General features: G+C 32.8%; 7 protein-coding genes across 12 annotated transcripts in view; 3 read left to right on the top strand and 4 right to left on the bottom strand.

Moving 5' to 3' along the window:
- LOC121129159 (uncharacterized) overlaps positions 1–2,386 on the top strand; it is a 4,955-nt gene extending 2,569 nt beyond the window's left edge. For both annotated transcript variants that reach the window (XM_040724840.2, XM_071893611.1), the window contains 3 exons: positions 1–173; positions 240–890; positions 964–2,386. The exon at positions 1–173 is cut by the window's left edge. In XM_040724840.2, the coding sequence (XP_040580774.1) occupies positions 1–173; positions 240–890; positions 964–1,369 (1,230 nt within the window). In that variant the 3' untranslated portion in view covers positions 1,370–2,386. The remainder of the gene's footprint in view (positions 174–239; positions 891–963) is intronic.
- A 1,160-nt stretch (positions 2,387–3,546) lies between these two features.
- On the top strand, positions 3,547–4,711 carry Trmt61 (tRNA methyltransferase 61). The gene is made up of 2 exons (XM_040724663.2): positions 3,547–3,810; positions 3,861–4,711. Exons 1-2 carry the CDS (start codon positions 3,633–3,635, stop codon positions 4,655–4,657), a joined length of 975 nt encoding a protein of 324 aa, XP_040580597.1. The 5' UTR covers positions 3,547–3,632; the 3' UTR covers positions 4,658–4,711.
- LOC121129016 (SET domain-containing protein SmydA-8) lies at positions 4,653–6,337 on the bottom strand. The gene is made up of 5 exons (XM_040724661.2): positions 6,199–6,337; positions 5,918–6,055; positions 5,467–5,864; positions 5,108–5,406; positions 4,653–5,049 (listed from the first exon to the last, which is right to left on the bottom strand). Exons 2-5 carry the CDS (start codon positions 5,927–5,929, stop codon positions 4,724–4,726), a joined length of 1,035 nt encoding a protein of 344 aa, XP_040580595.1. The 5' UTR covers positions 5,930–6,055; positions 6,199–6,337; the 3' UTR covers positions 4,653–4,723.
- A 326-nt stretch (positions 6,338–6,663) lies between these two features.
- LOC121129018 (cleavage and polyadenylation specificity factor subunit 5) lies at positions 6,664–7,469 on the bottom strand. The gene has a single exon (XM_040724664.2). It carries the CDS (start codon positions 7,437–7,439, stop codon positions 6,771–6,773), a length of 669 nt encoding a protein of 222 aa, XP_040580598.1. The 5' UTR covers positions 7,440–7,469; the 3' UTR covers positions 6,664–6,770.
- A 15,832-nt stretch (positions 7,470–23,301) lies between these two features.
- Positions 23,302–26,749, bottom strand: ash1 (histone-lysine N-methyltransferase ash1). Its single transcript, XM_040724518.2, has 4 exons — positions 25,962–26,749; positions 24,825–25,894; positions 23,568–24,745; positions 23,302–23,505 (listed from the first exon to the last, which is right to left on the bottom strand). The coding sequence occupies exons 1-4, from the start codon at positions 26,747–26,749 to the stop codon at positions 23,302–23,304; spliced, it is 3,240 nt and encodes a 1,079-aa protein (XP_040580452.1).
- On the bottom strand, positions 24,825–110,358 carry LOC121128915 (uncharacterized). Of its 2 annotated transcripts, XM_040724516.2 has the most exons (6): positions 110,071–110,358; positions 109,511–109,990; positions 35,412–35,455; positions 31,442–31,802; positions 25,962–31,242; positions 24,825–25,894 (listed from the first exon to the last, which is right to left on the bottom strand). In XM_040724516.2, the coding sequence occupies exons 1-5, from the start codon at positions 110,230–110,232 to the stop codon at positions 26,887–26,889; spliced, it is 5,403 nt and encodes a 1,800-aa protein (XP_040580450.1). In that variant the 5' UTR covers positions 110,233–110,358; the 3' UTR covers positions 24,825–25,894; positions 25,962–26,886. The 2 variants fall into 2 exon arrangements, with proteins under 2 accessions (XP_040580450.1, XP_040580451.1); XM_040724517.2 differs by lacking the exons at positions 109,511–109,990; positions 110,071–110,358 and adding an exon at positions 60,599–63,851.
- Positions 109,424–116,506, top strand: Cp190 (centrosome-associated zinc finger protein CP190). Of its 4 annotated transcripts, none has more exons than XM_071893366.1 (5): positions 109,424–111,397; positions 111,477–112,178; positions 112,267–113,581; positions 113,740–114,772; positions 114,957–116,506. In XM_071893366.1, the coding sequence occupies exons 2-4, from the start codon at positions 111,817–111,819 to the stop codon at positions 114,511–114,513; spliced, it is 2,451 nt and encodes an 816-aa protein (XP_071749467.1). In that variant the 5' UTR covers positions 109,424–111,397; positions 111,477–111,816; the 3' UTR covers positions 114,514–114,772; positions 114,957–116,506. The 4 variants fall into 4 exon arrangements, with proteins under 4 accessions (XP_071749467.1, XP_071749466.1, XP_071749465.1 ...); XM_071893365.1 differs by having other exon boundaries at positions 109,425–111,397; positions 111,456–112,178; XM_071893364.1 differs by having other exon boundaries at positions 111,199–111,397; positions 111,447–112,178.
- Positions 116,507–136,881: the final 20,375 nt, after the last annotated feature.

Below are 136,881 nucleotides of genomic sequence, written 5' to 3' on the forward strand. Positions count from 1 at the left end.
GGATCCCTTTTGCATGATTGTTTGACTCCATTGGAGAAAAATGATGGAGAAGGAGAAATGAATCACGAGCTTGAAGTAAGCAATGAATACTGTGTTCTTCAACCTGATCTTGCAAGGCTCTTAGGGTTTCCGGAAACTAAAAAAATGAAGCTACGACAAGAGATTCCTTTCAAGTATAATAAGCTATACCTATAATTATTAGTCATTTCAATATTTAATACATCATTATAATTAAATAGATATTCTAATTTTTTCAAAACCATGCAACTATTGGAGAAAGTGTCATTGAATAATTATGCCTTTGATGAGGAGTCTGATATTTTCAATCAGGCTGATGATGATTTATCGTCTACAATTAAAGTAGAATTGGAAGAATATAAAAACGAAAGATTGAATATTGATTTTGATGACTTTGATTATCCAGATGAAGAGGACGAGGAAGAATTCCACGAAGAGAATAAGACTTTGATTGGTGGGAAAAAACAAAGGAGTGCTTCCATAAAAGCAGTCCTAGAACAACATGATGCATCACAAAAAGAAAAGACATCCCCTGAGCTTTCATTGGAATGTAGCAAGTGCCATAAATTATATAGCTCCAAGAACAACGTTCGTCGTCACATGAAAAAATGCTTGAGTAATAAAGAAGAAAAAGTAAAGGTCAAGTTTCGAGACTTTGTTTGTGTGTTTTGTGAGACTTCATACAGTACGTTTCTTGGATATAAGAATCATGTTAACGTGACATGCTCAAAGAAGCCCGAAGTTCCTCTTGGATTTTTATGTGACAAATGTAAGATCTATGTGTTTAAACCACCTGGATCTGAGCACTCTTGTGAACCTTATTTTAATTGTGACAAATGCAACTTTAAGTGTTATAATGAAAACCATTTTCGGTAAGATTTTCCTCTACAACAAAAGAAATAATAATATAGTAGAACCATCAAAACTTTCTTTCCATTTGCTTAGACAACATTATCGACTTGTACACTTGAATGTTGGAACAATATATTGCTGTGAAGTTTGTGGTAAAACCTTTGATTCCAAGACACGTCTTGGAAATCATCTTGTAGTACATACGAAGGAACGTTCATTTCTTTGTACGGAATGTGGAAAGGGATTCGGCCGCAAATCTGTTTTGGATGTTCATATGTCGGTTCACTTTAGTAAAAATGTGCCCTGCAATATTTGTGGTAAGATATTTGCTCACTCGAATTTAGTTCGTAAACATATTGCTGCTCAACATCCCAAGGATGGAATTCTTACGAGAGAGGCTTGTCCACATTGTAGCTCATCCTTTCGCAGTAAGTTTTACCTCATCAAACACATCAAACACAAGCACAATGCTATTGATGGTAGATTAACTATTAATTAATTCAACATTAAGAAAATAAATGATGTTCGGGCAATTCATCATTTCGTAAACTCAATTTTTAAGAAATTATAATAAAATATTTTTTTCTATGTATGTATCTGACCTCCGAACAAAATTCCTTCAGCCATGGCTCATTTGCAATATTTTAAAACTCTCCTCTCTTATTTGATATTCATTATGGTCTTTGGTAGTTAATAATTATGATTTATAAAGGAATTCTATTTATAAGAACGATTTTATATCAAGAAGAATTTGTTATATATTTAATTTGCTCTATTCTATTCGTCTAGGACCTTTTTTTTTTTTACCCCTCCTCTTTTATTAATTACCATAAACTATTTCTTCCTTATCCTTCTTGATTTTTATTAGAAAAACTGTTAACTTAACATTGCTTTTGAGATTTATTCAACACAAACACATATATGTAATAAAAAATAAGTAATTGTGTTGTCATTTATGATCTCATTCATCCCTTAGACTGAAACAAAGAAGGAAATGAAGATATACTTAATCACCTCATTATAAAGACTTGATAATTAATTTATATACACATGTATATTTAATTAGAATTTGTTAACCTTATATTTTTTATAGTTACTCCTAATATTTTTATTCTAATAATTACTCATTTTTAGAGTTTAGATATTCATTGTCCTATCTAAAAAGATGACTGATTTAAGAAAATAATAATTTTTTAAGGCTGATGTTGATTGCAGGAATGGCAATTATTTTTATTATATCTCTACTATGAAATTTTAATATCACAACTTTATAATTATATATATATATATATTTTTTTTACATCTATTCTTGTTGCAATTATCAAACTTATATGTGTAAAGCCATGCTGAATTTTAAAAATTCTATATCGCATTGATATCAATATTTATAATTATACTAGAGTATATTATTGATAAAATTTATATATTTATAATTTTTATTATTTAATTATTATCTTCCATAGTTTAACGAAATATTAATTATATTTATCCGTGAAATATAACACTTTATTTATAATTTTGTTTTTTGTTTTTTATTGCTTATAATACTATAGCCTTGAATAAGTGACTCCAAATATTGGTGCTGTTATTTAGAAGTCAAATTCTTAAATGACCCGAGATTAATTATATTAAATAAGTTTTCACAGAAGCGACGAAAGTATAGCATAAACTATAACAAAACCCGAATTTATAAATGTAAATAAATACTCAAACACTTAGGGTTGAAAAAAGTAGCAGAATCCATCCCTCTGTTCTGGAGTATATAGATAATAGAATAGAATATATATTTGTGTTGTTCAAAAGGTTGGCCTTATCGACGTCCTGGCGTAATGGTATAAGAACATCATTTTTGAGTAAAATATGCGTTGAACATCTCTAAATTATGTAAGCACGTTTTTGACATTTTTTCGACCCCTTCCGCATGTTTGCATTTTGTACACATTAAGTATGTACTTTATTATAGCTTGTATTTGCAATTTAAAAACCTTCTTACCTGCGTACGGTACTTTGTACGTAGGCCTTTGTTACTAAAGTATCAAAAGTTTTTTTAAAGTACTATACGACGCACTGTCGTTTGAAGTAGCAAAAATAAAGTCTATGGTTTAATGCAATGTCTCAAGATTGTCACATGCTAAGAGATAGTTCAATTCATTTAGATGTAATGGTGTATATACCTCAGACAGACATAAATAACTTTACAAATATATAAGACCATCTTATCCGAGACTAAGACATTGGAGAGGCCGAGACGAAGATCTTTAAAAATGGGTCTCGATAACTATATCCCTAATGTATAATAAATATACTTATAGTCTTAATTTTTTCAGTAAATTCCCAAAATCAATTTAATTCTTTTGCTGATGACTATAATATATTCCGGCATATATTTTTGAAAATAACCAAAAAATCCTATAGTACAAAAAAATGGAATTTCTTAATTGAGAAAATGTTTGTGAGACAAATATTTATAGTTAAATATAAATTTTTCTTTTTATTGGGGTAGGTAGAACGGATATACGTGGGGGAGTATCCTGGATTTTAAGTTTAAATGGAGCAATGTATGTCGTAAAGAATGTTTAGTTTTATGATTTACGAAAATTAGGACTTATTCGTAGCAAAAGTATTCACTCTCAAGAAAAGTTGTGAATGAGTATTTGAGTTACCCAACCTCGTCCCTTGTTTATAAACATTTACGAATTGAAATAAAATATCAAATTGAGGCTAGAGTTTTCACGTGTGTGTAAACCTATGCGGATTTCAATATGAGTTTTGTTGGATTTAAGGATGTAATTGAGGAAAACGATGTGGTTATCATATATATTGGATTCAACAATGTTGTTGGAGTGAATGTGACACCTATGAAGGTAAATCGGAAAGGAAATCTCGAGGAACACGTCCTTCAAACTCCTTTCGGTGCCATCAAAGTTCAAGAACTTATAGGTAAATCAATGTCTCATTTGCATCTCACTTGCTCATTATTATGAACTTAGGAGTCAAGTATGGTACTCGAATCATCGTCTCCAAATCCAATTCCTACGTGTATGCCCTTCGACCCACTCCCGAACTCTGGACGAAATGCCTTCCCCATAGAACACAAATTCTTTACACAATGGATGCATCCATGATAGTCGCCGGACTAGAGTTAAAAACGGGATCCACTGTCATCGAATCAGGCACTGGCTCTGGTTCTCTGTCTCATGCCCTGGCCAGAGTTACTGGTTCAGATGGGAAACTTTTTACTTTTGATTTTCACGAAGAACGCGCTAAAATTGCTCAAAAAGAGTTCAAATCACATGGACTTGATTCTGTTATAGTAGAGCATAGAGATGTTTGTTCTAAAGGTTTTGGACTGGATGTTTTAGCAGATGGGGTGTTTTTGGATTTACCTCATCCTTGGGAAGCAATGCCTCATGCCAAAAAATCATTAAAGCCTCTTGGAAGAATTTGTTCCTTTTCTCCGTGTATTGAACAAGTTCAAAAGGCAGCTCTCAGCATGAAGGAACAAGGATTTAAAGACATTAGAACTATCGAGGTCCTCCTTAGGGAGTTTCAAGTGCGTAAAATTATTCAACAAACATATGCTCATGATATGGACTTTGATTTAGAGGAGGATGTATCATCTTCCAATGGTGAATGCGCTGGAGAAGAAAATGGAGAACCCCCTTCTAAAAGATTTAAGAAAGTTCCGAAGGAAATTCCCTCAAAGTCATTCATCACGGGTTTACCCCTTACAACCATGCCTGGACATACCGGATATTTAACGTTTGCAACAAATCCACTCGTTTAATAATTTGTTCTGTTTTAAATACATTGATTTAAACAGTCAGAACTATATTCTTTATTTTGAGATAGTTTATTTTATTTCTAAGTAATTGGAGATATCTATTGCTCGCCTCAGACATGTTCCATCAGTCGTAGACATTACATCCTCATACTTAAGGATTTCTAAGGCTTCAACTATTTTCAACTTTGCTGATTGCTTAAATGATAAATCATGAGTCAACAAAAATTTCCGATAAAGGGTGTCAGTCAGTTCTAGGTAAACAACACCGGAGATAAAACTTAATGGGTTTTCTATATATTTGAAGGCCTCAAGCAAGTCTTGGCACAAGCTTATTTTCCTTGAAAGTGCATTCACATCCATTTTATCGTAGTTGTAGCCTTCAAGACGCCCCATTCCTATAATAGAGAATATTGGCTTGGATATTATACTATGTTCATATGGTACAAATCTTACCTTCAATTAGAAATTGTTTTATTTGTAGTATAAAGACATGTCGGGGATGAAGGAGAGGTTCATATGTCTTCAAAAATTTATCCAAGTTTTGAATACTATTCTTATTTACTTTATTCAGCTCATTCACCAATGATTCATCCATTAAAATTGCCTTTTCACTCTCAATCATTGAGCTGCACTCTGTGCAAGTCCATTCTGAATCCCTTTTCAAAGGGTTTTGTGCTAAGAAATATCCTTTCGAACAATACACACATTTTATTCCTGAACTGTAAGATCCAAGTTCTAGAGGATCTGAGCACCTAAATAGTAATGAAAGTCGCTTTATTGCATATTCAAGCATACTTATTCCTTTACAATACCGTTCACACAAACAGTCAAAACATTTTCCTCTTTTTAAAATCTTTTGTCTTTGCATCGTTGTATGGAAAGGTCCTAAATAGGATATAGTTATTTCCTCATCCTTTTGTATATCCTTCGAACTAAGGACCGTCAGTCGATAATTAGGCCATTTAGAGAAAACAGTTCTTGTATTTCTATTGCAAGAGTGATTGATTAATGATGACTTGAGATAGACTGCCATCAGGGACTCGAAAGTAAGAGGTGAGAGAACCTCATAAGCATTACTCTCTAATTGACTCAGCCCGGTTATTACTTTATCTATTGTGACTCCCGAGAGAGAAGAAGAAGTAGAGACAAAACGTTCCATGACTATAGACGCTGTCTCTTCCAGGCATGCTCTCTTTGAAGGGTCTTTCATCTACCAATTATATAATTTGGAGACTATGTTTTGTGAATTATATTAATGTTTACCTTAAGCTCCATATTTGCAACAAGATTCAATGGTTTACCTTTTTCGTTCAAAAGTAATAAACGAATTAATGTGATATACCCACCCAGGTACTCGAAGAAAAAAAAATGGATTATTGTCCCATTTCATTGAGAGAGGAGCTAAAAAATTGAAGGGGAAATTATTAATATTTGGTAGATTTAAATAGATCATGAAATGAAGTTCATAGTTGACGTCTCTCTGTAAATATTAACACTATGTATAATATCAAATGCAGTATTTTTAGACTTAAACCCATTCTTTCCTAGATAAGAACATTCAATTTGATGCCACTTTGATAACGAACATGACTCCTCGCATATTGGAACCCTACATTTGCTGCATGTTAATCGAACAAATGCTATTGGACTATGACAACCAGGACATAATTGACTCTTTGACTGTAAAACGGGTCCTACGACATATGGACTCTCTTCCATAATTTTCTCCCCCCTTAGAAATGAGTTTTTTTGAAACGAGATATCTATATCAAATTGAATTTTAATTTAGGATTGAGAAAAGACATCATAACACTCTCACCGCCCTTGATCAACATTGGATTCGACTCTGAACATCTTAAATATAGTTTAGTAAACTTAAATGTTAATAGTTAATTGCAATGATTTTTACTGGATGTGTGCCAAATTAGAAGTCACTTTGTATTGGAAAATAAGAAAAAACAAACAATAATTTGAAAATGAAACACTAAGGAAAAGCAAAGGAGAAGAGATACGAAATGTTGGTATATTTCACAGATCAAAGGTATGATAGATAATAGATTAAGACGTAGATGAGACGTACAATATATTATATTATAGAGATAATGAATAGAGCTTGTCACATATATACAAAATTGAACCTTCCCATGGCTTGAGGAAGGGATGAGATGATGGGCCCATAGCCCTGTGAGTTATCGTATAGTTCAAAAAGTGGAGCTGCAACGAGCTTATAATTCCTGGGAACAGCAAAGTATGACTTTTCCGGGAGCTGTACAAAGAAGAGCTTTCTGTGTTCTTTGGGCTTGGTGATGTGCGGTGGAATGTAAGGGTATTGAGCCGGCTCGAAGTTGGGTCTCCACCAGTTTCCAATGGTATCCTCGATGATCCATTGCGTGGGTCCCGAGTCCGGCCTCCCCAATGTATCCGTCATGAGGCGTTTGAGCCCTTGAACTTCATCTTCCCCCGGCTGAAGCTCTCCTCCGGGAAGCTTGAAAAATGTGGTTCCCAGTTGGAGGAGTAGAACATGAGGCAGTCCGTGCTCATGTACAAGCAGAACTCCGTCCACGGATCGACGCATCCCGATCTTCTCAAACTCATCTCTCATACGCTGAAACCGGGCGGGCACAGAAGGGTCCTTCTCGAAAAGGGGATCCTTCGTCCCGAACGTATAGTTGGTCAAAGGGTACAAGCTCGCCGAACGATTCAGGGTCAAGCTCAAACTACTCCCATTGCTACTATTCTCTAAAGAACCTCGGGGCCAACCCGCCGCCGATCTGACTGTTGTCATTGCTAACAAAGGAGCCAACCAATGACGTCACTAAGCATAAACAATCATTCATCAGCTAACTTAATAAAGCATCATTTTACGTAATTATCTAGCTAGCTTCTTATCGTGATCGGCCGGATTAGCTGAAATTGTTTAGCTATCCAAGGAATACTACTATAATATAATAATTAAAGGACTCAACTTGAGCCCTTTAACTAAAACTAAAGCATTCAAGGTTAAAACTACTGGCAACGAAAAAAAAATATCGCCGCTCACACACAGATGCCAACTCTTTCTTTTCCTGTAATTGCATAAATGAGAAATGACGAATATGAACATTGATTCTAAACTTATCCGACTCGTAAAAATGTCTCAATATCTTAAATTTATCCATTTCTTAGCTTATCCTATATTATATTTATCCCTTAACTTAATAATTTCATTTTATGATCAGACAAATTACAAGATTATTTGTATTACTTTCGATATTCAATTAGCAGACATTTTTTTACCTTAAGATCAAATAGTTTGTATTTAGGATGTAATAATCAAAATATAAAAGTGAATTACAAATATATATGTTAGAGCGAATGCATTTTGGCTATTGTTGTCTTTCATTCTTTAACAGCAACCTTTTTGTGCTAGTTGATACCGGTGTTGGCCTAGGAGTTGGTGATGAGAGCTAGCTTGCCAGATTCGGACATATTCATGAGATGGCATCATCTTTCAATCGCCTGTGGATTTATATTATTTATAAGTAACATTGATTACTAAAATTAGAGGGGAAGAAATTGCAATACTAAGGAGCATAATTTTGAACTGAAAGTGAACAATGCTATTATTTTGTTGACCAAATAAGCAATTTCAATGCTTACGAAAATAGTACAAAGGAAATTCAGGGAAAAAGGAGCCGTCTCAGAGATTCACAAACAATATTGTATTGGTGAGCATTGCCTAACTAGTTGGAGTGATTTTCCTTTATTACAGGATTTATCTAATATCTACTGATTCAGAGATAAAATCAGTCCTTTTAAAATGTAGCCTTAAATTCACTGTTGGTGTCTAGTAAATCGTATCTCTTGGCATGGGCCTAAGAATTTTGGCCAGATTTTAGGAGTCTTTAATGGGACATCTGTTAAAGCTCACATCGGGATCCTTTGAAATGGAAACATAGACTTGCTTGCATCCAGGAGTAGAATACTTGTACATCATGATGAATAATTAATGAAGTAATAACTCAGCAAATCAACTAAATATTGCAAAACTCTCTGAAAAGTAAATAAGATGGGACAAATGGGAGTGGGATGTATGATGGGCCATTTTATAGATTGTAATTTAGGCTGTTTTTTTAGGTTTCAAATACTTATTTAGATATCTTATTATGACAAAAAAATGGGATTGGCCTCATAACTAAGATGAGCTAGCCGATTTATTCTAACTGCGTCCATTTTTTACTCAGAATACAGTATCATCCAAGGTTAATAGAAAAACAAGGTTATACCATAACGCGTGTATCACGGATGTTTGACTTCCACCACGCTTTTAATATTGACGTCAGAGTAGATGAGTGGTTGCATGTTTCGTCAAAATCTGTTTTTCTTCCCCAGCAGTCGCTGCGATATATTTAATTGAAAATTATAGCAATAGTGACGTCATAGACTATGAGGGGTTGTGTGTTTTGGCAAAATCTGTCTGTGTTGCCGAGCAGTCGGTACAATAAATCAGATTGAAATTTCTAGCAAGCCCGATTACATGATGGTCTAACCTTGTATTTCTATTAACCTTGGTATCATCTATATTTCAGCTTCTATAGTAGGTAGGTACAGTATCTATATATAAAGTCGTTCAGGTAAATCTGGAATACCTTTAACTACATCCTGATCAATAAGGGAAACAATTCGAGATTTGATATTTTATTTTTAATTTTTAATAATACAAAAGAAAAAAAGTCATTCAATTTGTCCGCCATCTTCACCAATCATTCGCTCGATACAAGGCCTAAAGGATTTACAGGACTTGACCACGTCCACGCCTTCAAGAAGTCGATGTTGATGTATGAATTGTCAGAAAACTTCCTCTCTAACTCACCCTAAAATAAGTAATCCATGGGATTCATATAGAGGGAGTTAGAGAGTCAGGTGTGGGGTGTCAAAATAACACCTTACCTTCTTTAGACAAGTTTTGGGCCAAGTGGGTCTTGTGAGAGGGACCGAGTCTTGTTGAAACAGGAGCTCGATACTATTGGGCTCAGCCTTCATCGGAGCTCATAGTACCTGTTGGCACCCACCCCTTCCTTTGGCTATATAAAGAGGAACATGACACTGCTGTTTCTCCCAATGACCTCAAGGGTCATGATACTGGCCGGAAACTTCGTTTTAAAGACTTCGGGACATTCGCTCTCTTTTTGAACCTCCATCTGTTGTCCTGGAAGATGTGGGATCTGTCCATTGTTTCTCATCCGAATGAAAGAAGATTCGGTTACTACGGGACTTCAAATCGTTCAGCAATTTTCTTATTGCGCAGCTCGGCGGCCTTCATTTTGTCTGTAAGGATATGTCTTTTTTTTAGAGGCGTATAACTTTATCCTCAGGTCAGTGTTTATGTCCCTGGAGACTGTTGCAGAGCTTACTGCCCTTTTTGGCGAGAACGTTGATCAGAGTCCCAGGATATGACTTTAAAGGAACGTTTCAGGCCTACGAAGAATATGGGAGTGCATTTTTTTTAACACTTTGGGACTTGCGGTTGTATACGTCGTAGACTGTGCTCTTTGGATATCTGAGCATTGTTTTGATATACGCTGGACTGTATCTTGAGCAAGCAAATTTGATGATGGTGTTCCTTCGGGTCTCTTACATAGTAAACACTTGTTTTGAATTAAAAGTTGTGCAACTAACTTAAAGCTAAGGCTCAACCTCTCATTTTAAAATTGAAATAACCGAGTTAAATGCTTTCCTTATTGTTCAGGATGTAGTTAAAGATGGTCCGGATTTAACTGAACGACCCTCTATAAAAAATTTCTGGCTGTATTTTTAGAATTTCGACGTTGAATGCTTTAAGACACATTTTGGAATGCTTAAATCCAATTTTAGTACATAAGTTTGGACAAAAATTACCGTTTTTGAGACACTTTTCGATGTTGAAGTAATTATAATATGAATTTCACGATAAGATTCAAAATTATAATTATAGATTAAATAATAAAAAACAGATTAGATATTTACATGAAAAAACATAAATATTGAAGGATGTTAAAAATATCAACTAAATAATTTTTATTAGAAAAATCTATACAAACTTTATTTATGTATAATCCCAATCTCCTAGAATCTTGATAACTGGTAATATTTGTTCATCATCAATATCGTGTACATAATTAATAATAGGCATAACCCACTTCCTTCATGCCCATTTTTAACCTTTACCAAATAATCTATGAAGTGTGTCCATCTACATATGTTTACCTCCAAGTAAAGCCCTGAATACCAACAGAGTTGTCCACAAATTTCCCACGTTATTGCCACAATGCAATTTTGATAAAACTTTATAGAGTTATGTTGTTTTTCATTGGCTTATGGGGTTTTTTGCAGCTGTGAAACCAGAATTTTCCAGCTTACCCATTATCTCATCCTCAGTCGGAAATATGATGGGGTTTGTTGCTTAATATATTACATCCAACGTGCTACAAAAGACGCTTATGTCCTTGGGGTTTGGTGTGTTGAGGAGGTCAGAGCCCTATAAGGCTCTGGAGGAAGTATTCCTTTTCTTCCTGTTTACTATGGATTAAGATGAACAGAGATTGAGCGTAAAGAAAGTGAGCAAGAGCATGTCTGTTGGAGTAGACATCCCTCCTCTGCTCATTATGTAAATGAACTTGCCCAGGTCAACTCGTTCCTCTTCAGAGTTTACCACGAGCCAAGTGGAGAGTCACCAACAGCCAGAAATGATCTGCATGATGTACATTTGAGTTTCTTCTTGATGGAAAAGGCAATCCGTCCCACAACAGAGTACAGTGCATTGTTTTCACCTGTGGTAGTCATTGTTTCCAAATCTGAAGGCTGCCAATCTGTGTGGATGATTTCTGATTTTTCAACGTCAACATCAGCAAAGACCTCCTTGATCTCTGAGATGGTCATGCCATTGAATTTCACAAGAGACTGTATCCTTATATGTATTTCTGCCTCCAAAATTGGTATAACACTGATATAGTAGTTTTCTCCGCTGATTTGTCTATCCAGCCGAATCTTGCCTCGATGTTATCACTGTAAAGTTTATAATATTGTAGAGAAAAACGCGTGCAAGGAGAAGGGGAAAAAATACATATGGTATCATTGTTTAAAATACTGATGTGATTATCATCTGCCTGCTTTATTATGATTTTTGAGGGTATAACGAAAGTATTTATTAGCAAAAATTTTAATGAAGATATACTACGTATAATTGACTTAGACATTTTTTATCCGTTACAGTAGATTTGAAAACGTCACACTCCATAAAATTGTAATTCATTATGAACCTTATTCTCAGAATAATAGCTAATGAAACGACAAAGTAGAGTATTTCGAAATATATTTATTATTTATATATATCCATGCTATTGATATGAGATGAGGATAATGAGTGGCGTGTAATTCTAGACAGGGGACTAAAGGCACATTTATATCGACAAATCCGACAAACCATCTGTTTCTCATCCGGTAAGTATTTTCCAAATTCCTGGGCCTCCATTTTCAGAAATCCAGACAGAAAGCGACGTTATTGTAGGCATTTTATGCAGTTCTCTATCGATTATCACCATCTAATATCATATTAATACTGAATAATAAAGGCGGGAATGATAACGTTCTTGATTGATAGAAGAAGATGTCTATTATTTAATCAATGATGCCATAAGTATTTCTTCTCTTCTCCTCGCACGCTTTTTTATTCTTACCAAAATTATCACCCTTAGTTATCAGGCTAGAACATACCAAGCACGATGTAGCTTAAGTAAAAAAATTATTTTGCTAACATTGACCCCTAAGATCAATATATACCACTTTCAGAACCAGTGGTTTAAAGCATTATCTACTCAACATATAAAGTAATAATATACATTAACAAAGTCTACTATATTAATGTTATATTTTATTAAAAGCGTAGCTATACATTTTTAATGCAACGGTCTTTAGCCATTATAGGAAAAATATATAATATTAAAGTAATGTCCCATTTTTTTATATGGACAATCAGCAGGGGCGTCCCCAGGGCATAAATACATTTGATGTCATCAAACTCTATCAAATAGGTAAAAAGAAAGTCCATTTAAAAATAAAAAAAAGCACTTGTTGTAACTAAGTACGTTCCTCCACACACATATTGCTGCTATACGAATGATTCTTGTGACCTAATCAGGTTTTCAATATGTACCAACTACTTATTTTTTACCTACTTTTTACTGTTCAAAGCATTGAGGAGTAATTTCAAGGATAAGGCACCAACGAAAAAAACCCCGATTTTTTTCGAAGCTATTTCGGTTTAAGGGTATTATTATCTTATTATGTCCAGTTGATATCGTGGTAGGGAGAGGGGTTATTGGATATTTCGGAGTTCACTACAGTTTCACCGATTAACATAACCTTAAAGCCTTTTCAGTATGAATATTGGTCTTCAAGATAACCAATATATTTTAATTACTTACATCAATATAAAAGACTTTTCTATGTAAGAACCCTTGGTACATGAAATCTATGAAAATGTAAGGATGAAGGATTTACATGCTATTTTTGACATTGTAAGCAATCGTACTCTTACTCCTCCAAACCTTATTCCATTTCGAAAAAGTATCTAAATGAATAAGGAAGTATAATATTTAAAAAAAATGATCCAAGTGTATAATCAAGCTTATCCCCGTTTAAAGAAGCAAGAATATTACAAAAAAGCTCAGGAGGACTGGAACCGAGTAAAAGAGTATCTCGAGGAGTACCAGAACATTATTGAATCATTGGAGGCCAAGGCTCCAAGAGGAAAATCCATTCAATTAAATTGTTGGGTTATTTATTATAATTTAAGTAAGATAATATCAAACATTAACAGGCTGGGTGGATAAAAATTGTCCTTTTTCCGGATTTCAAAAATACATGATCCCTTAGACGAGACAGTAATGAACAGAGCCCCCTATATATATATTTATGTTGCAGTTAAAGTAAGAAATCCATTAATATGCAAAATAACTGAAAAAGATAGTTAATTTGGAAAATCATTGAAATCATAAACTTCACATTATCTTCCGAGACCCTTTCCAGAGACTCAAATTGATGTTCGGCTCATGGGGTATGTAGCATGTCCACAGGACTTGACTAAGAGTAAGCACACGTCGTGAATTCATGTATTACAATCAGGTACGCCATCCACTGTAAACCCGGTTGATATCTCGGCCTTCTTCAGTTATTTTGCATATTACCTAGTTTTTATGTACATTAACGGTCTAGTTTAGATATTATGCACATTAACTAGTTATTTTGTATATTAACGGATTTCATACTTTAATATATATATAATCCTGCGGAAAGAGTTGTTTTTATTTATTTTTTAATATTAGATATCCAAAAAAATATTTTCGGGTGACTCCACTGACACGTTCAAGGTGCACCCAAGTGTCCCACGGTACCTAATTTGAGAAAAACTGATGTAGACTTGTCAATCTTTTTTAACTCGCCTATTTTGACTACCAATTTCTTCACATTTGATGTAATGTCAAATATTTATCTATATGAGAATGAAATTTGGTGAATAATTAATAAAAACAAGCCATAACAAGACCAAAAGTAAGAACCGACGTTGCCGAACAAAAATAATAAATATATTTGATCATAACCCTAGTCAGAGACAACTTCGAGGTAGAGAAGTATCGATCAGGACTTGAACCGATACATAGGGCTCCAACACATACAATCTAAATGATGGATTCATTGCATTATCCCTTGAATCTCAATTATTGCTTTGGTTTATTCAGACTTGTGAATAGAACACACGTCCAATGAACGGAACACTGAACCGACCACAAGTTTTTTTAACGCTAAACGTTGAACGCAAAAAAATTGGATTTTAGTTTTGCGATCCACTATCAAGTGGTCCATTAAAATCTGAACACTTTGATTTTTTAACTTCAACAAGATATAACTTAGAATTTCTTAATTATTAATGTTGTAGCCCTTAGCGGCAATGATAGCTTACAGGCGGCGGCGGAAGGCCTGGAACCCACTACGATCTAGTCCACTGTCATGGTGTACCAGCTCCGGATGACAGTGGGTTTAAGGCCCTCCGTGTTTGGATGACGGATACTGAATCCCTTCACCTCGACATGCACCTAAAAGGTGAAGTCAAGATGGCTGGCATCAGGGCTCTATGGGGTGATCAAAAGAACTCAAAAGAGTGATAGCGGAGGAGATGGGCTTCTTTCATTGCTGGTATCAAAAGTGGCCTCTCCACCCTCAAGGCACTTTCCATCCACTTTTTTGAGAGAGCTATCTGGTGTGAAACACGAGATCTCTTGCATGGGCCCTCATGGACTTGAGGGGATTGGCCTGGGATGTTTTCTTTAACTCCTCCGGGTCCAGTTTGGGCTTTTTGATAGAGCCCTTCTTCCTCTCCAATGTTTCGGCCTTGCTGACGGCGTAGACAGTGGTCTTGGAGACGCCCAACTGCTTGGGGTGCGCGAATAGAAATTCGTAGATCACGTTCAAGTGTAATTTTCTCGACTTGTACGTAAGCTAGTGAACTCAGGTTTGATTTGTTTTCTAACTAATTGTTTATACTTTAATATGTCGAAATATGAATTAATTTCAACAACTCAACCTTCGTTTATTATTGAATTAGTAAGGGTTCATATTTCAATGGACCATCCGTTAATTCTCATGCTATTGACTCTTACCCCACCAAGTATAACAAATAGGCCTGTCAAAAATACCAACCTCTGCATCACAAATATATATTTTTCAACAAATTACTCCCTAAATACCTGCTTATCTGATATATATTTTCAGTTAAAAGATATGGAATAGGTATATAATTATTTGTAATGTTGAGTTGTAAATATATAATTATTAAGTTATTTGAATCGAGTTATTAAAATTTTAGAAATCAGATTTTAATTCCTTAATCGACTTATATCTGGTCATTTTATATTGTTATTTCAACAAAGTAGTTGAATGCTAAACTGCAACAAATTTTAAAAAAACTCGCCCCATTCTTCCTAACTACATATAGTATTGGGACAATAAATTTTCACACTTTTCTAAATAGGCGGCAAATAAAAATTAAGTCATGATAAGTAATACTATCCTGCAGAAGTTGCCAGGGTGATACAGTTGTATCTGAATTCCAAATATTTAAAGGCTTCTTATGGACCTGGAAAAGGGGTTTTAGGCACCAAACGTTGCAAACGAAAAAGGGAAGGTAGATTATGGATCCAATCCCACCACTACGCTTGTTGGTTAAGGCATATTTGTTAAGGCAGGGTTTCCCAAGCTTTACTATACTAAGCCCCCCTTACACTTATACAGTTTTAGCTGAGACCCCCTTGATACGAAACATGTGTACTATGTATGTGTAGACTGAAAGAAACCCTCAATTCTCCATCTTCCTGCACCCCTCTAGCCTCCCCTCACAGTCCCAACTTTGAAAACCAATATTTTAAACAGCCTTAGTTTTCAGGGCCACTGCTGGAACTTGATAAAATGCGCACTCTACGTATAATGTAGCTGGGGCCCTAATTGTATCTAAGATCATTTTCTGTGACCAAATTTTCAAGCGACGCCCTAGTTTTTAAAAAAAACTGTTAAAAAATTGAGCCTGTATCAAGAAGAACCGAGACCGATAAAGCTGAACTGGTACCAAAACCGTTGAAATGAAGAAACTGAAACCGGGACCGATAGAACCGCTGAACCTGAACCGGGTACAACCTTGCTTATAAGTAGAAGGAACATTTATAAAATCCCAAAACGTTATCTGGACCCTGGAAGTGCTCAACTAAAGCTTTGTAAAAATAGAGTTCGCCTTGCGAAGGCCCCTGAAGTCGTTAAATCCGTAAGAATGAGAATCTATCCTAACTGTGTTAAATCAATGAATAGAATGGCTCATTCAATGGGAATGAATCTTAAAACAATAAGGAGAATGGTCAAGGAAGATTTAAAGATGAATTACTACAGACCCAGTCACCGACATAGACTGTCTGAGGATTCCAGAAGAAAAAAAAAGAAAAAGTTCCAAACCTCCTTAAAAAAATCACGCAAGGTAGGTTTTCCATTTTCTGGAATTGAGACGTATGGTTTGGACAGCAATTTTTTTTTTTTTTTCTCGCAACGAGTAAAAATAACTCCACTGAAAATTTATTTTTGACCAGTATTTTCAGAATTCCCAAACTCTTGGGAAGAAATTTCTTCATAGTATGGAGAATGTGGTCATGATTTACTGTATCAAATGCCTTACGAAAATCAACGGCGGTCAGGGAGCCATATTTTTTCCTACTTTTTACTGAATTTACTTTGGATATTTCGAGGGATATCTGACACCGTTCTTCCTTTTAGGAAACCTTTCTGATGTGTACCAACCTTCTTATTCAATATTAGCTGAATCTGATTGGTAATTACTCCAAATAAAATTCCACATGTCTCATTTGTCAGTGTTATCGGCCTCCCGTGACCAATGTCAGTCCCATCTCCCTTTTTTTGAATTTATACAATTCTTCCCTCTGTGATTGATCTAGAAGGCTTTCCGTATCTTTCCACAGATTTGCCAACACATTGTAAATAATGAGCAATTCATCTTTAAACAGAGAATAAACTTTTCCTTCTATTCCATCTGGACCTGGAGCTTTGTTATCCTGAAAGTTATTTTTAATGCTGTTCAATATTATTTCAGAAGAAAAATCATTTGCTTTTTTATAGTTTCTAACAAATCTCTTGGAAGAATCAAAGATACAATGCTTTAGAGTACTAGCTGCCCTCCGTGCAGTAAAGGATAAATCGAATTTCTCTTTTAATCTATCCTGCAGTATTTGTACATATTTATCCTCCATTAAAATCCATTTTTGGATCGAAAAATTAAATTTGAAATATTAAGTTTTTTGTGATTTTTTTTCGAAAATCCATAGTTAGTCACAGAAAATTAATTTTTCGGAAATTATCTTGAAAAATTTAAAATGTTAAATTTTTTGATATTTAGAAAATCTATAGTTATTCACCAAAAGTTTAATTTTTTGGAATATTTAGTTTCAAAAATTAAAATGTAAGAAAAAAAAATTCAAATATTAAATTTTTTGAAAAAAATTTCAAAAATCCACGGCTATTCACAAAAAAATTACCGTTTTTGCCTAAAAAGTATGTAGAATGTACTTTCAGAATGTCCCATTCTCTCCTGTACTTATATATAGGTGATATCCGCTTGAATCTGTATCTTTAAACTCAGGAATTTTAAACTTATATTATGGATTACGAACCATAATCAATTCATAAATTTGTCCTCTTTTGCTTGTTTTAATGCAACAAATCGTTATCATCACAACTACTCAAACTGAAGACAAGGCACATAATAACGTTTTGTTGATATTTTTACATTTCAAATTGATTTTGATAATTTATTGTGAGAGCAAGTTCAACTTTTAATTCTCATCAAGTTTTTCTTTGCATAAAGTACTCATTATATTATATTTAGATATGACTGCTTTTAATTTTCTTCAATTTGAATTATCAAGCAAATTTTGAATTTCTTTTTCAATTTTATAATAAATATTTTTATTTGAAAATCCTATTATGGATTACTCAACGTCAGACTTGAATAATGAATGATCCTATTTATTATAAAAAAATTGATCCTTATGTTAAATCCGTTCCTTTAATTATTTTTTATTGGGATGTTGAGTTTTTATTTTTAGGGAAAAAAGAGAACTTTTCTTATTTTTTCATTTTGTGCTACTACAAGTTTTTTCATCTTAATTTTACAAAATTTATTGGATATTATGCACAAAAAAATATTCAAAGGAATGACTTGATTTACAGGATATAGAGCAAGAAAAAACAACTGATGTTTACGAAAAATGAATTAAAGATATGAATAACTTAGTGATATTTTGAATGCATGAGATTTTTCCACAAATAACTCATTCCACAACATCTTAATAGTTTCCAACAATTCAATTGATCATGAAACATAAGATTCATTTCTGGTCCATTTTTCTTATAAATTCTTATTAATTTTACCATTTATATATATGGTAATATATAGTAGACTTCATCAAAAGTAACTGAAACTAATTTATCCTTTTCAGTTAGTTGTTAATAACTTGCTTTTAAATAATTGAGTGTTCCTTTCGATATTCACTGGAGTCCTAGCTAATGCCGTAGCCCCCCTCTCCCCCGCAAAAACATAAGAATAATAAAGAAATTTTTCCTTTTTACTAGGAAATTTAATATTTGAATTTTTTTTTTCAAAAATATATTTAAAATTTAATTTAATTTTAATATTTTTTATGACAAAAAATTTAACTTTTCAATTTTTTTTCCAAAAAATTTAATTTTCTGAAAAAAGCTATGAATTTTTAAATTTTTTTCCAAAAAATTGATGATCAAAAATTTGGAATGTTTAATTTTTTTCCAAAAAATTTAATAAGTCATTTTAATTTCAAGAAGATTAATATTTAAAATTAAATTAAATTTTTTCAAAAAAAATTTAATATTTTGAGAATAGCTAAAAAAAATTTAATACTTTGAGAATAGCTAAAAAAAATTAATACTTTGAGAATAGCTGTGGATTTTTGAAATATTTTTTTCAAAATATTAAATATTTGAAATTTAATTTAATTTTTCAACTTTTTTGTAATAACAATTCAATTTTGGTATTTAAAAAAAAAAATGTTAATAAAAATTACTTTTGTATTTAAAAAAAAAATTGTTTAAAAACAAATAATGACGTCACTAGAAATAGAAAGAGTTTAATAAAATAATAATTTGTTTAATAACTCTGCTGTGCTAGCCCAGCAGATTTTCTTGTTGCCCAACACTGTTCTAATAACATTAACATTGACTTTAATGGATTTGTTGCCTTATCTTGGGAACATTTGCTTTTATCTTTCACACAAAATTTTATTTTTCCATGTTTTTTTTTTTTTGTTTTTTGGCAGTTCAAAAATGAACGAAGGAATGGAAACTTTTCTGAAAATAAACGAAAGAACGGGAAAAGGGTAAACAGATCCAAGCCAGGAAGTAAGTAAATTTAAAACTTCGCTACATGAATTTATCCACTTTGCAACCATCCAATGAATTATTTCATTCATTTAAATCTTATTTCAACATTTGAAAATTCAAGTATCTTTGAATTATTGCACTAAATCCAGTAACTGAACAACCGAAAATGAGTTAATTTTTATAGTATTATAGTTTCAATTATTAATTAAGTAAAGATTAATTAATTTTGTGTGATGTGCAAAATACCTGGAGCTTATTTGGTTATGTTAAATTTTGAACTTCATCTTCCATCCAATTTACTCTTATTTTTCTAGGAACACAATTAATATAAAAATTTTGTTTGAGCACTGACAAATTTGAAATGCTAAAAACTTTTGTACCCTTAATTTTAATTGATCACTTTTCAGTTTATACCTCACCTCAACTAATTATATTAATTCTTGGTTTAATTGTCGGATCTGTTTTTTGTACGAGAGATATTATAGTATTTTTTTCCTAAGATACGTCTTTTTAGTTATCATATTTTAAGAATTATTCTCATGTTGGTTTTATGAGATGGAGTATACTAATATTTAGGCACTCTTCTTTCTCCTGATGAGGAAGTAGTTGTTTTATTCTAGGCCAGACGCCGAACTCGCTTCCCTCAGCATCAAGGAAAGTTTCCTAATATTCCAAATTACACCATGGGTCTCAGGTTGTACAGGGGAATTACTGGGCAAAATACAGTTTAAATTCTAACGCTGCTGCATTTCCAGGGACCGAGGAACCCTTCTAATATTCTAAAGTACATACCAGCCCACGTATTGTGTAGGTGAACTGATGGACAGAAGGTAAGTTATATTTCTCCACTTCCCCTTCCTTGAGTATCAAGGAACCTTCATAATATCCCCAAATACACCCGGATTCTCAGGTTGAACAAGTGAAGTACTGGGCATATGCATTCTGGCGCCGGGGCATAGCAATGTTATCATACAGGAGATCCCCGCATAATGCAGAGTCAAACATTGTGGATTTTGCATAACGAAGTGTTTGGAATTATTCTGGACTCCCCGTATAGTGCAGTAAATTCCCCTCATATCGTGTTTCTTGATGTTATGATAATAAATTATTAAAAAACTATAATAGATTGAGGTAAACAAGAATTTTTGTAGTTGTTGATGAGTTCGTTCATACTATGCCTAAGTTGAGCCGAAAAGTATTCCTACCCGTTCAATATTTGCTATATCTTTATTGTAAATCTTTAACATTTGTTTTTAATTTTCTTTTTATGTAATGTTTTTGATAGTAATTAATATTTTTTGACAAAAATATTAACTTCTTATATATATTTTTTTTTATACATCGAAAACAATTTTTCTTTGTTTCAAAAGTATTCATAGACCTCCAAAAAGGTAAAATAACAAACACATTTTCTGTTTTTTTATCATGGTGAAGTCTGGAAAGATTAAGACACTTCTATAAAGAACTCGAGAGAACATGAATTTCCTTGAACTAACTACTAAGAAATAAAAGTGTGATGAGCCAATTTCTTGCTTCAGTCTTATCCAACGCTCAACATCACCAAGACCAAGGCGTACAGTGAGGACATCCACCAGCTTGTAGTAAATTTCCATAATCAAGGTGACATCTACAAAGACATTTCCATCCCAAAATCCTCTATCCAAAGGATCATCAGCAAAGTCAAAAGAACTGGCCATTTCAAGAATCTTCCTCGACATGGTAAAAAGTCCCTTTTGAGCTTAATACAAGTGATATATGTAGTCCGAGAGGTTGCCAAGAGTCCAACAACAACTCTCAAATCCATCCAGCAGGGATTAAAAGCAACATGAACTTTGGTTGGACGATCAACTGTGAAAAGGGTTTTGCATAAGAATGGGTTCCGGGGTTGTGTGCGCCAAGAAAGACTCCACTCCTCAAGAGTAGGCACATTAAGACCAGGCTGAAGTATGTAAATGACCACAAAGATGATGAACTCAACTTTTGCCGTACTGTGCTGTAGTCAGATGAGACAAAGGTGGGGGTGTTTGGCCACAAGCTGCATCAGCACATATTGCGACAGAAGAGCCAAAACATCAACCCCGAAAAAACTATTCCAACAGTGAAACAACACTGTGGTGGAAGTATCATGATTTGGGCTTGGTCTGCTGCCAATGGAACTGGAAAACTTCCCAAAATTGATGACACAATGAAAAAGGAAGACTACATCGAGATTCTTAAAAATAAATCTGTATCAATCAGCAAAGATGCTTAAGCTTGGAAGACAATGACCCAAAGAACACATCCAAAAAGATTATGGGTTTTTTATTACTATAATAAGGGGGCCCGCAGAATTATATAAATATATATATATAATTTTTTTGGGGGGTGGGGGATTGTTTTTTTATTTTCATGAAAAAAATTTCAAAAATCGACAGCAATTCAGAGAAAATCACTTTTTTGGAAAAAAATTTCAAATATAAATTTGTCTGGAAAGCAAATTTCTCAAACATCCATAGCTCTTCCAAAAAAAATTCTAATAAAAAGCAAATATTCCTTAATTTATGCCCGCGTACAACGCTGATTTTTCTTGTTCTCAAAAACTGCAATAAGCAATACTTTTACCATTCATTGAGTTGTGTTATTTTGTTCTAAGATGGCGCCACTCTCGTAAACAAACTTATTTAAATAAACAACGTACATGCCAAATTGTTATGTAAATTAAATTTTGTGGCAGTAGCTTTTTTCATGTTCAAGAAAAGGAGGATGTTGTCACACTTTGTGGTCTTTCCTATTGGAATCAAGTAACAATGCATTTGGTATCTTGTGTCAAAAACATAATATAAACTTCCTTGGCGAAGGTAATGAAGCAAATATTAACAACATTTTAAAATACTAATTTATATTTATGATCTCCATATCTTATACGGAATATAAAATTAAAATAGTAACAATACATAATAAAAACTTTATGGTTAATAATATACACACTCACGACCTAAAAAAATAATGTTTCATTGAAAAAAAAAGGAACCGAATTGATATTTTTTTAAAAATATTTTTGACTAGTCAACAACGATAGTCATGCACACATTAAAAAAAAATTAAAAAAGAAAGAGTTTTGGGGTATTTTTTTTTTTTTGTTGAAAAAAGTCATTACTTAATAATATTCTTATTATATTTGAGAATAAATATTCTTTTGTAACTAGTTTCCCCATTCTGTTATACTACTATAAATTTATATCATATATAACTAACATAGACATGGGTAGAAAGGATATTAATGATTCACTCCTTTGATCAAAAATAATTTAAATATATGTAAATGTATGATAATAATAAAGAATTTAACGAAAAAAATTAAAAAAATTCGATAATGATTTTCTTTTAAAGTGAATTTAAAAAAAAAAATGTCGTTACACTTATAAAAAAGATTAACACAGCCATGTTGTAATGAAAGATCGTCTAAAAAAACCACCACCAGCACAGAATATGGAGAGGGAAGAACACTATCTAGTTTCTACTTTTCTTGTAATGTCATTTGATGTTTTTTGTATCTTAATCGTTTGTCACTTTCAAGGAGATGAGATAAATTCTTGACTCCAGCAGAGGAAATCCTTTTTAAGAGAAAGTTCAAAGTCCGCTCTAATTTATGTTTACGCTGTCCCAGTTTGAATATGGTCTTCACATTAGGAGAAGAGTTGAGAGGAGTCCCCCCCTTTATTGTTAATGGTATTGGATGTTTGCTTTGTTTGTTGTACATTGGTGATATATTTACGTTTGGAAGCAAGAAATCCTGAAGTTGTCGTGTTTCCTCCCTTTGAGTCATCATCGATGCTTTTACTACGAGGATTCGAAGAGCTTTTTGCCCGTTTCTCAGGGACCTCATGAGGCTATAACAAGAAAAAAAAACAACAACATAATATGAGCTATACTTAATGACATAAATACTTACAGTGTAAGTTCGAAATACTTTGATCCTTTGCACAAAGGAATCAAAAGCAAACCATTTTAGACAAGTTGTAAATTTTGGTTTAGAGATTTTATTGAAGAGACGAGCAGATTTATCAACACGGTATTCACAAATATAAACATCCTCTTCCACGGCTCCCACAGGACGTCCTTTACAAAAAGTAGGGCCATCTAAAACCCAGCACTGCTCCCAGATGGAATCCAAAGGAAGTACTTCGTACAAGGGAACTCTGAAAACCTCGTTTGGATAAAACTTTCTTGAGGGTTCATGAAAGGTTTCATGTGGCCTAAGATAATGATGACCAAACGCAAATCTTTCCCCGTTGTGATTTACCCAAAGCCTTTCAATTCGGAAAATATCCATATCATCAGTGGACACCGTATTGGGATCAACATATTTGTAAGTTGGATAATTACCCTTGGATAAAGAAGATGCTTGATGAGATGGCCCTTTTAAAGGACTCATCATTTTATGTGGGATACCACCATGATTAAATTCACTATTTTTCACTTGATCTGAACTTATAGAATCAAAGGCTCTAAGAACATACACTGTGTCCCCAACACGAACCTGAAGGTCGCCTCGCTTTAGTGAAACAAAATAGGTTTCTCCCGTGCATGCATACTCTGGTTGAGGCACTAGTTGAATGTCCAAGCTCGCATTTTTTCTATTAGAACATTTTTCACAAAAAAACTTATCTTCTCCTTGACCTTGGCCAACACAATCACAATGCTGCCAGACCTGGCATTTTTCACATTGAATCATGAGTCCTTCATCGTTATAGAGACCACAGATGCATCTAATAACATCCTCTGGATTTCTTGGGTTTTCTTCTCTCCTGCGGAAATAAGCCAAATCCTCAGGGCCAACTACGTCCTTCAGGCTGTCTAGATAATCCGATTTTATAACATTGTAATGTTTAGACAGAAGTAATGATGCAGATCCTTGAGATGAAAAACGGCCATAAAATCGAAGATTATTTTGAAACAATCGTATCATATCTCTATCGAAATGTTCCACTAAATAGTAAGTTCCAACGTTGATATTTTTTTCTATTGTATTCAAATCTATCGGGTCAGCTAGACGTTCATAATATCTAGGTTGATCACTCTTACTAGGTAAATGTTGGAACAGATGTATCACTGGCTTTCCAGTTTCGTCTGAAAAAACAAACAAACAGAATAATAATTAAAACCTTATTAGTAATGGACATTATCGGGATTTAAAGACATTACATACCATTGATGGTCATTAATTGCGATAAAATCTCCTTGAAAATTTGAGCTAATTTAACTACTTTTGAAACATCAGGATCATCAATTGCTCCAGCCAATCGACGCGTCTGCATGGACCTCGATGTTGAGAGAGCTGCAAGTCCAGTTTGTATTTTTTCCTCAACAGTAGATTCTTTTTTTTCTGAATTCATGGATTCTTCCGATGGAGACATACTCCGATAGGAATTATATGACGATGACGAAGATGGGGAATATGCCGAAGAGGAAGCTATATAAGAGTCTCGAGCACGGCGAACCTTCTCAAGATTTCTCATTAAAAATACACTGTGTTCTCTGATGTAATTTCGTTGAAATGGAGTCATTGGTCTAAATGTAGGCATTGCTATTGACTCTACAGATCTCTTAGACTCAGAAGAGGAAGCAGTTCCTTTTCTTTTGAGAACTGCATTTGATTTTGCAACCTTCTTTTTTCGATCTCTGCCTCTATCATGCGCGGACATTTTTGAGTTATTAGTATAGTCTTTATTTGAAGCAGAAGAGCTCCTGCGACTGCTTCCTCCACTGTTGATATTTTTTACAATTTGGCCCCTTCCTCCAATTACCCCACGACAATTATCCGACCCACATCGACAAATTTGTCCTTCATGTGGATTAAAAAGTGAGAAATTGTAGTCATAGGTTAGTTCTTCATTGGGTTTAATATCTCGTAGAGCAAAAAGCGTCATTCTATTTAATCCGTTCACACTCCACTTTTGCATTTCACAATTTGGTTCACAAGAGTGATTTACAAATCGGCACTCTCCTCCCATTCTATGTCCATCAATCACTATACCACTTTCAAGGTGAAGGCAATAGTGATGGGAATCATTTTCATATTCGTTCAGCATTCGATGTTTAAACTCTTTTTCAGACACTATTTCTCCAACATATTCTAAAATAAAAGTGCTTTTCTTGATTTCACATTTCGTTCTGATACCCCATCCTTTTTCTGCCGTCATGAATCTCTCTACCCCAATAGGTATTCGATGTCTTTGAATTGCATTATTTGTACACTGATCCTTAGTGGGACAAAACCTGGAAACAAGATAAATACACCATTAATACATAGTTCTAAATAGGAAAAAAAAAAAAATATTTATACCTTGGATCACACTCAGTATAAGTCATTCGATTTATACAATCATCTCCACAATTGGATGTAACCTCACAGTGACAGGGGTGATTGGTCATCTTGGACTGAGGTTGTTTAATATCCACGTACACATTATTCTTAATTTTTTTATGATTCCATGTGGCAACAACGTCTCGTTCAGGAAGGCGTTTATTTGCTTGAAGCCACCAAAGGTCATAAGGGAGTTGAAAGTCTTCTTTTTGGAGCCGAAGCTGACGACCACAGTAATACGGGGGTGGTAATAGACCACGTGGATGATCCTCAGGATTATACACTAAATTGGACTTTTTGAGTGCAGCCTCTGAGCTTAAAGGGTTAAACGATGTACTTTCTTGTTTGAAGAAATCGGAAAAAAGTCCAGCATTCAAATATTTCTTATCGGTGGGACTATATGCAGCTTTGGTAAATGAAATCATGGTAATGGACTTCTTGGATGGTGAAGAAGAGGAGACAGCCCTATTAATAAGGCGTTTATTGCCACTTGTTTGGGGCCTTGACGATGCGTTAATTTGTGGAGTTAAGTGACTATCTTCTGTCAGCTCTTCGGACGAAGATGACTCAGAAACAGAGCTAGAGTCTTTTGCAAACAAGGGTAAAAGACTAAGGCAGTCGATTTCATCATCTACATCCTCATAAAATTTAGATCGTTTACAAGCAGTTCGAAATGCTTCTCCATCTGTAGGAAGAATACGTTTTTGCTCACTTATTAAAGGTATCGGAACTCCTGGATTCATAGGAATCTTATCCTCTACACACATCTTTTCGGTTTCTTCATTTTGAAGGGGTTCTTCCTTTTTTTTAGGAGGCCGTCCCCTAGGTTTTTTGTCTTCGTTTCCATCAGTGGTGCGCACAACAGTTTTTTTAACTTTTTTTTCGAATAGTGGGGAAGCCTGTTTTATTTGATCGCCTTTTCTTTTTCTTCTTTTGGAATTTCTGGTAGAGGAGGAGAAGAAGGTTGAAGTGCGGGTTGCGATGGTTCTGGAGATTGCAATTGAGACTCATTAATTATCATTGATTTTCTTTCCTCTTTCAACTTTTCAAATTCAGACAGAAGGACTGGTGCTTTAGCAAGTAATTCCTGAACATCAATCCTCTGTACACGAACACTACACTCCTTTACTTTATTTCTACCAAGAGGAAAATCCGTAAGAGAAACTGAAGTATTATTTTGACTCTTTTTCAAGACTCTCGGTCTAATTAACTTTGTATGTGTTTCTGGATCAGAATAGGATCCAATATCATTTAAAAGACTTGGACGATGAATTAAATGGGGATGATCGATCTCCATTGGAACAACTGATGTTCTGCATCGCTCATTAGCAGTAGGGGCATCTTCTTCTTCAGAAGTATTGTTAGAATGACTGAAGAGAAGACGATTTTTTCGTCTTCTCACTGAATCCGTGAAACTCTTTCTTTTCTTTTTCTTAGTTTGTTTTGACACTGAGTATGACTTGCTAGATGAGCTTGTCATATTACTGTCAGGAAACTCATCCTGATTCATATTTTCAAGTGAAGATAAGTATGAAGGGTTATTGGAAGATGAAGCAGGGCCTGGCTGATTGATTTTTTTCCTAGATTCATCTTCATCAGAATAGAGAATCCTTTCCCTGCTTTGGTTTTTGTACAGATGAGCTGCAATTGGATTCTGAATTTGTTGTTTCCTTTTAGACATTTCTGAGAAGGATTTAATGACGGTTGGAGTCACTGCACATACTTTCTTCAAAGAATTTTTGTTTGATCCACCACTGGTGAAGGGATGAAGCAAAGATTTTTCTCTCTTTGAGCCAGAGTTGGATGGAACTGAAGATGGGTGCGAATGTGGAAGGGAGAGAGGCCTACTAAGGGCTTCGTTTTCTCGACGAGGCAAAGGATTTACTCTGTGACATGAGAGGGGTGTGTTGTTCTCTCCTGTTTTTTTAAGAGGTGGAGATAAGGCACTACCAGAGGAGCTATGCCCTGATTCTGAGTCTTCATGTTGAACTTTATTGTGATGATGTCTCTTTTTGAGAGGAAGTCTTTGTTCATTTGTTGTTTCAGACTCTGGGTGCATGTCCTCTCCTCCTTCTTTCTTAGAATAGGAAGAATCCTTCTCTCCATGACTACTGCTTGACTCTCGATAGTGGGCATAACTATTCAACACTTCACGATTCATTTCTGCACTTAATTGTCTTTTTGGAGGTCTTCCCCTCTTGGGTTTTGTCACCTTTTCTTCAAAGACTAAATATTTTTGTTTTTTAAAAACGGATGGAAGAGCTGAACATGATGAGGAGGGTACAAAGACTCCTCTTTTCTGTATATGACAACCATTAAGTTCCTGAATAATAGATTCAACCTCTTCCAAAAATATTGGATCTATCACATTTTTATACTTTGACCTCCAAGACTTTTTGTTTTTCTTACTTTTGGCTTTCGAATCTCCGTCAGGGAGATTAATTAATTTCTCAACTGCAGATAACGATAATTCTGGTTTCTTCTTACGTCCAGGCTTTCCCTTTTTTGACGTTTCAGCAAGAACTTCTAACATTGTCTTCGTTGAGGGCATTGGATGACTGGGAGGTGTAGCAGTGGTTGTCGCAGGGGCTACCTCTCTCACAGAATTCTTTGTGCTAACTGAGTCAGATGAAGATTTACGACTTTCCAATAATGGAGAAGCAGATTCTTTTCTTCCTTTCCTTTTCTTTTTAATGAGCCAAAAAATGTCTGGTTCAGGCAAAGTGTAAGTTTTACTAAAAACAGGTACAATGCGCCCTTGAGTGAATGAAAAGGCTTTATCGCTGCTGCAAGCCTCTTCATTTTTAGATGCATTCTCACTTTCTTCACTTTTGTCTCTACTTTGTTTCTTCTCTTCCATGGCAACTATCGGTGATTTATCAGGAGGAGGAGGAGGAGGAGGTTGTTGAATAGTGGGCGCTGGACTTTTTGAGGAAGGCCTCTTCTTTTGTTTATCAAAATCTTCCTTCCTGGATGTTCTTTCTTTGTTAGAAGATGGCGAGGGAGAAGAGTTCTTTGCCTCCCCCAGAGCAGATACCAAGATAGGAGGACTAACATGCCTGAGTGGACTGGCAGTCGAAGAACTTTTTGATCTCTCACGAGAATGTTTCTTCTTTTTCGACTTTTTAGCTATTAATGTAGGAGGGGGTGGAGTCGTGGAAGCAGAGAGCCTTGGTGGTGAGGCAGATTCTTCATATAAAAGTAAGGGACCAGGAGAAGATATTTTGGGGGGTTGATCTTCATTGGACTTAGATAAGGCTACCAATTTCGGAGGTGGGCTATGTATCACAGGTTCTTTAGTGACTTCACCAACGCCATCATCATCTGACCAAATGGAAGACTCATCTTCCGATTCAAGAACTATCACTTCGTGAGTTTTTTCCATCTTACTAGAGGGTACCGGGGCTCGATAGATTTCGGGTTTGAGCATGGGAGGATCCTTCCGTGGACGGCCCTGTTTATTTTTCTTTGACAAGTTGGGAGAAATAGAGGCTCCAATGAATAAGGGTGGAGGAGGTTCCTTGCTCTTATCCAGTGAGCTTTCAACCGTTTGTGAGCCACACTCCATCGTTACTTTCTTGGGCATAGAGATTTGATGATGTTGAATAATTCTATTTGCTGCCGTGGGTAGTGGCGGAGGTCCAAATACATAGGTTGGTCTTGCTGTTTTAACATTACTGAACTTTTTATGATGGTGATGTGTTTGGTGAGTAGAAGTACTCGTAGATGTTGAAGATGTAGTTTTCTTGGGTTTTGGAGGAAGAATAACGGACGGGATCAGAGTTGGTGGTGGAGGAGTTCCAGAGTCTCTCATTGGACGAGACGGTATTGGATTGGCTTGAGCGATATACACACGTTGTGGTTGCAAATTTGGTGTTTGAGGGAGTGCACGATGATGATATTGTTGTTGTGTTGCTAAAGGTGTCGCACTCGGATTATTGCTAATGCTATAATTGGTGGTGCGTTGATGAATAATGGAATTGTTCACATCTGCAACAGTGCTCTGATAGAATTGATGATGAGCAGTTTGAATCTGGGGCAAGGGACGTTGTGTCACATGATGCTGCTGAATGATTTGTTGTTGTTGCTGTTGTTGAACATGATGCCGCTGTTGTTGTTGTTGTTGTTGTTGGTAGGCATGATTATAATAAATGTTGTTCCAATTTAATGTGGCTGCTTGTTGTTGATGATGGAGTTGTTGTTGCTGCTGCTGTTGTTGTTGATGGAGCTGTTGTTGCTGCTGCTGCTGATAGTGAGACTGATGATAAATGGCTGTAGTGGCTGCAGGATTTGTTTGCGGCAGGATTTGATGATTCTGAAATGTTATTTGACTTGGTTGTGTTGCAAGTTCTACGGGATGTAGAGGCGACCCACTAGCAATACCTCCTCCTTCTGACTGTATACCAGAGTCTGGAGAAACATTTGAAGTAGCAGAATTCAGGTACAGTTCCATCTCTGGGGGTTGTTGCTGTTGTATTTGTAGTATCTGATGATGTTGTTGTTGAGATACTTTGTGCTGTTGATTCTTTCTCTTTTTATTGCTATTATGCCTTTGCCTGGAGACAGAGGCTTGAGTAGCAGGAAGAATGGTATTGGAGGCTGTTTTATATGGATTTCGTAGGATATTTTTACTTTCCATGTCACCTTTATAGACAACCACCTCCTGAGGTGATGTTGTGGACAATTGCACTTGAGTACTATTACTACTAATCTGATGAAGGCTTTTTTTATCCACAATCCCTCCCATGGCACCGGGTTTGTTTTTAGGGACTTCCTCCGTCGGGAGCCCCTCATCAGAAGAATGAGGAGCTAATTTGATAGTTTGATCACTACTATTAGAAGTCGTCGTAATTGTTGATGTCGATGTTGGGACCGAAGGATGATTTCGAAGTAGGATTGCATTCTTATGAAGTGATTGACGTAGACGATGATCCTCCTCTGACTCTGAAGAAGATCCTTCAACACGTTGAGTTCCTTTCCTACTTTGTTCATTTGTTCCAATAACTCCAAACCCTCTTCTTCCTCCTTCTGAACTAATCGCAATATTACGATTATTGGAACCTGAATTGGTGGTGTTGCTGGGAGTAGTCGTCGTGAGGGGCCGCGCATTAGCTACAGAAGACGATGATGCAATGGTGGACGTTGATGAGGATACAACAACTATTGACGACGTTGGTGTTGCGGTCGTATTTGTCCCTACTCCTGCCGCAGTGTCTGACACGTCTTTCAGAATGGCTACAAGATCCGCGTCCTCAATCACCTGAAGCATAAGAGGTTATAAATAATAGTGATGATGAAAAATAATAAATATATATATAATAAGAAATATTTTGACTGATAAAAAGCACTCACTTAAAGACATACTTCTTTTATTATTTTGAAGGGGAAAAAAAGCCCCTCAAAAATACGTTAGAAAATGTTATTATTAATGATCATGAGTGACCGACTAACTAACTTACTTGAAGACCACAAGCAATACTATTATTGAGCGCGTTTTCATTAGAAGAAGAAGAAGAGGAGGAGGAGGAGGATGTCACACTCACACCTGGCTGCGATCCGGGTGTAGTTGTAGTAGTGGAACTACTGTTTCTATTAACAGTGACATTAACACTGGGACTATTATTGACATCCGTATTTACTTCACTCCTGCTGCTTGAGGACTCCTTTCGAATTCCATCCAAATGATCACTCCTGACATTATTATTATTATTAGCACCACCACTTAAACTATTAATATTATCACTATTCGTTGCTGCTCCACTATTTCGACTTGTTGAAGAAGATTCCTTTCCCTCAGCACTCCCAAGTGCGGACGATACACTGAAATCACAAATAATAAAAAACGGATTCATATAAAACAGTATACATCATCATCATCATCCTCTGTCAGTCTGTGTTACAATTAAAAAATCAGGTACTAATATAATTAGCTATACAAACATATATACGAGTACTTGTGTTGTGCTCTATCTTTTGCGTATGAAACTCTTTTTTCATACTTTGTACAGGAAGTACATACATAGACTGCAGAGTCAGAAGAGAAATACTCTCATTGATATGTAAATAATAATAATAAACGTATTTCGTTCGAGTAATTCTTCATCACTGCTTCTCAAACTCTGGTGATAGAGGCGGAATCCCTCTCCTCTCGTCGTTCTAATCACCCAATATTTATCAATTTTCATTCTGATCTATTCAAATTACATGGTTATTACTTACTTATTTATGAGGGATTTAACTGTGAGCAATTGAACTTTAAAGTGTGCCAATTGATAATAATTATATTTGAGTAATTTGTATTACGTCAAGTAAAAAGTTCTGAGCGTTTTTTGCTAAATGTCTTTAGTCGCCTATATCTCACGATTAATACATTGCATTTAAAAAAAGCTTTAAGTATGCTTAAAGGTTAAGTGTACACTTAAAAAAAGTTCATTAACAATTTTTCATCTCATTTTTTATTTGAAACTTGTACAACATATATATATATATGATCAAAAGTATAGGGGGTTTAGAAAGGGCCCAGGGACGCCAATGGTTAGCCTTAGTGATTCCTAGAGAAAGAAATATATATGTATGTATATGGATTTCACCAAAAGATTTCTCAGTTAGATGGAGTAATTGGTATACTATAAAGTTACATATACTTAATCAGTGCAACTCCATCGAACCAATTAAAAGAACATTGAAAAAAAAAAACCTCATATAGAAATATTAGCTTCCATATAATCCTCAGATCCAATAGACTAAATTTAGATAGACCATTATTCCAATATTCTTTATTGGTACGTGCAGTTAAAAAAAGGTTATCTAAAAGGATAACAATAATTGCGAAAAAATCTTTGAGATCTTAATATTTTGTCACGTAGTGGAACGCCATGTACGAAAATTGAGAACCACTGCTTAGCATACATACATAATATAGTATGTTGCATATTATGAATAATAAAAATGACAATTAAAAACCATAGATTGAGAGCAATGCTGCAAACGTTCCTTGGCAGTCACCTCCAGAACCTATTAGGAAGGAAAATAATGCCTCTTCCTCTCTCTGTCTCTGAATTTAACGAGGACCATAAAAAAAGGAATGAAATTTTTTTTTGACACAATAAAGGGGTTTATAACTCATAGAATAAGATTATTTTCCTTGATAAGTCCTCTTGTTCTATGTTACATATATATATATATATATATTAGGGTGGTTTGTTATTCAACATTTTTCGAATTTCAATTACGGTTAGTTCGGAAAAGTTGTCAAGTATTGAGAAAATAACCACTGCAAAATTAAATTTTCTTAGGATGTCATATTTACGAAACATATCTCGTTCAAAATTTGAAAGAAGACAAAAGTTATTTATTTCGTCGAAAAAGATCAAAATACAGCATTGATAATTATTTTGCATTGATTAATTATAATAGACATTATTCTAACCTATAAAAAAACTAAATAATTTTGTTTTCTTAGGCTACTCTATGGAGCAAAATGAGAGAATAACAGAATTTCCTTTGTGAAAATTTAAAAAAATAAGATTTTTTCTATTTTACTGTTCTATAAGACAATTTTACAAAAAAGAACAGCTTGTAAAACACTTTTTATAGGTTAAAAAAGATATCAAAGTTGTTTTAAGCAAAATAACTAAAAATGTATTTTTAGCATCAATATTTACTAAAGTAAAGAGTTTTTGTCTTTTTTTCATAATTTGATCAAGGTGTACGGCCTAAATATAACCTCGTAGGGCAATTCAATTCTGTATAGGTAATTTTCATACTTTTCCTCTCTAGGCAGAGGCGTTCGCAAGGGTTGAGCGGTAGCCCCTTCCCTCCAAATGCAGGAATATTTGTTTTTACTAGAAAGTTTGAAAATATTTGAAATTTGATTGAATTTTAAATTTCTGTGAATAGCAAGTGATTTTTGAAATTTTTATCCAAAAAAATTAGTATTTGAATTTTCGTTTTAAATTTAATATTTGAATTATTTTTATAATACAATTTAAATTTTTAATTTCAAGCCCCCAATGTAATCCTGGAGACGCCTCTGGTAATCGAAATTTGAATAAAGTTAAAAATCAAACCGCTCTAATATACATGTGTATGTTCCAACCTCCCAAAATGGTTATACTTACAATATACCATATACATAGATAAGTATATATACCGGTGATAGAACCCTCTCCCCCCACACCTCTGTATGCGCTTGTTGTAAAGTCAAGTCATGAGGATTAAATAATAAAAATTCATCAAGATCTTCTTACTCATATAAAATACTACGTAAAATATATATTGTTATTAATCTTTGAAGGAGTCAGCGGAGAGACTAAAGTAGGTCAAATTTAATTATCAGTTTCTTTTTTATTTCAAGAAACAATATAATATGGAGTCAGGTATATATGTATATATTTGCATTTTTTTTTTTCTCTTTCTGAAGAATTAATCTATGTTACGTCAACGATTCATATAATTTTTATATTGCATCATCATAAGTAACGCGATGAGTAATGGCGGATTACCCCGTCTATCTTGCATGACCACACAATTTATTTCTAAGAACTTTGCGTATTAAAATCAGTGATGAAAATCGTGTATATAAGGGGCATTAAAAAATCCTTTTTTGTAACCCTGACACTCTGAAAAGTTAATTGCCTCTTACTGTGACCATATAATGATTGAGGAAAAAGTGATTTCGTATTTTTCACTTTTATTTCAATACTTAATAGGAAGTGTTATAATCATCCGATCTAAGCAAAGTATGCCCAGTTCTGTTTGATAACTTGCTACCAACTGGATGCATAATAACTTCCCTTCTGAGCTTCCGGCGTCTCATTAAATATGTGTGCGGCTTGGTGCTGCATTGATTATGTCTTATTGTATCATATTCACTAATACTGGTCCGATTTGCAAATACATTCAAGTCGGCTGAACCTACACGAATCATCAATGTGGCTTTAGTTGCTTGCAAGACCAGGGCTTCTTAAACATTGTGGCACGGCTCTATAAGAGGGACGTGTAGCAATTTCAGGGAGAAGGAGGTTGTAACAAAATATTTTCAACAAGTACCTTCCTCCAAAAACGATTCCCTTTTATAGAAAAAGGGGGCAAATGCTCAAGTGCCCCCCAGAGAGAATAATTTTTAAAGGGGGGAACTTCAATTTTGCCCGAATCTAAATACAAATTTGAGATAGGGTAAATTTGAAACTTTAGTTTTATAAGAGAACTTTCTGTGAGGATCTTTATTTTATTTATTGAAAGACCTTTATATATGTATATATTAATTTCCCTCCGTATTTAGCTAATTAATTGCACGGATATTGTCAGGTTGTCTTCAAATAACTCCAACCTCTATGATAATATGAGAGGTTGAGCGAATACATAGAATGAATTACACAGGAAAAGGATCTACAATAACTTTGTAAAAAAACAAATAAAAAAACTTACGTGGATTGATGTGGTTGTAGTCGATAATTAGCATTTTGACCGACCTGAAAAAATAAAAATAAATAAAAGGTTGTTAAATAAGTAAAAAATAAAATATAACTAATTTGTATACAACATTATTATAATAGCTTATAATTAGGATCTAAGATCGAAACTCGGATAAAAAGATACATAAACATATATATAGATGTCAGCACTCACATTATAATACCTATGTAGATAGTAGAATCAACTATAAATAATTACTATAGAGGGCTTTCAGAATTACTTATACCATAATTGTATTATTTTGCCTGTCAACACAAAATAAATCCAGTTGATCTGTCTAAAAATATTGTCATTGTATTGTTCCAATAAATTATTATCCAACATTTCTATCAACAAATTATGGAACATTGCAAATTGTACTATTTAAAGTAACCAAAAAATCCATCATGACAATTAGTGTTGAGAAGACCGATTTATGTGTAGACCAAATTTTACTACTATGATACTTATCCAGACCAAACTCTTTTTGGACCGAATAAATTCCCTCCTACAAAAATTAAACCGTCTTAAGATTGATTTTCAGACCAAAATCAACTCTAGTAACAATTAAATAATTCGATAATGATAGATTATTATCTTTGGAAAGGCATATCGGGGCAAAATTAAATCTTAAAAATCAAATGAAGGCTCTAAACCAGTGATTCTCAACCGGTGTATCATTTAGGACCACGTGGGATTATCAAGGTCATCAATAAATGTATTTTCTATAATAAGATCACAACGAAAAAATATTGGGTTGTATGTATGGATAACATTTGTATTAATGAAGCAAAGTTTGTTTTGTCTGCCGGGGCTTCATCTTTAGTTAAGACATCTCTATCAAAATTATGAAAAGTAACAAAAAATCTTTAAATAGTAAATATAGAAGACATTTTTAGTTATTTTGCATAAAATAACTTCGATAGACAATTTATATATAAAAACTTTTTTTTTCTAAACTTTCCTATGGAAAAAAAAGGAGAAAAAAATTAGGAAAATTTGATGATCCGAGTATAGTAGTACCCATCATTTTTTTGCATTTTCAGAAAGAAAGGATCAAAATTTTCTAATGTACTTCTCTCTTTTTGCTCCATGAGGTAGCTCTAGGTAAAAACATTATTAATATTTTTTATAGATTAGAATAATCTTTATCATAATCAATAATTGAAAATAATGAGTAATTCTCTATTTTAATATGTATTGACGAAATAAATAACTTTAGTATGCTTTCAAACTTTGAATTATTTCCTTTTCTTGATGATTGTTTTTATGTTGAGACACCACATCCTCAAACATCATCCCCCACCCACCCTCCCGACGACCATACCTCTTTAATCCTTCCTGGAGGAAGGGAGAAGAAGAAATCCCTTAGATTACATTGCTCCTCAGTCTACATACAACCTTTTATTTGGAACGAGAACTACGAAGTCGATAATAAGAAATAAAATAATAAGCTGCTTTCCATTTAATGGTATAAAGGGGGCAATATCTCCCCCCCCCAAAGAAAATTCATTATTATTTGTATGTTTCTTTTTCCTTCTTTACTGCATTCCTTCCCTTTTTATTTTGAAACATAAAAAAAAGTGTAATTTTTAACGATATTTTTCATTCCATTTTCGTTTCTTTTTTCCTCATCTGAAATATTATTATTCAATTTGATGTGGAAGTGATGACTACTTTTTAAGAATGTATCATGGAGTACATACATAATACAAATTCATCAAATACGTATCTATATACATAAATGCGTAACAAGAGGTCGTAAAGTTTTTTACGAGGACATAAAAACAAGATTTTCTCTAAGGGTTTTTCTTTTTCCCCCACTCAAAAGCAAAATAAGACTACAGGGGTGGTTTAACTCAAAGGTAGGTCTCCTTCACACAGGGTTTAAAATCCGTTCCCTACCATCAAAATGTAAGAACCGAAGCAATCCAAATAAAAAGTAAAATGTGAGTCCCAAGGATCCCTTTTGATGATAGTGTCGTTATCATGTTTTGTTATTGGGTAGCCTAATTGGAGTGACTGTAGACGACACAAATTAATTAATAAGGAGGATAAATACTACTGCTGAAAAAAAAATATTGGGTGGCAGGGACCTCTTGAGTTGATCGATTGTTTCTCATCTTTAAAACATTTTTATCATCTTTAGTGATGATAAAAATGTTGTGTTGGTCTTTAATTAAATCAGTCCCCTTTCCTCAAAATTGCCCCCTCCCTGGGGACACCGCTCACTTTTTTCTGTCTGTTTTGTTTCCTTCTTCTTTAATATAGTACGTTGTAGTTGGAATTCCACTCAATGATATGTTATATCTTTGAGATTTCAAAAGCTGGACTCTAGCGCCAAAATTCGAAACTTTATTTTCCGAAAAAAAAAAATCAACTCTAGGATTTCAATAATTTCTTATAAGTTATTGTCCCAAGTCCTAGAGGGACCGAATAAAAGGGTTCTAAAGTACTTAGTCTATTGAACAAAAATGCTTTGATTCTTGGTATATTGTTGAGTGAAAGGGTTAATCTTCTTATTGCTAATATTTTGTTAAGACTCAGTAGAAGATTGAATTGTTGTTGTTTCCAGTTCAGTCGTGAGGGATTTTTTATATAACAAGACCGATTTTTCTTTAATTTTTCATTTCTTCCTAAGTTTCCATAACTCAGACTGATTATAAAGATGTATATGGCAAGGGCTGGACCAAAATGTGGTGCCCAACATTTGTCACTACAAAAGTAAACTCCTTCCTCCATCTTCAGTGGATATTCCTTAAATCTATTGCTGCAGCTAATAGACTCGTTGTCTCTGCTGTCACCTTTAAATCATGGGATTTACTACCAAGGAAGCCCTTGTAAATACCATTGTTGCAGTTGAAGTGATCTGTTTGTTCTTTGTTGGTTATTAATTCAAGTAATGAGATCTAAAAACCACAACACAAATTGAAACAGATCCAGATGGATTTTTTGGTGATACCAACTATGAATTGAGACCGGTTCAGATCGAACTTCTTTAAAAAATAGAATTAGTTGGATCCACCAAAAATAATAATGGTCTAGGATTTTCAGACCGAAACCTATTACTAGTACGTACTTAATAGATATTTGGTCATTCCATTCGAGGACCGTTCAATATTGAATGAATGGATGAATAAATTGTAATAATTTATTAAATTAACCCTCCACGTACGTATCAAATATGATATAACTCAGTGGGGGAGGGGGAGAATGGCAACATGAGGAGGAAGATTCATCTTAATAATTAATAAAGGAATACTACAAAGAAGGGAAAGAAAGAGAGTTGTCAATGAAACAGCACCTTGTACAATATTCATAGATAAACACAAAGTAGTACATAGATGAATATTATTGTTATTATTAATGAAACATAAACTTGAGGTGTGTTGTTAGGGCCCTTGGGAATAGCTATTCTCAAACTGAGCAAGTGGAATAATTGTACGTTTGTATGTACTTATTCCCTGAGCAGCAGAGCAGGTGTCAAATGAAAAAAAAAAGGAATGAATAGGTGATGTTGGTGCCACTGTTAGAGAAGGGTTTTTTGTTAGAGAGCAAAAGAAGGTGGAAGGAAGGCATTTGGTATTACTGAATTAAGACCATTGTTAATAGTTATATAATTAGACATGAAAATCTTTTGTTTAATGGGCATGTTAAAAAAAACAACAACAATACATCAACAAGGTAACTCAGACAATTTGAAGAATGGGGACATTAAAAGAAGGGAGACGGAAATAAACAAGGACCGATGTGGACTCTCAATTCAACTCTGACTCCAACAAAGGACTTACAATTATAACTCCGCAACAAATCCTCAAGTTTACTCTACGTCTTTTATGAGGACACACGAATATTCAATCAGGTTTTGAATATAATTGAATCTATTTAGGAAAGGATGTTACCTACTACGGAATTAAATAATAATGACAACTGCTAAGGAAAAGAAACTCCATTCTTCAGATTGCCCAACGCAAAAAGAACAAACAACGGGCCGGCTAAAAAAATTACATAATTTACATCACTACAGATGTATAATACTAGAAACCTGTCAGCGACTCAAGCGCACCCACTATTCAAATGGGGTAGAAGAACTGAGAAATTACTACAATGACATAACATAAGTTCAAAAGGTCATTTGTCCACTATTTGCTATATTTTTATGGGAAACAAAAAAAGTATTTATTAGATTTAAATAGTCAAACATATACCTATATAAAAAAATCAGGGCTGTGAAATTCATAAATAACAGTACATTTTCTATTACAAATTAACAGAGATGGAGAAGCAAATCAAGACTGACAAACAACACTCATTGGTTGGACGCTGTTTGTCAACAGTGTGAATAATAATGAGTGATTATTATGTGGTCAATGGTGCGCCTCTACCGGAGAAGGAGTCCATGATATTGATCAACAGGTGTCCGCAGGATTCTATATATTTGGCTTCATTCCCCCCACAAATGAATGCCTTTTATTGGAGGGGGGGTACAGCCAGCTCCTTTAGCACCACCCCCTGCGGTCGCCCCTCATCAAGGTGGACACGCAGCTTTGGATTTTGATGTAATAATTCACTTCGTATGCGATAGAACCTCTGTGACCTTGGAAACAATCTTCTCTATTTCGAGACAGTTATCATATAAAGGAGACGTTATACAAAGGTTCTTGAAATACTCATCATCACTTCTCAGCCGAGTTTATGAGCTCATGGGGACCCAAAAAGGTCCTATGGGTATAGTACTATTACTCTTAAATAAATAAGACATTTTAATGTTAATTTCAATTAATAAGTTGTTAAATCAAATGACGAATGTTGTAAATAAATATGACGAAATAAAAATAATAACTAATACAATCCCCTTACATATACCTGTTACAAATTGAGCAGCAATCTCTACTTGTACACAGTCCTAATATTAAAAACAAGATGATATTTTTATTCTTTTAATAAATAAAAAAGCTTGTTAGTTAAGACCACCATGGAGATGGTTGACGGGGAAAAGAAAGGAAAAGAACCAAACATCAAAACTTTATACTCATCACAATGAAATATATGAAAAAAAGGAATCATTATAATATATGTATGTATGTTTATAAATAAAAAAAAACGATGTTCATAGGATCGAAGAAAGAGAAATCTCCTGAGTCATTCTCATCACTCTTAATCAATCTCAAATCTAATAGACATGAATGGTTCTTATTTTTATCCTTTTTACTATGAGTAGATCCAAATAGGTATGTACACTAGGGCGGTTTGTTTTTCAATTTTGGCTAGTGCGGAAAAGTTGTGATATGTTATGAAAATTACCTTAGCAAAATTGCATTGTCATACGAGGTCATCTGTAGGTACGTACCACATCTCGATCAAATTATGAAAAAAGACAAAAAAGCCTTTACATTGTAAACAAAGATCTAAAAAGACATTTTTCGATTCTATATAAAAAAATTTAGATACAATTTTTTTAACCTATAATAAAGGTTTTTCTAAAATTGAAAAAAGAATGGAAACGACGTAGCTCAATGGACAACGCGCTCGGAAGAAATTATTCTCTTTTAATCAATGTGTAGGCTCGCACCCCAATCATTCCTAGAGAAATCCATATACTTAATGTATATGGATTTCACTAGGTCGGATGGAGTAAATGTAATACTATAATGTTTACTTATAATTAATCAATGCAACTCCATCTGACTAATCAAAAAATAAAATTGAAAAGTTAGGAAAATTTTATGAACCACGTATAGCGCGCGCGTCATATTTCTAAATTTTCAGAAAAAAGCAAGATCAAATTTTCTCATGTTATTCTTTCTTTTTTCCCCATAGGTTAGCTTTATATATATTAAAAAAACTTTAATAATATATTTTATAGGTTAGAATAATGTCCATCATAATTAATAAATGCAAAAAATGATTAATGCTGTATTTTAATCTTTATTGAGTAAATATATGTGTCACACAAGGTTCCTAAGGTCAGATAGATTAAATGTAATACTATAATGTTTACTCATACATAATCAATGCAACTCTATCCAACCAATTAAAGGAACATTAAACAAAAAAAGTGTATAAAAAAGTTAGGAAGATTTAATGAACATCATATTTGTACATTTTCCGAAAAGAAAGCTTTAGAAAAAAGTTTTAATAATATTTTCCATAGGTTAAAATAATGTTTGTCATAATTAATAATGGCTTTTTAACAATGGTTAATGCTGTAATTTAATCTTTATGTAGTAAATAAAGAAGTTTTCTCTCATTTCAATCCACCTAAAGATGACAATATGAATTGAAAGAAAGTTGAAATACAAACCATTCTAATGTACATCTACATAGATTTAAGTAAATAAGTAACACAACGATTAGAAGATAAGAAAAGCAATGTATGTAAAGATAAACCTATTCTTTGTAGATACATAGTATTATTAAAAGGGGAGATGCCACTAAATAAATGAATAAATCCATTAGCCTAATGCGTACCAACAAACAAGTAATGCATTTTATACATAATAATATAATTCCCAATGCATTAGACAAATGATTTTCCCTTTCTTTTTTTGTTGCAGAGGAGAAGAGCTGTTATACAACAATTATTTATTAGTGTTGGGCTTCGGTCTGAAAATCCAAGACCAGTCTGACACCGTTATGATTTTGAGTGGATCAAACATATTCGCTAACACCAAAATATACCATGTATCAGTATTCTGAACGTTGATTGGTGGAGTTAGAATATGCTCCTTTTAAGCTGTTAACCATTCTTAGCCGCCTTCTCAGGGCGGTTGAGATCGTACACCACGGATTTACCTCGTTAACACAAAGACACCCTATGTATTGTCTTGTCAGCTGTCGATTCCCTTTTCTCCCTTGAGAAATAACATAATGAATAACTATTAAGTACTCTTTTAATAAAATATTACGAAGCAACATTAATATTTTTACTATCGACGCAAATACTCTGTAGATTTTAAAAATATGTAATTTATTTTGAAAATGGAGAAGAAATACTATGAGAGGGATAGTCTTGGAGTACTTAAAAGATAAATGATAGTAGCTATAATTGACTTATTTGTCCAACTACCAGATGATTTCGGGCCTCTTTCTGTTTCTTTTTAGTGGAAAGGTTGCGTGATACAATAGAGGTAACGACGTGAAAAGCGTGTCCTTATTTGCAGTGTCTCCGACATTTTTACAACTCGAGACATGGGATACAAACAAAACTTGTTTATTTTTGTTTTGCCTCTCCTTTGGTTATGTACTGAAACCTCCTAACTAAAAATAAAGGGTATTAATCGTAATTAAATTCTACTGCAAGTTTTGGGTCCTCACTTTGGTTAACTATAACAATAACAATGGATGAAGAATTGAGGAGTAAAATATATTATATGCATATATTATATTATATATGTACTGATAATAATAATATATTCGGCACAGCAAAAGTGTGAAGAGTTCCCCGTCTCCTCATCTTTAGTAACCACTGCCAAAAAGTGAACAAACAACAACTTTAACATCATAATCATGATAAGAAATAGACACATCGAGAAGAGAGAGAGAATTGTCTTATTCAATTAAGCTCTGCAACCACCAGGACGAGCACCACATCACTCCTATAATTCTCCATTAAATAATGAATGTATAGTGTACTACTACGTCTATAATTATATCTACATTTTCTTTTTTTTCTGGTTGACTCCTTGGAGGATTTCCTCTCTCCCTTAACTTCTTATTCTTCGCCTCCTTCTTCTTTCTTTCTTTCTTTCATTTCCCCATGAGAGATGCAAAATAATAATAAATATAATAGTATAAATAAATAAAAAATATTCCCCTTATTCCCCCTTTAAAAAAAAAGAAAAATTTGAAAATTGATGTTATCTTAAGATTGTTCTTTTCTTCTTTTCTCTCTCCCTTTCTCTTCCATCTTTTCCCTACTATTATTACATCGTTTAATAGGTTGAAATTACATATTTGCATTGGAGGATATTTGTACATACATATATAGTGTTGAGTTCCGATTTGAGACCGCTCTAAGAGAGTTTTTAGAGCCCGAACTAATACTTCCAATAAGGTTCCTCTGAATCAGTCAATTACTTCCTTATGTCCTTAAGTTATTGTGTTTTAAGGGTGATGCAGTATGAAGTATTGGAAGCTTATGGAATAGTGCAGATGATGGATAAATAACTTTGAAACATTTTTTTTTTTTTGCATTGATTAGAAATTTGTTACTTTTATCACTTTTGCAAAAGTTGTCGATGTAACGAGTTCATTTTCATAAATGAATAAATCCATGTTACTATCTGACTCAAAAATTATAAAACAGGATAATATTTTATAATTTTTTCTACGGCTGCTTTGCACTATGATGGATGGAAACATTATATAGTTCACATGCTTGAGACGGACTCTGTATACCATTACTTCAAAGAAGATGTAAGTGTAAAAGATGCAACGTAGGCCTTCTACGTAGTTTTTTTTTTTTTTTTTTTTTTTTTGCATATCATACGAAATAAACAATATAATAAAAATAATATTGTTCAGACTAAAATGTTCAATTTACCCAAAATATTGCCAATTTATTTTGTATGTTTGAAATGGGGGGGGTCTAGTAAGCACATATTAGGGGCTGGAGGGGAAATTTTATTTTTATTATCTATATTTACGTAAAAAAGAACAACATATCAAAGTATTGATGCTCAAATTCAAAGGGGCTCATGGAAATAATGGCTTAAAATTCGGTCTAGAGTGATTCTATAAATGAATTGTTGATGACGTCAGTTGTGTTTTTTAAAATTGTGAACATTGACCTAAAAGGACGTCATATGAAGTGGAATGTGTTGCATTAATAATATTTGTACAAGTTATATATAGAAATGGGGGTTCTGTCATATGGTACACCTGAATTAAGACTCTCGTTAATACTAGCTGCCTGTTATATGATTTTGGGGGAGAAAATGATTTACTGTTATAAAGAGGAGAAGCTCTTGTATTTAAAATGGAGGTAAAATATTATAATTATATTTAAATCCATATATATGTTGTTTTTTTTTTTTTTTTGCATTTTAAATCAATTTACACCCAAGATAAGCGAGAATAATTCTTTTAGAAGGAAAAGTTAACGGCCAACAGCTTATTAAATAATAAAGAGAGAACTAGAAAGAGCACAGTCATCCACCATATTTTCTTTTCTAATCGCTATACTTAGTTTTTTTCTTCACAAACATCCCTTCTTTAGTTATACATCAGGAATGGGGAGAAAATTGTTCTATAGATTAATACCCAAAAAAAAAATCGGTCCACGATTTGTACACGATTAAATTTACGTCTACGATCTGACATCAAAGTCTGCATCAACTTTTTGGTCAAATCGCTATAGAAAAATTCCATAAAAACCAAATTCCGTAAAAATTTCGGTCTTGGACCCACTTTCAACACTAATACTTACACTAATACATATTTAGTCTGCTCTTTTTTTTATCCCCTTCTTAGATTCAATCAACTGACAACCCAAGAGGATTAAAGATTGTTAGTTTTACATATGATTATAACTTCTCATTTTACACACACATAACATAACGAAAAGAACAAAAAAACCGGGTTAAGGATAGAGAACCATTATTACTTAATCCCTCTCGCCCCATCGCTTTCTAAATATGACTTGTTTATTCATATATGATTAATATATAGATATAAGTATTATCTACAAAATCAACACCATTGCCATCAATCCATCATTAAAACGTCCTCCTTCTATTTTCCCCTTCCCTTTAATAAACAGCGGCTATAGCCTGAATTAAAATAAAAATGATTACTTTTTTAACAGATAGCACAAGTCCATAATAAATTATATGGAATCTTTAGAAAATCCATATTTAATTATAGTAGTACTTGACGACGAATCTGTAATTAGTTTTTTTTCTCCGTATCAAATCCGGGGTTTGAGAATTTAGGATTTAATTATTTGGGTATCAAAATTCCAATGAACTCTTTGATAGTTTTGAACCAACTTTGGTATATTAAAAGAATCAATAATCTATAATACAAATTACTATATTCTTTGAAATAAAATTATGTGCTAAGATTTTATAAGCAACTGGCAAAGGGTCACCCGGATTTGCCCGGACAATTGTACGTGTAACTTACAGGCATTACACTATAGCCCGTAAGTATATTATATCAAATTTAAAATGTAAAAAAATGTCATAAGCTACAAATAATTTATTTTTGTTAAAAAAATGCAAAATGGAAATTTGCAAAGAATATAGAAAAAATTATATATTAAAAAAATGTTCTAGAAATTAAAAAATATATAGTGTATAGAAAGGCTTATAATTTTATGGCCTAAATCCATCATTTTGTGGTATTTCTTCCTAAAAATTGACGTTTGACATTTCGCCTTAAAATATAAATAAATTTGTAAAATTTATATACAAACGAATCTCTAGATGAATTTCTACAAAACTTAATTAATTCTACGAATCTAATGTTCTATAAAAAACAATTTTTTTGCACCTGAAAAAAAAAAAAAGTGCAATTTTCATCAATTTTTTTTTTTTTTTTTGCCCATAACTTTTTTGACTTTGAATAAATTTTAAAAAAACGTCTTTTTCATTTAGTTGTTTTTTGAGAGGACAGTCCCCTCAGACCCCTATCTAGTCTCCTAGAGCTCCAAAAACAACTTGTGTGTTTTGGATATAGAATAAGCTCCCCCTTATTTGACCCCCCCTAAAAATCGGCACCCTCGTCTATACCTGAGCAAGTTATAGCCTCTTAAACCCAATGGTGTGGACGCACACACATTGAATTATATATGTACGACAATGAAATTCGGAGAAAAGGACATTTAAAGATTCTTAAAGTATAAAAAGAACTACTCAAATTTAAGAGTATTTATTCTTTACTAAAGGGGATTTCAAAATTTCCAAAAACATTCCACGGGAAATGAGAAACAACCCTAGTAACTGATACAGAGTCATAAAAAGAGAACGAGGAAAGAGAAACCACTACAGAAAAAAAAATGGATGCTTTTTTTTAAATCGCAAGGGAATAATTTTCCGCGCGTTTCAAGTAGCAATAGGAGCCTTTATTGAAACATTTGGTCATATCTTCTTCTCTCACTCTCTTGTATTCCACCATTTTTATGATTATATAAAACACACATCCCCCACCCCTTCCCAATGCGGCGATTGAGTATATTTTGCTTGCTTCATTGAATGAATGACTGTCATGGACATCCATATATAACATATATTATTATTACTCACTCCCCTTACTAACACACAAATGTAAAGGAGAAGAATAAGAAGTAAGACGGAATCAGTCAAGTGAAAATCTTTTAACAGAAGAGTTGGAGGGAAAATGTACCATTTATAATATGTATCAACGTTATATAAATACATAGGAAACTTTGTATGTACATATAGGTATATATTTGCCCATAAAAGGAATGACCAAGAATGTGACGATTTCCAATATATGGTGCGTCAACATAAAAACTATATTGAATAATAATCTAAAAAAGGAGAAAATCCTAAGATATTTTCTTATCTGCTAACGTGTTACGTGCTAAGGCGGGGAGGAGGTAATATAAGGGGGCTTATCCTATGCCCAAAACACAAAAAACGTTTTTTGCAGCTCATGGAGACTAGATAAGGGTTTGAGTTATTTATCAAAAAGAGATTGGCGTTTCAAACAACAACTATACGAATAACTACGTTTTCTAAATTTATTCAAAATAAAAAAAGTTATGGGCAAAAAAAGAAATTGGTTAAAATTGCAATTTCGTTTATTTCAAGTGCAAAAAAAAAAAAGAACTTCCAATGGAATATGGGATTAGTAAATAGAATAAAGTTTGTAGAAATTTGTCTGGAGATTGGTTTGGATATAAATTTTCCAAATAAAAATTGATGTCATTTTCTGAATAATTTCTCTTTTTCGATATAAAAGCTAGTTACATCTATCAAGCATCTATACACAGTTACTCACCAAAGTTTCATTACATTTTAGACGTACAGTTTTTATATAACTGTCGTTTGCTGTCACTAAATATTTGTAATTTTTTTTTTTGAAAGTGTATCCTTTAAATAGATTCAAACAATAGCAGGCATATAAAGGCTTATTGTGTTAAAATTTGACGCGTCCAAGTCAATTTCACCCTGAGTAATTGAGGCAAATACCCTTATTTTGCAGAAAAAAATACCGAGTACTATTTGAACGGGTTACAGAGATGGGAGAAGTTTGTAGAATTACAAGAAGACTATGTTGAAAAATAAAAAATAAATTCAGAAAAAATGTTTTGTATCTTTGTAAAGTCGGAAACTTTTCAGATCACTCTCGTATATGTACATACATACAGCCCAATATTTCAGACATATTTGAGTCAATATTAAGTTCTGTATTCAAATTTGTGCGATGAGTTACGGTAGCCAATAATAATTTTAAGTATAGTTTAAAGTCTTTATTTGGTTTATGAGACTTAATTTATCCTAATATGGTCTTTTAAATGCAGTAAATCTATCAATTTCTCATTTTTTTATTGTGACTATAAATTTTGGCTACTTTGAATGCAATTTGCATTACGCCCAAAGCGATGATAAGAACAATTTGTTGAAAAATATTAATGATAATCCGTATAAGAATACAAATGGTATCCAAACTCAATTGAGTAAAAAATAATTCTAACTTGATTTTGTGTTAATGGACCATATATGTATATTAGGGGGGATCAACAGTGTGTGTTGAATAGACTTTTTAATTAAAGTAATATTAAAGAAAGACCAAAACCATTTTTTATATAACTTAATTTATGAAATATAAACAACCCTCCTCAAAAAAAAAAAAGTACTAATCACATGTCCTCTTTTTTGGAAATCAAAAAATTGTTCAATTTACACGTTACAATTTGTTCATCAAATAATGTCTTACTTCTGCATCTAGTAGTAACGCCAACCATTATAATCAGCATCTATTAATTCATGTATTTATTTCATTTGGATCTATCAAAATTTCTTATTTATTATGTATCTACGAGTGATGTAACTCTCGGCATTTGAACATAATAATGTGCCACAGAATATTTACTCATCAAATACTTATTTTTACTAAAACAGTCAAAAATTACACCATTTAATATATATATAAATAGTTATTTATGTATACAATTTTGATATCGTATTCTTCTCTATATACAAATCTGTCAATCGTCAGAAATCCATATTTAATTACATCATCAGTCATTAACTGACGATTCAAATTACGCATTTATTATGTATTTTTTCTAAATAGTCAAAAATTACACCATCAATTAAAAATAATCATTATATTCACCAGAAATTATACATATATTTTGATTACAACGTGTTCATAAGAATATGTTTGTATATAAAAAGAAAAGAGAAGGAATGAAAATTGGTTGTGAAAATATGTAGATATCTAAAATGGATCTTTAAAAAATTATGACCCATTAATGATTAATTTGACAAGCCATATTATTAATATTAGGATTTGACAAATGAGTTTGACATGTTGAAGAGTCAACAACAGATTTGGGTATACGGCTGTATCATACACCCATATTAGGGTGGTTCTTATGCTTACGGACAAAGTTAGTATTAAATCTTTGTTGTGAGGGAAAAAAAGGATTGATTGTTTTTCGCTTAATTTTTTAATACATGGCGAAATATTACGAAGTAAAAACCACTATTAAACATGTATTAAGAAGTTATATTATAAAGGGAAGAAAATAAAAGGGTCAAACAATTAAAAGTATAATATGGATTTTTAAAGGGCACCCTAACTTGTATGTAAGTACAGGTTAGGGCGGTTCGGGTTTCAGCTTTTTTCGAATTTCGATTATGGTTAGTGCGGAGAAGTTGTGATATGGTATGAGTATGACCTATGCAAAATTATTTAGTCCTACGATGTCAATTTTATGTGGCACATCTCGTTCAATTTATGAAAAAAGACAAAACCTCTTTACTTAGTGAACAAAGATACACAAAGAAGATTTTTTTAGTTTCTACATAAAATAATGTTGATAGAAATGTTTTTAATCTATAAAAAGGGTTTTTAACTTTTTTTTCTCTAAAATTAAAAAAAAGTTAGGAAAATTTGATGAACCGCGTGTCTAACGAGTATCATTCTTTTTAAATTTACAGAAAGGAAAAATCAAAATGTCTTACCTATTTACAACTTTTCCTAAGTAACCGTAATCAAAATTGGAAAAAAGTTGAAAAACAAACCGTCCTAATGTACATAATATAATGATTCTTGAAACAAACAGAAGAAAAAGAAAAAAAAGCCTCAAATATGTATCCGTGAGAACGAAAATAATAATAAGTCAAGAGTCATTATTAATTAATAATAATATTATTTTGTCAAGATGAAGTAAAAATAAAACAAATATGGACAAAAATGATGAAAATTTTGATATTTGATATGATATGACTTAAATATTATATGAATTATTATTTGTAAAATATAGATAATCATCGTTGCTTAAGTCATGAGTAGAAGTATCTAAGTCAGTAAATCAGAAAATAAAGAATCTACTCATTTCCAAGGACTTGAAAAAACAAAACAAAGTCCATCATCACAGAAATCATAAATAATGATAACATCATTTGCAAATATACATAAATATATTAATTAATAAGAAATCTCTTGATTCTTTCCTCTCTTACACATTCAGAGTAATTAATTTTTTTTAAAAACACACTATATTTTTTCAAGGCTATCTACATAATATTGATAATAATAAATTATGAATCTGACGACTTATGGATGGATGTAAGTGTAATTTACAAAGCAAGTGCGCTGATATTTTTTCTACTCTTACTAAAGCATTAATGATGTACTGAATTTACAGTAATCATTGGTATTGAGTTTCGGTCCGGAAGTCCTAGACCGGTTTTATTTTTAGTTTCTAGTTCCGTCCCATAAAAACAAACAAAAAAACGGACTAGATCAGGGGTAGGCAATCTTTGAGATATAAGAGTCCCAACTTCAACATTTCTAATCAATGAGTGTGCCATTATCAACAATAATGGTAAAATATGTACATACACAAACTACAAGAATACGTTTTAATTTGCACATGCAAGAGAATATTTCTTCACGTGCCTTGTCTAGACCGATTTTTCAGATAAATATGTTTATACCATGACATCATATGTTTTTTTCAAATACAATGACGCTATATGAAGTTTACACAGAGATAGCTCATAAAAAAATGGCCTCTCATAATATATAAGACCGGAAAAAATTAGTCCATAAATTGAGACGGAAAAAAATCGGTCCACGGTCTGAGATCGCGGTTTCGACCGAAAAATCGGTCCAAATCTGTCTAGAAAAAATAACTTCAGACCAAACCGAAAAAAACAAACAAATATGTGCTGGACCAAGTCTCAAACCTAGTAATTACTAAAAAATTTAGTCACATATACTATATAATGTATGCAGTGCGTCAATATAAAAACAATCTTGAATAAAAAACAAGAAAAGGAGACCATCTTAATATATATTTTTTTACTTTCTATATACATACAACCTATGTAATATTTCATAAACATATTTGAGTCAATTAATGAGTTACTATTCAAATTTGTGGGACTAATTAAAGTACCCAAGAATTTCAGATATTGCTTAGAATCTTCCTTTGATATATTAATACTCATATTGGCCCTGATATGGCCTTGCAATTTCTTATATTTTTATTGTGGCGATAGATTTTGGTCTACTTTAAGTTGCGGCACACACAATGGGTTAATGAGAATAATTTGTTGATAGAAATGGAGGATAATTCGTTGAAGAAAACAAATTTAATCCACCCTCAATTTCAAGAAAAATCATTCTAGCTTGCTTTTGTGTTAAATGACCACATATTTATAAATAGCTTTTTATAAAAATGCCATTTTTATAGGGAGCCAATGGCTTTTGAACTTGATCCACAAATTCAACCCGGGCGCTTTTTGGCAAAACAACAGCAGAGATTTCTTGACATTGGAAGTGCTACTTTTAACAATGTTACGAAGAATGAGGGCATCAATAGTAGAAGTGGTAGATAAAAGCTGGTGATCTGTTTCGTTGATTTGAAACCCCAATGATTATTATCGACTAACTACATAAAAAACGAACTTCACTCATGGTAGTGTGGTCCTTCAGCACGTCGGCCACACATTTAGTAAGATCCAATGCTTCCTCACAGTAAACATTGACTAATGGGGGAGAAGGAGATGTCACCCACGTAAATTTCTGATACAAACCCATTGGAAGTTGCCATAGGTCGTGTATCGAGGTCAAGACTTGTCATGTACGATACTTTTGATATTAATTATCTCTGTCAACAAGTCTTGACGTCCGTTTTAATTTCATCCTCTATGACTAGACGAAATATATATTTATTAACGATTGTTTTTTGCGTACCGATTAGGATTATATAAAAAATATATTTAGCAAACTTTCAAGTTTAGATATTGTCATCTGGGATCTCCTGCAAAGAGTATCCCTCTTCATTCCCCCACTTTTTTAGGTTTCAACAGTCAGTTTCTCCATGATAAGAGCTCGGCATTTTCTATTGCCGTAGTTTTTTCTGGAGCATTAAATTTTCTACTAGTTAATTGAGCAGAATAAACTCTCTCAGTATTTACATTTTTTCTAAGAAATACATTTTAAACATATATGTTTATTTATATCTCTGTAAGATGCAACTTTTCTGGATAAATGAATAAAGACTTCTGGATAGTCAAATTAAAAATACGTCCTCCACCCGCGGTATCTATCGAACAACTTCAAAATCCAATGTGCAAGATCAATGCACTTGCATAAATATCTAACAATATGAAATGAATTGCGTGCATCCGTGTGTGTGTTGGTAATTTATAATATGAATTTCCTACATCCCTTTGTATAAATGTAATCATAATAATATAACATTTATTCGAATGGCTTATTCATAATATTTAAATTGAATTCCTTCCTTCTCCTCCTCCTTTTGAATAATAAGAATAATAATAAAAAAATTCAATTCTTTCTTTAGATGTAGTAGCTGTTATTATTATTTTGAATTGGTGTGTGTGTGTTTGTATTCAATATACATATTTATTTACGTACATAAATCATACTATTAACAATAAACCTACATCAATATGTATGTAGAGGGAGTTCCCGCTCATCACGGTTTTTGGGAACAAGAAAAATCCGCATTTTACGGGGGCTTTTTTAATACTAAAACCCGTGAAATGGGATAAATTATTTTTAAAAGTCCATAGTTTACTATGAGTATGGTTAGGACAATTAAAACCTTTTATTCATCCTTAACATAATGTATACCCGACAATATACTTGTCAAATTTAATCTTAATCGGATGGCCACTTGAAACTTGGAGAGAAAAAAGAAAATATTTAATTATACATTTAACAGAAATATTTATAAATATTTTTCTAATACATAGCCAATGTCAAATTTATTTATACTATTCGGCTCCCTCAGGTCTCAGATACGAGGACAAAAAGAGTTGCAAGTATTGCAATGAAGTTTGGATGTATTCTACTCCTCGTCAACTAAAGGCCTTCATGGGTTCAACGTTCAGGTGACGGATGCTACAGGGCCTCCTCTCGATGTGCGACCGGAAAGAAAAGTCGAATGAATTGCAATCCAGATTTTATGGTGGCTACATTATCTTGTCTTAGAAAGTAATGTTGTTAGCTAAGAAGAACAGAGTAATTTTCGCAGTGTAAGCGGGAGCACCTTCTTGCTGAAAGACAAAGTTGCCGTCGGGGAAATTTGCCTGGACTCAGGGGAGTAGGTTGCCTTATAAACGTCGATTTACATAGCTGTCATGACCCTTTAATCCTCCGGGGACTAGATCAGGGGCATCCTTGAGGACATCCGCATTAATGATGGGCTTTTTTAGGAGCCTCCCTTCCCCTCTACGGTCTTGTTGTGGTATAGCCTCTTCTTGACATTGTAGATGGTCCTACGAGCCATTCTCGTCATCCGGGCCATCTCTTTTGGAGTGGGAACCGCAAGAAGAAGAGTTGATACCCTAAGCCTTGAATCTCACTACGATGATATTTTTTGTCTGATTTAAAAAATTCAAAAAGTAGGAGATGCTTCAGATACCTATACAATTACAGAGAGTCTTTTTCCTCACACAAAACCTCTCCAATCAATATAATCTAAGTGTTAAGTTACGAGTTTCCATTCCGCAACTGTTTTGATTCCCAGTTTGTATAGGTGTAATAAGTAATAACCTAATGTTTAATTTAACGTCTACAGCCTGGACCGAAATATCGGTCCAAATCGGTCTAGAAAAAAATAACTGAAGACCGAAACGAAAAAATTACCTAGTAAATGATGCACGGAAACGCAAGATATGATGACTTTTCTAATAATTATTAAAAATAATCTGAACTACGTAAATAAAAAATATATAAATACATATTTGTTCGACTTCGTCACTTACCCTTTTTTTCCTTTCGCCTTTTTTTCGAAAATCGGTAAATATATTTTTTATTAATATGGGATATACTTTTAAAAAAAATATATAAGTTCTTCTTTTTATTTAAATTCTTAAAAATTTCAATCAATCAGTACCTTCACTGAGCCAAAAACTATAATAATTCGTTTGTAAGATATTACATCTCCTATTTGTTTTCATTCTATGGGTCAAACGACTTGGATTAATTAAAGACATTTCTCTTCCTTATCACGTAGAAGACGAAAAAGAAAATCCCTTTCTTCCCTACAAATGACTCGCATTAAGACTCAATAATAACATGTTACATATCCCATTGGAAAGGGATTTCTCTATGTGTGAGGAAACATTAGGAAAGGGTGATGTGAAGTTACATATTAGTGTTGGGGATCGGTCTAGAAATCCGGTCTGATACCCTTATAATTTATAGTCAACCGAACTAATTCGCTCCTTTCAAGAAGTTCGGTCTAAACCGTTCTCAAAGACAAAATCGGTCTAATTTAAAATTCGATATACACCAATTCTAAAGATAAATTGTTGAGTGCAAAAAAATATGAGCTGGAAATCCTTGACCACTCTAAGAAACACTTATAATTTTTGTAAGACAGAATAGGGTCCAAGTTTACTCTCGTAGTAAAAATCGCTCAACATAAAAAAATATACCTCTTTAGAAAAATAAATTTATGTTCTTCTCGGTCCACGGTTTCAGACCCCAGTTTATTAGTCTGGATCGCCCAAGAAAAATCACGAGTCTCAAAGCTAGTGGGTACATAAAATGAATGCTCAATTTGTTCTCCAAAACCAATAAAGAAAGATCAAAAATATATTTAATTAAATCTCAAACGGTTTATATACAATTATATATTTGACCCTTCACACAGATGCCTCCCCCACTGTTTGTCAATGATTTATTTAATGTTGTTGACGACGAGGACAAAAATAAAGAAAGAAAGAGAGAGAAACATTCCCTTGTATGTATGTATGTGCATAACATAATATATTAATAGTCGTTGAGAACAACGACGACTATGGAGTACATACTACACTGTATATGTATGTAAGAAACGGTAAACTTCTTTTCGACGTCTAAGGAAAATAATAACAAATATAATAATAGAAGAAGAAGCATTGAAAATAAAAATATGAGGTGATTGATATTATTAATACATATTGTGTACAATCATATATTTATTTTGTTATTGAAATAAAAGGGAAATCTTCACTCATCCCCCACCCCCTCCTCCACTCATTTCATTTCCTTCCTAATACTTCCACCCCTGCCTCTATCCAATATAATAATTTGATACACATCCATTCCCTATCTAACACATCTATACATTATATACAATGATAAACCAAGATATTTATTCTCCTCTGTCGGTGCTCCTCAAAGACTTCCATCATGTCAAAAAGAATGAATAACAACAAGTAAAGCAAAGTAACATGCCTTTTCTAAAGCAAAACTTTACAATGTCATCTCACTTAAAGACAGATATAGTTATATTGTGGTGCTGTGGAAATAATCTTGTAGGGAAAAAATCAAGGAAAAGAGACAACCAATTGATTTATTTACTACATATTAGTGATGGGACGATTAAAAAAAAAATATATATATATAGCCCGATGCTGATGCAATTCTAGTAAAAGTTCCGGATACTGATTCACATTCCAATTGTTTATATTGTAAATAATAGTTAAAAAATACCCCGTTTGCTGTCAGGGGCGTCTTATATTACGATTATATTTTAGGGGTTTTTTTCTATAAAATTTCAAATACACAATCTGATAAAAAAAAATTTATCTAAAATTCCACAACTATTCACACAGAAAAAAAAAATGAATAATTAAACTTCTAATATTTAATAATTTCATGGAAAAAAATCCAAATATTTCAGTAATTATAAGCTTTGTATTTGAAATTGGGGGATGAGTTATGTTAGTTTCAAAATTTAATTTGATTTAAGAGACTTCATTTGTTCCCCATATTAGGGTTGTGTCAGTCTTCATTTAGGAGCACGGTCGATCCATAAATAAGGTAAAATTTATCCTTAATGACTTAATAACCATCAACATTTTTAGGCAAAGGAACGGTTCTAAGACTGGACCAACACAACACCTCCCCATATGGTCCTTCAAATATATAAAATTATTTTATCGTGACGATCAATTTTGCCTTTTTAAGTGCAATTTACGACACACGCAAAGTGTGAATAAAATAATTTGTTAATGGAAATTGACAATAATTTGCTTAAGAATACAAATGAATTCTGCACTCAATTTCTAGTTTGCTTGTGTGTTGACGGAGCATATATATAAATATGTTTGATAGGCAATGCTAGGTTAAATTGGGACTTTGAGCTCGATTCCTAGTACATATATAGTGTGTGTAAGAAAATATTCATCATAGCAGACAGCACAGGGGCTGGCGTGAATAACCCTCAAATCCCATAGTCGAGTGAGTAAAGATCTGGTGAGGAAGGAGGCCATAACGTCAAGTCTGGTGGCTCTTACCGTAGCTGTTATGAGCTGGCGTTTTCGATGGACGTAGATCTTGAGGCTCATGTCTTTCACTGCATTCCTGATCGTCCTTTCACCAACGTTGCCCTTTTTTGCAGGCTTGTGCATTGAGGGTTGAGGATTTGTCTCAATGTTGACTCCCAAAGCTCTCCTGAACTCCTCTGATACCTAAATGTTGTGACCCCCATTTCAAGGCTTCTGATCACCTCAAATACCTTCCTGATCCTCAAGTGTGGACTTGTTTACTCCCACAATCTTGACCACCTCACATACAGAAACTTCCGCTTGGAGCAAATCAAGCCCTCTACGTGCTTCTTTGATGACATCATGAAACTGACTTTATTTACAAAAAAAAAACACATTATGTGACGTAAAAAGGAAGGTCTCAAGACTGTTCTTTTAAACCATGTATGTTTCTTTTCCCTACGTTAATTGATTTGGAATTTATTTAAGCTCTAATGCAGTGATTCTCAAGCTTTTTGACTATTCATAATTCATTTCTCTACGAATCACAAAAAGCAGGATCCTGTTCCACAGGATTTGAGAATCAACTATTCATTGATACTACCATTTCATTTTGGTATGATAAAATTATTTTATTCTAATGTATTTACGAGTAATATTTCTACCAAACCCCTCGCCGCATCCTCCACGAGACATTTGACTTGGCTAAGTTTTTTTATACGCTTCGCTGATACATGCTGTATATATATAAAAATATACATATCTATTGTAATATTAAATTGATAAAAAAAAAGAGATGTTATACTATATATATATATATGATTTTTAGACATTTCAACCCAAATATGTAGAAAAAAGAAGAATAAGTCATATGTCAGCAGAATCGTTTGTCGGCGGAGAGAATCCACTTATGAATTACGTACATATTGATGAAGGTGGAGGATGAGATGCTGTTGTTGATGTCGTTGACAACCCGTCAGGGAAGTGAGAAAAAATAGATAAGTATTATGTATAAATATGTATGTACATATATATTGCAGAAACTACTAACTAACTAGTAAGTGTTGATGAAGTGGATGAAGAAGAAGTAGAAAGAGTTGAGGGGGGGGGGGATATGAATGTGTATTTATATCAATGTCAATTTTAATAAAAACTTATAAATAGAAATAAAAGTCACACATATAGCGAGAAATAGAGAGAGAGAGAGAGAGAACAACATAGTATACAATGCATGACGAAAGTAGTATTCCAAAGATCAAGGAGAATATTATACAACTACAAGGAATCAAAACAAGGATAAAGGCGTACAGAGGGATCCATCTCTGTATCTGTTTGAAGTATCTATCGTCTTACCCCCTAAATCAGTGGTTCTTAACCGAGGGGAGGGTGAGACTCACAAGGAGTCTCGTATAAAGTGTCATCTATGTAAATAAAGACAGAAACCAATACTAACATTGTTTTTATGTGACATAAAAACAATCTTGAACAAAATTCAAGAAAAGGATCAAAACACAATTTCTTTTTACTTCATACACCGACTGAAATGAAATCTGAACAATTTCTAATTCAACAATTAAAGAAGTTTGAGTCATTAAACCTAAATTATATTCCCATATATTTAAGTCTAAACGATTAGTTACCAAACTAAACAGACCTGGGCTCTCTAGCTTACGTACAAGCCGAGAAAATAACACTTGAACGTGATCCGACGAATTGCACTTCGCACACTCCAAGCAATCGGGCGGACCATCGTCTACCCCATCGGTAAGTTCAAAACGTTGCAGAGAAAGAGAGGCTCAGTCAAAAAGACTAAACTAGATCTGGAGGAGTTAAAGAAAACAGCCTAGGCCAATCCTCCCAAATCAATGAGAGCCCATGCAAGAGATCTCATGGTTTCACTACAGACTGTCCAGAGAACTATCAAAAAGTACGTGGAAAGAGCCTTGCGAGGGTGGAGGGGCCACTTTTGTCACCAACAATGAAAGAACCCCATATTCAACCGTTGCAAGAGTCTTTTGAATGAGTATTAAATGAGTCTTACCTTTTGCCCCCCCCCAAAAAAAAAAGTCCTGATGCCAAACCCCTAGATTACATATTTTGTGTACATATCGAGGGGAAGGCCTGCATTTTCCGTAATCTTAACACTGAGGCACTCAAACGTCACTCGTCAACCAGCACAGAGATGCCATGAGAAGAGGACTACATCTGTGGCGTGTGCCTGGCCTTCCACCGCCACCCAGAAACCCTAATCGCCGCTAAGGGTGGCTACAACAATGATTAGGAGAGTTCACATCTATTTAAACTAATAATTTTGTGGAATTTCTATTGTTAATTAATAAATTATATCTGTTTGAAGTTTAAAATTCAAAGTGTTGAGATTTTAATTGACCACTCGGTACTAATCCTTGCTTTCTGAATGAGGAGTGACAAATGTGTAGAAAGTACATAGATAATATATACGTATGGATATTCCAATGTTTGTATTTAAGGATATGACTGACTGAAGGAATGAATTAAAAAGGAAAGAAAGGGGCTGTCTAATTCTAACTTTTAATTCATTTGTAGAAGGAATTAAAAAAAAAAAAAAAAAAAAAAAAACTAATTAATTCGAATGCTCGCTTGAGAAACGCAATGAAAAATAATTTCTTCATTTAGTTTAATGAAATCAATTTAATTATATCATTTGTAAGCCCTCACACCCTTCATCTTTCAAAATGAAAGAAACTTTACGGGTTCACGACAATCATGGAAATGGGAGATCAATCCTAATAATAGTGTACCAAATTTAAATTTTCTTTTGACTATGGATTAAGATAGGATGATTTTGCCTCTAGGTACATGAAAATAACCTGCTTTTTTGAATGACTATTTTACAACATTTAAATAAAAGATAAAAGTATAAAATAAAGTGCAAATCAGTTCCCAAATTCAATAAATATATATTTTTTTATTTATACATATTTTTCGGAACCGAAGAAAAATCTACTTAATTGACTATTATTTCTATGGAAGTAATATTATTCAAAATCACTAAAAACATGGTTTGTTCTAAAATGAGGGCATACAACTTCATTTTTGTATATTTATATATATATAAAGATCATCTTAAATAAGTTAATACTTTTTTTTTAAATTGTATAGAATTTGTTATTTGTAGAAATATTTTATTTTAGATATAAAATGATCCAGGTATCGTTTTAAATACGCCAGTAGACTAATATCACAATAGTTTGAATTGCATAGTATATGATCTACTGGTGACTAATATATATTTATAAGTTATCTCTTCAATAATTCAAGAACGATGACAACAGCTTCAGAAAATAATAAAGACTACTCAGATTGTCAACTAGAAAACTATCGCACAAGTTTCAAGTCATATTTTATACAACTCTAATGATAATTCCGGTGTACCAAACAACACTAGTCTGCAGTATACAGGTTGCGCAAGATATCTATGACGCCAATTTGGTAAGATCTCTTGGCCAAACACAGACAGATAGGCAGTCAAATTTTGTTATTTTTTTTGTAAGATAGCTAAACTTGCACCAGTTGGAATAAAATGAAATCATTTGACGAATTCGCTGTTCCAAATAATATTTGGAAAATACACCGATCCCTCCTTGTAATCCTCACCGGGAGAGACAACACTGATGTCTACCTGGACGTGCTATAGATCAAGTTGAAGTGTAAGATTGACATGGTTGCCAATGGGAGGCCTTAAATTTGGCAAAATGACTTGTGTCCCTACCACATATCCAAAAAAAAGTCTTAAATGGCTCCAAGACAATTTCGAGGACTTAATCTTGCCCTGTTAGGCTTCCAAACTACCCAGATTTGATTCCGATGGATTTATTTGTATGGGACGGGATTGAACGACAAACCAACTTTTTCAACACCAACAAAGGAATTCTAAGATTTGTCAAGGTCTTATATAGAGACTGGATGTGATTTTATTCACTTAAATCAATCAAAATCAAGATTTCAGAATATAGTTTTATTTTCTTAATTTGATAACTACTTTGAGAGAAAATTGTGTTTGAAAACAAAAATCATTTTCGCGGTACAGATAGCTTGTAGACCCTCTAATTCATATACAATATTGCACCTCGTAAGCCACAATAGCAAAACTTTATTAAGATCAATTTCATTTTTCCGAGGTAAACCAATCAAGGGCAAGGTTTGACTAGTTTAATGAATAATAAATATGTGTCTTACTAGATGATTATGAAGTGGATATAGGTGCTGCTGTTGCGTTTGCTGATGATACAAATGCTGCTGCTGCTGTTGTTGTTGTTGCAATGGTACTTGGGACTGTTGTTGCACAGAATGAAGATTGTTATTATTATTATTGATCACAGAGAAGTTTGAGGATGGCGAAGAGGCCGTGGGGGATGAAGAAGAGGTATTGCCACTATTGTAGTAGTTATTATGATGAAGATTACCGCCATTCAACACAGGAGATGGATCTGGATAATGCGGATAGAAATCCTCAGTGGATCCCCCAGAGGGAGATAGCCCATTATAATAGCAAGGACTGGATCCATACGATGACTCTTCCTCTGTAGGATAATAGCTATGAGGGGATGATGAATAGTCAGCATAGCTGAGAGGAGATACAATCCCAGAGTCTCCCGCAGGAGACTGCTGCACAGCCTGGAGATGAGAGGCAGTACTGTTAGAAGTAGTATTAGGTGCAGAAGAAGAGCCGCTATTAGCATTGTAGAAATAGGAGGGAGAGGCCCAGTTGTCTAACGTGGCAGATAGGAGGCCCACGGTGGACTGTGAAGAAGGTAGATTTTGTTGCTGATGGGGATGAGCTGAATGCATCTTACTGGAATAATCACTCAACCATTCCTCACGACTACAAATGCGTTGAGTTGTAATAAGAATTTAACATTGAATCCGGGAAGAAACTCAGTCATCACGTCGTCTTGCTGCCTTTTTAAATGAGGACCAAAGAAAGGATATCTTTGGGAGAATGTGAAGAAGAAAAAAAGGAAATGAGTTACAACACACTGAGTGAGTACTACGACTCAACACACAAAACTAATCATAAAACTACATTAAAAAAGAATACGTTTTACGTCGTGAACCTTCGCAGGCGCAAACAACGCCGGCGTTTCGCTCTCTCCTTCCCCCTTTCATGGATTACGGAGTAAAACATTCAAGTATTGTAATGTACCTACATACTAATGTGTAGTCTGTATATAAAAAAAGCCATTTTCCTGCTTTAAAAAGAGAGAGAAAAAGAAGAGCAACCACCAATACTGCATACACCATTGTCGACGTTGTTATAAAATGGAAAAACCAAAAGAAAATAAAAAAATGACCTTTTTTGTCGATATAAAATGATTCTTTCTACTACTACCCTTATCATCATCATTCCATGTCTAGCCAGGAGCAGATGAAGAGGTGTAAAGGAAACAGGCAAGCAAGTAGTATTAACACCAGATGAACAATAACAAAAAGAAAGAATGGTCTAAAGGGAGTAACTCACTACTCCTCTCAGTCAGTCAGAGAATTTAGACTGGCATTTCTAATTCATCATGTATGTATGTATGTATGTAATATCAGAGTTTATATATGAATATACAATGAAATATTCATTTCATTCCACAACTTCCCCCCCAATTTTTTTTTTTTTTTTTTTTTTTTTCAACTTTTATACACACAAAAAAATAAAAGTCAAACTTTTAAAGAATGAGTACATATGTACATATTAAACGGAATCTAAATTCAACAAAGGGAAATCAAAAGTAAATCACATTATTTATAACCTTAAAATAAGACACACATCCTCACAAAGACAAAGGAACGAAAGAAAAAAAAGCATTTAGAAGTGTTGTAATATGGTGCAATCCTTATATAGTGTTGGACTTAGGACTGATTGCCTAATCAATCTTTATTGATAATATAATCTATCATCATTTCACAAAAATTATCATTAATAAATAAACAGCTAAAAGAACTGCATAAAGGCTATCTTTTGATTTGTAGAGCGCCTCTCTTTATTTTATTTTTTATTGTCAACAACAAATAATATAAAAGCCAAGGATGTGAAAATTGTCCAAATCCTAGTGAGCATACAATTAAAAAAAAAAAAAAAAAAAGGTTATGTTGGTAATCAAGAATATATCAATTTATGTACTATTTCTCCATATTTTGAAAATTCAAAGGTATTAGCGATTAAGGAGCACTATAGTTTTTTTAGTAGATATGTCGTTTATCAAAGTTGCCAATTACTGTTGGATGGGTCCAACTCTCTTTTCCAATCCTTTTTACCATTAAACTGTTCTAAGGGCCGATAACTTGGACCAAGTTATTCCAACTATCTTTAAAGCTATTTTCACTTTAAAAAAAGAAAACAATAAATGATAGCTAAAATATATAATAATAATTTCTAGGCACACACTTGCTTTAAACTTTAGCCATCTTGTCTCTTGAAAGATGTTATGTTGAACAGCTGAAAGAACAAAGTTAGTAACTACGTCATTTAGCTTTTGTAGTTACCATAAAATGCCAATAAGGACTCACACATTTTATTAGGACCGGACTGATGTCTTTTTAGACCTATCCAACACTACTTCAAAAAATAACAAAAAGAAAGAGACCTATAATTTTTGTGCAGGACATATAAGCAGGGCTCGACGGTCCTTAAAATTAGTCAACAGGGCTAGTAAAAAAAAATGTTTAGCTCTTTGAAAAATGTAATAGCCCAGAATACCACAAATATTGGATCATTTTTCGCCCAAGTAAAGGACTACATAGTATGGAGGACATTTTGAATAAAAAATTTACTCTATTTAAAAATGACCCATAATATTTGATTTCAATGTCTATTTGACGTATGAGATGTTGACACAAGGTAATACATTTATGGTATAGCATTAACATAAAAACTTTTCCGTACTAGCCGTAATCAAATTAGAAAAAAGTTGAAAAAAAAGCAAGCCTATTGTAAGTCGTTGTTGGACTCTGTGTAGAACTGAGGAGTAATTCTTGCCAATGTCCTTGTGTGTTTTTCTTCTCCCCCTCCACCCTTGTTAGAGCTGATCTAATGACAACTCATGAAATCTTAGCTTCTCTCCTCGAAAACATTCTTCAAATTGTCAGGGTGGACATGTTGATTTTCGTTGTTTTTTTGGTTTTTTTTTAAATAACATTTTTACATTGATAAAAGCCAATAGAATACTAAGATTAATGCGGAAATTCTTCTTACATACTACTCAGGATAAGACCAAGATGAACACAATGCATGAAATTTGACACGATAGGATATTTTTATACTTGTAACAAAAAGTGCCATAACAACAATTTTTAAACTTTGAAAGAATTTTGTAGTCAATACGCCAGATCCCTTTGACAAAACGAATAAGAGGGAGAGAGAGCAATGATATTGGATAGAGCATTTGAATGAACGGGAGTATTCAGGAAGGAGGAGTTGTAGCATTATTATTGGGAATATGATTTTTATGTAAATTCGTCCTTCGATTCTAACAAAATAAATATGTATTGTACAACCATAAAATATAACAACCATTGTGGATGAATATTATGTATCATCCAAAAAACTTTGGGCATTTGCATTTAAATTGAAACCTATTTATCATAATTTTTTGGATCAACACAATAACAACAAGGAAGAAACTAGAGAGACGTTAGGGGCTACGCAGGTAGGATAGATTTTGAAATTGCGAACATAAGCGTCTATAATGAATACATACATAGCCACTTAGTGTTAGGCTTCCGTCTGGAATTCCTAATTTTATGTAGTTTGGTTATTTTTGTTAATAGATGTTTCATAGTGTTGTCTCGGTCTTTATCCAGACCAGTCTTAGGACCGCACCAACAGACCATCCCTTCTTGAGACCTTTGCTTAAGACTATCCGTCTTTAGAATTTTTCATAAATATGTTCATATAGCCAAATAAAATATATGAGATATAAATTAAGGGCATTGCACATTTCTTGCAAAAAAATATTCTTTCATTATCTGTATATATATACATATAATAGAGTTTTTTTGTTTTGTTTGTATCTTTTATGGGTATCCACACCGTAGGACCTAGGATGCTGAAACTTTGGCTGGGTGCCTCTTTTGAGCAGATTCCGATTTTTTGAAAAAAATTCGGTAGGTTTGAATTCTTCTGTACAATGCTAATAAATTATATTGACTACTTCTTTTTTTTTTTCAAAATTATTGCAAAATAGTTTTATTTCAATTTTCTTCACAAAATTCGATTTGACAATTTTTTGAGAAAAATAAAAGATGGACTTCTCAAAAACAAATTATAGAATATAGAATGTTCGTATGTTATTTAGAGTTTATAACACCATTTTTTTAAATTCATAATAATATACTACATATATAATGCTTGCCCGTACCGAAAGGGTCTAAACTTTAAGAGGGAATAATATTAACCATTGTCAATGTGATTTCCCGCTGCTTCCTTGGCCCGAGCAACGCCGGATAACCCTATGCTAGAAATAATATACTATACGAACTTAATTAAATAATTTATTATATTGTTGTATAACTAGCAAAGGGTTACCCGGAGTTGCTCGGGCCAAGAGCGGGAAATCACATTACAATTACAAATCAATTACTTACAGGAGACTCCCCCTTTGCAAAATTATACACTTCTATTATATATGAACATATAGGGTTAGTACGAACAAACTCGTCAACAACTACAAAAATTCTTGTTTACTTCAATATATAGTCTTTTATAATTTATTATCATTATATGAAAAAACGCAATACGAGAGGAATATACCGAACTAGCATAATTCTAAACACTGCCTTATACGAAATCCGCAGTGTTTGAAACCACGTTATGCGGGGACTTCCTTCTAACCGGAATGGGGAGAAAATCGGTCCATAGAGTGAGACCAAAAAATCTCTTCTAATTAAAAAAGATTTAATTTCGATCCATGGTCTCTGCCAAAATATCCGTCCAAATTGTTCTAGACATAAACTAATGAATTAATCTTTATTGGACAAAGTCTCAACATTAATTGACATTACTCTAACTGCAAATGAGTAGTATGATGCCGGCTATAGCCAAACTCCTCCTAATTATAAAAGTATTAATAACAAGATTAACAAGAAAAACAGAGGTATTCGTCGTTATACCTAGGTACATACATTTATAAATAAATATATATGATACATGGAGTCTACATACAAACTACTAACCTGTCAGAAATATCAAAATAAAAATAGGGGCAGTTGTAATTTATATTAAAATAATAAATAATAATAACATTTGCAGAAAGAAAGAGAAAACAAAATTTTTTCATATGAAATATATCTATATATATATATACTAGGGGTGGGACGTTTCTGTTCGAACAGCGCTACATCCTTTACGGTATAATAGTAAAATGCTTTTCTTTTCTTTTTTTTAAATAGAGTTAATGTATTTTTTCAAGCTTTTTCCATACTTTATTCTTAGATAATTCATTTTCTCTACAAATTAATTATTTCTAAACATACTCAACTTCTCTAAAAACAAAGGTTGATATAAAATATACACGGATTATAGGTATAATACTATTATTCATGAATTTATAAACTTTTTTGCAAAAAGATGAGCATATCTACATTTTCTGGTAATAACCAGGATCGTTTACCAGTCACAATATCGCCATCCATTTTGTCAATATAATAACGAACGCAATTGCTCCATCTGATTAATATTTGTATGTTATGTATAATATAAAAACCAAATAAGTAATCATTAAAAAAAACACCATAATTTTATAATATTTAATATGTGATTATATACTCGTATATGCGTACTGTACTGAGAGTAAAAACATACCCAACCACAGTTCAACCCCGTACCCTACCAGTCCTAATATATACTAGAGTTGGATTCGAGTGTTATTCTATTTATAAAAAAACAAACTGGAGTTTACTACAAAAGTCCACATATGAAGGCTTGTTCTGTATTAATTTGACACTTCTAAGTCAATCCATCTCGGAGTAATTGAGCCAAAAACAAAAAGAGTATCTCCTGAATAACTATTTTATCTTATCTCATGTACCTTTACACATTCCTCGCTCTGTCTCTTTTCTTCTACCTTCATTTTTTGTTTCTACTGTCCTTTATTCAGTCCTATAATACGGGTACCCGTTGAAAAAAAAAATATATATGTATAACGGTATTGATAACTTTTGAGGGTGGCCATAGACATGATCTTAGATGAGGCTTGACGAAATGTAAAAAACTCCATTGACAAAAAGAAAGGTATATATTAACTTAAAAGGTCAAGTTCGAATTTATAACATAGAAACACACACACAAAAAAGGTGTCGAATATGTCATGCAACAAAATTTCTTACAGCGAAAAGGTTCACAGCAAAATGATCAAGAACCAATTTTAAGGTATCATATTAATGAGAATCAGAGCTTAAAAAATCCAACTCGACTTAACTCAAAAAGTTTGATTCGAACCTAACACTACAATCAAATGTACATGTACACGTATGTACTTACTTCTCATTCCATAAATAAGAATAATAAAAAAAAGTTCGTTAATGAAAATTAGAGACGTAGAATAACAAACAAACAAACAAATGATTTCTGCATCATTTTGACAGTGATATGTTGCTGGCTGAAGAAGAAAAACTCTTTTTCACACACATGTCTATGTATAATTGCTCCTCTTTATTTTCTTGTTTCCCCTTTTAAGGAATCATGCAAACATTAAATAAGTCATAGAGGGACTTCCCCTTTCTTGTACTGAGTTAACCATATATCATAATAGCGGGTAGTATCCCGCATTGCTTGGAGTTAGTAGACGTTCAAAAAACAGACAAAATTTGCTCTAATAATATAGAACATAACTCCCCAACAAATTATCAGACTACTTCTCCATTTTTTAACTGCTTGAGAAATAAAGAACATCCTTTAAGTTCTCAACAACAACAGAGCTCGCAGGCTACAAAATGGAAAGGATTGACAATTCCAATATATCTTTTCTTTTTTAATATGACGCGCGGAATAATAGCTACACGCACTCTTTGCTTAATCTTCATCATTTTTATTTTATATAATGTACTTCCTTTTACTTCCTATTTTATAATATGAGCTTTATTCATAACCGTGGATCTAGAAAAAAAGGTAAGACATTTTTTATTTTGTCATTTCTATAAAATAAAAATCGTTATTTTTATTTTGTGAGATTGATTTACAAAGGATTGTACTCCGAGAGAGGTCCAAACCAAAGTGGGACATGACTAATTTGAAGAATAATATACTATAATATTAATACTTTAGATAGCTCAGAATAATGTCTACATTATTGAATTAATGCAAAATAACGATAAAGGCTGTATTTTAATCTTTAATGACGAAATAAATAACTTTTGTCTCCTTTTTAAAGATGAACATTGCAGAAAAATGAAATTTTGCATAGTTTATTATTGTTTTATCAAATCAAAACTTTTTCAAAATAGCCCTAATTAGTGTTGTGTCGTTCCTTATTTATTTGGTCCAGTCCAACTTAGGACCGGTCCTTGCAAACAGTCCTTAACCGTCGGTCCATGGATTTTTTCATAAAAATATCCATGGTTTATTGAGTCAAATAAGATATATGAAATATGTATTAAGATTATTGCACATAACTTGCAAAGAATATTATATTTTTCATTACAATACGAACATATTATATTGTTACTTAGTTATATAATGATTTCTATTATATTAAAAGGTGGAAAAACACACACATTGACGTAACAAGGGATCGATTTTACCTTCTTTATGGACCGACAAGTGGGACTGGATGGGACCACGGTCCTTGGTCCTAAATAAGGGCTGACACAAGACTTGCCGATTGCAAATTTGAAGAAAGTTGAAAAACAAACCGGTCTACTGTACATGCATAGTCTGTAATAAAATGTAAGGTTTGAAACAAATAACTTATTTCTAGTGAGGAAAATAACCCCCCAGAAAATCATTACATTTATATATTAAACATACATATATGTTATATGTCTAATATTTTCTTATAAAAATTGAGTTTTACATTTTTCATCTTTTTTAAAAGGGGGAACCAAAAAAAAAAAAAAAAAAAATTGAGAAAGGGAAAGACGACAGCAAAGATGAAGAAGAATTAAAATACATATATATATATTTCGTTTATATAACTATATATACATAATATCTAAAATTAATCGTCTGAAAAATTATAAGAAAAATGTGTATTCACGTAAATCGTCCATTTCTTCTTCATTTTCTTTTCCTTGCAAGAAATATGTCAACCAATTCCTTTTCAGTCTCCCCTTAGCCAAGAATAATATATGAATATATACATATGTATTAGAGTTGCAATTGGATCCGTAATTTTAGATCGGCCCAACAACGTTAAGACAAGAGCAAGAAGGGTAGCTAATTTGGGCTAAAAACCATTTTTCCTCAAAGATATTTTGCCATAATATATAAATAAATGAAATTTATAGATATTTTCATTTATTTTTCTCCCAATTGATGTTCCTTTGATATTTTTAAATCAAAATATGTTATGTGTATTACTATAAAATGAACTAAATGGTTGCTTACTTTTGGACAAAATGATTCCATCATTTTGTTCAAAATTGCAATGCATACACCAACAAAATCTCACTATCTACTGAATTCGAACCACTGATAAAGTAGATTGTAGAATTAGTATAAAAAGAAAATGAAGATTATTTTGGAGTAAGACAACCAAACATTCTCCTAGATGGACTTATCCATCCTAAGAACCTCTTTGTTTTTTCTACAGATCAATTCATTTTATAATTTCCATAAATATATGATGCCTAACTCAAAATACAATTTAAAATATTTTCTCTAATGAATTGACCCTCAAATCATTTCAATCAATATATATATATACTAAAATAATTTGTTTTAACTTTTTTTAGAGTTGCCATAATATTATGGTTGACGAGATAGTATTTTAATACATAATTGGAAAACTTTGGCAAATGGAATAATTTATGTATTTTAAATAATAAGGTTAAATATTTAATATGTATATATTCCGGACTAAAGCCTAACACTAGTGTATATGCAATACATTTAACATCATCAAAAACAACAACAAAAAATAAGGTGACGAAGAAATCAACCAAAAAAAAGAAAAAGATACACATACCATTTTATTTTTGATTAGAAATAGTTGTATGATGTTAAAGGGTTGTTTTTGTTGCTGTGAAACGAAAGAGAGAGCAAGTATTAGATGGTACCTACTATTTAATGATGAGGTGAATAGGTAAATTTTCTGTATAATAATAATATCATATTCTTGTAAGAACTCTTTTTCTTCATCTTAATGGAACAATCAGCATTATTTGTCCAATTTTAGGGGAAAATGGCAAGGAAAGAAAAAGAATTCAAAATCAGATTATGTCAGAAGAAGAACCGGTTAGCTGTGGTGAGACAAACCACTGAGAAGATTCGGAGAGTCAGTAGTTGGAGAGCGATAGGAAAACTATAAAGCTCACTACAGCTGGAGCAATCTTAAATTGCGAAGGAGCAATGGTCTTCTTGTCTCTTCATAAACTTTTTTTCTTCTTCAAAGAGAACGAAACAGGCTGCATAAGTAATTACTTTAAGGACTCAAAACTTTGTAGTTATATATCTAGGATTCTGAAAATTCAACCTTCCAATGGATATCAAGCCAAGTTATGAGAAATATAACAAGCGACTTATAGGTTCTTTCAATGAATTTTTATAGTATGATACAATCACATTTGAATATGTAACACCGTTTGTAATAATGATCTTCCGTGATATGTGTGAATATTACAACTCTATAAATTCTTTCAGTCCAATTTCAACATTATTATCAGGTCAATATCTTCTTCTTCTGACACATCCTGGATCAATGTGGAAATCACTGCTTTTGCCCATGAGTCTAGTCCATTATGAATAATCCATCATGTCTAATGATATTATAATTGATAACGGAAAATTAAATGATTAACACTTCATCTATTCGAACAGCTGCCGTGTTTGTTTATTTTTCTTTTATCCTATTATCTAAATTGATAAAACATGATTGCACTCCTGGGTTTTTATAATAACATCAATTCTTGCTTCTTTTAATCTTTTGGATGTTCCATTAAAGAAATTAGGGCGTTTCATTATGTGAGCCTAAGATACAATTTGAGTATGGGGCGAGTTGGTACAATTTGACTCAAACATCTGTTCTTTTGATAAAAAATCATGCTAATAGACGTGGAAAAGTCTTTAGAATGAAATATTTATTCAACTTATGAGCCATTTAGCGAGTAAGAAATATAAAATGAATGTTTTGAAAACACGTCACCGGGTGCACTGTTTATAGTGCTCCCTGATTAATATACCAATACATTATAATGGAAAAAAAGGGAGTACAATATACAGGGATCACTCTATAATATAAATGAAATCTCGCAAGGGTTTGTTTATTTTAACTCATATTAAAAAAGGAAAAAAAAGCGGGAAATACTTTATTTAAAATTTCAAAAAAGAAGAAGAAAAAGAATATGAATTTAAATGAGGTTTAGCAACCACCTAAAGTACTCCCTGGCTCATAAAATCATATTAATTTATTTTTCTCGCAATCTGTTATTATTATAAGGAAAGAATGTCGAAGTATTGAGTGAGTAGCTACGATGAGGTTGCACATGAAAAACGGAGGTTAACGCCATGGTTTTTTTGGGGTGTTATCTTCTATATTATTGTAGCAAAATCTGTATGTTCGTCAACGCCTAATAACTCCGGGCACTACCTTGGTTTGGTGATAGGTATTATATCACCTTAAAAGAATTATATATTTTTTTTCACTATGTGAATTTTTTTCCCTGACATGCATTCATCCATAATGAATAAATAAAGGAATGAATCAAAAAAAGACAAGAAACGAAAATCCATTTGATATAATTAATTCATCCTCAATTCCATGCTCCTTTAATTTTTTATTATTATTTTCTAAGTTCTTTGAACATTAATAATACACGGATCTGTTTATTTTTTGTTCTCCTACCTACTCACGAAATTGTGAACTTCCTTTTTCCCACAGAGAGTTAGTAGGTAATTACCACTTTATATTATATATATAATCACCATCAAAATCATCAACTCCTTTGTTTCACCCCCCAAGAAAAAAAAAGACACCAATAAGTATACCAACATATGATTAAAGAACAAAGCTTGTAGCTTGTTTACCAACTGATGTCTTTGGTGTAGAGTAACAACATATTGAGTCGCAAAGGGGTAGAAAGTTTCTTAAAATTTCCATGGAAATTTTGCTTCGAGAAATTTTCAAATGAGTAAATTATGTGCCTTTGAAAAGGACATTTAAAGCTCAATACTTAAGGTTTTTTTTTAAATACTCTAATCATTAGATACTGAGCTTCCAAGTACACCCAAGATTCCTTAACCCTTCGACCCCCTCTTCCTCCATCACAAATATATATATATTTAGTCAAAATTATAGAACAATATTAATTTTCTCACTACAGAAAATATAATTTATAACTTCAGCCCAATGTTTTTTTTGTTTTTTGTGAGTTGCCTCTGATCAAACACGTTTGGGGCCATGGAAGATGGGAGTAAGGATCTTACCTTTCTTTAATTAAACACATAGATAGCAGCGGGTTATTAGGGAACAGTAGAGTTCATATTCCAAGCCCACCCCTAAATGGTACTATTTTTTTTTAAATACAAGTTGGATTTATTTCTTAAATATATATTTCATAGCTCATTTATGAATTTACATGATTTATTTATGAGATTTTGTCGATGGTCAACGACTTTATGAACGCTCGGTACATGACATACAATAAACATGGAACATATATCAACTTTCATTTATTTGCAGACAGACAACAACGACAGCGCAGGGGTCAATATTATGAATATTTGTTCGTTTATACAACGTTAGACTCTCTACGTATATAGGGAACACAACCACCCCTTTTCTCTCCAACGCCGTCGTCCCGTCCTCGTTCTAATAGTATTTTATGGATGGATTAGTGATTCCCTTTAAACAACAAAATAACTCTCTGTATGTATGTATGTACAATTTATTTGATATGAAAAACAGGAGTAACGTTAAGGAGAATTAGCACGCTTCCTTCCAATTTCCCCTTCATTTTGTGTATTATGTATATTGTACATATTTTGTGCCTACTCAGCAGACACACATGTCTCCTCTCCATCATTCTTCATATAAATCTATAAGCTGACGATTGAAATAATAATAATAAAACTCTTCCTCCTTCATTTGACCAGTCATACATTATAGACTGAGAGATGGATGATTTATGCAAAGGTTATTTCAAGTGTCCAGTTAACGATACCTTAATTCGTATTGGTATTTCGAGTACTTTTATATATTTTTAAGTACTCAAAATATAAAGCAATATTGAATAAATATTAAATGTGCCCCGATGCATCAGAATCGGTAAGAATCGTCTCTTTTGAGTCGGCTCAATAACGCTACCTTGCTTTAGTGTTGATGGACAACAATTCACATTTACTTTCAGGAGCATTCGAAGGATTCTTGTTTAGGGGAGATAGTTTATAAATTTGATGACGTAATAAAATAAAAAAAATATTATTGCTTTGTTCTATTAGAAGAAAGTTTTTTAACTTGGCAATTTTGAGGGTTACGTCATTAGTGATACATTTTGTATGACATAAGGGTGTTGGAAGTACTGATTTCACATGCACTGAAAATTGCCTCGAGAAAATTTCCTGTAGAAAATTGCTAGAGTGGAAAATTTCTTCTCATTTACTAATAAAATTTGAATACCTCGCCCCAAAATTTGTTTTGTGCAAAGGCAGGGCCAGCAACACTTGTAATTTTCCTACCTAGATCCCTGATTTTAATACACAATAAGCACATAACTTTACCTGGGAGCCATACAGGTTCTTTGATTTAGAATCAATCCTGATGGGGATTGAGCTCTGTTTTTAAAAGAGACTCAATGTGAAGGCTTTTTTTTGCATAATTATATATTTTATTATTAGTAGGAGGATTTATTATTTCATTAATAGGGAGTAATGTTTAATTATAAATCTCTTTTAGCATGTAATCATGCTGAAATATATTGATTGTTCAAGAGGATTATTATTCAAATACTTATTTAGTTAACATAATACCGTTTACAATACCAGAGTTGTTGTACATTACTGTTGTAAGTTACAGGCCCAAAAGAGATTGACTGACGACATTCATCCATGGTCAGTCGATCGTGGTTTAAAAAAAAAAGGAGTGAAGGAAAATTCTCTTTCCCAAGGGATGAATATACTTTTCCCCTCGCGTTCCACATATGATTTCAAAAGGATTTAACGAAATGAGTATGGAATATCTATGTATAAAACTGACCAAAGGGAATGGAATGAAATAAAAGAAGATGTAATCCTGTTAGATATGGATTTGATATCTTCACACCTTCTTCTCTCAACTATAAAAGATCAAAAAAAGAAAAGAAGGGACCCCCTTTTTATACAACTTTCATGTCCAATCCATGGCTCGAGACGGACACACTTATATATGTACATATGAGATATATAAAAGACAAATAATGATGAACAATAATATTACTATAAATATCCTATCACATATTGAATTCAAATATAAGATATAGAGCAAGGACCATAAGTATAAAACAAATTGAGGAAACGAGTCTCTTAGGAGCTTGAGAAAACTATTTAATTTTTGCAAGTTGTTGTTTTTAAGATACCATTACAGATAACGTTATTTATCATTTCTTCTCTTCACAAAATTCATCTTGTGAATTCAATTAAAGGTAGGGCTGTATTGTTCCTTAACTCATTAGATGCGGCAATGGGTTAATTAATTTAACACTACAAGTACTACTAAGCATGATTTTTTAAATTTAAATGCAACATTGACGAATTAATTTCTGTTTATCTATTGATTTGAGTACTTTACTTAATCTTATATTATATACCGGGTGGAAACTTGAGACTTACACACTTGCATTAAATTGATTTTAGAGATTCCGTGGGAGGAAATTATAATTGTCTGTAATTGTGTAGATAGGCATGTATCTCAAGCACCTGCGGCTTTATTCAATGTTTTAAATCGGACGAGAAATGTCATCGCAGTGAAATTCAAGGCTTTGGATATCAACTCTTTTTTGTGTGGGTTGAATTCCAACAGAGGTGGACAGGCTGACGGAAATGGGTCGTAAGACCATTTACATTGTAAAGAAGGGGGTAGAACACAACGCGACCATAAAGAGAAAAGAGGGCTCTAGAACAAAACCAATCATTATTGCGGATGCCCTCAAGGGCGTTTTTCAGCAAGATGGGATCCCCTCTCACACTGTAAAAATTACTCAGACCTTCTTAGCTAACAACATCACATTCTGGGGCAAGAGAATGTGCCCACTATAAAACCCGGATGTCAATCCCTCCTACTTTACTTTCTGGCCTCACTTAGAGAGGGGGAGGGCCTATAGCATCCGATAACCGAACGTTGAAGCTTATGAAAGGCTCTGTCGACGAGGAATGGGATGCCATGGACCCAAACTTCATTTGCAATACTTGCAATTCTTTTTGCAAGAGGCTTGTCACCGTCTGTAATGCCAAAGAAGGCCAAAGTGAATAAATAAATTTGTTATTGGCAAAGTATAAGAAAATGATTAATAAAGATTTTTGTTTAATATATTCTAAAAAGAATTGAAGACTATTTTCTTTTTTCTTTTCAAGAGTAAAGTTTCAATCCGGTATATAAAATTCAATATGTGTGTGTGTGTGTGTGTCTTCATCCCGAGCACAGCAATTGTTTCTAGGACATCTATGTATAAACATTTTGGTTGATTATGAGGCTAATAATAAAGAAATAAGGGTCCATAACATGGTCTTTACTGTTGATGACACCCCAAGTCATAATAGCTGCTGGATTTTTGCTTCTGAAGACAGCAGGGTCAGAAAAGAAACGAATGTAGCAACATTGGATTTTAGAGAGGAAAGTAGTATCTTCACATGGATCACTCTTTTGTCCTTCATTGGATCAGTGAGGAGATGATGATACTTTAGGGGACAAGAGTTAAATCCAAGATAATCAGGAACAGCTTGGTAGATGGATTCCTTGCTCACTTGGCAATCTTTTGCCAACTTAGTCATTAGATAACCTGGGGATGATGTTACCGACCGTTTGAGCCCAGCCAAGAATCGTGGGTGCAATTCTTATATTTACGAGGCATTGATTCTTCCTGGTTCGACAGTTCGATTGAGGAAATTAAGGAGCTTTTCAATGCTCTTTTCTCCATGGCTCGTTTATAAGTGAGTAATAACGGCATCTCTTTTGCTTTGTTCCATATTTTTCCATTGTTTACAAAAACAGCAACATTAAGATAAAAAAATGTAACATATAACATTTGTTGATTTGAGTCATGATTAAGATTTTAAATGAGAACAATTTATCTGATATGTTGTGAATAATTATTGCTTTAAAAGTCTTGTATATAAGATGCTTTCTCAATAGGTATACCTACCTATAAATATGTAATATGAAGAACCAAAGAAAAAGAATGGGGTTTCGACAGGGGAAGGGAGGGGTTAAAGAAGAGAAAATATTAATTCAATAAATGTATACACATAAATATAAGTGGATATTTTATCATTTTATTACATTATATTATTATATTTCACATCAATGTACATTAGGGCGGTTGGCTGTTCAACTTTTTTCTAATTTGGAATACGGCTATTTTTTTTTTTTTTTACATTTTCAGAAAGGAAAAAAAGATCCAAGTTTTCTTATAATATTTTCTCTTTTTCCTCAAGCTTTAGTAAAAAACTTTATTAATGCATTTTATCGGTTAGAATAATATCTATTATAGTTGATTAATACAAAATAATTATTAATATTGTATTCGATGAAATAATTAACTTTGGTCTCCTTTCAATCTTTGCATCGAGATATGCAGCCTAAAGATGACATCGTAGAACTATGCTTTTTTGCATAGGTTAATTTCTATACCACATCATAACTTTTCCGAACTAGCGGTAACCGAATTTCGAAAAAAAAGTAGAAATACAAACCCTCCTTATGTACAATGAGGTAGGTAATAATATTATCTTAAAATAGATATGGAAAAAGAAAGGGAAGGTATCCATGTCCTCTCTCTCTCTCTCTCCATCCTTGAAATGACAATAGAGTAGTCATTGTCAATGATCATTAGTATCTATTTGTACATTTGTTTGTTTGTTTGTCTCTCAAGTTTTTCCTTTTGGCAAAAGCCCATCATCATCAAAAGAGCCCTTCCTCCACCACCCCACCCCAACAACAACAACACACCTGGAGTAGTCATCATCGACATCGTTGTTGTTATTCCTCTTATTCTTCTTTTGCTGTTCCTGCTGCATTGATTGAATCTATCATCAATTGACTTATAGCAGCTGCTAAACATGATTAGGAATGCCTTCATAATTGACATCAATTCCCTTCTTCCCTCCGAATTTCCCTTGTTTTTTTGTAAGTCTCCGGACCATATATCTGCCACATCAACACAAAAGCAAGTCAGAATATTTTTTCTTCAAATTGAGTATGAATTACATTTGTATTCTTCCAACAAATTATCGTCAATTTCCATGAAATTTCACCCTGGCCTGTTTTCTTTTACTCCTTCGGGCCAGTTTTGCCTTTTCAACAGAGTCCTTCTTCCTCTCCAACGTTTCGGACTTGCTGACGGCGGTCCTGGAGACGCCCAACACCTTGGAGTCGATCACACGTTCAAGTGCCCTTTTTATCGACTTGTACATAAGCTAGAGATCTCAGTTTTTTTTTGTTTTTTTTTAAAACAAATTGTTAATGCTTTAATGTATCACAATATGAATTAATTTTAATTACTCCCCCTTCATTAACTTTTGAATTAGTAAGTGTTCAGATTTCAATTGACGACCCGCTATATATTGCGATATTTTCATTCTTCATAATAATAACTATCAAATAATATGATAATAAGTTATTAATCAAAATTAAATCCAACACTAAATGAAAGCCAAATCCTTTCTGCTTGCTTTTGTTTTGAGGGGCACATATTATTTGTGATGAAAGTCGTATGTATAATGGGCATGTTAAAAAAATCAACATGGTCACTCTAACAATTTGAAGAATGTTTTGGGGGAGATCAGCTACCATGAGCTGTGATGAGGGGGAAGGAAATAAAGAAGGACACTGGCGAAAATTACTCCGACGTCGATCCTCAATTCAACTCTGATTCCAACTCAGACTTACAATTATAACTCCACAACAAGTCCTCAAGTTTATTCACCGTGTTTTATGAGCACATACGAATGTTCAATCAGGTTTTGAATATAATTCAATTAGTAGAAAAAGAAGTTTACTACTCAGGAGTTAAATAATAACAACAATTGCTATGGAAACAAAAAATCCTTCTTGGAACTACCAATTACACAAGAAAAGGGGCCGGCTAAAAAATACATCACTAATTACACCAAATAATTAAATGAAAGATTTTCCGAGAAATGTTTTTTTTTTCTTTCTTGGGAATTTCTCGTAGGTGTAAGTAAAACCCCCAGAAATTCCGGTAAAACGGTAGATACATCCTAGTATGCAGCCATCATCAACAACCTCATTAGAGAACAAGTGACATACACATTTATTATGATGCACAAATGTAAATATTATTAATAAATTGTAGAGATGAGTGAAGAAGTTAGAGTACTTATAACGTAAGTGACAGACAGGAGAGGACTACTGCTGCCCCGCCGATCATCTCACACAAATAATATACATCGTTTTTCTTGAAATACAAAATAAAATGAGCGTTACTCCGTTTTTCTATCATTATTATAAATATACATACATTTTTGAACCCTCAGAAAAATACTACTACATATATAACATAGTACATGTCTGTTGGAGTAGAGAGAGTTGAGTGACTCTTCTCCCCCCTCTCTCCCCCTTCACGTCTTCTTCTTTCAGAGAATGATTAATGAATATATGGAGAAGAAGTAGAAGAGATGGAAGAGTGGAAGGAGAACGGAGTTGTTTCCAAATTAAGAAGAAGGTTCCTTAACATTCTCCAACCAGTCACAGATACACATAGAATCGTTAAAGACATCCCTATTATATATATATATATGTCTTTCCTAATTGATGAATTCAATTAAATTCAAATACTACGTATGTATATGTATGTAATTTGAATAAAGAAGGTCCTATTAACTGATTCTTTGTATATACAGAGTGGCCCAAAATGAGAGTCGTCCCATTAATTTTAACTTTATTAAGTTAGGAGTATTTTGTCTAGAGATTTCGTCACCCATATTGCGATATTCAGGAGGATAGGGGCCCACACTACAAATTACATTTTGAGCACATTGGCCTTATTCTTCACCTGATCATAATTTGCCAATGTAGATTATGGTCGAAGGGAGAGCAATACAGTTTCCATGCTCTGCTTCTTGAAGCATCGTAGAAAATATATTCTGGAAGCGTTTGTTCGACCAAAAAATATAAATGAAGTTACAAAGCGTGCCTGTCAGCTTGAGTATATTTATCCTCAATGTAAAATCTTTGATAACCCACAAAATGTCACTTTATATGATAATAGAGATAACGTCCCATTATTTTTCTTCCATTAGCAGAATTTATCTTCTTAATTCGTTTAAAAGACTGAATTCACAGAGGTTGACTGGTTAGTTATGAAAGTATTATAGGCCAATCCGCCTAAAATGCAACACTTTCTTTTTTAAATGGGGTGTCTTTGTCATATTTGTTATATTTCGATGTTTAATCCTATAACTTATTGTAAGCAATTGTCTAAAGAAACTGTAAACAAAAAATAAGCAGAGACAACGAGAAAAGAGAGCGAAGCAAGACTTAAACCTTTATTCCTACAAGATAACTCCTCGTTAGGGTTTGAAGCCTTTGGATCGAGTTAGCGTGTTATCCGGTGAAAAACCCGACTCTTAGCCTCTCCATAGCCCTTACTGTTCTCCCCTTGACTGTGGTATTTTTAGCACCTCGAGATGAAGCTTTTGTTTTGTTTGACACACGACAAAAGACCAACTGAACACCGCCATCATCACTGCTTGAGCCAACCTAGAGCCGAGCTTTGAAAAGAACTGGAACTGGTCATTAAGATGATTGAGAATGTAAATAAGGTGTCCTTAGATTGTATTTTTGAATTAGATTTGTCAAATTTGATGATATTTTTTGGAATATAACTATTTTAGTAATTTTCTAAACGTGTTACATAATAGACGGAGGAGCCTATATTCAAATATATACGGCGCCCCTAGAGGAGAATGTTCGGGGTAAGGGCAGGGAAGCTCCTTGAATGATATATTGATAGTAATTTAATTATTTTTGATGGGACTCTAATTCTGGACCACCCTGTATGTCCTAATTTGAATAAAGAAGGTCTTTATAGCTGACTCTTTCTATATTCTGAAGGATAGGATTTGTGTTATTTCTTTTTTTGATAAGAAAAGCTCTATTTCTCTCTCTCTCTCTTTGTATATACACAGACATACGTATGCACTTTGTATTTTACATATTATTATTATCAAATTGAACTGTCAATATTCATCAATGAACCATCTGTTTTAGGATGGCTAAAACAGGAAGAGAGAAATATATACAAAAGGGAACAACGACCAAGAAGGAGAAGACGATGATGGTGGAGAAAAGAAACAATGTCACAGACTAGGAGTATGAAGACCAACTACAGCACAACAAACAATGAGTGGAAAAGAACCCCTTTTTTTACATTACCAAATCCTATAATATATTTATATAATATTCAAATGAATAAATGATGAAGAAAATGACTCAAAAAGGTGTTTGTCTTGACGAAGGAAAAAATGGGACAGGAGAGTTGATGATAAAATAAAATACCTATATTATATATATGTGATGTATCAATATAAATGCAGGCGGGATAAATTAAGAATAAATTGAGAGAAACAAAAAAAAGTTTCTTTTTTTTTAGTTATTTTTCTTCAGAATAAGAAAGAATCAGTTGATTCTTTACTGAACATTATACACCCTTATATTAGCAAAATATTATTCGTGAGTATTGGGTCATTATTCCCTCAAGTTGTAAAGAAATTGAAATTAAAATTATTATTTAAAAAGTTGGTTTCTCTCCGAGCTAATGAGTCAATTTATTCATAGTTGGCTCATATACAGGGTACACAAGTTATCTGTACGCTCTAAAGGATTTCTTTTCAGACGCAATTTTCTCTCCAATTAGTTTTTCAGATTAAAAAAATAAAAGCAGGTTCTGAAAGCTTGATGGATTTTGATTTATTTTGTTCAATAAAATCACCCCCAGCCTCAATTACTGTGTATATGAAGCCGAAAGTGAAGCAGGCCTTCGTCACTTGGCCCCTTGGCAAATCCTGGAATTCCTTCTTGATAAGTTCGTCTTTGGTGTTGCAGGGGTTCGATTGGGTTGAGGACAAATCACGAACCACACAAAAAAATTACAAACGGAATCAGATCTAGAGAGTTTCACAGCCAAAGGTCCGGTGAGAAGAAGTCGTATAAATTATCTTGGAAGCATAGGTGTGGCAGGGAGCCGAGTCCTGCTGCCACATGCTAGGCTTTCCATTGACAATCATGTCGATCCAGAGTTTCACCTTGGTCTGTAGCACGTCCAAACAGGCATCAGTGTTGACCCTCAGGCCTTGGGGGAACACATGAGGAGGCAGTACGTGGCCTTCGGAGCTAACCAGCTCAAACAACATGACGTAGGCTGGGAACCTCAAAATCACCTATATGTATATATTACAACACACGCTACTGCATGATATGTCTATATGTACAAAGTATATACCTATGTAGTACTTCTCTTTGAGTACATGGAATCAATTGAAAAGTACTCAGAGAGTTCTTCACAAAAAAAAAAAAAAAAATGGAATGTTTATTTCTTATTATTATTTGTTAATATTATGTATGTATGTACATAAAATACACTTGAAATTCAGTGAGATAGTAAATATACATACTCAGAGATTCAAATAATATGAAACGCCGGTTTGTAAAAAAAAACCACACACACACAAAAAACGAAAATTAACTTGGCTACCCTGACAATTTGAAGAATGTTTGTTAGGGTGACCGGAAGATTCTCCCCAGGAATTTTCCCCCTCTTTTTTTCGGGCTTAAAATGTGTCACTTGAAGTCCCTTTAATTCTTTTTTTTTTGACATGGAATAACTCAAAATGAGAGGATTTAAATTCAATTTGAATGTATTGCATTCATATCAAATGGTTGTTGTATCGATTTTAGGAAAAAAAGGCAAGAAAAATTGACCAGAAGTGAATCCATATATTGAAGACGATCTCACAATCAAAGACTCGAGACTTGACTTGGGCACAATAACTAAGTCTTCCGACTCGACTTGGAATCCAAAGCTAGTATTTTGTAGACTCAAGAAAAACCTTCACACTATGGACCTAATATTACAGTTATGGACTTGAAATGAGCTTGAATGAAATCTGAATACTCCATCAATTTATTCAAGCACTTAGATATGACTAGTGATTCGACGTGAACTTGCAATAAAATGACATTTACCCTTTTACGATTAAACCTCTGTTCTAAAATGGAGGAGTGGAGATGATATTCCGAAATTTCCACCTCTTAGCCATGAAAGGAAGTCTTCTATCATTCCTTCCCTTGAGAGGATTTAGGGAAAAATGTAAAGAAAAAAAAAAGAAAAAATTGACAATAGTGGAAAAAATCATTTAAGCTGATACAATAGAGCTATTTTTTGAACAAAATGAGCAAAAAAATGTTTTTGTTTTCGGAATCTATTTTCCCCCTCGCATATTCAATCATGTAATCATAACTCTGATTGCATCATATACATAGTTTTACCTCCAAAAAGAGGCCTAATAAAGAAAGCTTTTTACAAGGGGATTTTCCCTAAAAAATATCCTCAAAGAATGGATCATTCATATTGTATATTACTCGTGGATTGACGAACAAGCATTAGATTATTATATAGAAAATTATGAGATACTTGAAATCTTCAAGACTGTGAGTAAGTATGTGTTATAGTTCAACAAATAACTCTGAGTAATGCCTAGCTATTAACATAAATACAATAATCACAAAACAAAAGGAAAATAAATCCATTTCTCATTTATCGAATTACGTCATTAGACAATATAAACGTTGCTCTTATTATTATTATTTTTTGTTCTCCTCCTCATTTTCTGTGATTTGATTTCTCCTTCAATGGTTGTACATATTATAATACATAGTTGTATAATGGCAATCATCAAATGAATGAAGGAAAGGGGATTATAAAGAGATTATTGGCTCTTAATGCTTTTTACAATTACTATTACAAACATACATCTTCTGTTTCTTTGGTAATGGATATGCTAATTTCCTCTCTCTCTCTCTCTCTATTTATGTAAGTACAAAAAAACAAAAGTATCTCTTATAATATAGGCAATACAATATGTGATACGTCAACATTAAACAATCTTGAACAAAAGACAAGAAAAGAAAAAAATACCCATACATTATTTTACTTCATATATGCAACATACAGCCCAATATTTTAAATATACCAGGTGACCCATAAGTCTAAGAACATCAACTTCAACTTAATATTTCTCTTAGACAGGCGTATTTTGTAGTTATATTTGTTGCATATGATTCACACATTTTGTTTGTTGTTAATTTCCCCTCTTCTAAAAAGTGTTCTTAAGCCTATAACAACGACATCATGAACCCTGCACACCCAATCATTTCGCATAATTTGGAAGGGAAGAGATGTAGGGTCATTACCGAGGCTCTGAAAGATCCCAAAATGCCCAAGTCATCGATCCACTACACAATCAAGTGGTAAAAGTATAGCAGAAGTCTCGATGACAGGCCCAGGAGTTGTCTCCCAGATCCATGGAGACATCCAGTTGATCGAGGCAACGAGGTCAAAGATCAACCGAAAAAATTTCCAGCAGAAAGCTGGCTCAAAAGGCTAGAGTGTCTCGAAAAACCATGTGTAGGATGGATGAAGCCGTATCCTCTACAACAGTAGCATCTTCTCAGCGAGGCTACAATGGCCGATGTGTTTCTGAAATTACTCAATTCTTGTACGCACGTTTCAATCCTTTGGACTGATTTGGATAGATCCCTATATATTGGGATATTTTCATAGTTACTACTTACTATCAAATAATCAGAGCTCAGAATAGGTTCTTTAACAAAATTAAAGGACATTAGTTGAAGAATCCCTCATTGGACACTTCATTTTGAGTAGAAAAAAACCAAAAAAACAACAACAACACAGTATGATTTCTTTTAGAAATACCCTTACACAAGAATCGTTTATCATACATTTACATATTGTACTCATTTAAGTTTATTAGAGTGTTGCACAACTTGAACTTTGACAGGTAATTAATTCGTCCAAGAATATTCGAGTAAAAACCGAAATCCAAGACTAAATGTAAAAGAAATCCTTCTTGCTTGCTTTTGTGTTGAGGGGGCACATATAATGTAACTTCTTGATACATAAATTAAGTAAAAAAGATAAAGGGAGAAGAGTAGATATTCACTGCCTCTGATTTAATAAACTATACCATGATGTAAGTAAATAATGGGGCAAGCATCATCCTATTATATATAATATTTATACCAGAAAATGTAATATCTTGATACATATAAATGAAGCAGATACTATGTATATAGTATTTTTTTTTTTAGTTAGAAGAAGGAATTGGACGAAGGAATAACCACGACAAGAGCAAATGCACATTAAAAGATATGATCTTGAAATACGATCGGGTGAGGGTGGATCTCTCCCACCCCCTCTTCCAACATCACCCACATCTCTCCTCTTCTTCCTTCCTTCCTTCCTCTCTTTCTTTCTACCAGTGGTTGTTGGTTAATTTTACTTTTTCCTACAACATTTCCTTATCGTGTAGTTGTTCGTACAAGTTGATATACATATATTATGTTATGTTATGTTATATACGTACATAGTAGTATTATTAGCTTGGAACTTAAAGTACAAAGAAATAAATAATGGTTTTGAGTCGCTACTCAAAAACTCATGTAATAAATAATATATTGTAGTATCAAAGGTGAATAAGAACAACAACAATGGAGATTGTTCATTTAAATAAGAATCTCCTACTTTTTTCTTCCTCTTTTTTATTTTATCTTTTTCAATTAAATAATAATACTCCATCTTGAAAGTATGTACAATGCACATAGCATAGAGAGTTGTATATATGTATGTAGAATCACAGGGTATTTTTTTGAGGAGGTTGTGTTGTTGAGGGATTTATTCCATACTTATATGGTTCTATCGAATTTTCCCGCAAACATGGGTAATTTTTCCTCAAGGAGAATTTGCCGCATGACATATTCGCGGCCTTTTTATGATTTTATCCTATCAGTTACAACTTACTAGTGTATTTAGATCGTTAAAATCTGATCGGCACTTTCATTCACCAGTGCAGATGGTATGATACACCTGTCTGATGTTGTCTCTTTTCTTTTCCGGCAGAAACATTGTTGTCTCAACAAAATTTAGTGAAGTTTTGGGTATCATGGCAAGAGCTGCTTCAGATATAAAGAAGGTTGAATTTACAGAGGAGGAACATTGTGTAGTGAGCATGATTTTTGTCCACGTCTCAAATAAAATTTCAAATGATACAAGAGATCGGCCTTAGGTATGACAACAAGAATCCACACCTTGTTTTGTCTCAGACAGGTCGCTAAAGTAACTGAGTGAGTACTTACTGCTATGAATCATTGGGAAGGAAATATGGAGTAGCCCAGATCTTAATCAGTTGGATTATTTTGTTCGGGGCTACGTTGAATCTAAAACCAATTGATTATCACATGTCATCAAGTACTCTCTGTTTGTCTCCATAAAGGAGACAATGCCCAACATGCCAAGGAACTACCTAATCTACGCCTGCTCCTCTTTCCGGATCCAGGCTGTGATTAATGATGTAGAGGGATAGATCAAATGACCTCTTTTTGAAGAAAAAGGTAGGTACATACTAAAAATGAGATGAATTGAAAAAAATGGCTCCCATATATGCCTGAAGCCCAGAATTTTTCTGCCCATGAGTTAAATCTGCAAATCATTTGGGGGTGAGAGGGGGTTGAATAATTTTCCCCCCCCTTTTTCGAATATAATATGACGTGACTATGAATAAATATGTGTCTCTTCATTTCTACTAAAGATAATGAAAATAAATAAAATTTGATTTTAGTCTATCTCAAGATTTTATTTAATACCCTTCTTTTTTTTTTAAAATAATATTTTTATTAATTTCTATAGTCTTTTTTATATTTTTTCAATTCTTTTACATTAACAACTTGATTAATCAAGAAATATTTCGATTTTAACAACTCTATTACTCCATGGGGGGGGTCGCCCAACACACCAATATCACCGGCTCTGAATATAGAGTATAAGTTCAATATGTACGTGCCTATGGACACAAAAGCTACGCCTCTTTCTAATAATAATATTACAGTAATATTTGTCTGGATTGTTTATCAGGGATATTGTGTTGTTTGGTTCGTTGTTGGTTGTTTGGTGGTGGTATTTGCACGAGGCTTGATTCTTATCAAAGAGAAACAGCAACTCCTCTTAATGAGTATATATGTAAAAAGTAATAATAAAAAGAACCGACATAACATCATGGTTTGGGGATCTGCTCTGTTGTTATTGTTTTCTGTGTGAGAGACGAGTTACAAATTTGTACCCTACGCGAGGAAGGGAAAGAATTTCCTCAAGGAACAAGGACAAAGAGATAGAAAAACGAAAAACACCCCCAAAAAAACATAAGTGTATGCTATACTAAAAACAAAATAATTGTAATATCCATCCTCCTCCTCTGAATGGTGTTGTTCGAAATAGGAATAATAATAATAATTTAAACTTTTCACAAAATTGACTTTTTGATTGACAAGTAGGTACTTTAATTTTTCTTTCCTGGGAAAGAAAAACAACAGAGGAGGTTGTGTTTTATTATTCTACAAAATACATGCATATGTACAATGTACATCTTTTTTGGAATTACCAATACTGGTGACTCATAATGAATTGCATATTGTGTTCTGTACAAGCTGTGGTTTGTATGTCTTAGGGACGTTCGGTAATATTGTGCCAGCCCCTACTTATTTGGTCAAATACAGTCTTCTGACCGGTTTTATCTTAATGATCTACAAAGTGATTCTTGCGATTAGTGCTCGTTGACTTAAATTCAAGATGGAGAAAGGAAAGATTATAAATATATAGGGCGGGAATTTTAAATCCAAAACAAATTTAGACTTCAAAACCTCTTGGGCACACACATGGAAGTGTGTTCATCAGATTCAGCTGACAAAATTATATCAGAAAAAATACAAAAATCCTTGAAATGACCTACGAATACAAACACTGTGCGGCCATTATTGTGTTCCTCCGTACCGGGCGCACGCCCAAGGACGCAAATAATTCTATAAATAATCATGCTACTGAGCTAGAATTGACGTCTGAATGGGGTAATTGAATACGGATTTATTCCGGAAAAATCAATATTTTTTAGACTTTCATGCTTTGGGCAAAGGAAATGTGGCCTCCTGGCTCAGTAGATATGAACCCCTTGAACTATTACATATATGCTGGGCGTCTTAGAGAGAGTCCAATAAATATGCACATATCACTATTGACTCCTTCCAGGTTTCTATTCTCGAAAAAGCAGTGGTAAACATGGAGAAGGAGTTCCTCGTCACTGCTTGGTACAGGTTGGAGGCTGTGGTTGAAGGTAGAGGTGCTTGGTTTGAGGGATGAACTTCACTATAACGTACCCCGTCATATAAGAGCAAAATATTTGCAAATTGCTGAATTAATGTTAGGAAATATACATTATCCTTCAATTGTGTGGATTTAAAATCCTCACTCTGTGTATTAAATGAAATGGTTGAAATTTTGGGTCATACAGTTACTTATTTATGAGTAATTTCACATCAAATCATTTTAAGGTTTGCATCTCAACAACTTATAATTTATAAGATTAGCATGTAGAACTTTACGTGTAAACTCTTAATCTATCTATATATATATTTTTTTTTTTTTGAAATTAGATATAGAGTTCTTTATTTGGGCAATTTTAGTTGAAAAGTCTGGTGCACTCAAAACTTTGAATCCTCGTATCTTCTTTTGAACTCGTAATTTAATTTTAACAAATAAAGTAAAAATATATGAGAAAAGAGGCACAGATGTTCAAAACGAATAAAAGGCCATTATATTTTTTGATATGATGTTTTAAACATAACATTATGTAATTAACAGGAAGTAATTTAATCATATTACGACAACATATTATGAAATGTATCCTAACTAAAGTAGGGATCCCTTTTTGAATAACCCATGAATATTACACAATTTCCTCCTCCCCCCCTTTAGATTGCACCAATAGTATGAAAACATTCTGCAAACACGATAATTTAAAGAGGAATTTCAAAAATGCCTCAAAAATACCAATAGTCCATAAAACTAATCAAAAAATTCAGAAGAGATGTTCTGAAACATCACACAAAGGAAGAAAAAGAACATTTAGACAAAGTCTATGTTTGTTGTGAGAAGGGGATTAGTTCACATCCCATGTTCAAGTTCAAATACTTTTAGATAAGTGTTCAATGGACTTATGCTTTGCTTTGAAAGGTAACACAATATTTGTTTTTTTAACTTGCACATTATACACACGATTTACATCACTACTTATTCTTCTTCTTTCATTCTTGAAGAGAGAACATACATACATTGATATAGGTATTGAGTAGCTTCCTGTGAGTGTGGGCATAAAAAAAATGAGAGTAACACTGAAGATTTCTTCGGATGTTATTTAAACCTAATTACTCCGGGCAATACCGAATACTACCGCTAGTATTTGATAATATTTTTTTAGGTGGACTAGGGATGCCGCCGCCACTGATGGTCAATGATTTACAATTTCCGTTTTTTAATTAAATATATGTACAAATGATGTCATAAAGAGTGCGTCTAAGAAAATGAGTTGTTTTTATAGAACTAATATCAGGGACGGGATTGATTTTGAATCCCATATGAAGGTAGGGTACACAAGAGACCCTGCTACATGCATCATTGATAATATGTATTAAAAACTAAAATCAGCTCTAATTGACGAGGGGGGCAGATGGGTATGAAATGAATAATAATAGTAATAGTAAAAAAAAAGAAAGGACTGGAACAAAGAATTGGTTTTTTATTATTTTATAGTGTGGATGTGTGTATGTACAATTTATTCGACTCATTTAACCAAATATTTATGATTATCATTATAACATACACTATCTAGGAATAAATAATAACTATAATAATGAATAAACAACTTTGAATGATGCAGCAAAAAGTAATTTATCAGGATTAGTCCATGGTTCTACTACCCCTCCTCTCCTCCTTGTTATTATTTTATATAACATTATGTATGTATAGTATGCAAGAACAACAACAACTTTTAATAAAGGCACTGCGTGAAAATAAGGTATCAACAACACCTGGTCAATTGGAAAGGAGCCACCTTCTAACCCCTCCACCACTTGAGGAAGAAGAAGAGTAACAACAAAACCTACTACTATTTACAACCATACAAATAATGTTTTCTCTCCTTCATGTAGGTAGTACATATTGTTTTAATATACATACACCAATTAGTGTTGAGATACGGTCCGAGTACGACTTTTGTTTTTGGTTCGGTCTTAAACCCATAACGGCTTGGGCGTCCGCAAGGGGGGATTGGAGGGGCTGTAGCCCCCCAAATATCCAAATTAAAAAAAAAAAGGTTCTTAAAAAAGATAATTTTTTTAAAATGGCTATGGATTTTTGAAATTTATTCAAAAAAAATATCATTTTTTTGTTAATAGCTAATAGATTTTTGAAAAAAAATTTTTTTTCTAAAAATTTTATACTTGTAATTTTATTGTTGATGTGTTTTTTTTCAAAAAATTTAATTTTTAAAATTTATTTGTGAGGTGCTATAGATTTTTGAAATTTATTCACAATAAATTTCATTTTTTTATTAATAACTATGGACTTATGATTTATTTTTCGAAAAAATTCAATTTTTTGGGAGACAAGACATGACATTTTTTCTGAATTTTAATTTTCGACATAGGGTTCCTTGTAACTCGAAACACTTCTCCCAGCGATGATCCCATCTCTGTAACAAGTTCAAATAGAACTCCGCGTTTGTTCTACTTAAGGGTTACACCTTCTAAAACAAATATTTAATGATAGCCCGAACCTCGATTTTGAACCCATTTTCACAAAAACACTCAAATCAACTCACTCAAACGACTATTACATAAAAACTGTATGTCAAAAATGGCTGAAACTTTGGTGAATAACTGTCAACCATCGACCTATATAATAACCGGACAATCAATAGGCAAAGAAAGTGAGAGTCATCCGTCAGCTGATATCTATGAAATAAAAAAAAACACGAGTAGTACTATTTATGGATTTGTGAACAGCTGAAAGAGGAGTCGCTGTTTGTCTCTTTTTTATTCAATAGATTGTGCACCAGTTCTGGATGCTCGATAAATGCGACTAACTTTTATTTACAAGTGCTACCATCTTCACGTTGAGGGCGGAAACTTTTCAGACCCCCTCGCATATATATATATATATAATTAATTTATGGTTATCTTCTTAGTCGTAGTAATTAAGAAGAACTGAGAAGAAATGGCCCTCACCAGACAATTATGATGATTCTAATAACCTCTTTTCAAATAGATAGTAGGTACAAGAAACTCATTAAAAATAACTCACCCTACTAATGAGTAGTAGTGTACTAGTAGTCTCTTCTACAACCCCCCCAAACTCCATTACTTTCTTCATCATCTAACATTTTTTTTTTTTTTTTTTTGACACCTACATATTTATTATATTATGTACATATATTTATTCTCCTCTTTCTTATACTTTTCCTTTCCCATTCTATATCATTTATAAGTGTGAAAAAAGCAAAATAAAAAAAATCGGTCAAAATGCTGGATGATAATATAATCCATCATCATTTGACAAAAATAATAATTAATAAATGAACAACTAAAAGATACACATCGTTTGATTTGTACCGCACGTATACTTATTTTCTTCCTTTGTTTTCTACAACAAATAAGATGGATGTAAAAATTGACCAAATCCTCCTGAGCATACATTTTAAAATAAAGTTTATGCTGGTAATCTCCGAGATTTTGCTACTCTTATTAATTAGTTCCCTTATTTTGAAAATTCCAACGTATTAGCGAGTACTATTGTTTATATAGTGATCTTTTTCGGTAGATATGTACTCAATCAAAGTCGTCAACTAGTGTTGGATCGGTTCTAGTCTTTTCCCCTCCACGTTTCAATCTTTTTTTTTATCAGTCCGATCTTTTTTAACATTCAACGGTCCTAACGACCGATACGTCGATCTTTCAGACAAAAAAATGGCAAAATATTTTAATATTTCGCAATAATGTTTGCATGGTATTTTTTGCACAAATATCATCTTTTAACACAAGTTAAATTAAAGCTCTTGGGAGTATTTTAAACCATTTTTTTTTAAATCGGTTGAGTTTGAGCAGACTTATGTTCCACTGAAGTTTGAGTATCCTTCGAAAAGAGCCAAACTTTGAGGGGGTCAAAAATTTTCAAAAGTGTATTCACTTCACATGAAATGCCCCAATTGGTAAACTGGAGCACTTGACTATATTATTCGTGAAAATGATGCCCGGATGTGGAACGAGACGGATTTTATGCTCCATATTAAAAACCAATACAACCCTCGGTATAATAACTAATAATGATCGTTCCTCAGTCCTCCTTTACCTAATAAGTATTATTACGCGTGTCTTTTAATAATATATCAGTTATGTGAGCAATAAATAATATCTCCGTTTATTAGGAGTAAAATGATATAATATGTCTTGGATGTTTTTTTATTTATACATAATAATATATTATTTATTTCCCTTTGATTCTCTGTACCACTCAAAAGAAGTGTGTGTCTGTGTGTGCGTTTCGTGATAGCTCTTTAAGGATAAATTATTATTGTTATCATTATGGAACATAAAGAATGCCACTTACATACATAAATATTTATATACAACAAATCAGCACCTCTTCTATCATCCTCATCAGACATCTCCAATAAATAAATACGAAGAAATTGAAATTCATCAATAATATAATAATGTATTTATACATAGATATCCAGCAGAGTCAGTGTGCGTCGATGTCTTATCTAGGGTTGTGTTGACTTGAGTCGAACAGAACTGAGTCGGGTTTTGAGTAGTAAAAATGGGGGAAAAATTAAAAGGCGCAATTGCCCGTTTTTTTTATTTAAATCCAATGAAATACTTTTAGTGTGCACTAGTTTTGAGTTTCGATCCTAAAATCCTATACCGGTCTGAGACCCTTATAATTAGTGTGGTCCTAAATTAGAAATGAGGATCGCAGTCGATAGTCCAGTCCCGCTTGTCGGTCCTTAAATACGATAAATCAATATCTCATGACGTAATTGAGGGTGTTTGTCTTCCCCCCTCACCATTATATAATAGAATAAATGAACAAAGTAAAAATATAATTTGATGTATTATGATGAAAATAGGATTTTTTTTACGCAGGAATTGTGTAATGCTCTACATACATCTCTCATATATCCTATTTGACTTAATGAATCCTCGGCATTTGTATGAAATATTCCAAGGATCGAGAGTTAAGGACTAGTCCCAAGAACCGACAGTCCTAAGGACCGGTTCGAGGACTGAATCGAATAAATAAAGACTGATACAACACTACTTATAATTTTAACTAATTCCGTCCAACGTCCCTCTCTACCAAAAAATAATTTCAATGTAACTGAAACGTTGTGGTTCAGTTGGGTATGGAGAAAAATAATCACAAAGAACGAACTGAATTTTTGTTTGCTTGTTTCTAACTAAGTTTCAACAATAGTTTCAAACTGTGAAAGGATGTTTGTTTGATTTAATCCTTCAATTTGGACAAATGGCAAATGTAAAAAAAAAAAAATATGTTTTAAGCATTAATATGCGTCATTTATTATATAACTAAGAAATTTAAAAATAAATCTTTGTATTGAATTGGAACATAAGTGCACCAATTTGTGAATAGAGGATAAAAACATTCCCTCCATTTGGGATATATACGTACCAATTAGTAGTTCAGTCCAAAAATTTAAATGCTATTAGATATTGTAATAATTTTTCTTGTTCATTGCTTACCTAGAAGTGGAGTAAATAAATAAATTAGTAGAGTAAAATGCACCTGAGCTCTACCCATATTCCTTGCAATGTATTTAATGATGCAAGACGCTATATAGGGCGTTTCTTTTTTTAATGATTGAGTCAGCCATAACATATAGAATAGTATTCTACTACCTCAGTTGTAAAACTTTCGTCCAACAAGTTATTTCTGCTAATATCCACATTTGTTTGAAATGGAACATAAATTTTCCTATTACAAGTGAATCCGGTTGGAAAATATCAGGCAAAGTAGGAATACGAGGTGTCGGGCCAGCTTGCGGGCCAAAATATGAGAATCTATACAATTAAAGTATTCCCATATATACTCATGAGAGCTAGTATTTAAAACATCAGAATGTAATAACTAATTGATGAAGTCAAACGTCACAATACTTGTGAAAGGTGAGATTTTTTTTTTTTTTTTTTAAGTTTCAAAAATTACTTTTTTTCCGCTGCATAATTTGGTCATTTTTTTTTTTTTTTTTTTTGATAAGAAATCCTACAAAATAATCATTTTTCTTGTAAAATTGAAAGTGACGTCATCGAATAGTTGTAAATGAATTATTTTACATTCGGAATAAATATTGGGCTGGATAGTTCGGACGGCGAGCCTTTGGGCTAGGGCCTATACCGAATTCACCTGTAGTTCCAAAGATCTATTTAGGGCTAACCCAAAAAAAGGTCATGCACAACAAATTTCTTCTCTTTATAATAATCATTGTAGAACCGATCAAGACCGAGTTTTACTCCGAGTCCAGATCGAACTTGCACCACATAAATAGTAATCATCTCTTACAAATATAACAAGGATCTCAGACGGGTCTAAGATTTTCAGACCGAAACCCAACACTAATAGATATCTAACAGTCAATATGCGTCTCTCTCTCTCTTATCAGAGACTTTCAGGAAATTTACTTTTACATCATTAAAAAACAACAACGACAGGGACTATAAGAAGGATGGGTGGGAAAGGGGATGGATGCTGTGTTCCTTATGTAAATTCAAGAAGAAGGAGGAGGAGGTTGGAGTATTTATCAGAATTTTAAATATATATATATACATACAGCAACCATTACGTTAATATAAAAAAAGAAAAGAAAGACTCTGTTAATAGTCAAGAGACACGCTGTCCCCTAGAAGCAGAGAGAGAGAGAGAGTTAGTGATTGGGGATGGATTATAATCATAATATATTATATATGTACGAGTATAAGGTGATGAATTTGATATTTAAAAGAAGGAGAAAAAAAAAGAAGATAGATTGAATCATGTGATGAGAATGAAAGTCGTGACGTCTTTTGTTTCGTGTGTTATAACAATATATATATATATGTATGCAAAAGGATGGATTTGGAGCAGGGTGCATGTTTGGGAATTTGACCCTTACCTCCTTTATACTTATTTATGTATATTATACATTGTACTCTACATAAATATTAGGGCGGTTTGTTTGTCAACTATTTTCGAATTTTGATTACGACTGGTTCGGCAAAGTTGTTAATTGGTAATAGAATAATCTATGCAAAATTTCATTTTCCTACGATGTCATCTTTAAGTAGCACGTATAGCTCAAAAAGTTTTGAAAGTCCTAATCAAAAGTTATTTATTTGGTCAATAAAGATTAACATTAATCATTATTTTGTGTTAATTCATTATTATAGACATTACTTTAACCTATATATTGATTAAGTCCTTTTTCCTAACTTTTGAAACACATTTTATACATTATAAAAATGTATTTTTACTATCTATATTCACTAAGTAAAGAGATTAGCTTTTTTTCATAATTTCATGTAGATGTACGACCTAAAGATGACCTCGTAGGACAATGGAATTTTGCTTAGTTAAATTTCATACCATATGCCAACTTTTCTACACTAGCCATAATCAAAATTCGACAAAATATAGAAAATCAAACCACTCTAATGATTATATCGATTAGCATAGTTTTCATATAGGTTTATATATAATATATAATTAGAATGGTTTTTGAAATATTGGAGAGCCATAGGCTAAAAATGTTCCTTTTCCTAAAAAAAATAATAATGAAGAAACATAAAGTTTAAGGGATTTTGAATGCCAAATTTCATTATTTTAAACTAAATAGCATTATTACCTAAAAGTAATCAGTATTAGTAAAACTACTGAGAGTGCCCGACATTGCTCGAAGTTATTAAGTCTCACAAACAGACAAACAAACATTGCTTTCATAATATTTTTCTTTCCTTCGTTTACTATGACGTGATGAGCTTAAGCTACACAATCTCGTTGCTACATTGTTATTTCATAGATCAAATAATCATGCAGTTCTAAGATATTAAGCCCTCACTTATAAATGAGACCTTAATAGACCGACAGGGAAATCTTGGTTTATTAATTTATATAACTATTTTAGAAGAATAAACAATCTTTCAAACGTTTTAATAGGATTTCCCCCTAAAATGATTATTTTCTTCAAAAAATGAAAAATAATGGTCTGCGTATAGTGTTTTTTTTCTTTTATGTATTACATGAAATCTAAACCATCACTGAAACCCGTTTTCAAAGTATATTTTTCAAAAAAAACCTTTTATTTAATAAATATCCAATGATAATGTCCCATCAAAAAACGAACAACCTCAAATTAAAAAAATGTTTACCATAAACATTTTATTTAATCAAAACTTTCAAACCTTGTATATCTTATTATAAGTACATTTTTAAAGATTTTTCATTCATCTAAAATAGTTATTAATTATACATTGCCTCATTTTAAATAATTTTGACTATTTCTTTATATTTTATTTTATGCATCCATCTTTATTTTCTACAAAAAAAAAAAACATTTTTGGGCTATGCTTCCCAACATTTTGAAAAATAATAAGCTAAGAACCACTCTAACATTTACATTTACAAAAATAAAAAATAACCGTCGCCTTTTTCCTTCCTCTCGCTTTATACCAGTGATTCTCAGCCTTTCAAATATACTGACAGATTTTCAAACAAGCAATCAAGAAACAACGCCAATTTTTAAAATGTTTATATAAATATAATTTTGTGAACAGCAAATTACCATAGAATTAAAGATTATTTATTCTCAAATTAACTACACACTCCGTAAATGCTTCATGGGAGATGGAAATCAATCTGTCGCCATAATGTTTGAGGTCATAAAGAACCCTCCTGCAACGCTCGATACGGAACTGTTTATGCTTTTAAGTCAAGAATAGCCTCTCCTCAAAACTCCAGCAGCCTTGACTACCATTAAAACTGTATTCTCACAAAAATCTAGGGTTTAATTTACAAAAAAAAAAAAAAAGCCGCTGGCAATTTGGCTAAAATAAGTTAAAAATAGGCTAATTTGACAATACTTGTAGGAGGAGCAAAACAAAAAGAAACCATACATGTTCAATACTGGCTCAGACGTTGTGTTAAGTGAGTTAGGGCAGTTGTTCTATTTTTTTTTAAATTCGACACTTAAAATATGTGGCTAGACAATATGCGACCCCTACACATCTCATTGAAATATGAATGTAAAATTTTATAAGTAAATGGATTACTTTCTTTTTGGGATTTTTGGAAAAATTTCAAAAATTAAATTTTCTATTCTTAAAAAAAAAAAATATATATATATATATATAGTCAAAAGCAAAAATTCCGTCATATAACCCCTACAGTCCCCATCCCCTGCAGATGCCTCTGGACGTATCCAATATGTTTTTGTGGAGCACTATCTCTTGTGGGAAATACTTTTTAAAATGATCCGGAAGATACTTATAAAAAATAGGGACATTCTTCATTATTTAAGTTTTGATGCAACAATTTAAATGGTACTCTTCTTTAATCATGTGGCAACCCCACTTTGGGAACCACTGACTTAGGAAATGTTACATTTAGTGTCATAGTATTCATTTATATAACTGTCTTAATATGTTTTTCATCGTGTTTAATATAATATTAACATTCGTCTCAAAATCAAATAGCGACCCTATTTGGGGTCGAAGCCCACAGGTTGGGAACCACTGCTTTATACTATATATAACATGTAGCATATATTTTTGATATGTAACAAAATATTTTATCTCTATATATACATATATAATGTGCTGTACAACCATTGAACCAGCCACAAAAATGACGACCAAAAATGAACATACATAGATCTGTATTCTATGGGGAAAAAGAGACAAGGAATAAAAAGAAGCGAGAAGCTGTCAAGACAAGATAATAATTACATCAGTCAAATGTACGTATATAAAGATATATAAAATAATATAAACCATTGTACCTAATTTCTTTTCTTTTTCAAAACCATATATATATTTATATATTATAGTCACTTGACATCTTTATATTTAATGAGGGTACAACTACAATATCATCGTACCTACTTTTTTTTTTTGTAGGTCATCATCTTTCATAGAGTACAAAACTTCTATATATATCCCCATTTTTTACTTCATATACATACAACCCAATATTTCATGGACATTTTTGAGTGAATATAAGATTTTTATTCTAAATTTAGGGATACGTTAAGATACTCAAGATTTTTAGCTATAGTTTAAAACCTATATTTTAAAAGATACTTAATTGTCCTTTCAATTAAAATCATGCAATTTATCATTCATTATTGGATTAATCAATTTTGACTACTTTAAGAACAATTTGCGACGCCTCCAAAGAATAATTTGTTAATAGAAATTGACGATTATTTGTAGAAGAATAAATATGTAATTCACACTCAATTTTTTGAAAAAATCGTTCTGGCTTGCTTATATATTGACGGCACCATATATTAATATATATATATATATATGCTAGGTACTATTAGAGGAGCCAAAATATGTACCTTCAGTCTGGAAATCCTATGTAGACTGCTCTGAGATCGTTATAATTTTTGTTGAATCCAACTAATTATTCGATTTTACAAGGGGATTCGTTGCCCCATACAAAAATAGATCTTGATCTGGGCAAAATAAAATCCTAGAGATGAAGCAGTCCCGTACTAAATCTTAAAAACGCGTCTAAATTGGACACAAAGGCCATCTCAAAGAAAAATCTTTTCTAAATGGCATCATCATCAATTTTTATAATACTAATAAATAGAATAATGATAAATTATTATTGTGCATGAAAGATAACACTTAAGACTTTGGCTAAACTAAATCATCAATGGGTAAACGCTGAAGTAGTTTAGTATTAGTAAAAATATTGACTTCAAAATTTGGGACGCATTTAAAGGACCGATACCATATCAAAGATGGATACAACCTTAAACATTCATCAATAGAGTGAGACAGGACATCTCCATCACTGAAATACCCGTCATAATCGGATTAAAAAAATACCTCGAAATCAAACGGATAAAATAAATTGATCTTGGATCGAGTTTCGAAACTAATATAGGCGTATAGTTATGTATATCTACAAGATAACGCGGCTTCAAACATTGCAGATTTCGTATAATACGGTATATCCCCATCATATCGTGTTTTTTTATATTATCATAATAAATTATATATTGAGGTAAACAAGAATATTTGTAGTTGTAGATGAGTTCGTTCATATATTCATATCATAAAAGTGTATAATTTTGGATAGAGTGTAAGTATATAATTCGATACCTATACTTAAAACCTTTGGTAATTTCTCAATATACAAACTTGCAATTAAAAAGGTTGGCCAATAAATATTAGTAGAGTTCAGATTATTTAAATTTATCAGTATTAAAATGACAGGATTAAAAATCAAGTAAATACAACTATGATTTATTGTTTTTATTGTCCTAACCATACTAAAAAAATAGTAAAAAGTGGACTTTAAAAAATAATTTATTCCATTTTTTGGGTTTTAGTACTAAAAAAAGTTCTTGTACAAGACGGATATCATATTACGCGGATTTTTCTTGTTCCCAAAAAACCACTATATATGCGTGCTAGGTGGTTCTACACTTAGGGAAAGAAAGATAACTGTTTATTCTCCCAATTATCCTCCTCAATTTAATAATAATTGTAATAATAGTTTTCATATGTACAACTAACCATTAATAAAATTACTGGATTTCTCAAACCAGAGGATTACATACTATTAAAATATCAATTAAATGAATACTTATATTATTATATGTACATATATTTAGAATGGAAAAAACCTTTTTTTAAATAGTTTTTTTTTCTTCTTTCTTTTCTGAATAAATTTACTTTTCTTATAAAGAAAATATAATCATAACTTATGTAGTTGTCAGATAAACAAACAGTCATGTATATATGGAATAATAATAAACTATAAATGTATAAAACTTTGTTGTGGTTTTAAAATAATAGTAAAAAATGTTTCTTTTCCTTATTATTAAGTCATTATAACTTTTTTTTTTTTTTGTTCGTTTAAGAACTAAGATACAAGTTGAAATCCGATACGTACTTATTCAGACATGTTACTCAAATATATATAATACCTAAATCCACCATAAAAATGAATAAGTAATAAAAAAATATAAAGTCATTTGAATGAAATGGTTGTTTTGAATCCAACCAAAAAAAAAAAAAAAAAAAAAAAAGATTGATTTATGTTTTTTATCCTAAGAAAAAATAAAAAACTTCCTCTTGTATACAGGGTGTGGAAGGAAATTTCGCACGAAATGTAATAAATAAGTGTGCAACAGGGGAAACCCATCATTAAGGGGGCTTAGCTTCAAAAATTATTAAGACAATAATGGAGAACTTGTATAAATTGCAACCAAAAATTGAGATGATAATTTTAAATGAAAGGATTTACAGTACCTGGGATGAGAATCATGCCATAATTGAATTCTCCATGGATAATCGATGGATATTTATGGTGTAACTTATTACTATTTTAATAAATAAACTAAAATATAATATATATTTTGTGACACATTATAAAGTTCAAATGCCTCCTCCAGTTATATGATTACTCTTAAAAATACTTATATATTTTTATGAGCATTTATAGCCATGATATTTGAATAGATCAAAATGAGTCGATAGCATCAATCTATATTTAGTCATTAGAATGAACAATAAGGAGGTTGTGCCCTTATCCGTCTAACAGTTCCAGTTCTTTAACAACAGCTAAAATCGGAACCGACAAAGTGAAACCAAGACCGCACTATATTGTGTATCGGTCTCGGTTCTTGTACTTATTTTCGTTTGTTGTATTTTTTGGTATATTTATAACCTTTTAATACTCCATCTACAAAATTTTAAGTAAATGAAACAAGTCGTTACCTTTATTGTATGAGACAAAAAACAACAAAAAGGCCCAAATTTATCTGGTAGTTTTACAATTACAAACCCCTCCAAAAGGAGCAAGCGATCCAATTGTTGCAGATTGAAGATCTTCTAACTCAATAAAATTATAGAATTGTTGTCCTGCTCTGCTCTTATTTATCGTCTGATTCTAAAAAATCTGAATGTAAGGGTGAAAATACAAATAAAGTTTTACTTTCCCTCCTCAGACCAAATAAAACAAGGCGGAAAAATTACCTCTCGCACTCTGTAATTTAACCAACCTTCCTTTTGGAGACGATTTTAATCATACACTGAGGTTTGTTCAATAATGAGTTTTGATTCAAACTTTTTTATATTTTATAAAATCTTTTTATGTATATTTTCCTCGTAAAAATCTTGGTTAGAGGGTCTGACACTTATTTTGCAATCTGAGAAGATGTACAATATCCATCACCATGGTAAAAAGAAGATACAGAAAGAAGAAAATACAACTCATTTTCATCATTAGCATGACCCTTGGAGAAGAGTAACAATCAACTCATAGCTCATGGCAACGCAAAAAATATCAATTATGATCATCTATTCTCATGATTACAACATTAGTATTCATATTGGATTCCGGGTTTGAGATCCTACACCAGTCTGAGAGTCTTATAATGTTTGTTTGACCAAACTATGTAATTCCGTACTTTAAACAAATTTGATGGATCTCATTTAAAATTCGGTCTAGAACGATATTATTGATGAACAATTGTTGATACCGTCAAATTGTTGACATGGGGTCCATGACGTCATATGAGTTGTAAAGTGATTCATCATTAATGATGAAAATTCAGTGTAGAATGGGAATGTAAAAAAAATAAAATAAAAATAAAGCACCAATAATCAAAATAGTATCCATGACAATTTGAGTAATGTTTTGAAGGAGATAAAGAATTAATGACATTTCATAAAATCAGGTGTGACAAGGGAGGAAGGAGAAAAGGTTATAAACAAGTAGAATTGCTAGAATTACTCTCCCCAATTCTACTCTGAGTCCAAAAGGACTTACAATTATAACTCCGCAGCAAATCCTCAGACTTACTCTCCGTGTTTTATGACCACACACGAATGTTCAATAAAAAAACCCGGCCCAGCTAAAAAATGCACAAGATTTCCACCACTGTTCAATATCATATGTGAAAAACTCATCTGAAACCCTGGTCTTGGCGGAAATATCGCACCAACGGGCCTAGAGAAAAATCACCAGTATTGGATTCGAGTTAAGTTCGTATTAGACCCATACGAGGGTGGACTGAAAGTTACGAAACAAACAACGATACAACATATTTTCTAATATGTTTTTATTTTTTCACTATGGTCTCCTTGACACTCTACACAAATCTTCCAGTACTCTCCGTTTTTGTCTGCAAAATAATTGTTCACGTGACACTTTTTGTTTTTGCCTCAATTACTCCGAGTTGGATTGACTTGGACGCGTCAAATTTTAAACCAAAACAACCTTTTATATGTCTTCTATTGTTTGAATCTATTACAAGGTTACACTTTCGAAAGCAAATATTTAATGACCTCGATTTTGAACCCATTTTCCCAAAAACACTCTTATCAACTCACTCAAACGACTCTTGCATAACAACTGTAGGTCCAAAATGGCTGAAACTTTGTTGAGTAACTGACTAATGATGCTAGATATGTAGATGTGACTAGCTTTTATTTACAAGTGCTGCCATCTTCACGTTGAGATAGGAAACTTTTCAGACCACCCTACAAGGCATCCGCAGGGAGTGGGCTGAAGGTGCTGTAGACCCCTCCCCAAAAAAGGAATTTTTCTTCTGTTTTTTAGAAAAATTTATATTTGAAATTTTTTTCAAAAATTTCATATTTGAAAATTAATTTAATCAATTTTTTTTCCAAAAAAAATTCATTTTCTCTGAATAGCTATGAATTTTTGAAATTTTTTCTCCAAAAATTTAATACTTAAAATTAAATTTCTGTAATTTTTTTGTGAACAGCTGTGGATTTTTGAAATTTTTTTCAAACAATTTAATATTACAATATTTTTTCCCTAATAAATTCCATAGACCAACCCTCCCAAAAAAAAAAAATATATATATATAAAAATGCGGACCCCTCTGACCCTCGTATAACAATTTTCTAGTTTTTTAGAATCTACTCAAAAAATTTCTCCTTCTAATAGTTTTTTTTTTTAATTATTCGAGTTGGAGTAAAAATCGGGCTGGTACCGAGTCTCAACACCACTACTCTGTATCTCTCATTTCGAGAGTTGAAACAACAAAGTCGCCTCTACCTAATTATATTTATGTACATTCTCAAAAATACATATACAATACATATATTATTTGATATGTGTGACACAGCTGCTGCAGATTTTTGAAGGATTAAATCACCACCCGTTGAATAGTATTATCGTTATTATTAATATTACTTAATGACGACTTATAGGCTAACTGAATCTATGTATGTACACATAGTGAAATAAATCCAAAGGGTATTAATCTACATTCTACACTACACTAGCACTACTAATATCTTAATGGATATTCAATCAACAGTCAAACTAAAAGACAGACATTCAGATTATACTAAAATAATTCGTAAACATATATATGGCGGGAAAATGATTTTTTTCAAACCCAATTTTCTCTACAACCAGATATCAAAATAAAAAAAATGAAGCAAGATTCTCAAAGCATGATGGATTCTGATTTATTTTATTTAATAAAATAACCTCCAGCCTTAATTCCAGTCTCAATACGAGGCCAAAAGCACAAGTAAGCCTTCGCCAAATAGTATTCTGGTAAATCCTGGAATTCCTTCTTTATCCGACAGATAAGTTCTTCTTTGGTGTTATAGGGAGTTTAGTTGGCTTGTCGTTCGATCGCCCCCATACTTAAGGCTTCTCATTGACGACCACGTCGATCCAGGGCTTCACCTTGGTCTCTAGCATATCCAGGTAGACATCAGTATTGACGCTGAGGTATTGGGGAATCCATGAAGAGGCATGACTTGGGCTTCAAAGCTAACCACCTCAAACATCATGACGTGGTCTAGGAACCTCAAAATCACCTTTAGAGGCCTCAAATTCTCTCCTAACCTGAACCTAACGAACAAACGTCTCATTGAGTCCCAGAGTTTGATCAATTGTTATATTGTCGCTTCCGGTCTGGATTTCTAGGAGGATTCCATGCCTTTTCCAAATATTTAGGACAACTAATTCGTCAATTGATTCCATTTTTTTTCAACTGGTGCAGTTTTAAATCTAATTGCCTAAGTGTCCATGCTTGCCGAAGAGAGCGCCAAAGCGGCTGTATAGATAGATTGCTCACACTGAATGATGTATTTTTATGTAGATACGTACATACATACTTTATATTATGAAGAGTAATACCCTTGAGATTCTAGTGCACCAACATAATTTTTTTTAGATAAAGTATGAGTTCCGAGAAAAACTTTGTATTGACATACGGAATGGTCGAAAGTTGGCAAGCGGTGCGAGAGACAGACTCGTTTCAAACGCGCAAATGACCGACACCAAAGCTATAAACCACGTGGCCAAACGAAGGTCCCGTGATTAATATTTTTCCAAATATAGTTAGCTACACGATAACTTTTTCTGTCCACTAGGGGCGTCGAGTACTTTAATATTGGTCCATAATTAACCATGCAATTTCCATGATTTCTCTTTTAAATGAAGTAACATGGTGAATTTTAGGAAGTGAAGATATAAGTTAAATACGTCAGGAGTTAAAATGACAGAAAATGATAAAGTGACATCATCTGGCGTATCATAAAAAGAGCAAAGAATCTACTTTATCTAAAAGGCACGTTTGTCACTTTGTTTTATAGCTTTGTCAAACACAAGTTCGATTGAAGATGCTCCCGGAGAATGGTTGAACCAACTATTGCATCTTCCAAGACCTCCGTTAATCGGTCAGTTCCCGTGCTCACCGGCTCTATTAGTCCAAGTTAAGTGTTTACTTCATTGTAAGGCTGGAATAAATTAATTTTTTGTACTTATTTCTTATGGTTTTTGACTAACGAGCTTGGTCCTGGAACGAATTAAACTCGTACATCAAGGTATTACAAATGGGTCACGAAGCGCAAATAAAGTCCTTTTTTAATGACTTGGATAATAATGTATACCATATGTTAAGCCTATATGTACATAAGACAAGGGATAAATTAGGACTACAGGAAGTTGGTTCAAAAGGGTACATGGTGGTACATCCCTATCATACGTGGGTTACAAAAATAAATTAAAAAATGAATTTTGTAATTATAAAAATATCTTTTTTTTTTTTTTTGGTCAAAATGGCTTTAAGACCAATTAAATTTATCATCCATTTTGATGAGAGTTTGAGCTTTATTCTTTCTTATAAAACATTTATAAACCATTTTCTCTTATCACAAAACAAGGTGATGAAAAAAGGAAGGGGAATGAAGAAGAAGAAGACATTGTGGTATTAATTGTGGTTTCTCCTTGATCCACCCACCACCACTGTCATCATTTCCCCCTTTCATCAAGTGTCAGACCCTTTCCTCCTCGCTTCCTTTATATCCTATGTATTATATTCCATATTCTATTTCAATATAAAACCCATAAACATAAATAAGGATTTAAAACAACCCCCAACTGCTCCAGCTACAACATAGCCCATAGGATAATCATAATTCCCTTTTCTCAACTCTTAATCAAAGGATTTTCTCACATTCATTTAGCCTCTTATTATATACATACTCATACTATGTATGCAACCGTAAATACATATCTGGTGTGTCAATACAAAAGTAAGTTCAAAATAGAGTCTGGATTCCATTTGTAGGTACTCTTGAATGAAATATTATTTTTTGGGTGCTGCAAATGGCCCTGTAAGTAATTTAAAAGAATAAGAAATTATATTTGAAAGTGACCGTATTGTGGCCAAATTAGGTCTCATAAATCAAATGAAGGCTTTAAGCTATAGTAAATATTATTTTTGGCCATCTCCACTCATAGTAAAAATTTGAATACCAAGCCTATATAATTGATCAAAATATGCCTATGTATAAAGCAAATATGATATAAATAAATACAGGGTGGTACAGATAAATTGGGAAAATCTGTGAAGGCTTTTAACGAGCGAACTACATTAGAACCATATTTTTTTTTTTATAATTTGAAAGCTACATTTAATGACATTCAATTATTTATAATGAGATACACCTTTCTTGATAACCTCAGCCAACGGCGCCCAAAGCTTTGGAAGGCCCAGGCGTCATGGTGCGGATCCAGATATGCCATTATACTGGTTCTGCACTTTTAATTTACATCTCTATTTTGGCTTGCAAACAGCTTGGACCTGAACGCATGCGATTTCTATCTCTGGGATAAGGTCAAGCATGAGGCCTGAGCCAAGTATCATTCGTATGTGGAGCCCATGAAGAATTCCATTACCCTTAGAATAACTAAGCTGGATCCACATGAAGTTGTAGTTATCAAGAGAACTGGATCTTATTATGAATAATTGAATTTCATTCAATCTAGCTTTCAAATAAAAATAAAAATTATGGTCCTACCATATCCAGCTCCTTCGTTATAAGCCTTTAACATTCTCCAAATTTATCTGGACCACCCCTGTATATTGGACATACTATCTTCTTTTCTTGTTAAAGATTATTTTTATATTATGTATTACCTTACCACATATTATAAGTTAGAGCTTAATATATTTAATATGTATGTTACTTTGAATTATGAAGCATAACAGAAAATTCAGGATTAGTGTTGTGTCGATCCTTATTTAGGACTGAAGACCCCAGGTCAGTCTCGATCCAGTCCAGTTCAGTCTTGCATATCAGTCCTAAAACTGATAAAAGTTTGATCCTTGACAACGTCACTCAACTTTATTTCTTAATCAGTTCTAGTGCTGAGAGTCCAAAGGACCGGTCTTAAGACTGGACCGGACCAAATAAATAAGGACTGACACAACACTACTCATAATTAAATAAATGTCAAATGATAGCCAAGAGACAAAACGAATTAAATTTTCTACTCCATCCCTCTAGGGTTTAATTAGCAATATTTATTTACATATATGTAAAACCCATTGGTTGTGTGTGACAATGTGTACGTAAAATAATACGTTGTGGGCGGAATTTAATAGTCTCAATTTAAATTGGACAATAAATTACCAAGTCTTTTGACAACAACTTACGGAACAAAAATTTTAATTTATGTTCATAATAAAATATAAACTTTTTTTAATACATATAATATATCACATAATAATATGAGATTTCGCTTGAAAAAAAAAAGCACCAACGATTGAGTCAGAAGCTAGCCATAACAAGAGACAATGACTCAACCCATTTCTTTGTTATTTACTGGAGTAGACGTATCATTGTTCTACTTATTACAATGTTATTATTTAGGGATATTAATATTGGTTAAATAGAGCTGAGCGTAAAAAAACCGCCTGAGAGAATGTCATAAAACATATGGTAACTTTGAAAAACGAATTATCTGCTAACAGAGATCCATAGAGATAAAATACATAGTGATGATGTGAAGTAGTAGTTGACGCCTTCAAAAAAGAAGAAAACAGTTTACCAAAAGATTCGAATTGTGATAGTAAGCTATGTTTTCAACATACCTGGCCCTTCAAATATTTTTATTTCTTTACCTATTTATTGTAAGAATAATGATTTATTATCATAATTATATGAATTTAGAGATGTCAATAGGTTAATAAAGTATTTTTAAACAGATAATTTTATACAGTATATTAATATTTTACTCCAATTTTTAAATATAATTTTATTTAGCCCTTCAAAATATTAATAATGGAAATGGGAGATTATTCTGGCTATAATTCAATCTAAGAATCAATAAATAATTTCCCAGTATCATCACTCTAAGCAGAGATCACTAAAAAACCTCTTATTTTGCTTTTCCTAACATGTACATTTTTTTAAATTAAAGTTCAAATCAATTTAGCCAATATTCACATCCCTAATTATTATAGACGGTCACACATGCATGGTTTTTCTAAGCACAAAGGGGTAAAAAAGAAAAAAGGAAGAACAATAAGGAAAGAAAAGAACCATATATAGATTTGTAGAATACCTAAGAATAAATAATAGGCAGCAAACATAGGGGGAGCAACAAATCTCTCTTTCCATGATGAAATACAATACAATGCGCGCCATCTAACGCTCAAAGGAAGTAATAAATGACTCTTTCTTTCGGAAATAAGTATATTTATGATGTTATTATGAAGTTAATTAATAGAATCCACATAGTAAATGTACATTATTTTTACAACAACAAATACGCTGCAATTCTATTAAAATCCGCACACGCTCGGCAAAGAGCAAATTTTGAATATACAAAACATTGGCTTGCGAAGTCTATTAGGAGTCATGATAAAAATACATACTACATGAAATAAATAAAGAGAGTGAGGTATGTATTCAATTATAATTATGCATGCACAGAAAATTGAACATAGTTCCAACACATATGTAGCAAATGGTGTCTTTGTTCTTAAAATTTCACCACACACACACACATTCATTGTGTTTAAAATGGATGAAAAATAACAACTAATCACTAGTGTTGAGACTCCGTTTTCAGTTTGCTCTTTGGTACTTTTTCAAGACCGGTCTATGATTTTCAAATAAAAACTCAACACTACTAATTAATATACATTTTGAGATGATGTAGATTTACCCTTTATATCTGTTATTTGGGGCTTTTGATCAAGAACGGAAATTCCTAGGGTAATATTTCACAACTTATTGAAATAAGTGGCCACAGTACATTTTATTACGTAGTAGCTGTAGGTATGTGTTGTGTATAGATAGAAATCAAAAAGTGAGGTGGATAATTTTCACAATTTAAAATAGTAACTCATATGAATATCTAGGGGCCGACCAAAGAGGGTATTTTTTTAAGTTATAATAATCTTTCCCCACTTTCAAAAACTGTGCGTGGAGCCTGTTATCTTTATTAAAATTGAAAACGAATATTTGATTACACTCACTAACCAAATGTCTCACAATCCAAGGATATCATTGTATTATGAAAATATAAGGAGATGACGTTTTGTCATATTTTCATTTACATGGTAGAAAGGTTCATTGATCAATTATTGGTATATATCCTGAGAAAAAGTAGCAATTTTGTTACAAGTTACAACCAAAAAATGTAATGAGGATAAAGCAATAATTAAAATTTCATGAATTATGGATATATTAATGGACTATTTTGATGGTAATTACTAATTAACGAGACCTATCTTGTGGCACATTATATAGCCCAAATGCCTGCAGCTATATTACTCGTAAATACATAATAATCAAGTAATTTTAGTATATCAAAATGAAATGATAGTACCAATGTATGGTTGGTAATTAAAATGACTGTTCTTATGATAATTAAATAAGTCGTCATAAAACGTACAAGTTTTACTTGTACTCAACATAATATGTATTTAGAAGTCAATAACAGAGAGGAAGAATTATATCCAGAAATAACACATTCGAGATGATGATCTAAATATCAAGAAGAAAAACTATGTAAGTTCAACAAACACCATGAGTTAATGCAAAAATCTGGGGAAATATAATAATTAATTGATCAAGATCTTTACAAACATTTTAAGTATTACAATAACATTATATAAAAGGTAATTGCTTGCTTGATACACAACCATTAAGACTACATGCATATTATATAAATATTTGTCTTTTTCGGTTTTATATTAATAGAGATTAACTTTTTAGTAATTAATTTGATTGTAAAAACAAAGGAGAGACCAATGAGATTTAACAAGCCAATATGTATTATATGATAATTGAATCAAATCATTAGATGCTAACCTCTATATAGCCAACTCTTCATTTATCCCACTTACATTAATCACGAGACGATTTTCTCATTCCTAACTTAAGTAACAGGGTATAAGAAAATGCATTGTTATACATGAAATATTAGACGTACTAAAAATAAATGAAATCACACAGCGTGTTAATCTAAGTAATCACCCGATAATATAAAAAAAGCAAATAATAATAACAACATAATCAAATGGACAGAGAGAGGAGTAGCTTTTACTTTAAGGCCTGCTTCAACATCATCTCACTTAATATTCACTCTATTAGTCATTGCAAAACAAGTATACTTTGGAAAAATAGGTAAAAATATACGACATGATTATGTGTAGTTGATAAAGATGAAGACATGTACATTGCACAGATATCTAGAATAATGACAATATATGCCATTTTAGGGAATAATTATTACCCATGAGGAAATAGCTGGATAATAATTAATTGATGACACAACCTCATTACCTTTGAATCTCATATTAAATGTACATAAGTCTAGCTATATACATGGTATAATCTATAATAATTAATCTATCTCCATTCTTATCATCCCTTTAAAAATAAAGATAATAACTTTGTAGATATACTGTAATTCCCATATAACTATGCTCGTAGAATCTTGCCCATTTCCAAAGAGTGAGAAGTGATGTACACACATTTTTGACAACACAAAAAAAACATAACAAAATAAAAATGTTAGTGCCATGCCTACCTTTGTATTTTCCAGAGCACTATTCACTTTTTTCACTTTCTTCCCGGGATCAAACGTTCGTCTGTATGATGTGGACTTGATAATGGCACTACTACTACAAGCATTTGCAGATTTGAATTCACTTTTACACTTTTTAAATCCAGATAAGGAGGGGATTTTACTCTTGGTCCTATCCCTCTCCTTTTTGCTCAACAGAGTTTTACATCTCCTTGTACATAATGAGCTGGAGCAAGATGAAGAAGAGGAGTCTGCTTCATCTGCAGAGGAGCAGGAGGAAGATGAGGAAGAGGAGGAGGTGTAGTCCTCAGAGTCCGAATGGCTGCATGAAGAAGAGGATGAACTCGACGAGGAAGAGGAGGAGGAGCATTGCTCCTCAGTAGAGGATTCCTGAGGCTTCGTAAGATCGATGGTATCCCAGTTCTCGGGAATGGTCACGAGGGGAGATTTATGCTCCGGGAGAGGAGTGTGAGGCGGGGATCGCTGAAAGATTAGCAGACATAAACATCATTAAATTAACAACTCGACTGAATCAGAGGAGTGGCGAAGAGGATGCTACTTACTTTAATGGCATCCACATCCAAAGTGGAGGTAGAGCTCGCAAAAGACTCCCCTGGACGCCAAGAAGAAGAATCCTGTACTACCTCATCCGTCCCTTCCAAGCGATTGGATCTCTCCATCCCAGAAGAATCCCCTTTCTCTCGTTTCCTTTCTTCTTCCTGCATGTAATTCCGAAGCTATGAGTCGCTGGAGTCCATTCACTAACCTTAAAATGACATCATTTATCTACTTATTGCTTCTTCTTTGCTTAGATTCATTACGTTCCCCCTTTATTTTTTTCTTTTATATGTAATATTGAAACACATTCAGCTGACAACTAGCTAGCTACAAGATTTACTGCAGGAGTGATGAGGTAAATTCTATGACGTCATGCACAGACTTGGACCATTTGCGCAATTCTTTCAGTCAAGTACCAATTAAAATCTTGAAGGGCTTCCTCTCTCTCCAATTCTCTGACAATTTTAAATGTCACAATTTTTATCATGACGAAATTAAATAATGTTATTCATTGAGGAGAAGCTAGATTGTTGTCTAAGGGATTGACTCCCCCTTCTTATGTACCCCTTTATGCATATATATCCATTTGTGAAAGTATTCATGGAGGGAAGAAGTTTCCCGCAAATTTTTTCTTTTTATTGTATAATTGACAGTAGATGGCTTTTTTGGGCAGTTTTTTTTTTTTTTTGAGGGTATATTTTGGTTTTTGTTCAGTGAAGGCATATGTGACCTTTTATTTTGTAAGGAAGGGGAGAAGTATCTTTGTTTAATATATTATATGTACAAATCATATATTTTACCAAGGCTGTTTGGCATGGCGTCACTTCTTATAACTAATAACAAATTATGTTCCATAAACAATCCTTTGTCTCTTAGGTTCATTAGGTCTTAATGATGATTCAGGAATGTCTATATGATTGTAGTATACATGCTGTATATTCATGGATTATTATATTTGAATAATTAGTTAATTCATTCATACGTAATGAATGATTTCTTGTTAGTAAATTAATACTTATTACGTACAAATTTTGCGTGCCTTTTCACATAAAACTGAGATAATTACATAATATTATTCTAAAGACACACCTAATTTTTATAGGAAATGAATATTGTCGAGTCACTTAATTCCAATTTCGGACTGAGTCCGCTCTATGACTCAAATGTGCATAAAAAGAAGTAATTTTACACAGATAGAATAAAAGGTGAGGAAGCAAAAGGACTGGGCTTGTTATGCAATATTGGCTTGATTGGGGCGAGTAAAGGAATGAAATGAGTGCGTGATGCTTTGGAAGAAAGAGGCAAAGAGAGAAGTGTATCAGAGCAAATTAGGTACTTATATAATAAAATTGATATTAGGTACTTTTATTTTATTGAATAGAAAAAATAGTCAAGAATTTAATCATATCAGCGCCTACGAGCTCCCAGCTCCCTCTTTCTCTCTTCTTTTTCCATTATTAATTTGGTAACTGGCTGTAATAAAAGGATGTGAGAGAAAGAGAGCGCGCGCAATGAGAGAGAGATAGAGAGCAAGAATGATGTGTTTTAATGCGTAGAGAAGAGATAAGATGGCGCTGAAAATCTCCTGCATTATACTCAACTCACATCTAACGGTGAAAAAAAGACATTAAAAGTATAAAATTTAATAACAAACTGAATAATAATGATGACGGAAGGTCCCCCAACTCCAACGTCGTCTTCGGGGGGTCCTTTTATTAGGAGAAACGGAGTATGTGACTGTGTTGGAAAGTATGGTCCCAACCTACTCTATTCCCGCAACTGCTGAGTGCAGCACTGAAAGCACAAAGAAAGCTCCCCTTGAAGCACCTGATCTACCCCTGAAGCCCGTCAAAGTAGATAATTGGGGTATTTATCTTCTGCAAAGATTGCACTCGTTCTATGAGAAAGGGGAGCATACAGATCTCGTCCTGCGCTTCCCCGCTCACAGTGATCTCATTCCCATTCATCGACTCGTGTTTGAAGCAGCCACGGACTGGCTCGTTCCTCATCAGACACAAGTTGCCAGAGGTATCATTGATATGCCTCATAACTTCACTCCTGATGTTGTCAGGCCCGTAGTTAATTTCATGTACACTGGAAGGCTTACTACTGGGTGAGTTAATGGCTTTAGTCATATCATTTATGCTCATTGTCAATTGATATTTGTTCGCAATTCAAATCCTCTTCCTTTTCTGTTTCAGGAATGCAAGCTATGATAGAATCAAAGAAACGGCAGAATTGCTACGAATGAGTGTACTCATTAAACTCATAGATGACGCTAAAACTCGTACAAATGAGCGTCCACCAATTAAAAAAAATACATCGGATCCCGTTAGACAAATTAAAAGGATTAAAACCATAGAAAAAAGGTTTGAAGACCATAAAAGACGTTCTAGAATACTTGCTTTGAAAGAACGAGAAAGAATTCTTGAAGAAAAAAATCGACTTCCGGGTAAAAAGCTTCCTTTTTGGAAGAAAAGAACAATTCCAGTGAATAGTTCTACAGTTTCCATAAATAATTCTGAAAATACTACTACTAGTACTACTACCACCACCTTGCCAATTCAAATATCCAATTCAAATGTACATCCTGAACTAGAAAAAACTCTCTTAAATGACCTGGATCATGGGAAAATTCCAGCTTCATCAAATACTATCATTCCAAATCCTCAGAGTGAACATAATTGTTCATCTTCTAAAGATAACAACCAAAAACCAATGAGTCAACATCAATCACAAAACTCTGATGGTGAGATTCAGTCTCCTCAAATTCCTACGATCATATACAAGAGAAAAATCACGTCAGAATCGGATATGAATCAAAGAAAAGGACCAGATAGTCAGCAGGCTGTATTATTTGATCATGTTAGAGAAACTGGCTCTAAAAAACAAACAAAAAGTAGTACAAACTCTCTTGCCGAAAATCCCAATAACGAAGATAATGTCAAGACCCCTAACGATATTGATGAAAGCATGAAAGAACTTCTTGAAGAACAAAGGAAGAGGCTCACTCTTCGGCAAGAAAATAGTGACAACGAAGAGGATGATCATCATAACCAGGATGACTATGTTGGTGGAGATGACGAGTATTATTTGGGTGAGATGATTGAAGAGGATAATAATAAACAATCCTCCATTGTTTCATCATCTGAATTACCCAAGTTTGTTGCGAAAAAGTCGTTACCAGTATCTGAGTCCGTTCCCGTTGCTCCTTCTAAAGTTGTTCGCTTCAGTTTAACTCCATCATCAAACTCTTCCTTCAACTATAAGACACAAAATACCATTTTCGATGAAGTTAAAAGTAATACTAATATGGAGAGTCATTCTCTGGATTTACCTCCTCCCCCATCATCACAATCACTATCTCAGCCAAACACCATGCCGCCGCCGGATTCACCTAAAAAAGATTCTAAGCCTTCTTCCAAATCTGATACTGTGATAAAAGTGTACTCTGATTCTGGCGACAAGAAACAAGTTATATCGGAAGTACTTAAAAAAAATCCAGGACTTTTAAAGGTTATTTTTAAATACACATATAAGCCATTCTCAAAATTTTTGTTTTTCTTGATTTTTTTTATCTAAAAAAAAAAAAATTCTGAACACTAAATTAATATTTTTAGTCATAAATTCAAAAGACTTGGCTTATTTGTGTAGTACATATACTTTTTTTTCAGAACCATCGTCAAGTTAAATTAAAAATAATGACAAAAGATAGTGACAACAAGCAAAGTGTCCAATGTGTTACACTCCGTGCATCTGAGAGCTCGGTCAATATTCCTTCAGTTATAAAAAATACACCTGACAAAAGACTTACAGAGAAACGGATTCGAATCATGAACAATCTTAACGGAGATTATAAACATTCACCAAAAGTTATGTATACTGGCCGTAGAGGAAGACCGAAACAAATTAAGGAAGGAGAGTTTGATCCACATGAACAAGTTAGACAGGAAATTGATCAAAGACTTTCTAGAAATGGTTTTTACGAAACTAAAGGCAAACAAGATCCAAAAACTAAAGTTTCCGGTCAAATTCAACACATTACTACTCAAGCATTCCAACCAGTTCAGACACTTGAAAACACACCAATAGAGTTGTCGTCGTCTAACATTGCCACAAAACCATCTACTGAAGCTGAAGCTATGTCTAAAGTAGCATCTGGCATCGCTACATCCATTTATTTAGTTCCTCCGGATTTCGTTGAAGGTTCAGCAACTTCTAATGGTGGGTCCAACTTTATGGGAGCTTCTCATTCATTTCCTATCTCAATGAATGAAGATGTGATTATTTCAAAGAATGATTTATCATCATCGAATCTCTCCAAAAAGAACCCCAATCCTAACTTAACTGAAGAAAGATCTACAGATTTGGATAAAGTTTCTGCGTTAGTTCTAGAATGGGACGAAGAGGACGAGGAGGAAGAACAAAAATTAATAAAAAAACTCTGAAATAGTTAAATGATTAGGATCGTTATTTATTTATTTAATTCTGAAGATATTTAAGTCAAAAGTGATCAAAGTCATCTCTATTAAGTTTTGAAAAAATATTTAAAGTCAAATTTAGTTGATAATGAAGAATCTGGTTCTTCAAAATAAATATTTCGTGCCATGAACATAAAACTTTATGAATCTTACAACGGTGGAGCCTTTTTTTTACATGCGATCTGGATAACTTAGTTTTTTAAGACGATTTCAACTACAGTTCAATGTATGTACTTTATATTATTATTAAATTCATTCTTTTTGTTGAGTCATTATTTTAAAACTAATTTGATAAGTTTTACGACAGTTCTTTTTAAGCACTCCAGATATTTTGTAAAAGCTTGCTCCACTGTTATTAAAACAAATAGTATCTATCTATGTATTCCATTTCTTTTTCTTTTCTTTTTTAGAAAATGAGTCGTTCAATCGATAGTGCTGGTGACTGGAATCGGAAAATGATGGATCGACTATGGCAACTTTATTTGAAGGGCACAAGTGTTGACTTGAGTCTAGTATCAATCAATGGAGACAAACTAAGAATCCATTCTTCAATTTTCTATTGTTGTTGTAATAGTCCTATTGATGGAACTAGCTCTCTTCTTAGCCTTAGACTGTCTTACTCAAAGGACATTATTGAAAAGTTGGTTGAGTTTCTATACACTGGATCCATTAATGACATTTACGAAGAAGATGTCGAATCTGTTTTTAAATTAGCAGAAATATTGTGTTTTAAAGAGCTGAAAGATACACTCCAGCCTAGATTGGATAAAATAAAGGCCAAATGGAAGGACATTGAGGAAGAAAGTCGAAGTGATCTAACATATTCTTTTGATCCAGTTATCAAGCCCCTAACATCCACTGAAGTCTTTCTTAAATATAAGGATTCCAACGCTCAGTCGCATAAAATGGATTTTACAAAATCGACTCTCACATCTAGACAAGCAAAAAAAGTTGCTGATTTGTATAAGAGAAATCCAAAATTATTTAACAAGCCCGTTAAAATCAAGCTATCAGGTGATAATAATGGAATTGAAAAAGTTGTTAATGTCTCAGTGAAAGAATCCATTGTTGGTGGGAAAACATCGTTGGAAATCATTCAAACTCCTAACAGTATCAAAATCAAGGATACTTATAAAGCTCTTCGTCTTAAGAATATAACGTCCAAGCCCGACTGCTTTATTCCTCCTGAAGGACCATGGAACTGCCAACTGTGTTCACCATCTATCTCTGAAAAAGATAAATTCCTTAGTTTTGATTCGTATTATGAATGTAGAAATCATTTGAAAACTGTTCATGGTAAAAAATTTGATTCCAGAATATGTGAATATTGTGGCTACAAGAGCTACAGACGAACTGCTATTTTTCATCATGCATTTATGGTTCATGGAATATCCCCTCCAAAAAATTGTGTTTTTCCTAAATGCAATGAGTGTGAATATATTGCAGCAAATCAAGGAGACTTGCAAAAACATAAGAAGATTCACGAGTCCAAAAATGAAGACAATGATACTCAAGAAAATAACTCATTTCCTGAATCTCATCAAAGCGCTTACACGGAAAATAATCCAGAGCTTACCAAAAATGATTATTCTGAGCCTCTACAGCTATTGAATTTAGCTGTTCCTATAGCAAATCTTCCTGGTGCTTCAGATTCACAAACTATGTATATTCTAACTGAAGATCCATCTGCCTCTCAGTACTCTACACCCATTATTTTAGCTCCAGATGCACGAAATGAGCAAATGCTTTCTACAAAAAACTACTCTTTGATGTCTTATCCAAATCCTAACAATGTAGTTGCTTATACGACCTACAATAACGATGTTTTGCCAGTTTATCAATGATGCTATTGTTATGTATTATATTAATATTTTCTAAAACATTTTCACGGGTAATACTAATTTGTATAATAATTATTATATCATATAAATATAGCAATATTAGTTGGGCAACTCTCAAACTTTTTTTTTCTAAAGTTGTATTTATTGGAAGATGAAAATTCCGTGTTAGATGAAATCCATATTCTGCCTTGGACTATTTTAGTAAGAACAATAAAACCCATAAATGCGGGGATTTTGACAAATCTTTCCTCGATTTTTAAGCATTATTAGGCCAACAGAGTATTTAATGCACCAAAAAAATGTTTAAAAAATGTAATTTAGACAAAATACAGAGTATATTTACATTACGACATGAATTAGAAAGAAATAATAAGTAGTCGGTGTATTAACACTAATTTTGGTGCAACTTTTATTATTGCAGGTTTATTCTAATTAGTGTTGGATGGGTCCTAGGACTGATTTCCTAATCAGTCTTTGGTTTTTATTGGTCTGATCTTTTTTAAGATTCAACGGTCCTATATAAAGACCAATATATCAGTCCTACGTTCCTAAGTAGGATTGAAGAATATAAGAACTAAGAAAATAATGAATGATGTAGTAAGTAGTAAACATAGAGAATATATGTTATAGTTATCTATGGTAGTAATTAAAGCATTTATTGGTAACTATATATTTTCAGCTGTTTTAGTTTCTGTAAAAGACCGGTTCTAGGGCTGACAAATTTTATTAGGGCCGGACTGTAGTTTTTTTAGATTGATCCAACACTAATTCTGATATAATTATTAATAGTAATGGAACGATTAATCGGAGAATCGGCATTTACAAAATAAGGTGTGATTTCCGATTCTTATGTATTATTATTTATTACTGGTATTTAACTATTTAATACTTTTCTAAGTTATGAAAAATATAAATATATAAGTTCCATTTTATAAGTCCAGGGATTCATTTTGTGTCAGTGTGATTCAATCATCAACTCCTGAACATTTACATAACCAACAAAACAGTTATCATTTCATGAAATATATTGAAAAACGCGAAGAAGCAGTTTCTTGCTTTTACATCTATAATGATTTGTTTGGTATATCCCATGTATACATATTAACATATGATATTCCAATTAGTTAGAACTATGTATAATATTGTATGCCTTTTAAAAAACGGGTTAATAAAGTCGTATGACTTAGCATTATTCTAATATATTTACTTAAAAAAATTATTTCATATCGTGGCAGAATATATGTGGAACTCTACATATCGGAATACAAATTGAGCAAAGTTGTTAAGGGGGTTCGTTGTATGGAAAAGGATTGAAAATATTATTGCTAATCTTCAAACGGCCTTTAAAAAGGAAGGGAAGACTACTATTGTGGCACTTGATTTAAAAAATAAATAAATTTGACATCATTTCTCATCACCATGTTATAGAAACCTTGAAAGCAAAAGGTTTTGGACATATTATGGACGGTACAGGCAACAGCGACTATGCTGGTCAAATCTATAGCAAGTTATGGGAATGGTCTTTTAACGTTGGTCGAGGATGTAAGCATAGAGACCCCGTTGCAGCAATTATGTTTATTATTGCGTTAGATCCCTTATTTAGGACTATAGGCAATAATAGACTAATGCAAAAGACCAGAGTACGTGGAGGAGAATCAATCTATGCCTATGCTGATGATACTAAATCCATCATTAATGCTGGAAGAGTTCTCACCATTGCTACAATAATAGAAATGTTTCGGACCTTGTCTTGGTATGAAAAACTCTCGGGTCTGAAAATCAATGAAGATAAGACAGAAATCGTCTCGAAAAACAATGCTATTTTATAAACTTTTTGTCATTCGGTGAAAACTGACATCTGCATTTTAGGAGTAACAATTTGTAACAAAGTTTTTCAATCAAAATGTTTTAAAAAAGATTGACTTCCACACCAAAAGTATAAAACATCTAGGCTTTTTTTTATTGATGGGAACGTATAGACGTGTGGAATACATATATAATGTCTAAAGTCATTCATATTATTAGAGTAACTGGTTTTGAAGAAATGGTATGGCAAAAAGTCGATGGTTACATCCAATCATTTTTAGATTTCGAGAAAAAGAGAAACATTTGTTGCAAACGAATATATGGCCCAAAGGTACTTGGAGGATTGGGGATTTTAAAGGTTTTTTGAGGGTAAGTAAGGCAGAATGAATTATGAAGTGTCTAAAAGAACAAGATTTGTGGAACATCTCACTACCTTTCGAGGTCTTAGAACATGATCATGCTAATAATGGTCTACAACCAATCATGCAGCATCTTAGCAGTCGCAAATTTTTGAGTTCTCTTCTTTGTGATGTTCAACGGACTCTACAGAAGCTTGAGTTATCTATCAATCAAAATATACCTCTGAGTGGCTCAACATTACAGACTCCTGATTCTTTGCAAAACATTCCAAATGTTAACACCGTAGGGGATCTTGGAAAATGTAACAGACCTTTGCCTAAGATGAAAGGCAAGAAAATCATTTTTGACATCAAGATGAACCCCAATAAATTACAACTGAAAAAAAAAATGTACCTTCAGAAATCTTCATTCCTTTTTGAGAGTATAGATCATAGGTCATTAAGGAAAAGATCTGAAATTAAATTAATTGAGAGTGTTGGGAGACGAAGAGGTCTCAATGTGTCTGGAAAGCAAATTTGTCGAGGCTTTACGAACCCCATTTTGTCTCCAGCTGAAAAAGGGTTTACTTACTGATATAAATTATTCATAGTAAACACCCTTATGAACCTCGTGAAGTTATCAAAAAAGAATAAATGTATTCGAACATTTATTCGACTAAAATATACTAATAAATTAAATAAGAGCCGTATAAAAAATGAATTATCTAGGAAAATAAGAAAGATGACTCATTTTGTCTGTAAACTCTTAATGTAATTAAATATCAAATGTTTATTCTACTCATTTTTTTTTATTGCAAGTTTTGAAGTAATTTATGTATTTTTTATGTTTTCGAAATATAGATAATTTCCATCTATAATATTTTATTTTTAAGGTATATTTAGTTTTAAAAACTGAATAGTATTTTAGTTTTAATTATTAAGACTAATCACTTGAATTCAATCAATGAATTTAATAGTGTATCGACTATAACTTGACGCTCCATCGACAAAGATAAAAAAGGAAAACATGTTGTGGAAGACACACATAACATAAGTAACAACATATTGTGCAAATACGGAATCTTCTCCCTTCTCTCTGAAATTCGTTGTGATAGCCCTGACAACAATAAGTTAATTGGATACATCTATAAATATTATCACAAGTGATTCATATTGAGGGTAATTCTCTTTAATGTTCCTTTAATTAGTCAGATAGAGCTGCACTGATTACTGATAAGTAAACATTATAATATTGCATTTACTCCATCTGATCTAAGAATCTTCTTTGAAGTCTATATACATTAAGTATATATCTTTCCTCTAGGAACGAATGGGCGCGAACCTAAGCACATTGAGTTCAAGAGAATAATTTCTCCCGAGTGCGTTGTCTATTGAACTACGTCGTTCCATCATATTGAGAGTAATTACATTGAAAAGTTTGGTTATCTTTAGAACCAAGGAATTCGCTGGAGTAAAAAAAATCGATGGGATATATTTATTTTGGTTTGTGTCATATTGATATACAATATATATATCCTTCCAAGTTATATAAATTGCATAGTATATACAAGAACCCTACAGGGGCCTACATTATCGCATGCTTATTTATCATTCTTGGAAGCACTTTCCAGAATGTAATGTTCAACCTCTGCTTTCTCTGTGTTAAGAAACTCATAGTTCTTGGATACTTATGGGTGTTCCGGTCCTTTCTAAATTCAAGCTACTATGGGGGCTCAATTGTGATAGGGGACGTTTTGTTTAAATGAGTTTAAATGTATTAATATGTTATACTTTTTCAAGGATGTTTCTTTGAGCTATTATATTTACATGGTCATTAAGGAAATTGCAGAGTGTGAGATGGAGAAAGGTTCACTAGATGCCATCTAAACTTCTGTTCCACCACTTATGCCTTGATAATTGTCTTTATGTTAACTATATATATATATAATAGACTGTACCAAAATGACAAAAGTTTGGAATTTGGTATAGCAGGATATTTTTATATTGCATTTAATTACTTTAAACAAGAAAATAACCATCGAACCTCGGAAAAAAGTCCTTCATGGAAGATTTTTTGATTTGAAATTCTGTAAAATGCCAAAAAAACGAACTTTTTGATTTTTTTTCTCTAAAACAATCGATTTTAATCAATGATCAGGATTCTTATTGCATAAAAATTCTATAATAATAAGTCTATAAAACTCTATTTTAATAGACGGTTTTCGTATTCCAAAATTATAAATAGATATAAATGAACAATAAAAGTATATTAGATAATAATATATCAGACACTTGGTATTAAAAAAAAAAACGAGATTCGAGTAGTAAAAATGAAGATGAACATCAAAATAAATGTAAATCAAACGTGGTACCAAAAGATAATACTTATTGATTGGTAGCATGTCTGGAAGTAAAATGGCAAGGCAATTTAGAGACAGTTTAAAAAAAAAAAATATTGTTAAAAAAATATGTTTCATCTATAATATTTGATAAAATAAAAATTCTGTAACTTGATTCAAAACCATAATTTTAAAGAAATATTATCCAAATTTCATTTTTTTCGACTTATTACAGATTTTAAAAGAGGGAAAGATTTATACCTGAAAGGAATTTTTTTATCATGGTCAGTTATACATTGCATGCTGAAGAGTTTTTATATTTTACTCCAAGACAAAAGTACTAAATACATTATTTAAAAAGAGGTCGTCTGTCTTTGCAGTTTAAAAAAAAAAGAAAAAAAAGTTTTAAACTTTTAAATACATGCTTATTTAAACTTGGGAAGAATTATTCATACAAATAAAAAGTAATTTTTTTTTCGAATTGATTCCACGATAAAATGTAAGTCCTTGTTGGATACAAAGTAGAATTGGGGATCGATATCTGAGTAATCCTTGATAATGTCCTTTTATATTTCTTTCTATCTTCCCTCTCTATTATGTGGATGGAGATCCTCAGCAAGTTGCTGATGTCAGCTTTGTCTCGTACTGAAGAAACTGGACCTCCTTTTCAATACGAAAATGTTGTCTAACACATCACAAAACAAAATACACATTGACAAAAGACACAAAAGTGAATACTCCAAACTTGTTTTCAAACCAAGTTCAGCTGTTCCCCCCCGCCCTATTTTTTTAGCTTTTCTTCAAAGTACTCCAATAGAGCTGTTGAATGCTTTTCTTCATATAAAAATGAAAAAAATGAAAATAATAAATGATAGCAAACATGAGATAACTGTCGATTCCTCCTCTGTGTGGTAGTCATATTCTCTTTTTGATAAATAAACTTTGAATAAGTTATACAAGATACGGAAAAAGAGAAAATTGTCACTGTAACTTGGATTCTTTCTGGGGCAAAGGTCCACATTGTCTCATACCCCGCCCCCAACAGTCCTGATTTGTCTCCATTGAAAATTTGTGACCCTTCTCCGACGAGTCCAGGTGGAACTCAATGAAAATGAGCTATTTCAGCAACTTCAGAGGATGAATTTAAAAAAACTGACAGAATCTTGTGAAAAAAGATACTTTTAATAATCTGTATGAAGGGATGCCAAAACACATAAAAAAATATATTAAACATAAAGGTCGTCATATTAGGAAGTAAATAAAAATTTCACCAAAAAAAAAACAAAAAAAAATCACTTGTTTAGGTTATTTCGTGATTTTTTTTAAAAAAACCACCATCAATTTTTGGACATACTGTAAAGTAATTAGGTGTCCTCGTGCAGATAAAAGATGGCAGAGAGTAACACTGAGGGTTTGTGAGGGAGTTATAAGTCCAAATTCTTGTTGGAATTGAGGATCGACATCAAATTAATTCCTTGCCTATGTCCTTGCTAGATACTGCGCGAGATTTGTGTTTATTTCCTTAGTCTCTTAGCTGGTTGCAGCTAATCTAATACCGAGACAACTGTTATCATTAACTCATCTCTACCAAGCAAATTTTGAGAGGTTAAGAGTCATTTTTTTATGATTTTCATATGAACAATTTTGTAGAATACGTAATTTGCTGTCGATTGCTAAGAAAAACATTGTCCTAGTCGCCAGCCTAAGCATACAGTGCGGGAAGAGGATTGAGATAGCAACGCTCCTCTGGGCGAGATTGTCCCTTTAGGCCATCGGGGAGTAGACTGGGCCTCGAGTAAGTCGATTTACAATGTCTCCATGCATCTAAATGACACTTAACTTCTCAAAATTTGCATAATACAGATGAGTAAATAATAACGCATGGACCAGTATAATTATGGCAACTAAGTTGCTTATATTCTAAACATTCTTCAAATTTTAGGGTTACCATATTAGTTTTGGGGTTTTTTTTATATACTGAAACTGCTTCAAATTTACAATTCTACACGTAGGTTTTTGTCAACTTAAAAGTCTTTAGGCTTTAGTTTTATAAAAAAGTTCGCCATGTACACATCACCTAGGTAGGTGAAGTCACATGCTAGAAAGAATGTCTCTTCAAACCTAAGACATTTTTATAATGTAAAAAAAAAAAAAAAAAATAATAATTCAAAAAACCTTACTTTTTATGTAAGAGTTTATACCTGAGAATACTAAAAACGTTCTCTTTAACATGTTCCAACAAGTCAATCATAAAATGTTAGAAAAGGTAAAGTTTGTATAAAAATATATATTCCAACAATTTAAAAGTCATATTTTTGATAAGCAATGCACAAAGTGATAAAACCAACTCATTCAAAATTATTTATATAGTTATTAGTTACTAATAATATATAAATATTTTAATATTTATGTATATTCTTGACTCAATAATCAATTTTCATTCAAAGACAAACAGGACACTGGGACTGTTTCTATAACTTTTTGAGCATTGTTAAGAATATCAGTCTTAGATATTTACTAGTTGAACAACACAACATTTTTAAAATCTAATAGAAAAAAGAAAAACTGGGGTTGAGTTAGTTGCTTCGGTTAAATACCGAGTGGTTCATGAATATCTGAAAATTTTGAATTTTAAACATCAACAAGATATAATTTATTAATTAAAAATAGAATTTTAACTAAATTAATGCAATTAATAGATGTGTGTCTGAGCTCTCTTAATAATTAATGTAGCTGTGCTTAGCGGAAATGATGACTTCCAGGGGGTGGCACAAGGCCTGACACCCGCTGTGGATCAAGTCATCTGTCATAGCGTCTCAGTGCTGGCTAACATTGGCCTGTAAGGCCTTAGTATTTGAATGACTGACACTTTAGACCTTCTATTGACTACACCTTTTGTGTGCATGTTGATGGGGTTGACATCAGGGTTATAGGACGGCGAAAAGTGACGAAAAAGAGTTCAAATTTTAAGTTTAATTTTATGATCACAAAAGTTCAGAGTATCTTATACAAAATAATCTACAAGAACGCCATTGCCTGATAATGATGTATAAAAAGATTTATACAAAAATGTTATTTTCTATTTGTTAGTTTGTTATTTTTGGCGTGAGTAATTCATAAATTGAAACATACAGGGTGGTCCAGATAAATAGAAAAATCATTAAAGGCTTATAAGGAACGAACTAGAGGGGATGGAACCATATATTTGCTATTATTTAAAAGCTACACTTACAATTGTTCTAAAAGTGAAGACATTTTGTGGCCTAGACTTCCTGCACTTTTTTGGCTTTGTGGGCCGTTGTACTTTCCTGTTAGAAGTTGTAATTTCTTCCTTGGGCTAATTCATCCATCAAGGGAATGTTAATTAAAAGTGCAAAACTAGAACTAGTACAATGACAAAACTGGATCCGCAAGACGTCGCCCGGACCTGCCAAAGCTTCCGGCGCAGTGTGGCCGAGATTATCAAGAGAGGCGGATCTCATTATAAATAATTGAATTTCATTCAATGGAGCCTTCAAACAATCAAAAAATTATGGTTCAACCCCATCTACATAGTTTGTTCGTTAAAGCCTTTAAAGATTTTCCAAATTTATCTTAATCACCCTGTAGCTGTACTTGTGTCCAAAAAAATCATTTTTTGTCTTTAGAGTTATTCATCTTGTTCTTATTGATATATTCTACTTGGATGAATGAGAGATAAATTCATTCTCGTGAACACGGAAGATATTAAAATTTTTCGCTTGGTTTTAGGCTTCTTGTAATGGATTTCGTATTTCCTTCCCCCTTGTTCTTCTTCTTCTCGTCTCGTATTTTCTTGTAAATATATACGTATTAAAGTACAGTGTCATACCTAGTATAAATAGTCATGTATTTATTGTAATTAATCGAGTGGGGTTTTTGTATTATAAAGAATACACATGTTCCTTTAAATAAGTATTGTCTTATTCCTCAAACGCCTTTCCTTCTCCTCACTTCTCTCGGTCGTCCTGGATCTCTCCACCTATAAATAGTTTGTGTCTCCTCTCCCTCGTCAAGACACAACACTTCAATTGAAAACATATTTATAGCATTTAGTATTTAAATGCCAGTTATTATAAGAAGCTATAAGCTGTGAGGAAAGGATCAAACATTACTTCAACATAAGTAATGTTCAAATATTATTATTATTAAGATATAATGGTGTCCTGAAGAGAATTTATACTCCTCTATAATCCTTTATAAAAGCAACGTCAACATTTATTAAGATCTATACTTCGTATATTTTATGGAATCTTCAAAAAAACTATGACACAATATTATGTCTATTATAACACTTTGATCTCTTTTTATTGCAGATGTAAAAAAGTTGCAGTTTGACAAATTTTCCTTGAATATTATATAAAAAGGCGCTTTTTTTTTGTCTGTTGCTAATGTGGAATAAAAACATTTGAGGGTTAACTTTTTGAATGTTTTATATCTATTATCTAGAAGTAAATCAGGTCTAATGTGTACACGTGGTACGTCGTCATTCTTCAATGTTCTAATAAGTTGATCTTTCGAGTTTGTGAGTTAGAGTGGGTAGTGTGGAAAAATTGTCATGTTGTATGAAAATTACAAATGCAAAGTCATCATTAGGTGCCACATCTCGATCAAATTATGAAAAAAGACAAAAAAATCTTTACTTAGTGAATATCTATACTTAGAATAAATTTTGAGCTATTTTGCATGAGATAGTTTTGATAGACATTTTTCTAACCTATAAAAAGTATTAAAAATGTGTTTTTTTATTGTCTTATTGAGTAAAAAATGAGAAAAAATTTAGGAAAATTTGTTGAGCCTTATATAGAGCGCATAATTCGTTTTTTTCCATTGTCAGAAAGGAAAAATCAAATTTTTCTTATTCTATTCTCTCCTTTTTGCCCCATATGACGTTTTTGGAAAAAAACACTTTATTCATCTTTTTTAGAGATCAAAATAATGTCTATCATCATTAATAAATGTGAATAACGATTAATTCTTTATTTCAATCTTTATTGACGAAGTAAATAACTTTTGTCTCCTTTCAAACTTTGAACTAGATCTGCTACCTAATGATGACATTGTAGGAAAATGAAATTTTTTTGGGATATGCAACCTTACCAAAGCCTAACTTTTCGAAAAAAGTTGATAAAACAAACCAGCCTATTGTAATTACAGTAAACACCCAATGTAGAGGAGTGACTCATTTTCTGAACTTACAACCTCGGGGTTTCTTCTGAAACTTAATTATAAGCGTTTATTCTTTTTATTTGTGCAAAGATAATATTTTCATAGTTAATTTACTAGTTGAGCCGAGTTTATTGGGCATGTATTTAGTGAGATATTAGTGTTTGAAATCAAAGAGTAGGCGAGGGGCATGTTGGCTCACGCTAGTTGGGCAACAAAAATAAAACCAAAAGCCTCTTAAGAAACATTTAAAATTTCTGAAATATAAGGTTCTAGAAAAATGGTCATTGAGAAAGTTGCTATTGGGAAAATTTCCATTCATTTAATAACAAAATTAGAATACCTCGGCATGAAACTTTTTTTTGAATGGTAGGGCCACTAAGCAGGTAAAAGCCACTGCTGCCACTTCAAGAAGCATTTACATCCCCTACGAATAATTCAACATGAACCCCGAGTCCATGAGTCATTTAAGACTATGTCAAAGACATCTAGCAGGTTAAAAACCAACGCCGCAACTTCACAAAGCATATAGTCCCCTTCCAAATGCTCCGTGAGCCCATAAGTTGATTACTAGTACGGCAGATCTACCAAGCAGGTTAAAAAACCACCACAACACTTCACAAAGTACGTTGGATATCTCCGATTACTGTTAAATAAATTCCAGGTCCCGTATATTGTACAAATATTAATTTTTATATTATTTATAGTAGGTTCACCAGACGTTCCGGTTTTACCGTGACTGTCCCATTTAAAAATACCGTACTAGATAAATAATTGTTTTTCTTTGTTAGCTGCGTAGTTAATGTACTTTTGAATTTTTGAACCCATAAAGTCGGAGTTTATTTTGGAGTATTCATAGAGGTCTAAATGCTTTGTGAATTAGGCACTGGTTTTTAACGTTTTGGTGGCCATGTTATTGCACAAAACAAGTTTTGGGCCGAGGTATTCTGATTTTGTTAGTAAATGATAGGAAATTTCCCGATAACAATTTTGAACCCTTTGCAAATTTTCTCCAGAACAATTTTCCGTGCACGGTAATATAATTATGCTAAGTTTAAAGAAATATAATTTTTTTCTCTCTATACATTTTCTACGTACATAAATATGTTTATTTGTATATTTTTGGTAAAATAAAATTTTGTTTTAATTATATCGATAAACACTAACATTGTCTTTTATCATCAATCATTATTTATAATCATAAAAACACCAACTTGTCACATCGATAAACAAGTTGGTTTAAAAAATTGCCAATATTAAAATTAATATTTTAGCTAAACCACCATTAGCTATCTCATGAAAGTTGCATATGCCTTTGAACTTCCCAAAAAAACAAAACATAGAACCCCATATCCCTTCTTTAAGCTGATTGTTATGGCAAAAATGTGTCAACTATCTCTTTGCTTCCTCTTTGTGATGCTATTTAGATTGTCCCTTAAAATGTATGTTTGTATTTTTAAATAAATTTATATTTCAATATATTTGTTGAGTCTATAATTTCTTGAGTTAAGTTATAGTTGCAATTATAAATGATATATAAAAGGGAATCCCTGATTGCCCGAAGGTGGACCCTATAACCACTATAAAGACAAATGACTTATTGATATAAGTTATTTAGACCACTTATTTGAATATTATTATATAGGTATCTGAATTTGTAAGCATTAAGATGAGTAATATCGTCATTACTTAAATTGTCACACTATGAACGTTATTTCTAATAAATGAAAATGAAGTATATAAAGGAAAGCGATTTTCTGTAAATAGTTATTTTGTTAGAAATAACCAACGGTTGAGATACATAATTATAAACAAAGTCTGCATTTATGAAAATAGGTCCCGGGCACACGGAAGTACCCTCTGGCTGTATAAGGGGGTCTCCCGCACTTACCGATTATGACATTTGAGTTAAAAAATTAAATTAACATAGAGGATTATTCCATCATCTTAAAAAGACTAAGATTGAGTTACACCTTAAGAAAATTGGACAAAATAATATTTTTACGGAATATGTTGGGTATGTTTCCCCTGTAGACTTATAAACTATTTCTGATCTCAGAGTCCAACCTCTGACATTTCTCGACAAGCGAGTGAATTATAATCTAAGCACAGTTTGACTTGGTCCATGATCTTTGGGGTTCAAACATACTAGATAGAGTAGAGGAGTGATAATTACCGGCGCTATGTATTTTCTCCGCAAACTATTTTGTCTTAAACCATTTTACCTTAAAGGCATTTCGCCTCAAGGATATTTTGCCTTAGTATATAGATAAATGATGTTCATGTATATTTGTTATATTTTTTGGTTGAAATTGATGTTCCTTTTGAATTAAAATAAAATGTAGTTTTTATAAATATAAAAAAACATTAAATGGTTGTTTTCTGTTGGAAAAAAGGATGGAATTATGCCCCAAAATTTCAATGCATGCATAATATACAAAATCTCTCAATGCAACGAATTCGAATCAGAGACAAAATAGATATTAAAATATCTATTATAATAAGATAGAAAAAAACAACAACGATTCGAGAAAAATAAGTGCTAATCCCTTTTCCGTTATTAATTAATTTAATTAGACATGATGGATTATTTATATTGGAAAATACTCATGGATTGACAAACAAGCATAATATGAGGCAAGAGCATAATTACATAACTAATTCAACAGAACACAATCCTTTAATGTGTTATATAGTAATGAGCATGATGTATTTTGGTTTATAAATTCAAAGGAAACATACATTTCAACAAAAGAAAAACATAATAATAATAACGACATATATACTAGTTATATACATTAAGGCAAAATATCCCAAGGAAAAATTACTTTTAAGCAAAATGAGACTTCAACCCTCCTAGTTAAAATATGTGGTGATCTTTCTACATACATTTAAAGTAGGGAAACTATGTGATCACTTATTTCCCAACATATTTTACATATTAAAAACAACGTATTTTCTTATTTTTGTAAAAAAATAACATATTAACAAAAAGTTTTGTTGTTGGAGCTATCAAAACAAATCAACATCAACAAAACAACAACAACTGGTACCGTGATCCCTTAATAACCTTTGCCAAGTTGCGGTGACCCTAAGGAAACGAAATTGTTTGGGTTGATCCTTCTTCATTCCATTTTTAGAGATAATTAGTACTAGGCTATATATTTAATTTGACTTCTAAATATCTGAAAATTTATTAAGCACAATGTCTTTTATTTTCAAAATTTCCTTTCAAATGACAAATTGTGGTTTTTCAGTATCTGCTTCAACTATGAAAGTAAATCCTTACTTCTCTTAGGGTTGTCCCTGAATTTTTGTAAAAATATATCCTTAAATAAATATTTTTAGCCTAATTAAAACTTTTTCTTCCAGAGTGATAACTTTTCAAAGCGACAGTCACAAAAATTGTGTTCGCTTTGTTTCTTTTTTTACCGAGAAGTTTACTTTTTCTCTCAATAGACATACCAAGCTACACAATGTGCCGGTTCCTTGGCATTTGAAAATGAATTTTTCTCATTCAAAAGAAGACTGAAGGTGTTATGTATAGATTAGGGAATTAAATATATCTATGTAGTAATTGGATGCATAAGATTATATCATCTACTTCTCGAATAGCTGATATAAGAAAATTCAGAGCTTAATTTCAAATAGCCACATGAATATGTCTTTCAACACTCCATGTAAAGATTGTGGTAAATTGTTTAACAACATTAGACACACTTTTTTTGGAATATGCTCAATTACATATTCTGTTTATTAGTCTAAAACTGAGGGGTATTTTTTCTTAGGCTCAGTAAAAATAATATGTGACGTGTCAACATAAAAACAGGATATGATAAAAAAATGAGAAAAAAGGGCCTAGGATGTTTGCTCTAAGGAATTTGACCCTGGGAAAAATCGCCTTCATATATACATACATTAAGGAAAAAAATAAACCTTCTCAAATATAATTTAAGGTTTATAATTGATCTCCCATCAATTGAAATCCTTCATAATCCATTGTTCCATTCATTCTCGAATAACCGAGTACCTACCTAACAAATGGAGAGAAATTCTTTCTATTCGATTATAGGCAATTCAATGAGGATCCTATATTAATTTTGGAGTAGAAATGATATTTTAGAACTCAATAGCATTGGGCTTGCGACAGAACTTTCAAATACTGCCCTTGAATATATTATACGCTTTTTACAATATGTGCCGTTATAGAAGAAACATGTATATGTCGTCTTTTTGTTTACTTGGTTTGAAAGTGGAAGTTGTGGCTTGATCATCAGGTCGATCCAGAAGTCCAGCACTCTGAAAAGCTTTCACAATCTGAGCTGAGGCCTTTGTTCGGGGGACGTTTTCCCTTCTTTCAATGAGTGGAGCTACCAGTGCCTTTCCTAGCTGTTCCAGGAACACTCTTCTCTTGTGGCTCTTGTGAGACATCCAGGTCGGATTGATCTCTCTCCAAATTACAAAGGCATTGTAAGAGGTAACGTCAATGATATTGTGAAAGATGGCCAGGGGCCAGCGGGCAGTAATCCTTCTGCAGCTGTATGCTCCAATTATCATGTCTAGATTGTTCACACCTCCTTTGTTTCGTTTGTAGTCCATAATTATAATAGGCTTTCTATCGTCTCGATCACTAATGCTCCCGTCTCTGTGCAGTGTGCTTAGAAGAACTATATTTTTGTTTTTCTTAGGTAAATAAGAAACTAAAGTGGGAAGGGTGTGAAGGCAAATTTTGATGAGAAGAATTCTCTCTCTTTTGATGCAAGCAGTGCGGTTGGGGACTCAGGCTTGTTTTTACGAACCGTACCAACCATGGTAATCTTCCTCTTCAGGAGCTGTTGTCCGAGTTGATAAGAGGTAAAAAAATTATCCCAAGTCACATTGTGACCCCTCAGTCCCTCGGTCAGATCAAGTACAACACGCATCCCTTGGTTTTTCTCTGGGTGTCCATCGGCCAACTTTCCTGTATATACCTGGATTTTCCATGCATAACTTGATTTGGCATCGCATCCGCCCTCCTCCAGCCGTCCTCTCCTTCCAGTTCGGAATCAGAGTTTTCCTCAAGAATGAGATCGAAAGCATCTTCAGAAATATCACGCACACTCATATTGAAAAAATGTAAATGCAGTGAATTCTAAAAAAACCACCAACTTGATACCCCCTTGAAATGCACAGACAAAGAACAAATATTACATTGTCATTATGCTATTACGCATAAGAAATTGCGTATTAGAGAGACTAATCAAGCAAAGAAACATTTTTTATTACACAACTACTTTTGTAAGTTTCAATTCTGTTAAAATTTGATCATGGGTCATTTTGATCCGGAAGACAATCTTTGTGCATTTTTTTGTACTGCTTACACAGAATTGTTTCTGCGAATATTCAGGACAAGTCAGGAAAAGTAAAAAAAAATCAAGCCCAAAAAACGTTATTTTATTGGTTTTTATGGTTAGTTAAACTATGCGATTGGTCATTTTGACCCGAAGACAACAGGAGGGTTAAGTGTCATTTTCTCACTTGTACATAAGCTTAAGATCTGAGGTTTGTCTAGTTTTGTAATTGTAATTGTTTATGCTTTAATATATGGAAATGGTATTTTTTAAAACACTCAACAATAATGAATTATTGAGTTAGTAAGTGTTCAGATTTGAATGAAACACTCTGATGGCGATACAAAAACGGTCCATAGATATTTCTCATGGTTCTGAAGAAAAATTACATGTAGGAATTGATGAAATACAAACTGAAGATATCGGAGGATCTCAAGAAGAAACTGACAAAATAGATGATCAACCCCTTAGTTAGGAATCTGAGTCAACATATACTCAGGTATATAGAAGATCAAAAATAAATCCAAGATATCCAGATTATTTAAAATATTAACTAGGAGGGGCTGAATATGATGTTGTTTATTATTTATGTGATACGTATATAATCATAGAGATAAAGTACATTATTTTTCTATGGTGTCAACTTATTGGCGTGTCAATCAGTCCCTCCCCTAACAACTAAAGTAGATATAAAGAAAAAATATTCTTTTGAAAATGATAGACTAATTATTTACGCTTCACTTGAATCCCTTTTGCTACTAAATATTTAATATATTATTTTTCCAAGGCGTTATTCCTCCCCTTAATATAACCTTTCAAAAATAAGATTATTTGACTTTTACATTACATTTTCTACGATTGGATTGTCTCAAAAAAATATACAAACATTTTTGGAAGAAACAGTAAATTTTTCAAGGGATTAATGTCTTATGATAGATTCCTAATTTTTTGTGATATTCATATGTTAAATCAAAGTCATACATAAAAATGCAAAATTATTACAAAAATCAAGTTAAAAATGCCCACAAACCCGATTTGAACCACGCAAAAAATCCCAGGAGGAACCTCAACAAGATGGCGAAGGATTTCAACATGGGTGCAACAACAATGGGATATCTTATCCAAGATGACCTTGGTATGTATGCCTACAAATTGAAGAGGCAACATCACTTGCCAAGCAAGGTCAAGGCTAAAAGACTTGAAATAAGCAATCTCATTCTTAAGAAGCTGATGACTGGCACAGCTCCCAATATTGTGTTCAGAAATGAGAACCTTTGTACTGCGGAATACGCTTTTAACCTCAAAAATAATTAGATTCTGGCCAAAAAGGTGAGTTGGATGGCCATGGAGTCAATAGAGTGCAGAAGTCACAGTCTGTGGTGGTTTAGGTGGCTGTGAATGAGAAGTCCCCTTGGTGTTTGTGCCGGGCAGGGGGAAGATCAAAATTATGGAGTACATCAGCACCATCTGGACTAAGTTCTTGTTCCCTGGGTCAATCTCACTTCCGAAATGAGCGGTAGACCTTCCAACAGGATGGTACCCCTTCCCATACATCTAGGGAGACACAGTGGTGGTGTAAGAGCAATTTCAGTGGCTTCAAAGACAAGACAGTCTGGCCTCCTCTAGCCCTGACCTAAACGACATGGATTACTCCATGCCGTCCATTCTTGAGAGCAGCGCCTGTGTGACCCCCAACAAGAATTTGGATGACCTGAAAGTCAAACTGGTGGCTGTCTGGGACTTAATCCCCGTGGTCATGGTGCGTTCAGCGTGCAAGTCCTTACAAGAGAGATTTCAGACTCTGGTCAAGACTAAAGGGGACCATTTCGAATGAAAGTTATGTCCCATGTTTTTGAAACTTGTGTCGAACTATAATGCAAATTATGTAATTAGTTATATCATTATTACTTTAATAAACATTTAACAGAACTTTTCGCGGACCCTGTATGTAATATGATCAGTGATGAAAATCCGGAGCCCTTTTAGCTGGCCCGTTTTTTGGAATTGGTAGTCTGAAAAATGATTTTTCTTTTCCTAGACTGTTGTCTTTATTATTTAACTCCTGAGTAGTGAACTTTAAAAAAATTACATTCATTATATTGAAACGCTGATTGAACATTCGTGTGTGCTCATAAAAGAGGGAGAGTAACCTTGAGGATATGTTGCAGAGTTATAATTGTAAGTCCTTGTTTGCCTCAGAGTATAATTGGGGATCGACAACTGAGTAATTCTCGAGAATATCCTTGCTTATTTCCTTCTCTCCTTCCACCCTTGTCACAGCTGACTGTAGCTCATCTATTGAATATGTCATGAGCATTATTCTTTATCTCCTCCAAAACATTCTTCAAATTGTCAGGTTTACCCTGTTGATTTTCGGTTTCTTTTTTTTTAACATGCCCATTCTACACTGGGTTTTCATGACTAAATATGATACTTTTTTATTATTTAGTGTTATTAATGGGATAAATATGAACTATTTCAAGTTAGTACTATTAAGATAACTTTGCTTAACCAAATTTTATCAGACTCTCATAATTATTTGCCAGATTTTTAGAGTTGTTATCTATTTATGGAACAAAAATGTACATTACGTTATTACATTACATTATGTAAATAACGTTTATTCACTCTCATTAACCATTCTTAGAATAAATAAATGTTTATATGAAAAATCATGGATATTCGGCCTATTCCAGTTACCTTTTGAGTTGCTTTGGTTATGAACATTTTCTTATATATATTTATGAAATCCACATTTTTAACATCATTAAAAAAATAATGATGGAGTGATGTAGCTCTCAGTAAACAATGCGCTCGCTAGAAATTATTCTCTTGAACTCAACATGCGGAGGTTCGATTCACGGTCCTCCAAAATGAACAAGATTCCATTGGATTTTTATACGGAATGGAAGGAGCATAAATGTAGAAGCTCCAATAGCTAGGGAAGTGAGTATTATCTTATGTTTACTTCGTATTAGATGCGTAAGAAGTTGGATTTCGGATATGGCTAAATATTTTTCTCCAAGTATTGTGCCCAAGTACTCAATGCAGTAATTGAGTAGCCCTAAGGTTCGGCTGATGGCCACTTATATCATTGCTGACTCTGGTTTTAAACCTTGTGAATGAACTTCTCACTGAGCCACAGACTTCGAGGAATTGTTATATTGTCATTACCTGCACAGATTCCATGAAGGGCTTCGTGCCTTTTCCAAATATTTGGGACAACCAATTCGTCAATTGATTTCATTTTTTTCCCCACTGGTGCAAGATTAAACAAGCTATTTAACAAAAAAACAAACAAACAAATAGCTGCCAAAGTGCTTGTGTTTGCCACAGAGCGCGCCAATGTGGCCGAATATATAGTTTGACAGCCCTGTAGGTAAATAAAATATGACATTGGAAGATAGCGCTGTTTTTGTAATTGCAGCCTGAACATTTGTTACCATAAAAAGCGACATCTTGGAAGGGAAAAATACATCACTAAGAGTAGTCTACGATCATGTATCTACTCAAGGTAATAGATACAGTTTGCTACTTTGTTTTTAGTTTTAAGGGACATTATAGTTTATAATGATTTCTATCAGTGGATATGTTGTCCCTCATAGTTATCTCTATTGTCAGTCTGAAAATTTGAAGAATGTTTGCGAGAAGAGCAGTTAGGTTGCCATGTCGCAACAAAATTATTAATGAATAATTAAATTATCTGAAAGAAGCTATGAAAGGAGTGGAAATTAATACAAACTCTCACTCCATATCTAGCAATGACATAAGGAGGAATTCTACTCCGACTTAACAAGGACATACGCCTATAACTTTGCAATAAATCCTCAGTGTTACTTTGTCTTTTACAGACTCCTTATTACTTTATAAATGTTAGCTCTTCAAGAATAATTAGAACACCTTGCAAATATATTAAACTACCTGATTCTAGCCGAGTCTGAAGTTCAATTGATCGTGTCTATTCGGTTCGAAAAAATTCCCAACACCCCTCCCTTTAATGAGAACTGGTAGGTACTTAATTTTTTTACATTGATATATGTTCTCTTCTTCTCTCTAATCGTATAAATCTTCAATATAACGTGGACAAGATTATATAGGAGATAACATGGTCGTTAGTTAGATTAATTGTTCTAAAATCTGTGAAAATTACAAGTAAACCAATCCTCAAATTGTAATAAATTATCTTATCTATTGTCTCTAACTTGCCTCTTAATCGTTGTGAGGCTGCAATGACTCTATATGTTGTAGCCCCTTTTTTAAATTATACTTATTATAGTTGTTATATATTCGAACTAATGTCATCACCCCTACAGTGCTTATTAAATAATGAACAAAAAATAAGAAAGAGCACGCGCAGCAACCGTTTTTCTTTTTCTAATCCCTATACTTAGTTTTTCCTTGACTCAACTCACCTCTTTATGTATTTTATGTTTGTATATATAAATGGTTGGAATTAAAGTTTGGAAAAATAAATTTTAGTTTGGTCCACCATTATGTTTATTTATTATTATTATTTATTCTCAAAGAAATAGGCAAACATATTTGTTTATATATTGATGCGTGAAGCTTTTTGAAGTGATAGAAAAATAGTTTGTAAAAAATAGTCTTTCATTCATTTGTGTAAACCAGGACTGCAGAGTCGTTACATAAAATGCTCGACTCTGACTCTAACTCTAGTATTTTGAATGTCACCAAGTCTGACTCCAGCACAGAGTGTTTTTGAGTCATTTAAGTCGATATACTTTAAATATAGATTTAATTTATAGCTATAGATAGTTAAAAGTTTTATGTAGTGAATAATTGTGCTACGTATAAAGAAAATATTTTGAATATAAGATATATAACTAGATGAACAAGAAATGAAATGCCTCAAAATTTATGTATTGGTAATATATTCATAAGTTTCAAAAAATAATTTATATACTCGTAACTGAGAAACGACAATACACACAATGTCTCACTGCAAATTTACAATTTTCTCTAACGAAATTGACTATTGACAAGTCTAATTATTGAACTATTGCGGCTAGTGGCTATGCTCTACCCAACATAATAATTTAGTCTGTAGAAGTGTTTGGAAATTGTGATTGTATGGACTATAAAGCACATTGAAAATTTGTGAAGTAACGTGAGATAACTTAATAATTGTCATAAATTAATAGTACTTAATACCTACATATAATTTATAAACATTTGGAAAATAACTTACGAATACCTACCGACTCCTGTTTCCGACTCCGACGCCACCAAAGATGGCACCGAGCCTGACTCCGACTCTGCAGCCTGGTGTAAACCACACGTGACCCCCTAGTGATAATTTTAAAGTGAAAAGTGACTTAATTGGCTCTGTTACGGGTAAAAATTTCTTTCTAGGAATCCTACCCCTTGGGGTTTCTACCTTTTGAAGCTGACGTCACACTTACTTCATTCGTTTCCCTTCTTTCTTTTCTTCAGTGAACGCTATTGGATTGCCGAATTTTTCTTCCTCTCTTCTTTT

The sequence above is a fragment of the Lepeophtheirus salmonis genome, chromosome 14, assembly GCF_016086655.4.
Source record: "Lepeophtheirus salmonis chromosome 14, UVic_Lsal_1.4, whole genome shotgun sequence".
NCBI lineage: Eukaryota > Metazoa > Arthropoda > Copepoda > Siphonostomatoida > Caligidae > Lepeophtheirus > Lepeophtheirus salmonis.

Coding starts and splice junctions, on each gene's coding strand:
- Trmt61 (XM_040724663.2), top strand. CDS start 3,633: ATGAGTTTTGTTGGATTTAAGGATGTAATTGAGGAAAACGATGTGGTT. Junction 3,811..3,860: donor CAAAGTTCAAGAACTTATAG/GTAAATCAATGT, acceptor TTATGAACTTAG/GAGTCAAGTATGGTACTCGA.
- LOC121129016 (XM_040724661.2), bottom strand. Junction 5,407..5,466: donor TTTGACTGTTTGTGTGAACG/GTATTGTAAAGG, acceptor ATTACTATTTAG/GTGCTCAGATCCTCTAGAAC. Junction 5,050..5,107: donor AAAACAATTTCTAATTGAAG/GTAAGATTTGTA, acceptor TCTCTATTATAG/GAATGGGGCGTCTTGAAGGC.
- LOC121129018 (XM_040724664.2), bottom strand. CDS start 7,439: ATGACAACAGTCAGATCGGCGGCGGGTTGGCCCCGAGGTTCTTTAGAG.
- ash1 (XM_040724518.2), bottom strand. CDS start 26,749: ATGTGTGTAGAGGATAAGATTCCTATGAATCCAGGAGTTCCGATACCT. Junction 25,895..25,961: donor TATACTGAGTGTGATCCAAG/GTATAAATATTT, acceptor TCTTGTTTCCAG/GTTTTGTCCCACTAAGGATC. Junction 24,746..24,824: donor GCAATTAATGACCATCAATG/GTATGTAATGTC, acceptor TTGTTTTTTCAG/ACGAAACTGGAAAGCCAGTG.
- LOC121128915 (XM_040724516.2), bottom strand. CDS start 110,232: ATGCAGGAAGAAGAAAGGAAACGAGAGAAAGGGGATTCTTCTGGGATG. Junction 35,456..109,510: donor GTGCTCTGGAAAATACAAAG/GTAGGCATGGCA, acceptor TTATTTTTTCAG/GTCGGTCAAAATGCTAATTA. Junction 31,243..31,441: donor GTATTGCTTGTGGTCTTCAA/GTAAGTTAGTTA, acceptor CTTATGCTTCAG/GTGATTGAGGACGCGGATCT.
- Cp190 (XM_071893366.1), top strand. CDS start 111,817: ATGGTCCCAACCTACTCTATTCCCGCAACTGCTGAGTGCAGCACTGAA. Junction 112,179..112,266: donor ACTGGAAGGCTTACTACTGG/GTGAGTTAATGG, acceptor TTTCTGTTTCAG/GAATGCAAGCTATGATAGAA. Junction 113,582..113,739: donor AAAATCCAGGACTTTTAAAG/GTTATTTTTAAA, acceptor CTTTTTTTTCAG/AACCATCGTCAAGTTAAATT.